Source organism: Pteronotus mesoamericanus, unplaced genomic scaffold, assembly GCF_021234165.1.
Source record: "Pteronotus mesoamericanus isolate MK-2021 breed Mesoamerican mustached bat unplaced genomic scaffold, CSHL_Meso_final contig_90, whole genome shotgun sequence".
NCBI classification, from domain to species: domain Eukaryota; kingdom Metazoa; phylum Chordata; class Mammalia; order Chiroptera; family Mormoopidae; genus Pteronotus; species Pteronotus mesoamericanus.
The window spans coordinates 3,776,379-3,920,557 of NW_026555277.1; the positions used below are offsets into that span (position 1 = coordinate 3,776,379).

General features: G+C 37.6%; 1 pseudogene; it reads left to right on the top strand.

Moving 5' to 3' along the window:
• The first annotated feature begins 9,848 nt into the window (after positions 1–9,848).
• On the top strand, positions 9,849–59,157 carry LOC129080583 (arginase-2, mitochondrial-like; annotated as a pseudogene).
• Positions 59,158–144,179: the final 85,022 nt, after the last annotated feature.

Consider the following 144,179-nt stretch of genomic DNA (forward strand, 5'->3'; position numbering starts at 1 on the left):
TGCAGGGAGCAAGACTCTTTCAAGGATAATTTGGTCACTCAATCTACTCTCCTGGGCCAATGGTCCCTGAGTTTCAGTTAACCTGAGAAACACTAGGTGGCCTTTAATAGGTTCAGAGATATTTCTCATGTACCGACCTCCCTGGAGCTATGCAAGAAGGCAGCGTAGCCATTACTATTCAAGGGACCTGTAGGTTTCCATCTTTGTTCTATGGCTGGGGTGGTCCTCCCCTGTCTAGTGCCCTCAAAGCACATCTCTCTGTGACGAGACTGGGGTAATAAGTGTGGGCCTTCAGAGCCATGCAGAGAAACCTGGGCATAAAAGCCTTATGTTCCGCTCTACAGTTCCCCTGGAGTACGAAAGCAGCACGTACTGGAATATGTTCTTGGGAATTACATAAAATGAAAATATATAGAAATTACCAAACACAAATTAATATTTCAATATATTGTCCCTACAAAACACAAATATTCACAATAACCACTGTGCTAAGCAGAGGTCCACATACTTTCTCAGTTCCTGGAATTCTTCAGTATTTTCCTCTTGTCACTTATTGGCCAGAACTAGTGCCTATTGTTTCCACTTTATGGTGAGGACTAAACATCTAAATAACTATTTATATTGTAAAACTTAGTAGCTCTTTGAAAAAATGATAGACATACACTGAGCAAAATCTTTTTATTTCATTACAAACTATCCAGGATTATTTTCTAAAAGGTCCTGTGCAAACATTGGGCGTCACACAATTTCTCAAAATGTAAAACCCCTGTGGGCACTGCCACCTTCTTTTTTGTCCCCTGACGGTGTTTGCCTGAGACTTGCCTTCAGTGAAAACCACTGTCAAAACCCAGCTCCACAAAGACATGGCACCATCAAAAGTAATGTGCTACAATATGATGGGGAAGCAATGTGGCCAAAAATGTGTTGTCTGTTTTCCCTTGAAAACTCAAAAAAAAATTTCTCCTATGAGTTTGTGACAGTTTCCAGGGGCAACTTGGTGTACAGTTTGGGGAACCAGGGTACTATCCCATTTCCAAGTGTTTTTTCATTTTTTTCATACAATAATTGTAGAAGGATACAGACTTTACTTACTTGGTTTTTAAAAATGAGGACACCAGATTTTTAGGTTTAGTTACTAGTTTAAAGTTTTGGCTAGAAGAGGGGAAAACAGGGATTTGAGACAAGGATCCTGAGTCCCTGTCGTAAACCTGTATTTTCCAATGAATAAATTAAGGGGAGAAAAAGTATTTATAGCTTACATCATTTTGTTAACTTCATTCCTTGATTTTACCCTCACATATAAACTATTCAATATACACTAACATTGTGCTTACTGCTGAGCTTGGGGAGGGAAACCCAGAGTGAGGCTGACCTCAAAAAGCTGAGCAGGCCACAAAGGAACAATAAAGTGAATAAAGGTGCTGTTGTTAGTGTAGGCAATTACCTAATTACTAATAAGAAAGAGGAGCAAAGGAAATTAGACAATGAGTTTCATAAACTGGGGAGCATGGCCTGTTTGCTTCGCCAGGGTGCTACAGCTAGACCTACTGCAGGGGGCCACAGCGTTGCTCCACCTCAGGGACTAATGCTCCTCCCTTCCACCCTTGGGTTCCAGACTGGTGGGCGTGAGGGAGCGGGGGAGGCAGGCGCATGAGCAATGAAAGTCAAAATGGCACAGGGGAGGTGCTTGACCATAGAGGCTTGTCAGTCTAACTGAGAAGTGGACCCCATCAAAAAGACCATGAAAGCTTGGGAAGTTCATTGATTTTTAAAAATACCTGGTCCATCCCAAACCCAAATAGGGGAACAAAGAAGCGTGCGCGCTCTCTCTCTTTTTCTCCCTCTGGCTCATGACCTGCACTCACCCCATGCACTCAAGCATGCTCTCTTCATCGTCATGTGGCCTTGGAAGCTGTGTGGATGATGGTCATGCAAAGTCAATACCCAGGCACCAGATAGGAGCCTGAATACCTCAGCACAACAATGGATTGCAGCTGGGAACACAAGCTAAACTAGCCGGATGCTAGACTGAACTGAGTTTTAATATGGCAGAAGATCCCTGGACATTTGCTCTATTTCTGGCTCTAATTTTCCGTGATGAGACAGAGGGAGTTGGGACATTGGAACTCAGGGGCAGCTCCTATATCCACCTGAATAAATCATCTTGCCACACCTCAATCTCCAATGTCCTTGGAATGGTCCTTGGAAAGCTTTCTTCACAATCCCATGGAAGAGCCTGATCTCTTGCAACAACACTGTCATGGAATTATGTTAGGGTACACAAGGGAGAAACATGACCATATGAGCAGAAAAACCTCACAGAGGATCTAAAGCCTGAGGGGAAGTTATGTACTAAAGAGCTTTCAAAGTACCATCATGCTGACCGTCCCTAAAATTCCATCTCCAGCAGAGGCAGTAGGGAACGCAAAGGAGCAAAACAGAGAGATCCTAGTCTGTCTGGGAAAGGAAAGCACAGAGAGTTAGGGAGGCAAGAAGAGTAGGATAGTACCTAGATATGAATGTGAGGAGGGAGGGAGGGGTCAGATTACCAGCATTTTCTGGGAATATACCCAGTAATTTAGTGTTTCCCAAAGACTGACATTTGATGCTGAAAATATGCCTCTTAATAAAGGGATCCTGTGATCCCCTCTTGAAATTTCAAAATGAAGTAAGCATTACAAAAGCTTTCAGGATGTCTGCTGATTAAAAGAACAAACCAACAAAAGAAGGCTTTTGGTTAATCCAGCATTTATTCACTTAGATATACTGCTCTCTAACGCCTGCTGCTGTAGGCAAAAAGGAACTTCCAATTCTTGCTTGCCTCTAGTGATAAACTTTCCTTAAACCATTTCCGATCAATCAAGTTTTCTTTAATAGACAATGCATCTATGCTGATTTTTCTCGTTAATTCAATTTGACCATTAGATTCCACATAGAAGTGAAGTCATATGATATGTGTCTTTCCCTGACTGGCTTATTTCACTTAGCATAATGTTCTCCAGGTCCATCGATACTCACAGATGGAGAGCAGGATGACAGCTAGTTGCGGGGAGGGGGAGCAGTTAGGGGGTGGAGAGATTAAGAAAAAAAGGAAGCAGGGATCAGGGACATGGACAACAGTGTGGTGATTGCCAAGGGGCACAGGTATAAGGGGACTAAAAGGTAATGGAAAACAAATACAATAAAGAGTTTTTAAAAAGACAATGCATGTACCTATGCTTCCTATTCCTCCTTTTTGGGAACCTGGGGAGAGATGTTGGGTAGCTATAAGGACTATATGTTTAATCAGGTGGCCCATGTCCTTGCCTTATAGACCAAGGATGCAAGTAGGTGCCAGAAACTTCCAGTGCAACAAGGAGTTTGCAGCCTGAGCAGCTTTGATTTAGTGTACTGAACAAAGGCCTGTGTGACTTCTGTTACATCTTCTGTTAAAGAAGCAGAGCCCTGTAGACTGGGCGGAACTTAAATAAATATGCATGCCAAAAATTGCCTTCAAGGGGAAAGCAAGGTTGTCTCTACTCAAGGGTAGAGTTGGCTCTGTTACAATTCAAACATACCATAAAAATGCTTAATGATACATTTTCATAAGCCTTGCCCATCAAAAGCCCCACGTGCCTGATCTTAAAATTGCAATGCTAATGGATCAGAGTTTGGAGAGAGATTTATTAGCAAATTAATGGGGGATATGTTCATCTACCAGCCATGGTTAAAATATATCGAGCATTTATAATGTGCCAAAACCTGTGTGGAATATATGTGCGTCTTCTGAAGTCTCAAACAGCTCTGAAGAGCTGCTGCTACAAGCTGTCCCAGTTTTGGAGACAAAGGACTTAACTGTAACGCATCACACCATTACGTGCATGGCGAGAGCAGGATGGAAATCCAGGTATAAATAAGCCTAGGTCCACGGTCCTACCCACTTATTTTTTAAACAAACATTTAACAAATAAATTATTTCTAAACAATTTGTGCTTTGATTTGTAACATGATACCAAAAGATTTTAATTTTTACACCCCCAAAAACTCACTTTGGAAGCTACGTTCCAAGCAGCCCGGATGCCTGCCCCGGCCGCCAGCCCAGGTGGAGAGGGGAGAGACAGACCAATCCTTCTCATATTGCTTTCTGACCACCTCTGGGCTCTACTCCAGCCAAAGTGGGTGTGGTGGGGAACTCCGCAGGCTTCGGACCCCGTCATCAGAGGTTTCAGACATCTGGCTTTACTGACACGTAAGTAACGGTGCATATGAGAGAGCTCTGACCTGCCCTGAGTGGGGAAGCGCAGTTAGCAAGCGGGTCTAAGCTGAATGTCTCTGCCGGTCAAATTCGTCTGATTAGGAGCACACCAACGTGTTTCAGACTAAAAAGGAAAAGAAATATTACCTTCAAATGGATCCTATAATTTTTAATGTGTTGGTTACCATTTTGGGGATAGCATTAGGAAATACAGTAAATTTTAAAATCACTTCTGACATTATTTGTGAATCAATACAATTCTAAAACTGTCACAAGCCATGGCAAAGATTTGCAATACTGACTTTTAAAATTTAACGGCAATAATTGAAGGCTTGGGTGGAAAGAAAGCGGCAACTGATTAGAAATGAGAGGTTTCAACAAAAACTCGTGATAACGTTACCTCAGGATAGACCATCATGCAGTCAGTGGCTGGAGCCCCGCCTCTGTTAATTGCATAATTCTTAAGTGTGTAAACTTCAAGAAAATTTGAATCATCTGCATTAAACAATATTATAGTGCTAAGAAAAAAATTAAGCTCCTTTGCTATGCTATTCATCAGCAGTTCTATAGTTAACCGCCTACCAGCATTTTCATCAGCTTTCTCCCTAGCACCCGCTGACAGTTCTGTTTCTGCTCAGATAAAACAACACTCCCGTGAACTTGTACTGTACAACAAACCAGCCCTCTTTCCCAAAGAGCTGAAAATAGAGAAGTACCAAACTACGAAGTAAACCAAGTCATAGTAAATTCTTCTAAGTATCAAGATGAAAGACATAAAAGCCAGTCGCAAATAAATATATTTGTATTTAATACCTAGATATGGGTTTCTTGATTCTCAGTGGTTTCCCTCATAGATTAGATGATTGTTTATCAATTATTTATTCTGCACACTTCTTTTGTGGTGGAGCCCTTCCCTCCATTAGTGACTTTGGGTTTGACTGGGCAACCTACTCTGAACTTTGGAGCGTGAAACCTTAAAGGTGCATGTGTGGTCTGGCTCACCTTTGTGCGCTCTTAGGATACATTTGAGAAAAGCATACTCAGGTAGTCACTGCTCCTTCTCACGTGAGGCAGAACCAATGCAGACAAGCCCGGCTGAAGCTGAACCTGTCCAGGTGACCCAGGTGACCCGCAGACCCATGGGTGAGAAAAATGGATGCATTTTGTTGCATTTGGGTGCGGTTTGTTAGACAGAGTCATTGTAGCTTAGCATGTCACCTCACTCCACCTCCACACATGTCTAATGACAATTCACGCTAGCCCCCTCTGACAAACTCTACAACTGAGTAGGTTTAAGGGTCAACTTAAGTTATTTTTCTTTGTCTCTAGCAAATACAAAATTGCCACTTCAGTGTTTCCTCTCTACTGGCAAAAATTTTCTCTTCCCATTCCTCTGGTCCAGCTTCTAATTTCGTGTAACTTGAAACAGGACCTTCACCCAGCAGGTTAAGAAAGGACCAGACCACCTGCTTGCATGGTTGTCTGCATCTCTGGGTGGACAGCGTTCCTATTTGAGTCCATAAAGCTACATTTTGCCTGTGTCCATTACCAGAGTGACGGCTCTGGTGTCTGATGTTGGACAGTCTAGTTACTCCTGTCTTGAGTGGCTCTCTCATGATCTCTGATATTTTTTATCTCTGTATGTTCACAGGCAAAATGGTCTTGGGTGTTCAAAGAGGCTTCTGCACAGCATTCTTAGGTGGCTGAGACGGGGGACGTCCACCCCTTTACCCTAAGTCTAGCTCACAGCCTCATCAGCCTCTTTGCAGAGATAACAAAACATAAAATACTCCCCAATAACATCTATGGTCCATCTCCAAGCCAGCGGGGAGCCTGAGAACACCTGCAGAAACTGGAGCGTGGTCTTTATCATCTCCTGCCTAAGCACACGGCTTGGTTGTCCTTCGCTCACTGCACAGCAGAGCCCTTTGGAGAGCCTCAACCTCAGCTCTGCCGAGTTCCCGGGTCTGCCGCAAGTTATGTGTTGCTCTTTGCCATTAAAGGCAGGACATTTATTTAAACAAGAAGGAATCCAACTGGGTTAATGAAGGAGAGAGTAATTTCCTCACTGAGGAGAACATAGGCAGGAAACTCTCAGATATCCCACACAGCGATGTTTTCACTGATATGTCCCCTAGAGAAAGGGACATAAAGGAAAGAATAAACAAATGGGACTTCATCAAAATAAGAAGCTTCTGCATGACTAAAGAAAACATCAGCAAAATGAAAGGGAACCAACTGTATGGGAAAATATATTTGTCAATGATATCTCAGACAAGGGTTTGATCTCCAAAATATATAAAGAACTCACACAACTCTACTCCAGGAAGATAAACAATCCAATTTAAAAATGGGAAAAGAACTTAAAAGGACACTTCTCCAAGGAGGACATACACAGGGCTCAGAGAGATATGAAAGGATGCTCATCAACACTAGCCATCAGAAAAATGCAAATTAAAACCACAGTGAGATACCACTTCACACAGGTCAGAATGGCCATCATAAACAAATCAACAAACAACAAGTTCTGGCAATGCTGTGGAGAAAAGGGAACCTAGTCCACTGTTGGTGGGATGCAGACTGGTGCAGCCACTGTGGAAAACAGTTTGAAATTTCCTCAAAAAGCTAAAAATGGAACTGCCTTTTGACCCAGTGATTCCACTGCTGGGATTATACCTTAAGAATCCCGAAACATCAATTTAAAAGAACCTATGTACCCCAATGTTCATAGCATCACAATTTACAATAGCCAAGTGCTGGAAGCAACCTAAGTGCCCATCAATAAATGAGTGGATCAAAAAACTATGGTACCTTTACACAATGGAATACTATGCAGCAGAAAGAAACAAAGAGCTCCTACCCTTCCCCACAGCATGGATGGAACTGGAACTGGAGAGCGTTATGCTAAGTGAAATAAGCCAGGGCGTGACAGACAAATACCATATGATCTCACCTATAAGTGGAACCTAATCAACAAAACAAACAAGCATGCGAAATATAACCAGGAACATTGAAAGAAAAAAGAAACCAACAGTAAGGAGAAGGAAGGAGGGAGGGGAAGAATGGGAAAAGAAGGGGAAGGGCCCAATCAAGGAACACATGTAAAGGACCCACGGACAAAGCCAAAGTGGGGAAGGATTGAGGGTGGGAGGTGGGGGTGGGTGGGGCAGGGAACAGTGGTCATGGAAACTGGAGACAAATGTATTTGAACAATTAAAAAAATTAAAAAGAAAAAAAATTTTTAAAAATCAAGTATTTGCAACTTGATGTGAATCTGGGAAGTCAGGTAAGAGACTCTAAATTTGGGGGTGCAGAAAAGAAGATTGGAAGTTACTCATTAGACAATAGAAAGTTTACATGTTTCAGCTGTTTTTTATATAAGTAGTTAAAAAAATCAAGGAAAGAAAATTAACGTATATCTTATTTCAAGTTATTGTCACCATGTTTCACGTACAAGTTACCAAGGTCAGTTTTCTTTTAGGTGAGTACATCAAAAGAATAAATTTGATTGACAGTTTGGATTTGAATGGTTGGATATTTATCTACAGAATGTTAAGTTTCATGAGAGCAGGTATTTCATTGTTTGGTTCACTGCAGAAAACTAAGGGATGTCAGTTGCTTTAAAAATAAACAAAAGTGTACGAGGGGGAGTGAATTGATACAAGCAAGCCTAAAGCTTTTTCTCCCTATTTACCTTTGACTTAGAAATAGCTGACAAATTTGGGATCAAATTAAAGAGTGTGACTTGGATGTTACTTTTATTTTCCCCATTTCAATTATTTAGCTAACCAAGCACAAGCTCTTCTCCTTCCTAAAGACATGTAAAATCATCACACAGGTTATGTCTGGCTCTTTGTTCTTCAAATCCCAACATTCTTTTCCATAAACATAGGTGTGAGCATCTTGAAAAATTAACGTGTTCATCATATTTAACAGTTTTTTATCTATTAAAAGGAAATAACCCATTATTTGTAATAAAATCTATAAGGTCATCTTTTTCTTAACCAAGGAAAAAACAAGAAGTATTTTGAACACTGTAGCTGGATTTTTATAACATGTTTCCCCAGGATAATAGTTTGATCTTGATTCCTAGCTACAATCCCCTGACTACCTGGGTAGCAATGTAATGTTTACACAGGAAGTTTACAAAGGAATTAGACTGTTTAAAGCTTTGGTTAGTTTCCTATGGAAAATGTAAGCTCAACTCCAAGGAAAAACAGTTTGAAAAGGCAACTTCATGGATATACACACCCACTATTGACTACAGACACTCTAGGAGGCAAACATCCATTTTAGCAACTAAATTGAAAACACAGGGTCTACTTTTGTACTCTTACAACATATTCATTTCCAACTCCACCCCTTCAGCTCAGAGGATCACAGGGACACCCTGGAGGAGAGAAAGAAATCAGCCCCCGTTACATTTCTTTCTTCATCCTTTTCTCCCATATTATCCTAAGATCAGATTTGAGAAGAGAAATGCTGAATTTCAGCCAGCAGTCAATGTCGTATGAATAGATAAGGACAAGAAAAGGTCTCCTTTCCACTCTTAGAGAAGAAGGCACATGGTTCTCACTCACACAGCACCCAGTGCCTTGGAGCAGGCACCCCGTGATACTGTGTTGTGTACTGGTATGGAATAGTAAAGATGACTTTGGTAACTAGCCTGGAACAGAAAATCTCAACCCAAGTCGGCTTAAGCAATACTGAGACTCAGATCTCTGGGAGCTCATTCTTGATGGATCTCTTCTGTTTCTGCACATCCTGTGAGCAGAGGCACTGCCTGTCCTCCTTCCAGTCTATCTTTTGAACCATGTTTATATGGTTAGTAGTTTTGGAAGACAGAGACATTGTGTCCCTTCAAAGTCAACAGCAGGGTTATTTATAATATAAATAGAATAAAAGTATAATAAAAAATAATGTCTCACCCTGACTGGTGTGACTCAGTGGGTTGGGAGTTGTCCCACAAACTTAGAGGTTGCTGGTTTGGTTCCGGTTCAGGGCGCATGCCTGAGCTGCAGGCCAGGTCCCTGGATGGGGGTAGGTGAGGGTCAGCCAATCAACATTTCTCTCATACATCAATGTTTCTCTCCCTCTTTTCCCTCTTTCTAAAAATAAACAAAGAAAATCTTTAAAAATAATAATGTCTCCTTTATGGGCAAAGAACAAGCATGCTTACTGCACATTATGACAATTCCTAAGCACAAGTTCCCTAAGTTCAGGGTTTCTCTCTTTCAGTACAACCTTCTGTGAGAGCAGGTATCGCCTGGCCCTCTTCACATCATCCTATGAGAATGCGGGGCCCAGGGAACCAGTGTACCTGCTGATACCCTGGCTGCCACTACTGCTTGTAGAAGTAACCCATCCTTGGTTACTCATTCTGGAGTTTCAGGCCTTCTATCAGCAGCCACCGCACTCTGTCAGGCTACCTTGCTGACTTGCAATAAAGGTACGTTTTCAGGTGCTTCACAGACCTTGACCATCTCATCCCAAGAAGCCTAGAGAGGCAGCAGACCCCCAGCATGCCTCCGGGATCCACTGCAGCTTCTCCGCGATTCTTTTTGTTCTGCTCACTCCTGTGCATTATTTAAATCTCAGGCGGGTAGTGGGATAGATGGCTGCAGACGTGCTGGTTTGCAAACAGGCCTTGGACATGGAAGACAAGGAGAGATCCACTGCAGAAGCAGGAGGACCCATCCGCGTTGGTAGGAGGCGGGCGGAATAGCCAAGAGAACTTACATACAAGGAGTATCTTGGGGGGGCCGCAAAATGAGATCGCTGCATCTGCCCTCCAGAATCTTCAAAGTTTATACAGGGGCCTTCACTGTGTTCATGTATTCAGTCCAGATGGTCTCCGTAATATCTCAAAGATCACGTCCAAAAATCTCAAAGATTTACTCTCTCAGAGATTATGTCCTTGAACACAGCTCTTAGAAGGGGCATGGTGGGCGAAACATACATCCCAAGGCCAGGGAAGGCGATGAGGAACCCCTCAGCTTGCAGGTCGGCCTCCAGCCATGGCCTCTAAGTGACCTTCTCCAACACTCCACCCCTTCTGAGTGGCTCTTACAGTCCTATATGCCCCTTTCTCTACCACGTGCCTTGAGCACTCCGCGAGGGGTTTCACCAGCTTGGAGGCAGCTCCTTAGGCAGCCCTGGAGGTCACAGGCTCGCTCCTATAAACCATGTCAACGGCAGGGAGGGAAAACGAAGGAATATGAACTGAGTTTGTCCAGAGAGGGCCTGGGCAGGAGTTTGGGAGTGGGGAAGACAGAGAATTTTTATGAGGAGCAACTGTATTTCATGTGGGTATTGAAAGTCATAGAGATGAAGATCATGGGTTTTTAAGATAGTTTACCGTGAATTAGGAATGAATCTCTCACCCTGGCCAATGTGGCTCTGTTGGTTAGGGCGAGGTCCTGTTAGGTAGCAGTCAGAAATGACTGGCCAGAGGGGAAATAACAGCAAGGCCCTTGTAATGTAACAAATGACAAAGAACTTAATACAGGAGGCTGGAAGCAAAAGAAAGACATATCTCACCAATTAACCCAGCAGTCCTGAGCTCTGCTTGATAAAACTGCCAGTGTCCTGGGCATTGCAAGCAAAGCAGCAAGAGGAGGGGCGAGGCTTTGAGCCTGAGCTCAGAAAAGGCGCTTCTGTAACAGTGTTACTCTCTGAGAGTCACAAGCAGGAATTACACAGCAGGAAGACATGTGCTGGGAAGGGGGGCCTCTGTAACAACGTCATGAACTAGGACAAAAAACCTTTACTGGGAAAGAAAGCCTTTTAGCTGCATATTGTTCCCAAGATTTAGAAGGGGGAGAAGGAGGGGACCTCTGGAAGCTAACTAAGGTATATAACCCCTGAACCCCAATAGTCGACGTACCTAAATTAGTTAAGTACCCACTTGTACCTTCGGCTCAAGTGTAGAGGACAAACTTACTAACAAACTCACTGACAACTTTATGGGCGCCTGCCTGCAGCTTTGTGCTTGTGTGTTTCACAGACAGCTATTCTTTCCGCTACATGTTTGTCTCTCACTTGAATACGCGTCTTGCAGGCTAGAAAAGAACTGAGGCAGGGAGGGAGCCTCTTGACTCGGATCTCTCTCCCCTCACCTGTAACAATCCCCTAGACCAACAAGTCGCAGGTTCAGTTCCCAGTAAGGACAAGTACCCAGGTTGCAAGTTTGATCCCTGTTGGGGCACATATGAGAAGGCAACCAACGGATGTCTCCCTCTGTCTCTCTCCGTTCATTGCTTCAATCTACAAGCAATGAAAAAATGTCCTCAGGTAAGGATAAAGAAAAAAAAAAGAATGAATCTCTCTCTCCCTCTCCTCACACTTAGTAGTGTTGAGACATTAAATACAAATTGTTGTGTTCAATTACTAGTATAGAGTTTTTTGAACTACTGTTTTCCATGCAGAGGTAGGGCTGTGTGGAATATTATGTGTGTGATGTTTAACTGATGCTTTGTTGAAATGGGAAAGTGGGTAAAAATAAATCTCCAGAAAATCACATAATTGTGAGTAATAAAATCCCTGGGATAATATGTTGTTTCCAAATGGGGCAAATGTGTAAGTGCTGAGCTAATTTTCCACAAAAACAAAATAGAGGGTGGGTGAGGGGTTAAGGGAAAAAAAGAGTTGAAAAGACCAGAAAACTGGGATTATTAGAAAGCATAGCTGGCCTACACATAGTTTCCCATCCTCCTTTCTATTAACAGGCCCAGGAACTTGCAAAAAGATTTTATCTTACTGTCTTGACTGTTGTCCCAGTTTCCCAAGGAAATTTGTCTCTGTAAGATTCCAGTAGAAATACTCAAGGGTGGATAATTTTACACATCCACTTGATTGGGCTGCCAGGTGCCCTGACATTTGGTCAAACATTACCCTGGGTGTGTCTCTGACAGCCGGGTTTTTTTTTCTTTCTTTTTTTAGATGAAATTAACATTTGAATCAATGGAATGAGTAAAGCAAGTTTCCCTCCCTAATGTGGGTGGGCCTCCTTCAATCAGTTGAAAAGAGGACTGAAACAAAAACACTCAACAATGCCTTCTGCCTACCCAGTTCAACTGAAATGAAGGTCTTTTCTAGGTTTCAGATGCTCCGCCCCCCGCCCCCCGTCCCCGCCCCTAAGCACTAAGCATCAGCTCTTGGGACTCCAGCCTCTGGCTCTCAGACTGGAATTCACACCATCAGCTCTCAGGCCCTTGGACTCCCACTGGAGTTGTGCACATCAGCTCTTTCTGATGCTCTAGTTTGCTGCCTGCAGACCTTGGGACTTCTCAGCCTCCATAATCCTGTGCGCCGATTCCTTACAATAAACCTGTGTGTGCGCGCGTGTGTGTTTGCACACACGTCCTAGTGGTTCTGTTTCTCTGGAGAATCCTGACTTGGTAACATCATAAAAGATAATGACATACAAAACCCATTTTTCTAAACCAGATAATAAGAATTAAGCAAATAATAAAGAGTCAGTTAGTTACATATCCTGTTCCTTCCTGGGATTTCAGTAATATTCCTGTTCCACTAAGAAGAAGGACAATGGCACTTGAACCCAAGGGCAGAAGTGTTCACGCCACAAATGAAGCCTGTCCTTTGAGTGTGAGAACATGGAGATGAGCTTCAAATTGGTCACAGAAAATAGAGTGCATAACAAAAGTTCCCTGCAAAGGTACTCTCTCTAAAAAACATGAAAACATATTCATTTTCTGCATTGCCCCTAATTACCCTAGTAACTTAAAGAAGTTAAAGACTGGTTACATAGAAGTAGAAAAAAGTGGATTGAAAATAAAGAGAAACAATATCTCTCCCAGTTGGGGGAGCATTGATTATAAGCAAATCTAGTCTTTCAAACATTAGCTGAAACAAGTACATCATTTCCTATTGCTTCATTGTAGGTTTTAACATCTATTTCAGTTTTAGGTGCAATATTACAAAGTTTAAGTATCCAGGCAACTCTTGTGGAATTAATACATTTTAGAATGCACAGTGTTTAAACATGAATTTTTCAGTATAAAATTACTTTGAAATGGCGCAAAACATAGGCTATATATTGAATCTACATATTGAAAAGACAAAGTATATATTTTCCATGAAATATATAAGGCTATAATAGTAATTCTATAAATAATAGTAACATTTGAAGAAAAAGGATAGTATCAAATTTCCCTTGGATTTGGGGCATTTAATATAAAGTGAAAATAGCATTCTTAGTGTAAATTTATTAAAAGCACTTCTTGTAAATCTCTGTGAGTTATAGCTGCATCCCAGTAAAAGTCACATAAATCTGATGTTGTTAAAAATATACTCAAATATTGACAATTTTAAAAAAGCTTTGTGAAAATAAATTAAAAATAATGAATGAAGAAATAAAGCAGATATGCAAAGAGTAGTGTGTGAGGAGAAATAAGTACTGGTTCTTTGCAAGGGAGGAGAGAACTAATAAATATACATAATGGAATTTTTTAAAAACATGGCAAGTCTAATAAATTTGCAAAGAAATATATATATGCAATATTTTTATAAAATAGGAGGAATTTTTTTAAGTCATCAGCATTTTTAAGTCAGCAAATAATAATTACCATTATATATAAAGTACACTAGTGTCGGGGAATTTTAAATTATAAAGTTGACATGTTATCAAGTGGTAAGAAAAACATGAAGAGATCTACAATCGCCAACTCAGTTTTTGTTGTTGTTACAGAGAATTGCTCTTGACTGAGAATCTGAGAGTAGATGTATTTACAGATAAAATTTCTTAAGCTCTTAATGAAAAATATAATTTCTATATTATATAGCCTCTATTAGAACACAATATAAAATTCAAAATGTCCCAAGTTCTACAACTATGATAACAGAGACCTAATAACTTCATAATGATACTATGAAAATGGCATTAGCGCACTCCTACCAATGCAATTAGGTGCCTAAATACTAAAGTGAATATATATAAATGAAATATATATATGAGAAAATTGCACTGGGTGGAGTTCAACAGACAAGGAAGACTTCATTCAAGTCTACTGTAGTAAGGGACAGAGATCAAATTCAACTCTATTGAAACAAAAAATGAGAGAGTTCTTAAGCACTGGGAGCTAGTGAAAAAAAGTGCTGGAGGACATCTGAGGCAGGGGCAGGGCATTGGCCGATGTGAAGGTCAATGTGGACACTGAAGGTTATCTGTGTTTGCTAATTAGTGCTTTCGAAAGTTAGGCTCCTGCTCTCCCACAGAGGAGACAGGGCACTATCATTCTTGACTGTAACATTTCTAAGAGATGGCTCCCAGATCCTGACTATGCCATCAGGTTATGCTCCCCATTTTATTAAGCTCAATGTTCAATTTCTTTTTGCTCCCCTTTCCCATCAATAATTAGCTAAATACTGATGGTGACAAAATCAAATATTTATAAAATGTTATAATGAAAGTTGAAGGAAATAAGACTGACATTGAATTTTCCCTTTGAGACCTGTATTCAGAAACCACTTTTTTATTTTTATTTTCTTGTCAAACATTTCCAGATAGAAGACAGAGTTTCAATCTAGTATTTTTGGGAGTGAATAGAAGACAAGGATAATTCTAAAGGTCATGAGGAAAGACAAAACCAGCAGTCTTAATTTGTCCTTGGAGAATCAACTCAACAATCTAAATTGGTTTCTTAGGAGACTGGTATCAAGTTGTTTAATAAGAAAGTCCATGTTTCCAGGAGTCTATTCTCTTCTCATCTAAAAATATCTTGGAATGTGATAGTCTTGAAACCCCTTTGAAACTTGGCTTTACTAAATGGCATCTCAAAATAAATATATTGCTTTATTATGGAAGATTTGGTTAGGCTTTTATTTCACACATTATTTTAGACAATGAATCCAGAAATTCAAAACATAAGCAAATAATTCAAAATTACCCTTGCAGAGCTAAAAATGGGTCGGTGCTTGTTGTGAAAAGAATATTGAACTGAAACACAATGAGCGATATTTCTGGACTTGTCACCAGTGTCTGTGGCAATTCATGTTGATTCATTAGGGCTCAGTGCTCTGATATGAAAATTGAAGCTGCTGAATGACATGTTTTTGAAATTCCTCTTCGAATTTAAGGAGAAGTCTGTAAAATTCTATGAATTAAATGGTCTTGATATTCTTGGGATATATGAATTTTGTGAACATCAAGGTCATATTTCAATTATCTTTTAGTAAGAAGACATATAATCAAACTGTTTGGTTCAACTTAAAATTCTTATTATAAAGCAATTTATTAGTGCAGCAATTATGAAAGCAAAACTTTGAATCCCAGGAAAATCAAACAGCATGTTTTCCTGAATTATTTTAGCCAACTCCCAATAACAAGAATGGCCATACATTCAAAAAAAGTGGCGCGCTTTAATTCATTGGTTGACAATGAAAGGCAGAATAAAAATCTACTAATACAGATTCTCTTATAAGGGCCTGTTCCTCAAGCTAGACCAATTTTAGTCCTTGATATTGTCTGGATAATAGGTTCAATGTCTTTCTCTCTGCCTCTGACTCTTTCTCACTCACATCTAATGAAGAAAAGTCTTTTTTTTTTTTTTAATCGTCTTAGCTCTGCCTAAACATTGATAAAATCTTTAATAAAATCTACTTGGACATTGGAGAAATGGTGATTCTGTCTTCCTAAAATATCTAAGGTCTAAAAATCTAGGATAAACGGTTACTGACAACTCACCAGACAAAATACCAGACAAAATAATGTCTGGAGAGCCTAAATGTAAAAACAAAAACAAAAACAAAACAATTATGGGTGTACGTATATTATTGTTGAATACTTGTAATACTGTTCTTAACACATTGCATAATATTGTTTGCACAATGGCATCTTCCTCTGGATTGTTAGCTCTGTTGGTGCCAGAAGCCTGTCTCTCTGTAAATCCCCAGGACTCTGGACTTGGTGGATGCTCTGTGAATGTCTGCACAATTAATGGTGAATGAATGAAGATGCAGGAATAGTTCCTTGATTTAAAGCATATTGATTTGGGTTTTGTGTTTGTTTCTTTTTATTTAAATAATTATTTTCAGCCCTGGCTGGTGTAGCTCAGCTGGTTGGGCATCGTCTGCAAGGTGGAAGGTTGGCAGTTCCACTCTGGTCAGGGCACATGCCTGGGTTGCAGGTTCAGTCCTCGGGACACTTGCGAGAGACAACTAATCGATGTTTCTCTGTCACATCTATGTTTCTCTCCCTCTCTTTCTCTTTCCCTTTCCCCCTTCTAAAATCACATTTTAAAAAATATTAAATAATTATCTTCACTTACGCTTTAGTTTTTGATAAGCCAGGTAATTATAATATCACAGGGTATTTTGATGATGAAATATTTGTGAAGTTATTTTATTACCTCAGAAGTATTTGTGAAGTATACAGATCAGGTAAAATATTACAATTACCATATGGCATAATATTTAAAGATTTAAAAATTGTTTCCATTACAGTGTTATTCAATATTATATTAGTTTCAAGTGTACAGCAGAGTGGTTAGACACCTACATTCCTTACAAAGGGATCCCCTGATAAATCTAGTACCCATCTGACACCATATTACAATATTATTGACTATGTCCTCCACGCTGAACTTTACATCCCCTGACTGTTTTGTAATTACCACATAGCATAATATTAAGAGTGAAAGAAGCCCTCAAACTCAGCCAGATAGATAATCTACTGGGTCCAGTGTCACCTGGAGTTTCTCTGAAACAGGCAAAATCTTTTAGTCTCCCTTAAAGACAAGACTAAAACATAAATATCCATGCGAGGACGACCAGAGCGACATGGATATGTACAAATTGTTAACATCAGATTCTTTCAGAGCTGGACAGCGGAAAGAATACGTGGAATAGGTCACGTAAGGGGCGTGAGACTCCTGTAAGGAGGGTTAGGAGTCAGGTGTCCCAAATGAGCCCTCACAAGGCCAGGCCTTGAATTTTCTGCTCAGTGGAGTTTTTAAGAGTACCTTTTTAATATTTAAATTTTTAACTAACATAATTTGCAAGATTTTCCTCACTCTAGACTAAAAATGACAGCTAACTTAGCAGAGAGACTATATTGTGGGGTTAAAAACTGGCTGGTTGCAGTCTTGACTCTAGGGTTTCATGGCTGAGGGCCCTGAACAAGTCATCACTCTGAACTTGAGCCATCCTTTGTAAAACCAGCACAGTATTACAGAGCATACGGTCATTATTTAGTGTTCTTTTTCTATCCACCATACCCACCTTCCTTGTGTAGAAGAATTACCTGAGCCTCATGGTTTTATTTTAAACCACCCACATGACAGTATGAATAAACACTAAGCACCGTGGAGGAAATAATGGAAACTCCTAACGTGCGGTGCGCACAGTGGGGTGCATTGCTTCAGAAGCACTCGCTGTTTAACACAGCTTCCTGTGGGATGTCAGCTTATACCACATTCACATGAAAGAACTTTTCCTTCTGCAGTATTTGGAAGGAAGTACCACAGGCACAGATAAGTTATTATCCTTATATTATGCAAACCCTCTTTTTGTTTAATAGAAAAACATTGCTTCCAAATCTCTACCCCACAGAAGGAGGTGTCTGTGTGTGAGTCTGTACAGAGATTCAAAGAATTAACGTGCTCAAGGGTATTGTTATAATGGTTGGCAAGGCATATAAAAAGGGAATTTGGTTTGATGCTATTGCAAAATCTCTTATTTTATTAATGAAGTGTTCACCTCTTTTAAATCTATACTGTATTACTTGTTAATAGTACTCCTGTAAATAACTATTATACATAAATCATCACACTGTTAGGAAGTAAAGGAGCAAACTTAATTTTTTTTAAAAAAAGGCATTTGAAAAGATTTTGGTAATATTAAAAGCATAAAGTACAGGGACTAAGTAGTCTCCTTAAGTAATTCGTCGTGGTATATGTGCATCTCTATTAGGCTAAATCGTCTGCATAATATGTTAGCTAGGCATATTATCAACTATCTTTGCATCAGAAATTGGGACAAATTGGAACTCACTCATCATTTACTAGCTATGCTATAAAGTCACAGCTATCTTAGCAGTACCCAGCATCTCATACCACTTCCCCATGAGCAAATGGGTTCTAATCACACTGGTTCTTTCTGTGTTTTGCACCACATTCTTCTCTTGGCCTTGTGTGATCCATCCATTTAGAATGCCCTGACCACACATCTTGAAGTGATGGTCTAACTTTACATATCACCTCTTCAGGGTGCCCATACTTTAGAGGCTTTCCTTTCATCCTGAAACTCTGTTTTATCCTGGCAATGCAAACTCATTGTCTCCCCAATGTCTGGAACAGTGCCTGGAACTTAGAAAATGACAGATGTTAAATGAATGAATGGTTAAATCATCTTAATTTAACCCCATGTTGTGGATGGATTCAAAACCAATACAAGACAAATGTGCTCACAACCAATACATGGTTGAGCAAAAGTAGGCTTACAGTCGTTCTCAGGGAAAACACTGCAATTGTAAATAAATCATTGTACAAGAAGAAACTGTGTTTTGTGTACTCACAGCTGTAAACCTACTTTTGCCCCATCTTGTATTTTAAAAGAGTTAGGAATTTTATGGTTTCCTCCTTAAAAATAAGACATACTCCTGGGAAAAAGGCAAGAAATAATGTGATCAAGTGGAGCGATCTCTCCTGCCCCGGGCGTGCCAGGGTGGGCTGGCCGTCACGGCTGCGGTGACAGCTCCCGGGCTGGGGGCCGGCTGGCAGGAAGCAAACCAGCGGGCGGGGCGGGAGGGTGCGTGTGGAAGGCATCGCGGGGAGGTTTTCTCAAGCGCTGCCTGCTGCCCCGCCACGTACAGGCAGTGGGAGTTTCATAATATTCCCTAACACAATTGGCAGCTCCGAGGAGCACCTGGAATCTCATTTCATTCTGCCTCAGAATCCAGCCTTGGCATCATCAATCAAGCTGCCCGCATGTTTTCGGGAAGTAAAAGAATTAAAAATTATGGAAATAGAAATACATCTTTCAGCTACTTAACAATTCTTGCATATTAAAAAAGGATATTATCATTCAGAGGTAGAGTAAGAGAGCGAGAGAATAAAACTGAACCATTTGGAGACTTGCTTACAGGGGCAACAAGGTTTTTTTCACCCTAGTATTCTACACATTCAGAAGAGGAACAAAAACATTCGATTTCACATATTCCTAAGTGTAAAATCTAATGATATATATAATATTTACTCACTAATTCTTTCAATATGTAGATCGAGTATTTAGCACAAACCAGCTCTGTTCTGCAGTGGTGGACCGAATGGCTAAGCCCTCTGCTTTTGTAGGAATTACATGCTACTGTAATCGGGAAAGGCAAAAATAAATGACAGACTTTGGTAAGTACTATGAAGAAAATAAGCACCAAGAAAAGCATAATAAAAATAATGAGAGAACGGTAGGGTGTTAGAACTTGTGAGATCAGGAACAATCAAAGCACAGAGAGTGCTTTCCTTGTGGAAATTACGCTAACTCCGCAGTGTCACGGAGAGAACTGTGCTCTTCTCTCCCCACCAGGCCGCGGCTGCTCCGCCTCCCCAAGGGCTGTGGGCGGAGCTTTCTGCAAGGCGCCGCCCTCTCTGCCTCGTTCGATCCCCATCTGTTCTCTCTGCTTTGATGACCCCACAGTCTATCGATCCTCTGCCGCTTCCTCTGGAGGAAGAATCCTGTTCTTCCCACTTTCCAATCTCAGGGTATGCTCTTGGCCGAGCTCGTGCCTCCTCCTCTCTGGCTTAGTTTGTTAATGGGCTGTTCCCTGGTGTCCCTCGGCTTGACCCAGACCCTGCGAGGCATGTCTCATAATGTCTTCACCCAGTGATGCCAGTCATACACGGGGGTGTGGGGGGGGGAGGGGGAGTATGTGTGTTAACTCAGGCGCATGTTCCTCATTACGTATTTTCCATGGGATGTTAGCATTCTCGGATAGTCCGAAGGCCTTAAATACCACGAGCTGACAGGGCGCTGTTCCTGCATAAGGAATAACCAGCACTGTTTCCCAACAAGGCCCAACGTGATATATCCTCATGTGTCAATACCTCTCAGACTCAGCATTGCTTTCAAATCCTTTGTCTTCTAGTCTGTGTGAAATAGATTGCCAGTTTAGTAATGTCCAGCAACCAGTTGGAAGAGTAAGGTTGAGCTGTAGTGATTAGGTTTTAGAAAAGATATCGCTATTACCTGAGTAGAGTTTTAGTAAACAGAACAAGTAAACTAGGCAAATGTGTAATTGCAATTAGTGGATATATTTAAACACAATCTTAGTAATTATCTGTTAAGAATAGAAGTCAATAGCTCTTCCAGGAACCTTGAACAAATTGAATAGTTCTTTAAGCTAAAAGTTTTCCCAGTCTGTAAACCAGGGTTAATTCCATTTCTCATTTACTGATCTCAGAAAATATGTCCTACTATATATTATGTAGTCTCACATCTGCCTGTAAAAATTTCTACATTAATAGAAAAAAATCATTACTTTGTTAATAATTAATAATGTCTTGGCATTTACATAGCACCTCTAAGAGTTAGAAATTGATACTCAATTTTAATCCGCACAGAAAAGCTGAGTTTTGGCTTAATTTCTCCCCACAAGTACACAGATATTAGTTTTCATGTTTCCAATATGAGGCTGTATTTGTTTTTCCTGGCCATATGTCTAACCTCTTTGGATTAGCTTTATGTTATCTTTTTACCCTCATTTGTGAACCCAAACCACCCAATGTAGAATCATTAACAAGTTTAATTAACATACTTCTTTCAGGCAATTCGTAATGATGTTAACCAAAAACCTTGTGCGTTACTCATGACACCAAACTCAGACCTCTCTTGGAAACAACTGGTGATACAAAAGAGCAGGTGCGGCTTTCTCTGCTACAAAAGGTACAACAGAGAATGTAACAAATTGGGGGAAAATGGGATACAACGTCTTTGCTCTTATATCCAAGTAATGACCAAGAAATTTAGTCAGAATATCAGAAGCAATAGGGTAGTTAAATACAATAATTTTGTTGGTTCATTTCCTGAGGTGACTATTAGGAATGTGATGCTGTATTAGTTGAGGAAAACTCTTGAGTCCCTCCCTTTTGGAATGACTAGATGGTATTAGAGTAACTATTATAATATCTAGCATGGGCTGAACAAATAATGGGCATTGTGCTTGGCACTGGAGTGCTTAAAAAGTATCTAAGACATGAATCCCAATTTTAGGAAGTTCACATTCTGTTGGAGACACAGAAGCATAATTAATTTTAAACCAAAATGAGAAGTGTAAAATGAGTCATGCAGCACAGAGAAGAGAATAAACTGGGTGACGTGGGAGAAACTCAAAGGAGTGACATTTTCTTTGAGTTGTTAAAAAAGAATTTGATCAATGGAGAATGGGAAGTTTGTCATGAGGACACATGCATGTGTGCCAAGGTAACTGAGAGAGAGAGAGAGAGAGACAGTTTATTGTGCTGGGCAATGACAAATAGGCTCGAGTGGTTGGAATAAAATAGGCTGGCGGTTGGGGCAGGTGGAAATGTGGAAGATAAAGCTTAAAAACAGAAGATCTTAAATGTCTTGTAAATGGTTTTACATTTACCCTGTAGGCTAGTGGGTAAAGTTGGAAGGAGCATAGAAATTTCAAGTTGGGAGTTAAAATGATTAATTTAGATCAATATTGATAATTGGAAACATCACTCTAGATCCAATATTTATGTCCTTCAAACCTTTCCAATAGAAGTTATTTCCTTAAGTTGTAATAGGTAGATATGCAAACAGAAATTCCACAAAATAGGGATGGATAGTGGAGTTTTGTTATTACTCTTTTGCTCTCTCCATGAGACAGAATTGATTGTCATTAAAATATAGTTCACTCTTCTTTAAAATAAGATCACATAAAATGTTTGGGTGAAAACAGCCTAAAATTCTCAGGATACTACAATTTTTTTTCTTATTTTCTAGTTATGTCATATTAATTAACAAGACTTTTTTAAGCCTTGCTGTTGAAACAGGTCAAATTATATATTTATATTTATCTAATATATTTACTCAATATTTGTAGTTATTTGAGAAACACCTAAGATTTGCTATTAAGAAATATTTCTAAATCACCTCAATACATGTCCCTGCCTTAAAAAATGTAATTAACATAACATTAGTGCTGATGACACATGATTTTGCAGTGAATTAGGGTTAAAATCTGAATAACAATTCTTTTTTTATGTCATCTGAATGCAAATGACATAAAAATAAAGTTATAAAATAGAAATTATAAATAACTATAAAATATTTTAAGTTAATATGTGTGAAAACCATATTTGGCTGCTTTACTGCTAAACAGAATGTCAAAAAGTTAGTTAGTAAGGCTTTAAACTAATAATGCTGAGCATGAAACCATCCATACAGTAAATTCAGAGGTGTGTTTGCTCAATGAATGAATGGAAAGTCAGTTAAACCACTTGGAATGCAAATTGATTAAATATATGACCATTATCCATTTTACTGGCAGCTGTTCACTATTCCCCTGAGGCTTGTAACCTGCTGTTGTCAATATTTATTGAGCATTCACAAAGATTTAGGCACTGAACACACCCATCTCATTACTGCCTCCTTGCCTTAAAGAGGTTACCTTCTGGTCGGACAACACCTTGCCTTTATATACCTTAAACATATCATAGCAAAATACAAGGGCAGTTCCACTTACATATTCATTCAACCCACATTCTTTGATGTTTTCTGTGTGCCCAGCACTATGCTAGATGCTTAAGATATGTATACAGACTTCTTGTGAAGATGGAAGCATAGCTAAACATGCCTCACCTCTCTGTACAACTACAGCAAAAATTACAACTAGACTACAAAAAAAAAAATCACCCAGAATTGACAGAAAATTGAGCTGTATGGAAGTCCGACAACCAAAGATTTAAGGAAGACACATTCATCAAGATGAGTAGGAAGAGCAGAGACACAGAGATGGGCTGAGAGGCACGGAGAGGCAGAGAGGTGGAGAGGCATGGAGATGCGGATCGGGCAGTTCCACATCCACATCCAGTGGATAAAAATTGGGAAGAATACTTCAGGAGCAAGGGATCCCAGCTCCAGAACAGACCACCCAGCCCAGAGTTGAGTGCCAGGAAGATAAGTCTCCATAAACCCTGGCTGTGAAAACCAGTGGGGGTTGGGGTGGCAAAACAAACTGCAGGATTTTCAAGGGACTCTTTCACAACCAGCTTAGGACTTACGCAGCCCATCCACTCTGGGATTCAGCATCAGAGCACAGCTGGAAGTGGACCAGTGGCCTAGGGGGAGAAATTGAAGTGGCTGTAACAGGGCGAGTGCTGGGAGACAGTACCCTCCCAGGCAAAACTGCAGAGGTCAGGCAGCAGCATTGTCCCCTCTTGGAGCTCTTCCCGGCACAGAGCCACAGAGCGGTGAAGCAGGTTGCCCTACCCTGACAATTACCTAAGGCGCCGCTCCATGCAGTTTACAGGTGCGCTTTTCTACAATAGCCCATGCTACTAAGGGAGTCAAAGCAGCTCTCCCTAATACACAGAAACAAACACAGGGAGGCTGCCAAAATGAGAAGACAAAGAAATATGGCCCAAATGAAAGGACACAACAAAACTCCAGAAAAAGAACTAAATGAAATGGAGATAAGCAACCTATCAGATGCAGAGTTCAAAACACTGGTTATCAGGATGCTCCAGGAACTCATTGGGTACTCCAACAGCGTAAAAAAGACCCAGGCAAAAATGAAGGTTGCATTAAGTGAAATAAAGAAAAATCTACAGAAAACCGACAGTAGAGGGGATGAAGCTGAGAATCAAATCAACAATTTGGAACATAAGGAAGAAAAAAGCATTCAATCAGAACAGTGGGAAGAATAAAGAATTCAAAAAATAAGGATTTTATAAGGACCCTCCGTCCTTATAAACTTATAAAAGGTTAAGAGGTATTTTTAAACATATATGTTAAGAGTTATCTTTAAACATACCAACATTTGAATCATAGGGGTGCCAGAAGGAGAAAAAGAAGAACAAGAAGTTGAAACCTCTTTAAAAAAATTCCCTAATTTGGTGAAGGAAATAGACATGTAAGTCCAGGAAGCACAGATAGTCCCAAACAAGATGGACCCCAAGGGGACCACACCAAGACACATCATAATTAAAATGCCAAAGGTTAAAGATCTTAAAAGCAGAAGGAGAAAAGCAGAGAGTCACCTAAAAAGAGTTCCTAAAAGACTGTCAGCTGATTCCTCAAAAGAAATTTTGCAGGCTAGACGGGACTGGCAAGAAGTATTCAAAGTGATGAAAAGCAAGGACCTACAACCTACATTACTCTATCCAGCAAAGATATCATTTAAAATGGAAAGACAGATAAAGGTGCTTCCCAGACAAGGTAAAACTAATGGAGCTCATCATCACCAAGCCATTATTATATGAAATGCTAAAGGGAATTACATAAGAAAAATATCAAAATGATGAACACTGAAAAGGCAATAAATTCACAGCTATCAATAATTGAATCTAAATTCACAAACTAAGCAAGCAAGCAGAACAGGAACATACTCATAGATATGGAGATCACGTGGCGGGTTATTAGTTGCGAGGGGGCAGGGGGAACATGGGGGAAAGGTGAAGGGATTAAGAAGCACAAATTATTAGGTACAAAATAGACAGGGGTACAATAAGAACAGTATAGGAAATGAAGTAGACAAATAACTTATATGCGTGACCCATAGACATGAGCTAAGGGGAGGATTGCTAGAGGGAATGGGGGCATTGGGTGGAAGGGCCAAAGGGGGAAATTGCAACAACTGTAATAGCATAATCATTAAAATATATTAAAAAAGAAATGTAGACAAAGAACAGATAAATAAGATATGCATATGTTCTCTACCTTCATGGAATATATAGTCTATCATATTCTATCAGCCAAGAGAGGCATTAACAGGTAATTACAAATGTCATAACTGTTGAGAAAATTAGAAAAATAAAAGTGTCATGAAATTCTGTAATTCAGGCGCTAGATTAATTTGGGAAGTAAAAATCTCATTACTTGTAGTTTATTTAGTTTTGCCCCAGTTACCTATTTGCTTTTATTTTTTAGTGTTGAGATTGGTGCACTTATTTGTTCCTTCCATCAAAGTTAATCAGTTTTACAGTCAAGTCTATCAGAGTGAAACTTCAAATGCTCATTCAAGTAATTTGGAAATATTCCATTTATGATAGGCTGTGGGATGGGACAGATTTAAGTAAGGAGTTTGTATGCTGCCACCCTCTAGAAATACTTTATAATTATGAATTATAAATTTCAAGCTTTAAAGTGCAGTAAAGATTACAGTAATGAGAGACAGGAGTCTAGTTCAAGAATATTAGAGCTGATAAAATTAAGAGTAAAATACATGAGAAATGAAAGGAGCATTGCAAAGTGACATCAGATTTTTAAGCAAACATTCTAAATTATTTTTTAAATTGGCATTGCTATTAACATAATCATAGAAATAATGGGTGATGTAGCATTTTAAATTAAACCTATAATCAAGAATTAATACAAAAGGCTTATTTCTAAAAGAAAGGAGCCAAAACATTGGAAATCTGAATGATTATCTTTTTATTATATTTTCCAGGTGTTAATCACATGAACTTTTCCACACCCAGATTTATATTCAGTATTTCAGCAATCAAACCAGTTTAGAAATGCAATGTATTTTGTTTCACTAGTTTTAAATAAATCTAAGGAAAAAAGTTCATGTGGCTCTTTTATCAGTCAGAATTTTGATCGCCATTACAATGCAGAGAGGCTGTGAATGAGAGATGAAGTGAATTTCCTGTCCAGGCAAAACAGTAATAAAAAAATGAAGGTGACGTGACTGCTTCTTATCTGCCACGTGTCATTGTTCATCTGCTTTATGTCATTGTCCAACCACATTACCAGTTCCAATTTTCCTTGTGTGTTTCTCAAACTTAATAATGGTTTAATTCTAGTTACCCAGAATAAGATGGAGAACCAAATGATTACACACTACAGAGGATATTTCATTTCCCAATGTTGGCCACAACAGTTTCATCTAAATGCCCCTCTTAATGATGACTAGGAGTCTAGTCCGGGATCCACACTAACGGATGGTAGTGTTTTCCAGTTCATTGTCACTTTCCATTGATTTAATCTGGTAGATAAAACATTTGACCAAAATGCAGTCGTGAGGAATATATAGTTTCCCTCTTTCTCATTACATGTAACTCTCTTCTTTCCCATTTGTATTGTGATCCATGATTAATTTATTGCAGCTGGAAGCTGACCTCAAAGAAAAAACTTCCTTTCCGCTATTCTTTGATCACTGTGGCAGCCACAGACTAAAACTCTGCAGATCTCAGTCTGGGCATCCAAGGATAGGCAGACTGTCAGTCAGGCGGTAACCTTGATTGAGCTCCATGCGTGTGCAGGGCGTGGCTTTGGTAGCTCTGGGATATCACAAAGGTACTGAAGTTTCTGCAGAAGCCCCAACCATCAAGGGCTCTTAGAGTAAAAGACAGTAATCAATTCCAGGATGAATCTATGACAATAAAAATAGGATCTATTCCTACTAAAAAGTTTTCAGTGAACTGGACTCTTCGACCTCTGAGCTTGCACTGAGACACGGATGGGATTGCCTATGACATAATTGTGATTCAGCTTCCCAGGTTCAGTCCTGCCCAAAGAAGACAAAATTCTAGGGAGAGAATACTGCAAACAAATCCTCTTCGAACAAAAAATATCACCATATACTCAAGAGAAATAGTATAGCCTTGGCTGCTGTGGCTCAGTGGATTGTGTGTCAGCCTGCAAACCAGAGAGTCACTGGTTCTATTCCCAGTCAGGGTACATGCACGGGTTGTGGGTCAGGTCCCCAGGAGGGGGCGCATGAGAGGCAACCACACACTGATGTTTCTCTCCCTCTCTTCTTCCCTCCCTTCCCTGATCTCAAAAAATAAATAAAACCTTTCCCCCAAAAGAAAGAAATAGTATAGTATTCTTTTGATACTGGCAACTACATTTCGGCTAACAATATTGTATACTCAAGACCTGTTTTGTCTTTTAGCAATTAATTCCATTGCATGGTTTGGACAGCTTTGTAGGAGAAACGTTTGTTGTTCGTATGTATGGCATTCCCACGTGGGAAGAGAAGGACATGGATTAGGAGGGATCAGGACTAAGAGCATGGGATTTCCTTCTGGAGTGATGGAAATGTTCTAAGATTGATTGTGGTGATACAACTCTGTACTATACTAAAAGCCATCAAATTATACCCTTTAAATGGATAAATTATATCTCAATAAAGCTGATTAAAAAATATTTTCTAACTGTATCCAAGGGCTTCTTGTCAAATAATAACTATGACCAGCATTCTAACTCCTTTCTTGATTGATTGTACTTGACTGTTTACAAGATTCAGTTACTTATTTCCCTTAGTCAACATATTGTAAATTGGCTTTAAAGCTGAGCTTTTAAGAGTCTGAGTTCTGAGTCTGATATTACCTAACACACGCTTTAATGCGACACAACCTTTTTAATTATCCAGCTGCATTCAATTAGCCAACATGCAGACAAAACATACAGTTGTTCCCATCATTGTCCCCTTGGAGGGGTTCCCCTTGCAATGCTTTCGCTCTAGTCTGTGCACGTGGGCTAGTGCGGTTTCTCTCTTTTCCCAAAACAGTTGTTAAATAGACCATACTGTTCCTCAAGCATTAGGTTTGGAGAGAGCCACTGAATTTTCAAAGAATTACTTTTCCACAGTTCCTTTTTCTTTTTAGTCCATTATAAGTACATAAAAGATGCTTTAAAATGGGTTATATTATTCCTAAGTCATAGAAAATGCATGCGTTTTATGATTTGCTTGCTTTCATCCTTTCCCAAATGGTGAAGAAAAATATTAGGTTGTCAAAGCAGCATATGTAAAACTAAAAGAAAGCAAAAACACACCAAAATAACCTCAAAATGTATAACAGTTCTAGAGAAGACAATGAGGGACTAGAGCAGGAAGTAATGCCGATACAAGATGCCAGGCACACGTGGCGGTTGGCTCTTGCAGCTGCAGGACCCAACTTCATGAAAGCTGAATCGCAGCCTCCATTTCCCCAGCCCAGCTTCCTGTCCCAGAGTTTCTTCTGCCATTGGTTTGGATCTAACGTAAACCCCCAGAGAGAAAAGAAAATAGGAAACTGGTTCTTTAAGTTCATTGTAAAGTTCCAGTTATTCCTAGCTTGAAAGAAATTCTGAAATGAAGGTCAACTTCCAGGCCAATTTGAGGCTCTACATTTAATCCAGGTTGTACTTAAAAGGGTTCAACAAAGAACACAAGGCCCTCCAAAGAGTACCGATGCAGGCCTTTGTGTTTGAAACTAGTGCCCGTGGGTCTTGGTAACCTAGTCGTTCATGCTTAGGACTAACCTTTGTCTGATATCAGCAGGGAATTTTTTAATTGAGGTATGGTTAACACATAACATAAGTTTCAAGTGTACAATGTGATTCGATATTTATATGTGTATATAGTAAAATGGTCACCATAATAAGTCTAAATAACATCTATCACCATACAGATATATTTTTTTCTTTTGATAAGAATGTTTAAGACCTACTTTCTTAACAACTTTCAAACATGCAATACAATATTGTTAACTATAGTTAGCAGGGACCAGTAAGAATTTTTAAAAATTTACTCATCATTTATGCCTAGCAATTGGTAATATATTGGTGCATCAATGGTAGCTACTGGAATCATCAAGTCTCTCATTTCTTTTCTAGTTCCTCTTTCTCCTCCACCCTCTAAACATGGGTATTCTTTAACACTTAGTAGCCTCTGCTAACTTCTGAATTTTCCTCATTGAGACAGATTCCTTCCTCATGGAATCACCTAACACAATTATGCATACCAAATCCTTATCTCCAATCCAGTCTTCTTACTCAAATGGCAGGATCAAAATGCCAGACGCTCCTTGGATTTCTTGAAAGTATCAAGTCTACAACTGAAGACTCCACACTTGCTCACCCTCCCAAAGACCCTCCCATCCTAACCACTCTGTTTGCCAGAGGCTGCGACAATTTTCTCAGCTTCCTGAGCTGTAAGTGCTGGGTGTCGTTTTGAGTCATCATTTCTCTTCATTTCATCCAGACACGAAGGCTTGTTGATTTTTAAAAAAATGGTTGCGTAGTCACAAAATTCTTCATATTTACATCGTCTCTTTCGAAGGATAACACCTTAGTAGACTTTCCCCTGGATTCCTGTATCAGCCTCCTGGCCGGCCCCCCCCTTTCCTTCCCAGTTTCAGGTAATCTCCCTTGTGCATGTTAGTCCTGGGTTCAAAAGCCTTGCTGTTGGCAATCATTCATCTTATCAAAACTTATGGGGGGGGTGGTCCTTTACAAAGCTCAATTTCTCCATATTAGTTCTCTGACTAATTAAAACTTTCCCAAACTCCCCTTTCTCAGAATTACAACAGAAACATAGTTTATATAATGTAAATTAACCATTAATTATGTAAAGCTTGGCTTTATGAATATTTCTTCCTGAGTGTCCGTTGAGGTTCTTGGGTGTCGGGATTAAGCCCTTTGTGGTTTAAAGAAAATTTTAATGGTGGTTTAAGGATGCCGATGCTGATTTTCACAAGCCACTCACAGGAATAGGGCACAGCTATGTTGGAACAGGAGATGATCCTCCTGGCAGGGAAGGAGAGTGGGCCAAGGCTGACTGGCTTGCAGGGGGTGGGAGGGGTTAGGGAAAAATGTCTCCCAAAGAGATGACAGGAGTTAAATCTGTGAAGATAAGAGATACTGCTAATGTGAGGTTGGGAGAAGCAGTGCAAGGCAGAAAAGGGGCTTCTAGGAAGTATGTTCTATCTAACGCAAAGGTCAAGGAAGTTCCTTCAGTCAATTTGGCAGCTTCTAGAAGCAGAATAAAGACTTGAGAAAAAGAAGTAGTAGTGATTTCATAGGGAAGCTGAAGATCCACAGCCTATCACTATGAGACTGGAGTTTGGGATTTGGGCTTAGTAGGCCAGGGAGGAGGAACAAGGGACAAGAAGTGGGGATTCATGGGAGGCTGTGGTGGCCTGGAGGAGAAACAAGGGTGTGACAGTTTGGTGAACTAAATCCTTCCTATTCAGACAACAGCCTTTATGGGAAAGCTGCTAAGAAGGTTGATTTTTTCTATATACAGGGTGAGGCAAAAGTGGGTTTACAGTTGTTTGAGTGGAAAATAATACGATAATTAAAAATAATAATGCAAAAATAAATTCTGTGTTCCATGTACTCATACCTATAAACCTTCTTTTGCTCACCCTGTATTCCTAGAGTCTTTCCTCCTCTTTCCTCTAGGGCAAGCATGAATTGAGAAATTCTGATTGTGGGGCTTAACCCACTGTCCCATGTGTTCCATGTTTTTCAATTAAGAAAGCTAACCTAAAATAAATTCATACAAGTCAGATATATGGTACCTATTTTCTTTCTTTTACTTCCTGGATCAGTACAGGGCAATACGGCGAATGTCCAATCTGAAGACTGTGTCTGTGGATCAAATCTGAATCAGACTGGGAGGGTAAGAGGAAGGGGAGACAGAGAGATAGCAGTTCATTTCACTTTGTACTAAATGAATTTCTTCAACATCAGCAATGAAAGCGGAACATACTGCCTAGGTAAAAAGAATCTGTAATCTGTTCAGAGCTAATTTTTCTGTCCTTGGCTAAAGATAGGATACAATGTCTCAAGTCAGTTTATTATTTCAAATCACAGAGGGCTGAAGATGCTACCATGACTTAAGTGGAGATGGTCTTTAATAGAAACCAGAGAACTGGACATATTTCCGAGATGAGTTTCCTATACCGATACCAAATCTGTCTGAAGTAGTTGAAGTGAACAAAATAATGGGAGAATGAAGTCTATGATATCGGAACACAGAGAGTAGCAGAGATGATAGATAAGGAAAGCTCCAAGAAGGATCCAGTTCCTTTGTCAGTTTTCTAATAGCTGGGACCTGAGGTTGGTTCACCATTAGATTCTCACTGCTTTGACGAGTGGCTGGCCAAACATGATTTTATAGGGCATTTTGGTTTCTTTCAAGTCATCAAGCTTTTTAAGACATTTACTAAGCAATTTAGTGTATAATTTTTCTATATTTTAATAATTTTTTTCCCTGTTCTTCTCACAGTGGTCTTGCCCATGTCTAAATTCTCAATATATATTTTCAGTGACTTTCATTTAGGGATCTTTCCAAAGTTTTTAACTTTGTTTTCATGAAACAATAATTCTTTTTTATCACACTTATTTATAAACACTTTGTATAACACCATGAAATGTGAAAATTGCTATAACAATAATACTTGGTACAAGAGGGTTGGTAAAAAACACAATTAACCCTTCATGTGTGAATGTTAAATGGAGAGAACTGTATGTGGGAAACAACATTCAAGGAGCAATTCATGTACCTTTATATTTTATAGGAAGTATGGTTAACATAGATGAACTAGGTGCATCAGTTAGGTGGCAAATAGTTGAAAAAACTACTTTATATCTGTTTTTAGCCATTTGTTTTATGTAAATAAAATTATCCGATATATATTTATAAGCAACTTGCTTTTCTCACTTAATGACAGAACTATTATTTTTCCAGAACAACAGCTTAAATCTAACTCATTCTTTTCAATCACTGAATGATATTTTATAAAGTGAATGTGTTAAAAATCCAATCAACCTTCCCTTATTGATAAACGTTCAGCTTATTTCCAGGTTTGGCCATTTCAAACACATATCTCTTTAATAGAGATCTTTATAAATACATTCTATAGGATAAATTCTTTGAAGTTTGTTTCTCTTGACCTTTAATTTCTACTTTTAATATCTTTGAGTTTCAAGTATATTTATGCAATGTTTTCAAACAAGGTCAGGGGCTCAAAATGGATCGTTGTAATTTATGTTTATGCCTGGCAAGCTTTTAACCAGTTTAAAAAATTCAACCAGTATGTGGAGAAACTGCTGATAATTTTGAATCCACTGGGGTTCAGAAAGTTATCATCCATATATTGGCTTGAATAGCTTTGTAAGTACATTTCCCTGGTCCCTGTACTTCTTAGATGAAGAGTACCATGTCTAGAACAGCTTGTATTTATTCCTGTGATTATTTTTTTACTGGAAAATTTGTCATGGAGTCCAAAAAAAGAACAAGTAAAACTTTGCTTTGAGAGAATAGGGGGAAATATGAAGCATTTAAACACATAAAATGTTAATATAAAATACTAAATGGTTTCAATTTCTTTCAAATCAGAGCAATGTTATCACATAAAATTTAGGTCTGTTTTTAGTTTCCCATCATAATGTGAATTATTTTGAGTTTTATAGTTATTATGGGCCTGTGGGCTATAACATACCAGCATGTAATGCATTTTCCTTAAATAGTGACCAGCATTTACAAGTTATTTTAGCAGATTTGGGGCTTATAAATATCCCTGGAAAGTATCAAGGCCACCACATCGCATGACTCTTTAACAACTCTAATCACATACCGCACCTTCTAAATCAGTCGCCATGTATGAATGTCTAACACCATCTGATTGTTGATTCTTCAAGATGCACTTCTATGTGCTTCAGCATGAAGGAGACCTGATTTATTAACATAATGGTTGTTCTCTTGATTATCAGTATCTAATGGTACAAGTTTTATAAGAATCAGAAATATGGGAGTTGGGCTTTGTTCTCATTTTTTTCTCTCTCATTTTTGACATCTTAATATATATAAGCCAGAGATGCTGATACAATGATGCTAAGTTATAAAAACATATTTTGCATTCTCCCATTTATTGTAGGAAGAAGTATTTCTTTCCTGTCTGATTCTCCCAAATTAGAGAAAGTCATATTTTTTAAGGAAATTGTAGAATTCTATTTAATGAAGTAAATCTCTACAGTAACCTTTCAGAAAAAGTATGAAAATTTAATATAGGTTAATAAAGGTTAATATAGCTCAATAATAGCGTTGCTTCCTGCTCTTACAAGCCTGTTTTAGGCGAGTACGATGATGAAGTCTGTCTTAAGATTTTCATTAATGCTTGGCAGACACAGTTAGTTACTTCGGGCTTATGTCAGTCATGTAGTTATATACACAAAAAGTGGCTGCATAGATAAAAAATAAGTAGGTATAGTTGATAGAGTGTCCTTGTCTGCTATATGATGCTAAAATCTTGACCATGAAAGTCAACATAAACTTTCAGCACCTCAATTCCTGGATTTTTGATGAAATTGTGTATTTCCATTTATCAAACTACTTGTTAAGAGAGACCAAGCTGTAATTTTGATGACTCAATATTTCCTGACTGTTGTCTTTACAATTTTTTTTCCACTCAGGATCTCTGCTAAAACCACTGCATGCCTAACCCTTGGTGGAGAGAGTAGAGAAGGCTGTTGTTTGTAGAAAGGGCCTCTCTGCATCTTCAAAGTCAGTGATGCACTAGTAGTGTTTACCAAACAGAGCTCATGAGTGTAGCCATTCTGATTTGTAGCCTTTTCTGTTTCCCGTGATGCAAATACTGCCAGTGGGGATGATTCCCAATGTGATGTCACTAAATGAAGATTTCGGAGGATGTGCTAACGACTGGCTCTCGTGAGACATTATAGGCTTCAACACACCAATTTCAAATGTTTTACCCTCTATCATCTTGTTATGTCTAACCAAGTGGAATTGAGTGAGGGATAGATGGTGGACCATAGAGGGTAAGGGAGGAGTTGTATTTATGACTCACAGCTGTAAGAGAAAGTGGCTAAAGAGAATCAGAAAAGAAGTTAAATTTCAGGTATGATTTCTATAAGACTGTTTTTCCGAGACGGAATCACTCTTTTTTTCCAGTATGTTTGAGAAAATACATTAATCTATTGTTCCTAGGTGGTCTAGGGCTAACTGGTGGAGCATGACTCATTGTAGGTACCCAAAGGTTTTCTCCTCGGGGAGGTTGGGAGGTTCATGACCAGCATTTGAAAGAAGTTACCATGGGCATATCAATGCCAGACATTTTGGATAAATCTGAAACTGTTCAGCATGATGGTGTTGTTCCCATATACCTGACACAAGATATTTATGTATCTTGTACTGATGTGTCTAAATGCTTATCCCACCCCTTCAGCTTCTGTGAGGCTTTGTAGGAACTCACTCAGCCATTTAGCACCTCACAGTTTACTTCTCAAGCAGGGATATTATTTTACTCTTTTTTTCAGATGATTATAACTGAGAAACGTGCGCAGTATGGATGCTTTGCATTGTGAGTGCACACCAGTACCACCCCAAACCATAAAATAACAGTTAGACAGAACTTTTTACACTCATCGAAATGTTCTACATCTGCACTGTCTGACCGAAAATTCAGTTTCTCAGTTGAACTAGCCAACTTTCCAACACTTAATTGTCACTTAAATAAATTACATTAAGCCTAAATTTAAATGGTCATAGTGGTTCCCACATCGGAAGTGCAGCTCCAGCAAAATTAATAGTTGGCCAACAATTCTGTGCCATATAGGAACAAACATGGCATTTTGTGGGGAGGAAAAAACTGTTCGTGAATTTTAAAAACTGTTTTTCACTATTAGTGGCAAAAATAGAAAGAAATTATATATACATGTGCTGTCACAAGAAGCTGATCTGTTCACAGTTTCAGGAGCCATCATCCATCCCATTTAAAACATGTTCAGTCCTACAACTCCCCTAATCCAAAATTTTCAATGACATTTTCATAGAAAATATTTTTAGGAAAGTCTATTCTAGAAACCTCAGTTAATGTTTAGGAAGAAAATATATTGAAGGGTCAAATGAAATTGTTTGAATCCACAAAGTGTGTATTAATAGCCTGTGTGATTTTATAGTGTTTATTAAAATTCAATATTTCAAAATGTTCACTGTACCTTTTAATGAGGGAAGCATATCTTTTTCAGCAGAGACTCTCACTGTTTTTCACAAGAATTTCAAATATAGATGAATCCTTAGCTAGAGGAAGAGAGAATAAATAGTAGAAACAAGTACAGTTAAGGCAATAAATCAATAAATATTTGAAAGAAATCTCACCTGTTCAAGATTTATTAAAATAACCAATGTAGCTACTTATTTTTTTATTATTAATTTAAAAATATATATTTCTGGCAACATAAACATGTAAAAAGTTACTTAATGTTTAGAAATGTACCTAAAAATCATCTTAAAAAGCTAGGTGAATATTTATTTGAGAACTAATATACAATAATATTCTAAAATTTAATTTCATTAAAAAAAGTCTGTAAACCTGTGTCAAAACAACTTCTCCAACTATTTCTTAAAATACTTTTGGAATTAACTTAATACAAAACAAAATAAATCAGCAACAAAAATATCTATAATTAAAATGAACAAGTTTATAGAAATATACATTTTTTATTATCTGATCTTCCATTATATAACATTGATCTTTTGGCAAAAATGTTTGAATTATCTAAATCATATACCCAGGAAATAATATGCATTTTGCTTACCTATGAGCTTTGAAAAAAGCCCTTCTAGTTCCTCCAATTAAAATGTCAAAGGCGTGCACAAAACAGTTTGGCTGGTACAGTCGGTGATAAGGAAACACAGGCTTAGTTTAATTCATTCTTCTAAAATGCCAACTGACAAGCTTATGTTGAATTCAGTCCAAGCTCAAAAGTATAATTGATGTCAGCCCAAATTCTCAGCCAAAGACAAACACTGAATCTGTTGCTCTTGGCTTTGTTTGGGTTTCAGGAGCAGGGCCCCTGCCATATGGTATCCTTGGGGCAGGGTTTTTGTTATGTATGGTAGGGTGTGTATGTATGTGTGCATGCTTTTTAATATTGCAAGCATCCTTCAGTTGCAAAGTAAACAAAGAAAAGGCAATCCACTCATTGCTTGAACCGCTATAGACCACCAGCTGCTGAGTACTATTGAAGTTACATAGAGCACTGGCAAATAGAAGTTCTTGTTCAAGGTAGTGTTTCACCAATGAATTCTTTATTTGCCCTTGACATCTTGTTTTCTTTTTACCAACAAATGGCTGTGCATTTATAATTAATGAATTAACACTATATCATTAATATAAAATTCAAGGTATTTTGCAGCAGACCAGTGAACTTCTTCCAAGTTTTCTACCCAAAGTGTTTATTTAATCATCATTGCCCACGATAGTAGAATACTCTTTATGTATATAAAAAATGCTTGGTTTCAAAATAACAAATCATTTGGACTGAATGATAAATGAATAGTTTGTAGAAGCTATTAAATAATTAAATATATATATATATATATCACAGCATGATCAATATATTTAGCATTACATTCAATAGATTTGAACAATTTTAGTACTTTTCCTTGTTTACATTACAACCCTAATTATTCAATCAAGTTATGATCCGGGACATATAAAGTTTAGGCATTGCGCAAGGCCTTATGGGGAAGACAGACATAAAACAAAGCAAAATCCCTACCCTCAAGAAACAAAGACCTTTCATGCCTAAGAGCAATACATATGAAACAACAATCTTATAAGCAGACCATAATCAGTAAATATACATGCTATAGGATTAAAACCCTGGGGATACAAATAAATCCCAGGAGGTTCCATAAAGAGGTGGGACTTAATGCAACTTTAAGGAATAAATAGATCTTACATAAAGGGACTTGGATATGGAATATTATTTCAGGTAAGAGTAATACCATGAAGAAAACATACATGTGAGAAAGAGCATGCTGGGTAATTATGGACACCAGCATGACTAGACAGGAGGAGAACAGGGAATAAAGTAGGGTAAACTGAACTATTTATCTACCGAATTGGCAGGATTTATTGGAAGCTGATTGCAAGGCATTTAGACTTGATGCAGCAGGAAAGTGTTTTCAGCAGGTTTGGGATTATAAATCAAAGGCCTGAAGGTGTCTGGGTGGACAAGGAAGGTAGGTTCTCTAGGAAAGCTCCATACTGGTCTGCTTTATATATGGGAAGAGTTTGTAAGATTTTGATGAATGGATTATATTTATTATTAAAGTTTTGAGAGACAACAGCAAACTTTTAATTCTTTAAAGCCATTATAGGATGAACTTAACTCCATGGGATGTCACTGTACTTTCTGTTGCTGAAAATGATAAAAGCCTCAACATGAACTAAAGAAGTAAAACAGCGAACTTACTCAGGCATGTGACTGAAATATTCTGGAGTTAAGTCTAGGTCAAGGGCTGGCTTGATGAGGTCACCAGAACTTGGTTCTCCCCATCACTTGGCTCTGTCTTCTGTTGTGTTGGCTTCATTCTCAGGTCCTATATTTTCAGCCCCTTTCAATTCCAGGATAACATTATCCCAAGTACACGTTACAAAGCAGAACAAAACTCTTTAGACAGGTCATGTTTAATCTCTGGTAATTATTTTAGTTAACTAACTTGGATCTGATATTCCTAAATCCACCCCTGAACCAATTATGAGAGATAGGGGTATATATATATGGTTCAAAATTAGGCCAGTTTCATGATCCCTTTCTGGAGTTCGGAATGAAGCTCTATCTAAAACGTACTACCAGATATTGGAAGCAGGTAGTTTCTACCAACTGTCGTTCCTACTTACACAGAGGGTATCAATACAAGGCTTCCAAAGAATATATAGACAAATGTCCACTATAGGATGACTGACCCACTGCAGTAAAGGCAAACTTCTATCATGGATGAGTGAATGATAAATATAGGACAGTCCTTAGTACACCTTAGCCATGTCTGGCTTTTTATTATCCTTAGGGCAGAAACGGTCTTTTGTAATGATTTAGGGATATAGGATATTTTAGGAAAAGCAGGAATCAATACAGAATTAGTCAATACCAGCACACCTTGCTTAATGAAATGTAGATTATAAAACCACATGTTTAAGACAAAGGAGGGACAAAATGTCATTTTAGAAAGCAAAGTAAAAGATAAGTAGGAGGATCTTAAAGGTTTGTTGTTGTTTTTTTTTTTAATTTGGCCTATTACTTAAAAAAAAAATTCACAAGAATAAGAATCATGTTTTCTTCAGGTGCAAATCAAGATGGCAGAGGAGTGAATGGAAGTCACACTGACCTCCTCCCAGGACCAATCTAGAATTACAACTAAAATGTGGAGAAATCACCTGGAACAAACGACTGAACAATAGCAAGAGAGGAGCCTTATAACCTCAGACAGACAGAAGAATCAGCTTTAGCACAACCTAACTGGTAAGGAGTGTGGTAGAGACTAGAGAAGGAAGCCAGGGCACCTACAGGCGGCAGCACCAGAAGGATATCGAAACAGCCAGCTGGATGCCACTGAGAAGAGCAGGGCCTAAACCATAAGCGTGGATCTCCAGCCTGCAGCACCAGAGCCCAAAAAGTACACAGATAACAACCAGCTGCGAAAAGCGGCAGGGTTGCTCTCTGCCAGCAATGGGCACCTGGAGATGCAAGAGCTTTTTAAAGGGCCAATGCATAAATGTTTATTTGCAACCACTTACCGTGGTCTCCAGCAAAGGCGGGGGCAGAGTGGGCTAGAGACGCCTGAGGAGAGACTGGGGAAAGAGGCTTTGAGAAGATAACTAAGAGAGTTATCCAGGATCCGAGTGCTGACTCATCCCCCATACGGCAGCAGCCATCCTGCTCAGACAGACCACTCCACTGAGTGGGAGCAGCAGGAGAGGATGAGATAGTCCCACCCCCGGGGAGGGACTCTGCCTTGGCCCAGTCGTGCTAAATGCTGACAGCTGAGTGCAGAGTGGCAGCCACAGATAGTAGATTCCTGGCTAAAGGGGACACAGAGTGGTCTAGAGGCACTTGAGGAGAGACTGGAGATGGAGGCTTTGGAGAGAGAACTGAGAGTAGCCAGCAGGATCTGGCTGCTGACTTCTCCCCCATATGGCAGCAGCAATCTAGCTCAGGCAGACCACTCCCCTGAGCAGCAGAAGCCTGAGAGGACGCAATAACCCTGCCCCCAGGAAGGAGTCTGCCCTGCCCTGAGCTGGCCTGCTGAGTGCAGAGTGACTATATTAACAGCTGAAGGAGACAGCCACAGACAGTAGATTCCTGGAAGTCTCAAACAGATTGCCTAAGGTCAGACAGAGTCAACTTCTGACATCATCAGAGGCAGTTCCAGAAAGAAAAAGAAAAAAAGCAGTCTCCTACCATAGAAGGTCACATCACAAAGTCAGGAAATCAAGACAGATCAATTTAAGAGACAGAAGCAAAAAAGAAGAATCGCACAAATAATGGGAAGACAAAGAAACACCCCCCAGTCGAAGGGAAAGGAGGAATCCCCAGAAAGAGAACTAAATGAAATAGAGGCAAGTAAACTATCATATATTAAGTTCAAAACAATGGTTCTAAGGAAGCTCAATGAGCTCAGTGAGCTCAGAGAGAATTACCCAAAACTACAGGGAAACTACGAGGAACTTACTACAAACTACATCAGCATGTAAAAGAACACAAAAACTATCAATAAGAGATAAGAGAACATGAAGAATACAATTTCTGAATTGAAGAACACAATAGAAGGAATCAAAAGCAAGCTAGATGAAGCTGAGGAATGAATCAGCCAGCTGGAGGATAAGGTAGAAAAAATCTCCCAGAAAGAGCAAAAAAATGAAAAAAGACTCAAAAAGAATGAAGAGACATTCAGGAAAATGCAGCACAACCTGAAACGTAATAATATCCGTATAATAGGGACACCAGAAGGAGAAGAAGAGGAAGGGATAGAGAACCTGTTTGAAAAAGTAATGATGGAAAACTTCCCTAATTTGAGGAGAGAAAAAGCCACACAAATCCAGGAAGCACATGGGGTCCCATTCAAGAAGAACCCAAAGAGGCCCACTCCAAGACACATCATCATTAAAATGGCAAATATCAAAGACAAAGAGAGAATCCTATAGGCAGCAAGGGAGAAAGAGGTAGTAAAATATAAGGGAGCCCCAGTATGGCGAGCAGCTCACTTCTCAACAGAAACACTACAAGCCAAAGAGAATGGCAAGAAATATTCTAAGGAATGAAGAACAAAGTCCTGCAGCCCAGACTGCTCTACCCAGCAAGGCTCTCAATTAAAATGGAAGGTGAAATAAGGAGTTTCCCAGACAAAAGAAGGCTAAAAGAATACACTTCCACCAAACCAGCATTGCAAGATGTGCTAAAGGGACTGCTTTATGAAGAAAAAGAGTTTATGAATACCCAGTTCCTTTTACAGTCACCAATACTTGATATTACTAATATTTTTAATACTTACTAATCTGTTTGTGACAATGAGGTGTTATTTGAATTATTTATTCTTTGTTGAAATCAAACCCACTTTTATATATTTCTTGCCTTCTATTATTTTTTTAAAAGCTTTAAATGACTTTTTGGTATTCTTTATCCATTTTTTGACTAAATGTTTGTAGAATTTTTTCCCTAAAAAAAAAGCTATTAATCTTTTTTAAAGTGCATTGCAAATACTTTCCTATTCTATTACCTGTCTTTTAACTTTTTTTGTATGTATATTACTGTATAGTCTTAAATGTTTAATATAGTCATATTGTCAATATTTTACTTATAGCTTCTTGGTTGGAGTATTTTACTTCAGGGTAAGAAAAACATTATTTTGCATTTTCTCCTAAAACTCCTTAGATTTTACATATTGATTTTTAACTCACCTGAATATTTTTTGTATAATGTGTGAAATAGGGCTCTGTATTTGTTTTATTTCACGAAATAGTGATCCATGCACCTTATTTGTTGAATAAACCTTATTTTCCCCATTGTTTAGAAATATCAATATAATCATATATTACGTTGTTAGATATATACTTTTGTTTCTAAAATGTTCATTTTATTTCATTGATCTACTTGATTATTTCTGTGCTAGTGTCATGTTGTTTTAATTGCTGAGATTTTATAATGGATTTAAATTTTTTAATATTTTATAATGGATTTTGACATTTAAAAAATAAACAAATAAAATCAATATATATTAAAAAAAGAAAGGAACTCCTACCTTTTGCAATAACGTGGATGGAACGGGAGAATATTATGCTAAGTGAAATAAGCCAGTCGGTGAAAAACAAATACCATATGATCTCACCTATAAGTGGAATCTATTCTACAAAATTAACGAACAAAATAAACCACAGGCATGGAAACATGGAGCAGACTGAAAGTGACCAGAGGGGATGGAGAAGGAGGACAATGGTGGAAAGAAGGAGAAGGAACTAGACAAAGAACATGTATGAATGACCCATGGACATGGACAACAGAGTGGGAATTGACTGTGGGAGCAGGGGTAGGGGTGGGTTGGGTGGAAGAGGGCAAAGGGGAGAAAATTGAGACAACTGTAATAGAATAAACATGATTTAAAAATAAAAATTAAAAAGAAAGAATCATGCTTTCTTCAGTTTTCATAGGACAGCCTACTATTACTGGATGAGATGATTTTATAGCCATAAAAAATTATAATGATAAAATATCTTTGCCAACGTCATGAAGAAGTTACAGTCTAGAGATTGCATAGGTTCTAGAAGCAGTTGTTTATAGTTAACTTTGAATTCTGTGTGAACTTTGAAGAGAATTTTCACTTCTCTAAGTCTCAACTGCCTTATGGCTACAGATAATAATAATTTTTACATTGTGAAGTGAGATGATCCAATGAAGCACAAAAACAATGTTTGGCATAAGTTAAAATGTCAATAAATATTATATATCTCCTCTTCTTCCTCCTCTCTTCTTTCTCATCAAGATTGTTAACATGGTACTTAAGGTTATTTAATCACTAAAATACTCTGATTTCTCCTTAAGTCTATTGATTTGATTCATATATTTTGATATTACATTTCTATTTTAGAAGTAATAACAGTTATTATGAGAACAAAAATCATAAAAAGAGTGAAAAATTGTCATCTATATTCTGTCATTCAAATTTAAGCTACTATTTCATATTTTGCTCTTTTCTTCTCTTTATTTTCTTCTGTTTAATTTTATGCACTTATTTTTGTTGGTTTTTTTAAAGAATAAAATATTATTTATTTGTTCAATTTGCCTCCACTTTTTTTTACATTTGTATATACAGAGGGTATAGTAGCTCTCATAATTTTCAAAAAGTTAGCCATATTTTTATATTTAGGTTAATTCTCCATTTAGTTCACTAACTGGGTAGTTAGACCTTTGTCAGAGTATCCTTTCTGATTTTTTATATTTGAGAATCAGGAAACATTTTTAAATTGCTGCAGACTAAAGTAGCATTGAATATCTCAGTCTAGGCAAAAAGTATCAGAAAACATTATAATCACATGCAGATTTCACTATATAAACCAACAAAAAAAGACTCTAAGAGGAGTAAATTATTTAGGTATTCTCAAAATGAAACATGTTTAAAGTGTATTTATAAGTTATCTTGAACTCTAAATTAACTTTAAGACCAGGCTAAGCTAACACATAAAATAAGCAACTGGTCCACTTATAAACCCATTGGAAATTACCTTTTTCTAAAATTTCAAGACAGAAATATTAAGTAAATGGAAAAATCATAGACACAGTTCTTCTTTTTGAAAGAACTAACTCTTCAAAATCTCTGACACATTCCAGAGACAATCAAAGAATTGTTTCCTCTCTGTTGCAAATAGATAACTACTACACCATCAGTAGTCGGTAGCCCCTGAAGACAGCATCCTTTCACTGTGGAAGCTCAGCCTCTCCCACACCTGACCTCAGGCAGCGGGGAAATCAGTAAGCAGGCAGGGCAGGGGCCAGAAAAAGGAAATGGAACATCCTTAGCCCCTTTCAGTCCTGAACTCTCTTTCCCCTCCCCCCAGTTCCATCCACAAGAGAACTGCAGGCCTAGGAAAAGGCCAACAAGAGCCCTGACTGTGCTTCTAAATGTCGTGAAAAATACTTCGGAATGAAACCTCAATTCAACAGAACTTTTGAAAACAACATATAAAAAGAAGGTTTTGGCTTTACCACCAACCCAACCCTTCACCATGACTACCAAGCACCCCCCTATCCCTATTGTCACCTGATCACAACCCTGTCAATTTACCCATCACACAAGGTTTCCACATCTCCTCTCATTTCTTCCCTTTTCCCCTGCTACTGCCTTGTTAACTGATTCCCATTTTCACTGTCCTAAATTTGTGCATAAGCCTTCAGTTTCTCTCCCTGGTTTCACCCTCCCGGGTTCTATTTATTCTCTACGCTGCTGTCAGGATGATTTTTCTAAGTTTTTAAATCGGACTATTTAGTTGTTCTGCTTTATAAAATAGACAAAAAGACAAGATCTCCATTGATCCCATGTACCATTGGGATAAATGCAAACTCCTTACTGTGGCATAGAAGCCTTTGTGTGACTTGTTTCTAGCCCACAGTAAAGATGCCGTCCCTGTCATCCTCACTCATTCCTCAGCACCTCCTACCACACCTACCTTGTCCACTAGTCCAGACCATCCCACCATATGCTGAACACGTTTCTTCTCTTGCCCACATAAGTTTGCATATGACATTTTTTTTATGCACAGGAGAAGATATCAAAGTTACCATTTATTGAGCCCACTTAATTTTCCAGCCATGTGATCTGCACAGAATTGCGAGGATTTAAGAAATTATTGCTTCTCTTTTGTAGGCAAAAAAATAAAAGACGGAAATTATCAAAGCTCATGATCACAGTTGATGATGTTGAGGCTTAAAGTCTTTGCCTAAAAATCTTCATGTGGCCTTCAAATCTCATTTTAAGTTTAACTCTTCCCCACAAAGAATGGACTAACCATCTATACCAAACCTACCAGGGTGATCCCAAAATTTCTGTATGGGAAGCTAGGGGAGCAACCCATCTGAAAGGAAAGGACAGTAGGCGCAGGCAAGATTTATCCTGAAGCATTGTGTGTATGAGTAGGCCACTCTATTAGATGTTTTATGCCAATGAAAGTGATGGGATGTTAATGTCCCCAGCCAACCCGTGTGTTGGCATTGCAGTATATACTCTCTTACGATACAAGCTGTATTCTAATTTTTCACTAGTATACTCACCTGCCAGACTAAAAAAGTGAGTTCCTGAGAGTTTTGCACACCTTATTCAACTTTCTATCTCATGTCCTTGTTAAGGACCCTGCTTCACATAGGTGCTCAGTAAATGTGGGGTGAATGGGAGTAGGACTGAATGAAACGGTGTTTTCCTGCCATAATAACAATTTAGGATATCTTCATTGAACTTCATCAGAAACTGGTTTGGAAGTTCGGTGTTTTCAATTATCAAGAACAAAGGCTCTAACTCTCTGCTAATGCCATACGTAGTTGTTTTAGTAATTAGGTTTTAATACATTTAAACAAATATGTCAATTTAATACCTAAAGTCAGTGATCTGTTCATCCAAATAAGTGCAATAATTTGCTTCTGAAAAGATAGCTTTGCAGTTATTTCACATCAACCACAGTGATGGCTATATTTCTATTATTCTCATTCAATAAATTAAGCAACTTTTAATAAATTTAAGCCTGGAACTTGGCTAGTTTGGAAGAAAAGAGCAATTGCAAATTATGAGAGCTCTAAGAAAACAGGTTTTTTATTTTTATCAACTCAAAGTGGGAACTCATCAAGGCCAGAGCTGTAAGTCTAAAGGGAAAACTAAGAGCCAACGGTCTGCTATAGTGTCAGATTTTGAGGGGGGAAGTTGACAAAGACCACATGCAGATCAATGCTTCTTCCCACACTCTGTGAAATAAAATAGGAGGCAGTCATAATATTTTAATCCTCTTGCTAATGTTATGATGATCACAGTGACTGTTATTTTAGTCTTGATCATGGAAACTACTAGAATCTTGGCATGAACTATCCCATCTAATTCTCACAGATGTACTCTAAGTTAGATAGTGCTCATGCTCTTCCCTTTCTACAGAAGATGCTGGGACTTAAAGAGGTTACATAATTGCCCAGAATAAGCAAAGGGATTGAGACTGAGACCATGGTTTGACATGCATTTTTCATAACTTATCTAATATCACCTTGCTCTTATAACTTATAAATTCTGTCTGGTTACTTCAGACATATGTAATTCTTTGTTAAGAGTATAATTCAGAATCATAGGCATTTATAGAGCTTGAATTAATCTTTCAAATGACTTCATATAATTATTTTGAGGATTAAGTGATAGAATCAAAGTAAAGCACTCAACCTGGTTCAAGGATTGTAACAAGCACTCAATAAACCTTGATGATGAAGATGATATGATGACAATAATGATTTATTTATTCTAACCTGCTCTTGTCAATGATCCCATAAGAAATTGGCTCAGAGAAATCAAATACTCAGGGCCCTCAGTGAAAAAGGTGGCAGAGCCTGATTCTCATTTCTCTATAGGACACTGCTTCCTTAGACATGCCTTGTTAATTTACTACAGAAATATCACTATGTGTATTCTGGCCTGAAGGTAAAAAACAGGCAAAGAGGAAAATCTCTTGGTTCAGGGTGATAATGCCTTGCTATTGAAGGTGTGCTTCACAAAACCGCAGCAGCAACATCAGCTGGAAGCTGGTTAGAAATGCAGACTCTCAGCCTCTTCCCCCAACTCACAGAATCAGAATCTGTATTTTCACAAGATCCCAAGTGATTCATAAACCCAGTAGAATTAGAGAAATGCTGCTATAACACAACTCAACATGGAAGGAAAATACAGGTTAGGAAAATGGCTTTTGTAGTGAGAGGGAACTGGGTTCCAGCCCAGTCTCTACCAATTGCTAGCGATGAGACCTGGGACAAGTTCTCAGAGGCTTAAATACTACAATGCATTTAAAGCACCTAGTGCAGTATGGTGATTCCAACTATTATAATAATTAAGACAAACCAAGCTAGACTCAGATAACAATATTTTTAAAATACTTTAAAAGGCAAACAATGAGAGTATGTGGGCATGGGTCCAAAATTTACATCTTCTTAATGAGTAAAACAAAATTACAGAAAGAAAATTTTAATGGTAATGATGAAACATCTAAGTTTAGTTACAAAGACTATATATGTTCCTATATGTGTGAGTGTGTGTGTATGTGTGTGTATATTTATAATTTCTCAATTGTATACAAAATATTTACTATCATTTCCAAACACAGTTTATAATGATACAGAATAAACGAACCTGATACAAGAATATATTTGAATTCTGTCTACTAGCTATGGCTAGGTTCTTATTTAACCATGATATTATAACACAAATACGATTGTGTGGAAATGAACTTTTTTATTTGTTAAATAGAGAATTAAGTTAGTGTTAATGCATATCTTATTTTATTAGTTTTCATTGTATTTTAAAACTAGAATATTGATGAGATGACCTCTTTCTTCGTGTTTTGAAACAGCCTGGCCAAGTAAAAATAAAGTGAGGTGGGAGGTATGGCCCATCCCACAGCAGAAGACCATGTTAACCAGAAAAGGTGATGCTGTGCTCATGAGCTTTAGGAGAGATTAATGTCTCTTAGGCTAAAAACTGAGGTTATTTTACTAACAGAACTTTGTAAATGCCCTAAGTTCCCAGAACTTCATAATTTTCTGTATTTGTAAAATAATGATATTATTATAGCCAGTCATACAATGGCATTTTAAAACAACTTTTTGTATTTTGGAACATATTCTGCCACTCCTACTGTCACATGATTAATCTACGTCCGGACCAAGTGTGAGCCCCTCTGTAGAGAACTGTGAAGTAGCTACTTTGTAAATGAAGATGGACACGTCTTCCTCGACCAGCAACGCCTGCTAATACTAGTAAATCCATTCTCTATCACAGCAAGAAAAGGGCTCTTTACATTTGTTTTGGTCAGTGTTATATATGAAACAGTGGTCCTAAACCCATGTGATCACCAAATGCCCTTGGCATAGACTGGGTAAGGAGATAATAATATTATAACTTTTCCATGGTACATTCTTTTCCTTAAATGGATAATTATATCTTCTTCACCTAATTGCTTTTCTGAGAATAATAAGCAAACTATAAGTTGGTAGCTGTCCTTGTCAGATTTCAGCCTATATTTTTCATGGCCTAATGTTGGTGTTCAAGTATTCCACATACGATGGGGCCACTAAGGTTAATTCCTAGTGTGGGACACCTAATCCTAGGTTCTATGATGAAGGAAAGCTAAAGCCAAATAAGACAGATTGATTTCGGTGGCTTAAAATTAATTTGACCTTTCTTAAGTTACGAAAAAGCTTGGGTTGTGACAAAGATCTACTGACCTATTTCTCAACAAATTGTTCATCAATAGAGCTTAGGACTTAATTTTTAGCCATTGCAGTAACCTCTTCTTCCATTTATTATCAGTTCACACTGCGGACCTCCAGGGAATTGCTTGTCAGCGCTGATTTTTTGTCACTGTAGAGATCCTTGAAATATTATTTTTGATAACCATCCTATGACCCGATTAAATTGCCTCAGATAAGAACCTTTTTTCTTGCAACTCAGCCAGATAGATAAGTCCACTATAGCAGTTGTGAGCAAGTCAGAATGACTTCCATCATCCTTCTATAATCAGGGACGGGATAAATCTCCCCTTCCTGAATCTTGAGGTTAATATGCATCTCGTTTCTCCCTCTCATAATGGTCATGTCACGTAGTTGTCTGGAAACAATTCTTTCACTCCTTTATAATATTATAGTCTCCTTTCTGTAGAGGCTTTTAATGTAAGCTATTCTTAAAAATATTTGAAAAGGTCACTGCTGTTTAAGTTGAGATCTACAGGATGACTAGCAGTTAAGTCCGCAAGGAGCAGGAGAGCCTCCCAGATGAAGGGTACAGACTTACACGGCTCCTGCAGAGGAGGCAGCAGGGAAGGAGCGTGTCCCGGTGCCAGAGCCTGAGGGGGCGGTGCCCTGGGGAGGCTGGAGGGGCTAGCAGAGAACTGTGTGTGCAGGACCTTATGACCCATAAGAGAGAAGAAGAGAACTTCTGTCTTCCACTCAAGAGCAGTGGGAACTCAAGTGGGGATGGGGGATGATTTTAAAACTTCCCTCTGGCTTCATGTGGATGGCAGGTGGAGGTTCGAGCATGTCCAGGTAAATAAGTGAGGAGACAAAGTAATAAGAGACATGTAATAGTTGCTGGGACTATGAGAGAGAGGTGGAGATGGAGAAAAGAATGAGTGGATTTGTGAGGTTTTTAAAAAAGATTAAATGGTGATTATCTTAAACATCACTGTCCTATTAGTCTTCCCCAATGTTTCTTTGAGCTCGTTTTCAGTTGTTCTGAGAATGAGCATCATTGCCACTGAAAACATGCATTTACTGAGCCCCAAACCTACTCAAACACCATGGTACTTGCCAGGAAATTTGGGGGCCAAAGTCAGACTCGGTAAACCAGTCTGCAAACCTCTCAGTATGACCCTCACCCTTTAGTCTCTTATTTTCTGTTCTTCTCAAGGAACTAAAATATGGAAAAACTATCTAAAACAGTGTCTGCCATAAATATGAGCTGAATGTCTCCCCTCTTTCTTCATCCACCCCTTTCAAGAAAGAAATTTCTGTTTTCCTTACAAAATAGTTTCAACTTTGACTGCTTTGTTGACATCAATCTTCTTCCCTCTGCCCTCCCCTCCACCCCAAGGAGAAAGGGTTTCTTTCTTTTTCTGATTTTTGTCTAAGTCTTGTACTTTCCTTAAGGCCCTCCCATAGTAAAAACCCCAGCTTCTTCGTCGTGCTCTCCATAGGACATTTAGCCTTCTTGCTTAGCATCCTTTGATTTCAAATTCCCCCATTTGTCAGTTACTTGATATGCACATCACAATATTTTCACTTATCTTTTTGTGTAAATAGATTACCTTTTAAAGTAAACTGTAAATCCCTGAGAAACAATATTCCTATCTTATAGCTTCTGTATTTCCAGAGAGTAGCGTGGGGCGAAGGAAGCCCCTGTCACATTGTCATACCTGTGACTAAAAGGCAGTTTCAGTCTCATTTAAACCACAAGCAAAGGGGTCTCCAAAGAAAAGAAACATTGCATTATTGAAAAATGAAGGAAAGACTCTGGCTGGTGTGGCTCAGCGGATTGAGCGCCGACCTGTGAACCAAAGGGTCACAGGTTCGATTTCCAGTCAGGGCACATGCCTGGTTGTGACCTTCTCAGGTCCCCAGCTGGGGGCATGGGAGAGGCAACCACACATTGAGATGTCCCTCTGTTTCTCCCTCCCTTTCCCTTGATCTAAAATAAATAAATAAAATCTTTAAAAAGAGAAATACAACTGATTTTTTTTTTAAATGAAAGAAAGTAAAAAGGATAGAATTGAGCAAAATAGGATAAGACAGATGGTCTCTATACCTAATAATTTACCTATTCATTAGAAATCCTTTGTGGCAGAGCTACCATATAATCCTGCTTATCATTCTAACAAATTAAATTGCTCTATTGTGTAAAAAGACAATTGAAAAATAAAACACGAAGAATGTGCTTCTGGCAAGTCATTAACAATTAAACTTAATCCTGAATTTGAATTTGAGAAATTAGGTTAATAAAAACAAGAATGCTTATTTGCCTGGTAAACATTTACTTTGGGTATTTACAAACCATTTAAAGGTAAATGGCAGAAAAATAAGGGCATAGAATTGACTCCCAACTAAAAGATCAGTTAAATGATGAAGGTGACTTCTAACCCCTTCCTCCTCAGACCAAAGTAAAGGGCTAGGCTATCATGTCTTTTCAAGACTTACCTTCTATCTTGTGTCTTCCCCAGGACTGGCTACAGGCTTCTCACATTTGTGGTTAGCCAGTCCTTTCATCTCCTTGTACCATGACCTTGAACCCCCATGTCCCCTCAGGAACTTTGCTCCCTCCACTGCCAAACTTCCAGGAAGCAGCACCTTCCATGATGAGTAAGACAACACTGAATAGACAATGGTGACCCAAAAAGGCAGCAGAATCCTTCGACTGTATCCCAACCTTCCTCTAAGTAAAAAAGACTGCGTGCACCTGGAGTACCTCCTACCAACCCTCCGGGCACCCCTGCCTGCCTTAGTCTCTCCCTGTTTCCCTCACAGGTCTTTCCAGGGGCTCCTCTTCCTTTCACCCCACCCAGCATTTACACTCATAACGGTATCCATTGTTACCCATTCGTATGCCTTACCACTCCATAACCAGCACGCATCTTCCTTGCTCTTTTTTTCTTAATTTTAATTATGCATCAAGTTCACTTTTTAATACACCCACAGCCTGTTTCCTTTTGCTATCTATTTATGTATTTTCAATTTTTATCTGATATGTGTTTCTTATTTCTAACTCCAAAGTCATACTGCATTTTAGTTATTTTCTTCATTCTTTTTGTTTTCCTCCTTTAATATTTCTTTTCACTTTGGTTTCTTTAGTGACATTTTAAGTTATGCAAGATAATAATGACATTAAGGGACAGAGATAAATAAAAGGTAGGTTACTCATGGCTCTTGTACAAAAGTGCTTATTTGAAACATTGTGAGACATTCTATATTTATTCTTCTCCTGAAACCTTCCTCTTTTTACCTCTCCATCTCCCAAGCCAAGGAGAAGCAGCTAGTAAGACTGAAATCCTGGAAGCCCCTGGCAGCTGTTCAAGTGGTCCCCATAACATGAAGATCTGGCAGGGCGGAGGAAAGGATGGAACAGGTAGGTCTCACTGCAGAGGAGGTTCCCGCCCCAGGAAGGAAACTGAGGTGGGACTCTGGGCAGGTCCATCAGCTGGACGCAACCCTGGTGAAAACCGTGTGGTGCTTGGGAGCCAAGGCTGCAAAGGTGTGCCATGGCAATGAGGCTGACTCGGCCCCTGCTCTCCTTTCCCCCATGGGGTGAGAAGCCCTTCCATGAGATCCCTCTTAAAGCCAAACTGCTATGGTCTAGGGGATAGGGTGAGACTGGAAAAATGCTTCCTAAACTTTTCTAGGCAGCTATTCTGGGGTTTTGAGCTCCCCAGAGTTTCTGCTACTTCTGTGCAGTCTAGAGCTTTTCCAGACATATTTTCATTGGTTTGTAGTTTTATTTTTTGTTTGTTTGTTTGTTTGTTTTCAGGGAGACAAACATTGGGAACTTTCTGCCTTCTTGCTGATGTCATCCTTCAAAACATTATACTTAATGGTATAATATATCACCATTTAATAACTAGCTGTTTAGACAAATGATAAATAAAATAAGAGTGGTAGAGAATGGCAGCTAAGACCCAGAACTCTGGAGTCAACCAGCCATGTTTAAGCGCCGCCTGTGTTGGTGATTAGCTGTGGAACCCCTGGGCGAGTTAACTTCAGCTTTCTCTTCCTCCACTTCCTCATCTGTAAGATGGGAATGAGGTAAGTGTTCATCTCTAGGCTTGCATCAATGACTATATTACATAATTAACATTGAATACCAAGCAAAGAGTAAGTAAATGCTAATGTTTAGCTATTGTTATTACAAGTAAACACTAATGTCAAATAACATATACTAAAATTATGTATTGTAAAGCTTAAATTGAAGTTTTGTCATTTCAAGTTAGACAGCATTTACACATTTTAATAACCTTATAACATCATCACTATGAGCATAACATTTTGATGTCCCTCTTCTCCTTCTTAGTTTGTCAGACATTTTCCAAATCCAATAGTTCTGCCTTTTATCTGGTTTGCTGTAATGAGTTCTCACAAAGTCCTTTGCCACGCTCCTCCCTTGGCAATCCATCAAATGATTTTGTTTGGACCTTCTTCACAAAGTCCTGTTTAACATCCTTGTTGCCTCGGTGTAAGGTTGTAACTCCTTAGTAAAGTCCCCGCTGTTTGGGCAAACACATCCTTTGAAGTTACTTTCCTCTGCTGCCCTTTCCACACTGTAGTTATTGTCCAGACTCTGCCCCTTATTTCTTTTTCTCTTATGGAAAATCCTTCCCCTCGTTTAGCATCTCAGGGAGGATGCTATCTTCTACCTGGGTACACACTACCTAGGTTTCTCTTCTATAGCATGCTCCCTTTGGGTTCTCGTCTTCTTCCTCTATGTGTATTGCAGTTCTATTTCTGCATAGCTGAGTTTTCATATCATTCATGGAGGGGTTGTAATATTCAGACACCACACATCATTGAGCACAAAAGTGTTAATGACAAACCAAATGAATATAGACCAGACTGGAAGTAAAGAAGGGTATGGGGTGGGCAGAAATAAAATGAATGGACCAGTAAGGTTCACAATCCAAATGAGAGTGACTAAGTACTACTTGATTGCATAAAAGAGCAAAGCAAATTTTCCATTATTTTTTTCCTCCCCCTAAGTGTGTTGGAATGACTTTTCGTAAGAAAATATGCTAAATGCTAGAAATCACGTGGAAAAAGTTTTATCTTTCTAAAATTGGAAGTCCTGGACCATTTGCCCTGCTTTTTAGATTCTGAGAGTATCTCCAACTCCAGTCTTGATGCACAAAATTAATCCTGACATGCTCTTTTAACATGGTTTTAACATTGTTTTTCAATCTTTCTGAATTGCTCTTTCAATATCAATATGCTCCTTCAATATTTGACATGGTTCAGGTAGTGTTTGGAATTTTCTTAAATCCATTCTATTATGGGGACATTACTTTATCTTTGAGTAGTCAGCAACAGTGATTGCTTACAAGTCCAACAAAACTGTGAACAGCTAAATGTTCATTAGATAAACTAACACAAAGTTATAAGGCAGGGATTATTTTTTAGAAAGTACATCCATATATTCTTAATGTCTGCCAAGATAAATTAGTGAGATAAAAGGTGCAAAAAAGAAAATACATAGCGTGATCTTTGTTGTTCTATATAAACATATTTGCAGACATGCATTTACATATGCATGATTTATAGCTAATTGTCTAACTTGACATAAAGCTTTATTAAGTGTTTCTTTTGACATAAAGGAATCATTTCTCTCTCTTCGGTCAAGAGAAGAAAGAAAAGGTGAGATGAGAGGATAACATTTCCAAGCAATGAAGGCAGGTGTTCTTAGAAACCTGAAACAAAATGGAGAAACCTGTATACGCTTTATTCTGCTCCAACGAAATTTCTTTACATGTGCACAGGTTTTGTTTTTCTCTGCTCTCGGAAGCTGCCACTGACTGGATTTGGAAAAGCCACCTAAGTTTCATATTTATAAACATCTTATTTAGCCAGCTGTGTTCGTTTCCTATTGCTGCTGTAACAACTTACTACACACCAGGGGGCTCAAAACAACGCAACTTTATTCTCTTCCAGTGCCAGAAGCCAGAGGTCAAAGATCGGTTTCATGGAGTTAAAGTCAATGTGTCAGCAGGGTTGATTCCTCCCAGAGGCTTCAGGAGGGAATCCTCATCTCTTTTAGCTGCCAGTGGCCGCCTGCATCCCTTCCTGGGATCATTACTCCAACCTCTTGTTTCCGTTGATACACCTCCCCCATCCAACCTCCTCCTCCGAAGTCAAATCTTCCCCTCCCTCTCTCTCATAAGAACACTTGTGATTATATTGAAGACCCACCAGGATAATCCAGAACAATTCCCCATCTCAAAAATCCGTAACTTTATCACATCTGCAAAGGCCATTTTCCATATTAATTAACCTTCACAGTTCCAGGGAATAGGGCATATATATCTTTTTGAAACATTATTCAGCCAGCCACTCTAGTTTTGTGTTATAAAGGGTAATTCTTATTATTTTATCGTATCCATTCATTTAAAAATTATTGAATACATATTATAAACCTATTTCAGGTAAAGTGCTCTATGGTGGAATGATAGCTTAGTAATGGTTGGTTGACAACCTCAGGGATTTCCCAGTGAACTTAGAAACCGGCCTGTGTACACAGAGGGCAAGAAGAAACCAGAGAAAAATGCAGACTGCCCCAGGTTGGTAGGCCACAGGTGTGATAAGCAAGAGAACTTAGGGGTGAGGTTGTCTTGCATAGCTGCAAGGCAAGCAGATCTCTATACCCACCCACCAGAATCTTAAGTTTATATGAAGGCTTTATCTGGGTTCCGAGCCATCCAGGTGATCTCAACAGCGCCTTCTTAATCAGGGTTCCATCCTTGAAACTGCTGCTAGTACAGCAGTCACATCCTCTTGCTGGCCTCCACGAACAATAATGAAATGAGCTTTTGGGGGACACAGGGGACAATAACACATGGGAATACTCTTTAGATTTCTTCAGATTTTTCTGAGTTTCTAATAAATGTTGCACGGTGCCAGATTCACGTGGTAGCTTTACCGGAATGTTGCCCACCTGCCTCACCTCTGAATCTTCCCTAAATGAACGGGCCCCTCCACACTATTTACCTACCTTTTATACTGCACACAGGTCTGGTTCTCTAGTGCCAGGCCCAGACTCCACCTTTACACGGTTTTCTGGCCCTTCTCCAATACCTTGTCTTACGCCCCTAGCCTAGCCCAGGCTAGTGTGCATGAATAAGGATCTTACTTTTAGCCATTTGTAAATGCAGCCTTTGAACAGCCCCACTGAGATCAATGGTTTACATCAAAATTGAGACAAAGATGATGACTTTGCTGGGTTGACCCCTGTCATTGTTATGCCTGAATTAAGTGTACTTCAGTATCACATCTTTTTTTATGTATTCATAGCATTTGGGCACTTATATCACTTATGATAAAAGATAAAAATTAAAATCCTAGCTGTTTATTATCCAAAGTCATCATTATTATTATTAACAACAACAAGGCAATTTAATATACGTGGTATAAAATATGGTTATTAATCTGCGATGCCAAATATAACTTTATGATGTTGAACCATTACCTCCTTGTCTCTACACACACAATTCTCTCACTCCTCATAAGCTCCCATGATGTTGACTAATTTCCCATGGGCACAATAACTAATCTTATAAAATGAAGAGCAGTAGTTGGAGGAAGAGGTAGAAAGGGAAGAGCTCTGGTTCTTGGTCCTAGACTGGTGAAGATAAAATTATTTTAGGGGTTTCTTTTAAGTAAGGTGGTCTGAAAATAATAATAAACAAGATAGTGGGACAAATAGAGAGTGCTAGGGAGGTAGAAAACTGTTATCTTATGTCCCAAATGCTTCCTTAAAATCTTTGAGCAAGACAATAAACATTAACTAGTTAATAGTTAAATAATTAAGTAACTTGTTTACTGTTGGGCAGAAAATTTGAGAAAAATCATGTTTGAATCTGTTGCATCTCTGTCATGTCTTATTATCAGTTCAGACATAAATATATCCTTTCAGCTTCCCTTTAATAACATTTCTTCTGGTGTTCTACTCATTGAACATTTCTTCTTGGTATTTTTTCCTTTGACGGTATTATTCATTGAACTTCGTTATTTTAAGTTAAATACAATGTTCCAGGTGTGGATAGACCAGAATCAAGCAGGTAAGCAAGGACAATTTAATCTTCACCATATGACACAATTTTCCCTATTATAATAGTTCAAAACAGTGTTTACAATTTTTCATACTTTATAAGCCTTAACTAGAAAGTGTTGGCATGTTTTGTCCTTCTATTATTCTATTACTCATAGGTATCTTACATCATTGGATCACATTTGATAACTTTTTTAGTTTTTCATGGAGGGATGTGCATTCAGTGTGAACAACTTGGAGGGCAGGGGACGCTGCTAGTGATGCAAAGGCCAGATGGGGAGAGCAGACTAGGTATCGGCCTGTGACATGCTTCACAGGGGGACACCAGGCCAACCCGGCTGGAAGCTTCACACTCAGTGATTCATTTCATATACTAAGTTCATTAATAAAAGATCGCTTCTTTATATTGAAAAGAAGGAAAAATGTAAATTTTATTTAGAAAGAATTGGAATGTAACATGATGTTCTTGTCAAAATAAAATAAATTTAATGAAAATAATAGCAAAACGGGAGAATCTGAGAAACTGACTCATCTCTATTGTTACCTGATCAGTTATAGAAAACCAACATGGATGCAACCCTGAAATGCATGATAATAGTAAGCTGAGGTCCCTCCCTATGGAGAAACAAAGAGCTGTGACATCTTGTACCAGGGGGTACAGCCCCTTTCTTTGGCTTGCTTGATTTTCCAGTGAGGTCCAGGCCTTATGTATGAATGGAGGATGTGCAAACAAAGAGACATGCCACACAGCATGCAGTGCAAGTGTAATCGCCCTTTACTGAATTTTACCAACGCTCTGTACAGTCTCTGACACATGCTGTCAGTCACTTTGATACCACATACATCCTATACAACACATAAGGTCTCAGCTGCAGTTGTCACCAGGATATTCAACCGTCTACTTCTCAGTCCCTGCAGAAACCTCGTTAGCACAAGTACCACGAGAGACCACCTCTCCTCCCACTCATACCCTGTCCCCCTTGTCTGTTGCTCTCAGTCTTTTTCAGATGACACATGAGATTTGTGGGACCAACCCAACTGTATTCTACATACTGTAGGGCGAACCACTGATCAGTGAGGTAAAGGAACCAGCAGATACATGTTCTTTCCCCTCCTTGAGATGCAGGTATTCCTGGGACTTCTCTATGATATCAAGTAATCGGCTGTGCTTGCTACCAAGCAGTGGCCAGAGGCCTAAAGCATTAACTATCCCGTATTTATTCTTCTACCTGTCTGGACTTACTTTCCTTGTCCCTCAGTCCTGACCCCCTGGGACTGTTCTAATCAATTAAGTATCATCACATAAGCCTTTGCCTCATGTTATGTCTTCTAGGGAAATAAAAATTGAGAAACTATAAAATATTTATGTGCTGATTCATTTAAAATAATAATAAACATTTTATGTTAAGGTAATATACTTATAGGAAAAAATACTTCCAAAACAAAAAATACTGTTTAACATTTGTTAAAATATATTTAATATTTTGCTTAGTAAAGACAGCTGGATTCTTAAAACTTTTCTCCATTAAATTTATTGTTTAAAAAAAGAGAAATATTGACTATTTATATTTGGTACTACACTCAAACTTGACAAGAGTGTTCCTTAAAGTTTTTGTTTTGTGATGGTGAATCTACAATCATATCAATGATTTATTTGTATTTTGCTATATTGAAATCCATTTGGTCTTTTTTGTAATTTGAATGGTCCTTTAGCAATAGATGATTTTGCAACAACATACATAGGTCAATCGGAAAATCTTGATTCACTGAGTAATGAAGATCTTCCAAATGTTGACATATTTTAAAATACAATATCAGAAATATCACAATTGTTAATATCATCACCAATCTGATTTCAAAAATTATTGAGAAATAGTCAAGTTCACAGTGGCAGAAACAAGTCTTCCAAAAATTCAAATTATTGCTAGAAAATTCATATTTTATCACTGACAAGAAATGTCATTTAGTTGCTGTGAATTGACAGGCTCAGTTCATTCATTTTTGAGAAAATCTCTGCCAAACACCCAAATATGATAACCACAGTTTGTCTGTCAGTTTTTTGAGTAAAATTGAAAAAAAAGAGGGAGGGGAGGCTAGTTCAGCTCCCAACTAATGCAATCACTAGTCTCTTTTCTTGAGACAGTACCAAACTTCATACGCAGCAAAAGTGCTTTATGTACTTGCCATTTCATCACATAAATAGAATATTAAAATAACACATATTAAAACAAGATAATAAAATTATAGAATCAATACCTTATATTGCTTTATCAAGAACATTCTTAAATGCCATTGGCTGCTTTCTTATTTTTCCTCACCAGAGTGTGATGATTAAGGAAATTCAAGTATTACTAGAGTTTGGTACCATTAACTTGATTCATACAAAGGTACTGGCAATTTTGCCCATCTGTACAAATATTAATGCAATGGAAAAGGCAAATAATATTTTATTGTTATAAAAATAGCTTTGATCTCTTGGAGCCTCCCAAAGTATCTTGTCATCTACCAGGAGTCCACAGACTGCACATTAAGAACTTCTGCCCTAGAGTATACGTGGATGGGAGAGGTTCCAGGAAAATGCTCCCAGGAGTCTGAGGTCCTGGGAAAGGAGAGAGGGAGTGCCTCAGTGCCAGCCTTGAAGGGCACTGGAATCAGACGTACGCAATAATCAAGGAATAACCCTGGGCAGATAACTCTGCTGGTTATAGCGTTGTTCAGATATGCCAAGGTTGTGGGTTCGATCCCAGCCAGGATACATACAAGAAGCAATCACTGAATTCATAAATAAGTGGATTAACAGATTAATGTCTCTCTTTCTCTCAAATCAATAAATAAAAATTTTAAAATACACTTATTTTAAAAAATCAAGGAACAAAGTGAGTCCTCCTCGTAAGGGTGCTTGAATGTGATATCAAATTGAAGATGGAGATTAAGAAATTGTAAACCGTAGTAGCAAGGTTAGATAAGAAGGAAAGTATTGGTTAAAATGTTGGTGAGAGAAAGGCCTAAGTGAATCTAGGAAAAAACAGTACCCTAAAGCTGTTTGTGCTGAGATCTCTGTAAAGAGCCAACATTTCTCCTCAGAGAACTACAGGACACGGTACCACAGGTCCCAGGATTTTCCTGGATCAAACGTTGTCTTTCTTCCTCAAGTATTATGTATATTGGTCTAAGAGAGGTGGATCTTCCTGAACATTTTATTTTAAAGAATTATGATATCCAGTATTTTTCCATGAGAGACATAGACAGACTTGGTATACAGAAGGTCATGGAACAGACATTTGATCTGTTGATTGGCAAAAGACAAAGGCCAATCCATCTGAGTTCTGATATTGATGCATTTGACCCTAGGCTGGCTCCAGCCACAGGAACCCCTGTTGTAGGGGGTCTGACTTATTGAGAAGGCATGTCTATTACTGAGGAAATACACAATACAGGGCTGCTGTCAGCCCTGGGTCTTGTTGAAGTCAGTCCTCGGTTGGCCACTTCAGAGGGAGAAGCCAAGGCGACAGTCGGCCTGGCAGTGGATGTGACTGCTTCAAGTTTTGGTCAGACAACGGAGGGAGGGCACAATGTCTATGACCAACTGCCTACCCCCAGCTTACCACATGAATCAGAAAATGAAGAATGTGTGAGAATTTAGAAAACACTGTATGCTGACACACGTTTGTCACAATGGCCATTCCAGAGTTGTTTGAGGGGACAGACACTTTGAGGTCATCTGGGTCAACACTGCCTTCATGAGAACATTTGCATATTCTCACAATTGTAAAGCTTCCTTCTCCATTTTGGTGACCAATAATTATACTGTAAATGTATTTGATTTTTTGTAGTTCACAGGGTATTAATATGTTGAAGTATTATGTAAATTTAAAGAAGTCATAAACAGCATTTATTACCTTGTTATATCACAAAAAAAAAGGCCAATGACCACGTGGTGTTATGGGGCCCTACAACTTGACTGCTGGATACATCGATGAATATCCAGGTATACCCTGCTTTAAGAAAATAATACTATGCAAAAATTCAAAATAGATAAGCCAAGGGACAATGCTGTACATCACAAAATTGATATCAACATTAAAAAAGATCCAATACAATGTTTCTTCGGCACTACGGTAAGTACTCCATCAATGCCTGTAAAACAGGAGGTGATTCACACAACATCAGCTTAGGGAGAAAATCACTTACGTGAGGAGGTTTCCTCTGGGAAAAGAGAGAAGTGAAAACATCTCTGATCAACACAGCTTCTTAAATGACATCCAGTGACATTAATTAGGCTTCCTAAAAGCAGAAAACCTTCAAGAAAACCAAACAATCGAATTCAATAGTTTAGCAATTGTGGAAAAATAGAAACCACGAACCCCAAGGGAAAAAGCTATAAATAATGCATCTTGAAAATCTCAACAGTAAATATATCTTGAACAAAAGGATAGTGTTACTCTTTCTTACTATACAGCACACGCTAAACCACCTTTATGCAATTTTTTAAACTCAAGTGTATTTATACTAAAATCTACATAGAATAAAATTTATCTTTTCTAGGGTGACATATACTTTGATAAATATATACAACCATGTAATCATCAGCACCACACCAAAACACAGAAAGCCTCCATTCTGTTCATGGATTTTCCCATGTCCCTTGGCTTTCAGTTCCTGCTTTTCCACTCCAGTGGAATCAGCCTGTTATTTTATTTCTGTCTTCATAGTTTTTATTTTTTAGAACTTCATATAAGTGGCATCTTATAGATGAGCCTTTATATAAGTGGCATCTTATAGTTTGAGCCTTTTGTGTCTGGCTTCTTTCACCTGTCATTATGCTATGGAGAATTATTCACATTGGTTCATATAGCAGCAGTTCCTTGCTTTCTATTAGTCTGTAGTACTCTGTTGCTTATTTATTCCACAGCTGATGGACATTCCATGGGCATCCACATGCAAAAAAAGTAAATCAGATAATTTAGTCACAGACCTTGCACCCCTCACCAAAATTAACTCAAAAAATTATGGGCCTAAATGTAAAAATGTAAACTATAAAACTCCTAGAAGGTAACAGAAGAAACTACAGATGACCTTGGTTTTAGTGATGCCCTTTTAGATAAAACACCCAAGGCATAATCCATGCAAGAAAGAATTGATAAACTGAGCTTCATTAGAATTAAAAACTTTTGTTCTGTGAAAGGTAATATAAAGAGAGAGAAGACGATCCACATACTGGGAGAAAATATTTGGCAAAGACACAGCTGATAAAATACTATTAATCAAAATATATTAAAAAACTCTTAACAGTAAATAATAAGGAAACAAAAAACCCAAATAAAAAATGGGTCAAAGACCTGAAAAAGACCCCACCAAAGAAGATATACATGAGGAATAAGCATATGAAAATATACTTCATGTCATAGCATATGTCATCAAGGAGGTATCTATTAAAACAATAGATACCACTATACAGCTATTAGAATGGCAAACATCCAAAATATTAACACCACCAAACGCTGGTGAGGATCTAGAGCAACAGGCACTCTCATTCATTGCTGGTGGGAACACAAAATGGTTCAGCAGCTTTAAAAGACAGTTTGGCAGTTTCTTACAAAATGAACATATTCTCATGATATGACTCAGCAACTGGTGTGCACCCGAAAACTTGAACGTAGATGTTAACAGCAGCTTTACTCAAAATTGCCAAAACTTGGAACCAACCAAGATGTTGTTCAGTAGGGGAATGGATACATAAATTGTGGTACAATCCAACAATGAACTATTATTCGACACTAAAGGATGAGCTATCACACCATGAAAAGACATAGAGGAATCTTAAATATATATCACTGAGTGAAAGAAGCTAATCTGATAAGGTTGCATGCTGTCTGATTCCAACTACATGACATTCTGGAAAAGACAAAACCACAAAGACACAGAAAGACTTACGGTCGACAGAGGCGGCCTGGGGCAGGAAAAAGATGAACGGGCAGAACGCAGAGGGATTTTAAGGCAGTGAAAATGCTGTGTGTGAGGTTATAATGGTGGAAATGAGGTCACTCTGTTTCTGTCCAAACCCACAGAATGGTCAACAGCAAGAGTGAACCCTAAGGTAAACTACAGACTTTGGAAGATTATGATATGTTAACATAGGCTCATCTTTGGTAAAAGTTGTACCATTCTGGTGAGTGATGCTGATCATGGGGGAGGCTTTGTCTGTGTAAGAAAAGGAGGTTTACGGGGAATCTCCACACCTGCCTCTCAATTTTGCTGTAAACCTAAAACCGATCTAAAACACTAAAATCTTCAAGAAACCAATAATCACATTAAATTTAAAAATATACATACCCCAAACTTCTCAAAACATGACAGCTTAAAATGACCACGTTATTCTGTTCGTGATTTTTATAGGTCATGCATCAGGGGTGCGTGTGGCTGCGCCTTCTTCGGGGGTCTCTCGCGAGGTTGCAGCTGGGCTTGGGCGGGCGCTTCATTCATTCAGACGCTCTCCGGGGCAGGTGCCAAGGCGTCCCCTTCTCGGGGCGGGCAGTTAGTATTGGCTATTGCTTGTGAGTTCAGCAGAAACTTTGATCGGAGCCACCCCCCTGTGGCAACTCCGGCAGGACAGTCTCATGAAATCCGAACTCTTCCGAGACTGCTGAAGAATCAGATGGAAGCCGTGTGGACAAGCCTGACCAAGCCTTGAATGTCGCACGGTGTCCTGGCTGTTGCATTCTTTGAGTTAAACGCTGAGGTCAGCCCCCAGTGAAGGTTCAGCACATAAACCTTGTTGCTCAATGGGAAGAATGTCAAGAATTTGTGTATGTTTTAAAATTGCCACCGCCAATGCGACGCTGCGTTCAGTGCCAGAGCCAGAATTAGAACATTGATCTCACTCCCAAACTAGTTTACTGTATACTATGCCCACCTCCTTCATGAATATTAATGTGTATATATTATTATGCCTTTTCAAATTCGAAGTTGGAAAGTTCGAAGGATTTTGAGAATGTTATTTCAACTCATTACCACCCCTTCCTAATTCCTTGATTTTGGCAACACTATGTCTACACGTGTTCAAAGGAAAACAATGCAACATCGACCAATATCATCGCAAGGAAAATACTGTAAAATCTTTACTTTTTATACTAATGTAATCTTGCAGAGATTACACAAAAATTTTCATAATTATTACCTGTAATGAGATGCCTATATTTTCTCTACCAGCTCTTGCATTAAAAGTTAAGGTTTCATTTAAAAGCTATTTGCATACTTTTTAGAGGTCTGATGTGCTTAGCCTGGTCACTAGCAAACACTTCTGATCAGTTTTAATAAAGGGGGCACGGGCCTACCCTAACATGAAGACTGTAAACATTCTCACCTGATAATTGCTGACTGAATTAAAAAATGAATGGTGAATGTTTGAACCTAAAAATAAACCTCTGCTTTCTTTGAGAAAGATAAATTCTGATGGGATGTTTTGTTGATCCTGACAAAAAGAAAAGAAAAAGAATCCTTGCAAAACACTGCTGTAAAAAGTTGAACAAAACAAAAGATAAAGTCACTTATGTGTCATTAAGAGGGATTATATGGTCTCTGTACAGCAAAGAAGTTGGACTCGACATAATTTGCTTTAGAAATCTAAGCGATTAAAATATCCATTACCTCTCAAATTACCAGTTACTTTTCCATCTAATGAACTTAGAGCTGCTCTTGTCTTCGTATCCAATGATCTGAAGAATAAAAAAATTTCATAGCTGAATGGGATATTGTGCAACTCATCCTACCTCTGCTAACCGATTAGACAAAGGAACATGGGGGACTATTTTTGGATCCCTAAGAATGATGAAAATACATCCATTGTCCGGAGTCGCTGCATTTCCCTGTCGCACCACACTGAGCCGCAGGCCTCTCCTGTTTTCTGTTCCAGAGCTGATACCATTTATAATGAAGTCAGAGCCATTTGAGATCAAGGAGGAAATATAGCAAAATACAAAACTGACCAAGAGGAAGTCTGGACTTGAAATCTAGATAAAAATTGTACCCCAAAAATATGTTTGGAATAAAAATACATTCATTTTCTTTTCTAATAGTAATTGTATGGCCACCTCTAAGAATAAGTTCAGTTTCCTTTTGACAGAAGGGTATTAATAAGTGGATCTTTCCATCTACAGGATAAAAAATGAAAACCTAGATAGGACATAAACATTGGCTGATTTATTAATGTTTCTTATGTCCGTATGGCTTTCATTCCATCTTAAATTCTTTTCAAAGTGATTGCATATACAATTTTACCAAAAAATGAAGAAAGGAAGGAATGAACAAAGGGCGGGAGGGAGGAAGGAAGGGGATTATGAATACATATTTTAGAAAATAATGTTGATTCATGAATATTTGTCATTGTTTATTTTTGCTTTATTTTTCCTGTTTTCTTTCATTTTGTTATATTTGTGGGTCTGTTTCCTGTGTTGTCTTTCCCTGTTTTGTGGTGGAATTCAGTAGGCAACTCTCTGATGTTAGTAAATCTTTTTCTTTAGTTATTTAAATCTCTGAGCAGTAGGTCAGTGTGAGCCAGAGAAGAAGCTGAGAGAAGAGGCAGCATGAGGATGTTAATTCACGTGTCCAAACATTTCCCAAGCCCAGTATGGTCAGCTTGCAAGTGTAAAGAAGTTTCTGTGTAAAAATCATTCATGCCTCAGAATTCAGAACAAATCCCCCAAATATGTAAACTCTAAACTCTAAACTTTATCAAGAGTAAAATCGTTTCCAACTGTCTTAAACAGAGGACTTAACCCTAGAAAACAAATATGAGATGGCAGACAAGAAAAATCTTCTTCACAACTGGATTACTCCAAGGATTAGAGAAACAACAGCAGCCCCATGGTTGAAGTTATTTTTAAATCATCTCTCTGCACCTAATGGAGTGGTTTAGGATGTCACGCTTCTAACTTGGCTTGGTTCTGTGAACATATGTGCAGGGTGAGCAACAGGGTGATAAGGAGCAACGTAGAGATTTTAATCTCTTTCAAGAGAAATAACAAACACACTTGTCTTTAAAATTCCTGACTCAGAGAGCTTCCATCTTTTTGCTCAACAAAATGAAATCATGTGGCTTTGTGAGACTGAGCCCTAAGCAATGTATAAATTGTTGCAGAATTCTAGTTTGCATAAAATAACACGTGGTTCTCTCTTCCTAAAACTCTGATAAACTCTGATTTATGCATAATAAGTCACCTCTTTTAATTGACGTTTAGTTTTACTCACTCAGCCAGCTTCTAAATTTTAACTCTCTAGGAGCAGCTTTCTGAGTTCCATCACACAGAGAGTTAAATTCTGTGTGTCAGGGTGGTGCCATAAATTGCATTTTTAACAGGTAATGTTGGATGCTGACTGAGGTCAAAGCCTCATGTCCAATGTGCTCTGAGGTTTTACATCATCCAAAGAAAACCTTCGGTTTTCAGTAAAGACAACTGAGTCATACTATATCCTGCGTATAATGTTAGTATAATAACAGGCAGTCATTACCCATTTCATTAAAAAAAATGCATGTATTCATTTTAATATGTTTTGCATAACAAATTAAAAAGAAAAAAACATGAATGAGACTCTTACTCATGCCTTACCTACTCAAATACAAATTTGCATAGAAACTTTCTGAACTACCAGCTTGATTTACATTTTGTCTGTAGATCGAGATAGAGGAACTCACACATAACCATGTAAATTAACTCTACCTTTAGGAAAACTGAATACACTTGCTCCACTGGCAATAGAATGTTAAAAAAATACCCAACAATTCTGGGTCTACATTGATGTTGACTAATAAAATACAGAAAACTAGCTGGATTCATAATTTTACAGCTCATGTCTTCAGATATTTGCTCTAGGCTTAACCATGTCTCACAGAAAATGTTGTGTTTCTTTGTCTTTTTTTTTTAATTTAAAAATCTTCATAAAGCTCTTACTACATGCTGGATACTCTGTAGGTTTTATGGAAACTACAAAACATGATAAATTCTGATAGGTGTCAGTCCACTCAGGACAATATAGCACCTTTATGCATAACTACATCACAAGGCAGAGAAAAGTGCAGAGTATGACATGGAATTTCAATAAGATGTGTTATTTCAATCGAGAAGAGTAAATTACCATGTTGGAGCTCTTGGAAGTTAACTTGGAATCCAGGAGATATTCATTAAGCCATCATTGAATAAAAATGTCATATGACTTGGGTTTTGGGGACAAATACAGAATGTGGACATGAAGAGCTAGAGAAGTTAACATTCCAGGAATAAGTACGAGAATGGTGGAAGAAGAGGAGTAATTCACAAAGTTACATGGCAGAGTTAAGTTAGTTTTATGGCAGTACCATACGCACGAACTAAAAACAAAGCTAAAAATTAGTTGTTATTAGATTGAGGGGGAATTTCCATTCCACGCTCAGAATATTGGTCTTTATTTGGTAGAAAATTGGGAACTCTTGGCTGTTATGAATGAGAGCAATATTCATAAAGATTAGTCTAGGAGCATGTATAGGATGCTTTAGCAGGGAGAAAGAATTGAATTTGTAAACCAATTAAGGGGTTGCGTTAACAGAGTTCATGATAGGGTAGTGGGTATAGAAAGGAAGAGATGATTTGAGAAACACAGTATGTGTGGCATGCATGATACACAAACTGATACTTATGTGTGACAAGAGAATAACCTAATAATAACTACCTGGCTTCATGCCCCTGTCACAAGAGTTTTGAGTCTGGTGTAATGATAATGAGTTAATTCGGGGACATAGATAATTTGAAAAACAGTTTAGTAGTCACGTTTCTTTTCAATTTTTCACATGATTGAGAAATTCTCCTATAATGTATTTTTCTATATCTGCCCCAAATCAGATTTCAAAAAAATTATATATTTATAACCCACAGCTTTCTTTGACTGAGACAGAATGAAAGCAGTTATGCTCATCACTGTTCAAATTTGCTGGCTATAAAAATTGCTAAAATAATTCTTTTGGCAAGCGAGGGCATTTTTAGGAATAAACAAGCGCACTGTTCTTGATCCTCACTGGGACACTGTGGTGAGCTTCAGTGACCTGCTAGTCGAATTGCAGCTCTGACAATCTGTTCATTTTGGTGCTCTCCAGAATCAGTGGAGTGGAATCATTCATATGGTGCTTGTCACTGAACATGAGAATGACAGAAGTCAGCACATTGGCAAAGCCATCATCCATTCATTTTCCTTCTAGAAAAGTACCCGATTTGGCTTCTGTACCCAGTTTTTTTCTGTTGATTTATTTTTTCTAGTTTATTATTCAAATCAAGGAAACAGTTCAAGTACATCTAAAAGCAATAAGCACATTTATTTGATCATTGTGTAATTTTTAACTTGGACAAGTGACATGACCCAGACTTTCTTAAGGATCCATAACTTGGTTGGTAGTAAAGTGTGGCATTTGTGTTTTCTGTGGCTCTAGCTAATTTAAGACAAATAATTTGTAGCTACTCAGAGGTACTCTTTAAGGCTTCAAAATTTCTATTGTGAAAGCCAGACAATAAATTTTTATTAAAATTTATGATTTCCATGCATGGGAGGAAAACCACTGTATGTAAGGATTATAAGCCAATTGAAGATTCCATTGTCTCCAGGGAAGGAGTCTCACACCTTCACCTCTAGCATGGCACAGACACCAAGAGAAGGAAGGGGACACAGTGAGTTTGAAAACACTGTCAATACCAGGAAGTTGTCACTGATTATACCTTTTGTCTGTTGATCATAAAGCACTGTACATAACTGTATTCTTTCTCAGTCCTCATGAGGTGGAAATGTATTACCTGTATTTTACAGTTGGATAAGCAGGAACTCAATCAAGTTTAAAATCACACGGTGGGAGAGCTGGGAAAAGAGCCCAGAAGATCAGATTCCCGGTTAGTGGCCAGAATCATTAGTGTTGCTCTAAATACACTCTTCTCCTTGGCATGTCACTCAACTGTGACCCTGGAAAATAGGGAGAGAAAAAAGAAAGGAAGGAATGAAGAGAAGAGAGGGGAAGGAGGGAAAGAGAGATACGAACTTGTTTTAGACCCACCTCATTTTTGTAAAAGTGCTCAGTGCGGAAACAATAGGCATGGACCTTTCAGGTAATGTCCAGAGACAACAAGAACCATCAGCATCACACGTGCATACATACACACATATATACAAAAACACGCATTCATGCATATGCACAAACAGACACGCACAAATAAAAAAGATGGCATAGTGGAGTCATGCCTTCTTTGTTGTCTTATTTTTACACCTCAGGTGGTGGGATCTTGGGACAAATTAGTTGAACTCTTTGGGCTTCAGTTCACTTATCTGTAAATACAAGGTGATAATTCCTATATCATATCACTGTTGTGCAGGTTAAATAGAATCATTCGCAGGTACAGGACGCGAGCTTTACCATGGTCCAGTCCTATCCCAGCATGCACGCCCGGGGTTTCCTGGCCCTGGCAGCAGTGTCTTTCCAGATTCCGGAGTCGCCAACTCTCCATTTCAGTACCGGAGATGAGATGTGTTTAAATGGGCACATCCTTGGGTGATATGCACACGACACAATATACAGATGATGTATTACAGAACCATTCACTTGAAACTGATATAATTTGATTAACCAATGCCACCCCAATACATTTAATAAACAAAGCAAAAATACAAATAATGGGCATGTCCTTCCTGAAAAGTTTAGATGAGAGCGTTGGAAAAGCCCAGGTCACAGCTCGGGATGACTTCCACGAAGGACCTATAGGAGATATGTATAAGGCTGCTGATGAGAGGTCTTCATCAGGATGCAAGAATAAAGCAAATATGGGCACAGGCACAGCGAAGAGCTCACCTGAGGCCTAAGGGGATGTTCCAGCCAGGGAGATGCAGTGCTGGGGCCCTGATGGGGAGGACTGGGGCTGGACAGGCTGCCGGTGTGACCGGAGCCTCCTTCTGTGGGTCCCCTCAGATTCCAGCTCATTGGCCTCCCCCAAGGTCATACCCCTTTTTGCCCTCCCCACCAGCTTCTGCCCCAGCCCAGTTAGTGCTCATCTTGTCTTTCTGACAGTGAACGAGACTGGGCTTTCTTATAGCCTCTTTCTGTTCCATTATGACATAAACTCAATGTCCTGCTTCCTTTGGGCTCTCTCAAAAGCTTTTTCTTCCCCTAAAAAAGTCATTTTCTTTCTAATGTAAGACTTTCAGGATGTCATTCCTGCTACGGCACCTGAGAGCCTATTTCGGATATTTTAACAACCAAATGTGGTTTCTTTCCTCATTTTTCTCTTTTGTAATGATTCTCGATCTCCTCAGGGAAAAATGGATACCACTGACCCAACTAAGGGGAGCATCGAGTATAAGAAATGCTGAAAAGAAAACTACAAAGATTAATATTTCAGAGCATTATTTTGCTTCATATGTGAAGCACCTAATGCAATGTCAGCCACATATTAAAAATTTAATAGACACTTGGCCCTATTTTTTTAGGTCTGTTACTGCCTGATGTGAGTCTCAATAAGCTTTTTGCACATTTTTATGGTTCCTTACACCATCTACAAACATTTGGATGGCCCTGTGTGCCAGATACTATGCTGGTTGCAAGGGAAATTTAAGATAAGTGTCGTGGCCCCATCTTTCAAGAAAGTCACAAGTTAATGTCAAAGGCAATCAGCTTGGCAGGTTGCTTAAAAGAACATAAGAAAGAGAAGTGATAAAAGTTTTTAGGGAGTCCAGGAAAGGAAGTGATGATGGATGGAAGATGTCAGATGTGTCACGGGAGGTGGTGCTTGAACGCGCTTCGGGGGAAATACATTTTTCAAGTGGAGACTGATAAGCAGATATCATCAGGCAAAGGGATCCACATGGGCAGAGTAGGGAGGTATTAAGGTCCTGAAACTATCAGAAAATTAGTGAGTCCATTAGGGATATAACAGAGTGAGAGGCAGAGTAGCAGGAGCCAAGAAGTTCAGAGAACTTAGGTCCAGGTCATGAAGGCCATGACATTAGGCAGAGGGTGGGTTACTTTTTCCCATGAGCAAATGGGAACCAATACAAATGATACTTTCACTCACCAATTGCTGCACTCAGCCCCCCTGGCTGGTATTTCACCAGAAGAAGGTCAATGTCAAACGCTGATAATTATTTCCCAGTGTTCCAAAGAATGTTAACACAGATCCCAAGAGTAATATAAAAAATAATTTTGTGTTAAATGTTAAAAAAAACTTTGCCAATAAAACTCAAACTTATATGTCATACATTTTATAAAGTTTTATTAGAGGAGAGTCCATCCCATGTGAACATAGGCATGTTACATCAACAGTTTTGACCTTCTTGTCAGTAGGAAAATGAATAACGAGCAGGGGTTTTCCCAGTGGTGAATCATAGTAACTACAAGTCAAACTTCATAACTTTCAATCCTAGGTTGGCCTCGGGCACGTCACTGTAGAGATTTTCAAGATCGTAGGAGGCTCTTTCTGTCTTCACATTTTTGTGATGCCTGACCCAGAAGCTCCATCCCTGTGGTCAGCATGATTAGCTTGGACCACAATTAATCTCAGCATTGATTCTGTTGGTTGCATGATACCTCTGCTTCCAAATAGCTGTCAGAAATAGGGTTCTTGGATTTTGAAAACACACACACACACACACACACACACAAAAAGGCAGAGTAAAGGTTAAATGATGTTGTCAGCTCTGGGATGATGAGTGAGGATGACACTTAGGCTCTGCCAGTTTGCCATGTCTTTTGTTGGAATAATTTTTTTAAAAAAACCCTATTCATGTGTGTGACTATACTAAGTCTTGACAACTGACAAAATTCCATTTGGCTAACCTACTTGGAATTATACACATTTTTCTTTTCTTATAATGGGTGTGAAAACATTACAAAAAGGATTCTGTATTAGCTATCAGTAGGTATAATGGTATTTTTTTTCCTTTTTCTCATTGTTGCCTCTGGCTATTTATGAGCTAACTAGATTAATTAGTATGTTCATGTAATGGAAAAAATCAACATAATCTGTTAGACTTTCATGCAAAGCTTTATCTCACTTGATCGCTGAGTATGGTCACTGTGGTGGAGGCTGCCCATGCGCTCTGAGACCCTCACTTTCATATCTGAAGACTACTTCCTTCAAATGCCTTGAAGAGACAAAGCAGGGCAACAGCTGGAAGCAGCATTGATTCTGCCTAAGGACATGTTTTTTTTTTGTTTTGTTTTGTTTTGTTTTGTTTTCAGATTCTCCAATAAGGACATGTTTTTTTGACCAAGGAAGTGCAACCATTTAGTATACAAGATGGTTTTCTACTACAAATTATAGATCCAGATTCAGATATGAGTGTGAGATAAAGAATAAGACAAATTCAGAGTTATAGATATAGATAAAGATACAGATATGGATTAGAGATGGCATAAGATACAATAGAATACAATATAAGACAGTATATATGAGATATAGAATATTAGAGATAAGATGATATTAGATATAAGATGATATTAAGTATACATATATAGGTTTATTGTTGTATTTTAACCAAAATATCTATGTGGTAGAGCAGGTGACGTTTAATGTACCAACTGAGTATGTCATATTATGAGAGATACCTGCCACTCCATCTTTATATTCCTCTTTATCCCTGATATAATAAGAGAACTTTATGTTATGCTTTTATTGTTCGTTTTGGAGCTATTGATTCATATTTTCCAACTAGGCAATAATTTCACAGAATTTAGCTTTTTATTGCTATCAGATCTCAAAATAGGATATTGACTTCTCCTATTTCTTCCTGAGAAAATTTAGAAATATACTCAGTAACTTCTAAATGGCATGGTATAAAATAAAGCTATCTGCTTCTTCGGGAGATACTAAAAAATGAATGAGTTGGCACATCGTACCTGGAGAGCTCAGGCCACGTCCAGCACATGGTGAGAACTAGGTGGGCGTGTGTGGTGGTGATATCCTGGGGGCTGTTACCAGAGGAATGGAAGGCAGGATAGAGGAAAAACTCCTGCAAGTCACAAATAATACACCTAATTACTGTAATTATTTTTCATCATTAATATTTGGCCTTGTAATGCTGCATGGAGTCCTGTGTTAAGACGAATCTCAGGATGCACTCAGCTCAGTGAAAAGAGCCCCACTCTTGGACTCCAAAACACAATGGGGAAAAAGAAGAAAAACATTACCTTCTGACACAATGACTCAGTCATATCAGGAATCTGAATCCAGTGCTGTCAGACTCCACAGCCCCAGAGTTTCATGGCTACATGGTTCCCCTTGATTTGCAAAGAGAAATAGGCCCTTTGATATCAGATCTCACTGTGATCAGTTTCAGTATTTCTCGGATCCCAAGCCAGCCTCTTTGGGTAACTGGCCACTGTAAAATCAGTACTTCACTCTGGAAGGAAACTGCAGCAACAGCTGTGTGACTGCTGCATCATTCAGATTTGTCTGAAATCTCTACCCTTCTGTCTTTTCCTTGCACGGTGTATAAAATTTAAATATGCTAAGTTAGCTAAGGCAAAGCAGAAGAATTGTTACCTGGATTTAAAGTTGGCTTGGTTGCTATCTTTCCCACTGTCTTTTTCTTCCAGTAACAAGCATAGAAGGAAATCCAGACTATATATCTCAAGGAGTGAGTTTAATTTACTTTACTAAAATATGCTATGGTAATGAATATTCCCTAATTGAAAGTAATTAAAATGGTAAACCTTAGTTTAAAAATTCCCAGAGACTCAATTGACTTTTGAAAAAGACACATTTACACTCAATTAAGAATTTCAACAATATGCACCTTATTTCTTTTTTATGTTAGATTTACAACTTGTGCTTACATGACCTCATTAATAGACATTCTAGTTTCTCAAAGCTGTAAATAAATACTGTAGCTTCAGGCAGTATACATTGAGGTAAATGTAAAGATGGTTAAGCACCAAATGGATGGACTTATGTATAGAAATAAAAATTAAAACTAAAATACCTTACAAATAGAAATAAGAGTAGGATTCAAAATTGTAAGTAAATACGCAAAGGGACAATCTCAGAAATGGTGTGAAATGCTGTTAGAGGATCCAAGAGCTACACATGAGTGCAAGAATCAAATTGTGTTAAAAATACAAGCATTTGAAACATTTGGGATTAACCAGATATCAAAAGAGGACATTCATAAGAATTTGAAGTGCAAGAAAGTCAACAACTATCTTATTTGAGGTCAAAAAAAATTCCCCTTAACGGAGATTGAAACAAAAATCCAACATCAATTTCCTAAAACAGTTTTGAAGTTTTCCTATTTGACTACACCTCAGTATCAGCCATTTTCCAGTTTGGAACTTAAGAGGGACTCATCTCTCCATCTTCTGCTCCTACCTCAAAACTGGGGTGGAAATTATATACTTGTGTCAGGAGATTAGAACCATACCTCCATTCCACCAGCACATAGTACTCATGTAAGCCCTACAAGCAAGACAGCCCGCATGCAATTTACACTCAGCTCTGTCCCAGCCCTGCTATCTCATCTACTGGGATCATTTTTCATTACCGGTGCATATCTGCATGGATGTTTTTTTCCACTAATTTGTCCTTTGAGAACAAGGAGGACCTCATTCATTCACCATGACATCTTCCACATTTCCTCTCAATACTATTGACTACCATGTACTGGATAACTACTATATGGTGTGTTGCCTCTTTGCATGTGTTATTTCAAGTGTGTGCATCTCTTCAAGTCTTTTATCGCCCTGTTTGTCAGTGACATTCAGTAAGCACTCTGATAATAAAACAGATACTCCTGATGACATATGACACATTTCCAAGAGGTCTCCCTTGGATTTCCAAGTGGTCTTTCTTGGTTCGAGGCCATTCTGTCCTCTAAAAGGACTGTTAGAAAGGTGTGCAGCTGATCCCTGTGATAACCGCAGCGTGCTCTTGGTATTTATTTAGTGGGTGGGGAAAGGAGATGCTAACTGCCCAGGAATACAAGACACAGCCTCTCTCAGCAAAGAATAGTCTTACCCAAGATGCCAGTGGCAATAGGCCTCATTGAAAAACACCTTTGTTCATTTCCCTTAAGTGACCCTCTCTCCTTTTCTGTGAGAAAGCACCTTAAAAGAATGGCATCCAACTTCATCTAGGCTGCACAGGAAAGCACCACCATCATCAAGCAAAACAAAACAAAAAAAAGCATTTAGGAGAATCTAAGGAAATCAGAAAGATTGCTTTCATCTTGATTTTTGTTTCTTGTCTTCTGCATCATATCTTCACAGTAAGACTATTTCCAATCATTTAATTCAAGTGACTTTCTCCACCACCAACCCTATTAGTTAACTGATAATGCAAAAGATGTTATATGTAATATGACTTCCCCTTGACACTTCTCACATACTGTGAGCAAATGAATTCTCTTTATACCATTGTTTACTGTGAGAATAATAAGCTTAGGAGCTCAAAATGCATTTTTGTATGCTTTATGGAATAAATTATTTGTAAGTGATAGTAAGCCCAGATCTGTCTCCTCTGACAACAGTTTTTTGCAGTGCTGCAGACTGGAAATGACAGTAAAAGCATGCGGCGATAGATACAAGGGCCGGCGTGACTCATGTACTAACAATGGCAGAATTGACAAGAGAGGATGGGAGAATAGATGAAAGAGACCTTGGAATATTTTCTTCTTCCTATTGTCCTATCAAGATCAGTCAGAAAAGGTTTTAAAACAAACTTGGTGCATCCACTCATCTTTGACTTTGTAATGAGCTTAATGCACAGTTAACTCATGGGTCTTTAGCCTTCTCATTGAAACCCTTTTTTTTTTTTTTTTTTTTTTTTTTTTGACAGCAGCAAAATTGCCTCAAACCGCAGTGGACACATGATGGTGAGATAGTAAACAATGGCAGTCCTTAACAGAAAAGCCTCTAGAGATACCTGGTTTGGAGAGGTGGTTGTGAAAGGAAACAACTGTTTTATTGTGAGTTGATGAAAAGCTACCAACAAAAGCCTGTGCTCTCTTCCTCCCTCTGCTGGCTGATGGGAGAAACAGCATGGGATCTTGGTCCATGCTTCATTGTGATCAGTAGCAAAGAGTCACTGGCAGGGGCGTCCAACCTGCAGCCCAGGATGGCTCTGAATACAGCCCAACACAAAATCGTAAATTTACTTAAAACCTTTTCTTTTTTCCTCATCAGTTTTCACTAGCGTTTGTGTATTTAATGTGTGGCCCAAGACAAACTTCTTCCAGCGTGGCCCAGAGACACCAAAAGGTTGCCCCCCGGGAGCATTCGGTACCCACAGGGAAGGTCTAAGAACAACCTTGAGGAAAACGGTGTCATTTAGTCATCAATGTCTTTCTCTCATCTTTTCAATTACTTTTACCCCTATTTTGACCCTCACACCACTAGAATTTCTAGCTTAAGGAGAAAATCAATTAGAAATCTCATTGCTGCTCCTTCCTGCCTTCTTTTATTTCTTTTTGATGTATTAGAAGCCTTGGGAATAATGATGGCACTCATCACACTTATTAACTGTGCAACAGTCATCAAGCATTCCAAGCTGGTGCTAGAGAGAGGGTTTAGTGATATGGGGCACATTTCAATAGCTTGTTGTGAGGTACAGTCAACATTTACTGAGTGCAAACCGTGCCAAAGTCTGTGTTAGACATGCTTCATTATTAGCATAGCACCTACCTGACTATGAAAGCCTTTCATTCTGTAAGTCAGATTGGCAAGTACGAGATTTCGGAACAGTGGAAGGAGTTGCGTGATAGCGACAGGCTCACAGTACAGAGGAAGCCCCGTGAGCCCGCTGGGAAAGGCTTTCTGGGTAAGCTTTCTGCTTGAATTTTGGCAAGAAGCAATTAACCAAATCCTTAAGAGATAAGAGACTCCAGGTAAAGGGGAAAGTTTGCACAAATGTAGAAATGGCATATCATGGGAATGGGGCCTTGCATAAAGTTCGAGTTTGCTAGCACACTCTCTTTGAAGGGGAGGTGTGGGCAGCGGAGAAGAAACAGACCAGGTCTGGGTGAGTCTTTGTGATCTGACCAAAGCTCATACTCCCTTTTGCAGGCCATGCAGAACCACAAAGGTTTAGGGCTTCGTGATGGATTGGGCAGGGGAATACTGAAGGGGAGAAGCTCAGAGGCAACGTCCAGGCCTCTTTTCTGAATGGACAGTGGCTCCACCAAGTGTAGCAGGTAATACTGGAAGGCAGATGGGTTTGGGGAGAGAGAAGATGGATTCAGTTTTGATCGCTTAGAGCGGTGATTTTCAACCAGAGTGCCAGTGTGCCAAAGAAACTTTTAAAACATGCAGTAACTGACTACTTAGTCAGGGGCACTGACCTCTTTTCCTTAGATTGTCAAAATAAAAAAAAAACAAAAAACGACAACAGCCAACACAACAATAGCTGTCTTGTGTGAATGCTCTGTCTTGAACCATAAGTGAATAGGTCATACAATAGAGTTGAATCTTCTTGGTCACATTACATAATAAGATTGTGTCTAATTGATTAATTCTTTGTACCAGAAATCCTTACATATAAGTATAGGCACCTGATTTTTTTTTAAAAACCACTTTAGGGCAGAAAGACTAGGTAATTATTATTTTTATATTGTCATAAATCAATCAAAATCATACCATTTTTTAAGATCAGCAAAAATATATATTTTTGGTATGCTACAGAATTTTAGTAATTTGTTTATGTGTGTCATGAGATGAAAAAAATTTTTTAATTGCTGCTATAAAAGTTCTGTAGTATTCACATAAAAAATGGAGTAGATGAGGTGGAGTTAGGTACTTGTGCATCAATTCTCATTAAAAAATGTATAAAGGACCCATGGACAAAGCCAAAGGGGGGTAGGACTGAGGATGGGAGGAGAGGGTGGGGGGGCAGGGGTAAGCAGTGGCGGGAAAACGGAGACAATTGTACTTGAACAATAATAATACAAAAGAGAAAAAAACTTGAAAAAAATAGTTAAAACCATATCAGTGGGTAATATTGCCCAGAACAGTAGTACGATGAAGATAGAGTTATTTGCTGATATACCAATCTTTAAAGAATGATAAATAGATAAAGGAAAAACCACAAGAGGAAAGAAAGGAAAATGACAAATACTTCATGGAAATCAAACAAATTGAACATTTTGAGGAGGAAGGAAGGAATGATTATATGAGGCAGATTACACGCGCACTGTAAATGTTGGATTTGATATACCATTGGTTGTTTGAGTGAGAACAATCAATATGAGTGTGTGAACGGTGAAGGGAGAGGTGAGTGGAAAATGATGAGAGGCAGAAAGCCAAATGAGCCAAAAGGGGAAAGGCTCTGCTGCATATAGATGACTCTCTCTAGAATCCTACATGAGCAAAACACATGCCAACAGCAAAAGAAGATACCAAATTAAAAGAGTTTGGGGTTTTTTGTTTTTCGGTTGTTTTTTTTTTTTTTTTTCCAGAACTGAAAGGGACCAGAAAACTTTAGCACTTAAAGAAGAGATTTAGTCTGGAAGGAGCAGTTACATCTGCAGAGAGAATTCTACTGATAAAAGAAGTTCCCCAAGAGACGGAAGTCCCATGGAGATGAGCAAAAGGGAAGAAGTTGGCTTCAAACAGGATGAAAAATACCCCCTGCATTTGGAGGTTAAGTATTCAAAGGAAGGTGAATGAAGAAGAAATTTGGGGAGTTCAGAATATAAGATTGATTTCCCCTAAGGTTTACTTGTCAACACCCAGTCAAGGTTTTCAGCACATGTGACGGTAGTGGCACAGGATAGCCGGCTTGAGGAGAACTCAAGTTTCCAGTGGCCATTAAATGAAGGGCCAAGAGACTGCAGCCAGAGGGTGGATCAGCAGCACTGAGGGCTCAACAGCAAGGAGAATCTATCCACTTCTACAGACCCCAATCCAGCCAGCTGAGTGCTACTCCACACAGGTCTCAGAAAGCCAGATTCGAGACCAAGGGTAGATAGAGGATTGTATTCGTTGGAGGTTTGCAGTATCTTTGGGTGGGAAGGAGAGTAAGGTTGGTGATAGAGTTTCTAAGAGAGTAAATATCTGTCATCATGCAGAAGATCTAGACAAGAAGATAGAAAAGAAAGGCCAGAAAGAGCCTTTTTCAGAGAGAGAAAGTGGAGAAATTAGCACAGGGGTGGGCTAGAACCCAGAAGACTAGCAAGAATGAATGGGGTCCCTCTCTCTTCAATGACCCCATGTTGGCAGCTTGAAAAAAGCTTCAGTGGCAGTAGTTATTGGCAGAAATTGGCAAGTATTACAAGTTGGGAGCCAGTTGGCCAGCACACACCTGGATGGAAGGTTAGCAATTTAGAAGGACTCAGAAGGACAGGGTCAGAGGGTAAATTACTGACAGTTAATATTTGTGATGCAGAAGGTAAGGAAAGTGCCAAGCTGTTTTTGTTTTGTTTTTTTGTTTATATTTTAAAAGCTGAAGAGAAGGCAAAGAAGGGAAAAAAAACCCAGAAACGGAGTTCAAGGCCATTGTAGTCGATGGTTCATGAGCATGATTGTTACTATTTCCCAGGTAGTAGACAGGAGATTATTCAGGCATCCAAGTCTACAATTAATTTCATGAGACAACCAGGAATTAGGTAAGTACCATCTATGAGAATAAAGGACAGAAAGTGACATTATGAACCACAGGAACTTGTTTTTATGTAAGATATTTTATTGCTGCTCTAGCAGATCACCACCAACTTAATGGCTTAAGACAACACAAATTTATTATCTTACAGTTCTAGTGGCCAGAAATCCAAAATAGATCTCATGGGGCTAAAACCAGGGCTGTGTTTCTCTCTGGAGGTTTTAGAGGACAATCTGTTGCCTTGTATTTTTTAGTTTCGGCAGACTGCCTGAATTCCTTGGCTCATGCGCCCCTTTCATGTCGAAAGCCAGCAATGTCTGGCTGAATCGTTCTCATGGTGCCAGCTCTCTACCCCTCCTGTTCCCCGCTTCAGGGCTCACCTGAATAATCCAGGGGACTCTCCCAATCTCAAGGTCTGCTGAGGAGCAACCTTCATCCTATCAGCAACCAGAATCCCCTCTTCCCTGGAAGATAATTTACCTCACAGGTCCCAGGGATTAGGACATGGATGTGTTTGGGCAGTGAGGTGGGGAGGAGAATTATTCTGCCTATCACACAAGAGAAAAAGAGCATTGTTTCTCCTAGATCTTCCCAGACTTATTATATTTAATGAGATTCAAGTCAACATATATTTACTTTCATATTATACTAGTTTACGATGGGAAGAAGTACTTGATAAGGAATAATTTAAACCTTTGTGGAAATATTAATTTATTTCTCTTAGGAAACATTTTAAATGAAAGGTTTTGTGACAAAAGGATGAAGCTTTTTCTTAAAATTCAGTTTTGTGGACTCTAATGGTGAAAGCTTGTTCATTTGAAGGTTGCTAGGGAGTTGCTAAGGGATACTGTATAGAGAAATTTAAGTTTTGCATTACCTGTAATGATCAATGATCAAAGGAAAAAGACATTTATTTATTCAAGCAGGGTTTAAAAAAAATCACAGATTATTTCCAGCTGAGTGCTTGGTACCTACAAGATATCTAATAACATTTGCTGAATTAATTTGAATGCCATTGATTTTCCTTCTCATTGGAAGATTTTTATTAATTAGCCTTTATTAATTTTTATTAATTAGATTGAATTTTTACTTTATTGTAATGCAGTTACCTTGGCTTTTAACATTCTCCTCTCATTTCTTTTCTGTTTGTAGACAGGCAAGACAACTCTGGAAAAGGAAGATGGAAAAAAAAATAGCTTCTCTTGGTCAGGCAGAAAATTTTAAATACCTCCTCAAATGCAGGCCATTGTCTTATTATATCTAGCCAGAGAGCTGCTCTGAGACCAGAGGTTCTTAATCTGTTTTGGAATGTGCATCTCTTTAGTTGTACAATGTTTGTTCAACTCCCAGCAGAAAGGAAGAAAGGAAGAAAGGAAGAAAGGAAGAAAGAAAGAAAGAAAGAAAGAAAGAAAGAAAGAAAGAAAGAAAGAAAGAAAGAAAGAAAGAAAGAAAGAGGAAGGAGGGGGGAGGGAGGAATTACCCAGGTTAAAGCATAGAAAACACTTCTTCCCTTGATCAGTTACCCTTACTGTCACTCACCCTGCCCTTGTCGATTTGGCACTTTGTTAACTCACACATGCAGGTCCATGCCATCCCACTCCTAAGCCACTGCTGCTGTCTTTGTTGTCTTCTGTGACACACGGGTCTCCACATCACAAATTCTGTCCCTCACAGCTGCAGGCCTTCTAGGCGCTAATTCACAGGAGTCCCCACTGCCAAGATGTCATCTGGGTATTGGACTTCAGAGACTCCTCTACCCTCGCTCAGTCACATGCCATCACTAAGAACCAAAGCATATCTGGCTGTGAGCCATTGTCTCACAGGGTTACCCCATGAAACAGTTCCTCAGTCTCTACCTTCACCGCTCCTCTGCAAAGCATCAACAACCAAACTCTAGGAGAAATGTTATTCTATCTTCCACCTCATCTTTTATCAAGGTGCATCCCAAGACACTTCTACATCTTATCTTTAGAGTCAAAAGATCCCATGTATTATGAAATTGAAGACAAAAATTTTATACAAAAATATGACATAAAAAGATCCAAAGATAACTCCATATACATTAGAAGAAAGTTGTACCTACATCTTACGAATGTTTCTGTGCAGATGAAAAGAATGAATACTGAAAAAAAAAATGGAGTCCCTCCTAAATTATCTTGAAATGCTAATATTACAGTGAACAATGCTAAGTGAAATGTCGATAATACTTTATATTTACAAAATCCTTATCAATGGCACCTAGAACTTTAGGTGCTAATAGAAAACAACAATTGGGGGAAAGAGTTATGATGAGAGAAGATATACTCTACTATATGTGTAAAATTATAAAATGTAAAAGCTAAAAATTATCTCAAAACTATGTGAAATTAATGTTATTATGAAATCGTTTAGCTAGGGTTGTCTAAGTATTTTGAAAATAAACAAGAGATGATCACACCTGCACCCAATGAATTCTAGATGAACCGCGGATGAGGAAAAAATTAAACCGTCATAATAGACCCTTTGGTGCCTTATACCATCCTCTCAACCAACCCAGTTTGAGTGAAATTTGAACAACTTCCAAATGCCAGCGCCTACATCAAGGGCTCTCTCTGCTCCACCTGGTGATGGATGAAAATTCCAGAGAATAACATTTACCTCCATCAGGAGCTCCCAGCCCAGGGGTAACAGGAGCATGGAATTTTCCTAGCTCTAATCCTGAGGTTGAGCTAACTCCCAGTTTCTCAGTTCCATAATGGGGCTGAGCTACACTTACCTGTGCTGATAACCCACTTGCAAATCCCCTCCTTGGAGGCTTTCTCCCCTCCCCAACTCGCTGCCACGTACTACTGCCCGTGTTTTCCAGGACCGCCAACAAAGTCACTTATTCTCATATTCTGTTGTCATTGCAACTTCTGAGGAACCCACATTAAGATACACATTCCCTCTCCCTGCAAGAGGGTATGAAGACACAAATCATAAAGGAAGAAAAGCTATCAGCTTGAAATTATTTGCCTCATAGTGATCAAAGATGTGAGCATTAGAGGAAGAACAATTTATCAGACTCTCCAAGATTAAACTAAAATAACCCTCAGTGTAATAAAAGCTACATTCAGGAATCTTTCTATACTCTGCTGTGAGAATACAAATTGATAAAACCATGTAAGAAAAAGATTTGGCAAAATATATAATTTTAAAAGATTCATGCCTTTTTGCTCACTGGGTGTCCTATCATCATTTCTCTATTCATTTATTCACCATATTCAATTAAGTTAATTAAAATGTAACTGATTTATAGCATACTTTACGTGACGTTAAAATCAAAGGGAAGAGGAACCCAAGCGCAGGTTCTCAGAGTTTGCTGTGTTACAGGAAGCTGCTAAAAGGGAAGATGGCGCGGTTAAGGAAGGAATATACCAAGGTCTGCTGCATTCGCTTGCTTTTCTCCTTTGTCCCCTTCTCTTGGCTCTGATGCTGCCCTGGCCTCCGGGCCCTGGTCACATGGTCGTCATTGCCTAAGGCTTGACAAAGCCTTCCCTTAGCCTATTTCTGGATCCTGACTCTTCCATATTGCGTTTCTGGCATTAACCTACCTATTTCTGGAATTAGCCTACTTACTCTTTCCCAGTTGGATCTCGCCCAATTTTCAATGACACTCTTCCCACTCTGTAACGGTAACACACTCTGTTTTGTGACTCACACTCACCCAGACTACAGCCCCATTTGCTAGGACACACTGTCAGGTACCAAGTCTAAAAACCAGGTGCCACTTGCACTAATTTACAATTTGCATCCTCCGTGGGGATTGAAGAAAAGTAAAACTAGAGGACTTGACACATATATGTTTCAGAATTAGCTTTTCTGAAATGCCAGGCATCAGTTTCATTTTTCTGCAAAAATTTATTCTAAACCATGAAAATCACCACTAAATAGTAACGACCCACAGCTTCTTTGTTTTCAATTGGAAACTTTTTATTTTCATAATGACACCTTTTCTGTTTGGGTTTTATACACACAAATGATATCAACAAATAAAAGTCAAATGCTTTTTGTCATCCTCAAGACATTAATTATGAAGATTTTCACAGATATTTCAAAATATTCCCAGGATGTTACATAGAAAAATGAAATTTTGCTGAGTCTCAGGTTCGGAAAGATGGGATCATGAATGGCAGCCACATACCCCAGAGATTCGCTAGTGCTTGATTGGCTGGCCACCTGCCAAGATGTTCTAGCATCTGCAGGGAGGTGCACAAGTGTCACTGAACCAAATTTACAGATGTCAGCCCAGGTGACAATCAGAGCTGCCACTGCAGCTCTGTGCAAGGAAATGCCAGGGAGTGAGGCCCTGAGCTTGAACTCTCGTCATCGTGAACAGAAATGTACACGTCAGCCTCAGAGGGTATCAATTTCAAGAAAGTAAAAGAGAACATACATCCCTTGTGAGAATAAACAGGTTTGGAAATTTATGACCAGCTAATTAAAAATTAAAGTTACTTTTCATTATATGTAAAAGAATCTGTCACATGTAATCCTACATAAACTTTGCAGTAATGTAAATTGATCTTCCTCATACACACATATTTAAGTGATGTCTTTGGATTAGTGACAAGTTTGTGGGACCAAACTTTAGGCAATTTCCATTCTACAAGTGTGTCACACTGACTTGAGCAAAGATCTCAATGTGTCTAAAGACTGTTTGACTTCTTGTTTCAATATATGATGCTCTATGCATGTACATTTAAATATTTTCCTTTATACCTATGATAGAAGTATATTATTTAAGTAGCTTGTACAGACTGACAATATTTTGAGAGGTATTTAATGTAATATGTAAAAAAAAGTGTTTTCTGACAACTAGAACTAATGACGAATGAGTGTCTTATATTCACATAGATTTTGTGCTTTCCAGGTATTTTCATCAAGCTATTTGTACTTTATGCCTGCAATATGCTTATAAAGCAACAGAAGTCAGAAAAATACAAAATTCCACTTTTCAAATGGGAAAGGGGAAAGTCAGGAATTGCTGAAGGCAAAAAACTTTGTGGTTTAACAGGAGCCTGAATAAGTGGACCCACACTGCTTCTCCTTTGTGCTTTTCAATACAGGTGACCTTGAAAGAGATAATCTTCCACTGACAGAATTTGGTGTTTAATATGAATAATGAATATTTATTGGTTTTCCACATAGTATTTTAGCAAATCAGCTCTGAGTGAGACAGTTATTTACTCTACAGTGCAGATAACCTCTGCGTGTGATTTATCATGCCTTATAATTACAGTCTGCACGTAATGTGTTCATTTCAGCCACGTGCCATGAGTTGTTTATTAGTAATAGTGTTCTAGCTCAGCAATTCAATTAACTATACATATCACTGGTGATTTCTAATGATCCCTCACTTTTAAAAATGAAAACAGTGGTTCTTTGTGCATTTTAATGTACCAGATGAAACAAAAAGCTTTACTAAATGATATTAATCGATTTTGTGCATGAGAACAAAAAGGGCACCAAAAGCATTTGTAATTAGCTGAATAAAAGTAAGTGAAGCTCTGTCCTATGTCCAGCGTTATGGGAAGTTGCACAACCTCTTTCTAGAGAATAGAATCACCACATTAGACTCTGTAATATATAAAATATAATGGTGAAACATACATTGATGTGCTGATCCATAATTTGCAGAACATTTTTGTGTGCCTAATGTCCCAAATCCTCACAGTAAAGACACAGTAACCAAAGAAGTCTGAGGAACCTTCTGCCCTGGTATAGGTGATAACGGCCCTTAACATTTATTGGTGATTGTCATGGTTTAGAATGAATAGCTGCAGAAACGTGAAGCCAATACTTCAGTGTTTAAAAATACCTTCTGACATTCTAGAAAATACATGCATAAAGTCTTTTTCACTTATACTCATCCACCTGCCTCCCACCCCAATATCAATTACAGCATTCATTGTAAACACTACAATTGTACCTGATGTTTAGACATGACAGTGCATTCTGACCAATGGAGTAAGAAGTCTGGGTGATAATGAGTCACAATATGGAATGTGTTACCATTGAATTGTAGGAGGAGTGACATTGAAAATAGCATGGAGTGAGGTCAGACCTTTGGGAAAGAGTAGGTAGGCCAATGCCAGAGATGCAAAATCATAGCTCAGGAAGAGTAAGGATCCAGAAACAGGCCTTCAGTAGAAGATGTCAGCCTTGAGCAATGGTGAGCATCACAGCCAGGACTGTGAGGCCAATGTGGCATCAGAGATGAGAGGAATAGATGCAAAAGAAACGTTAAGCAGATCTTAGAAACCTTGGCCTAACCTTCTGTCAAATCCACCTCCTTTGCCCTTACCAGCTTCCCATCACATAACTGACACTCCGAGAGCCTGTACTTCGGTTTTCCTCCTCTCACCTTATACAAAGTAACGGAAGCAATTTATCAAGAGATTGTCTAATTTACTAGATGCAATTTTTTAGTAAATCAATAAGAATAAATATAAGTGGATTTCTTGAATCAAACAGCATAAACATTTTTGAAAATTTATATGTATGCATATTTTGTCAAATCTCCTTTTTTGATGATTGTATTGAATTGTATTTCTTCCTTCTCCTCCTTTTATTTCTTCTTCTTCTTATGACCCAGGGCAAGGAAAAGCATAGCCAAGGAGGAGTCTCTGCCCAGAGCACAGCCAGCCTCCTAAGGCTTGAACCAGGGCAGTGACATGACCAGTATTTGCTATTTACATGCATCCCTGACAGCTGAGTAAGGGATGAACTTGAGACCAGTAGGAATACTGAGACCAGCTGCTAACATGTTAGAGACAACACTAACAAAGAATCAAGCCAGAGGGGCACTCAAAAAAATGTTATATCCTGCAAGAGCAAAACCAGGCTCTGGAGCACAGGAAGGGGAAGGTGGGGTTTGTGATTTGTTTACTCATTTTTTTAACTTATTAATGAGGTGTGTCTTTGGTTCTCATCAGATCTTCTCCTGAAAGTGGTATTTGAGTGGAGGCAGGGGGTTTGGTTGGTAATCTGGGGACCTGTGGTCTGGGAGAAGGAAAGTGAGACAGAGGAGTCAAGGGAGCTGATAAAGGGTCGGCTTTCCATTAGTTCCTTACTCTCGATTATCCCACCCACGGACTAGGAATTTAGGGTATTTCCCAACTACTCCTGCCATTCTGTGCGAGAGATGGAAGGAGAGTGAGGATGAACTCCTGGCATTTCTGACCTGTCCTGGGTGCAACTCCTGTGTAAGGAGAGGCAGGTATGGCTTCATTCCCATGGTATCAGACAAGTAGGCAGAGCGAGGCATCAACAGTGCATGCCGAAAAGTGATTTGTGGTTTTTAAGGTTGTATAAACATCTTTTAATTTTGAAGAATATTAACTCTTCATCATTTTTCCTGGCAACCATTTTTCCTAATTTATAAATACATATATAATTTTATGGATTTTTTCATGTGCAATTTAAAAATAATGTTATCCTTTTTCAATTTTGTCCATTGCTCATACTTAATTCTCATCTTATTGAGATCCAATAAATACTCACTAATATTTTAAGTTAGCTTTTAAAAATATATTTAGTATTAAAATACCATAAGACAACACAAAATAACTGGAATGTATAATATTGTAGCTATAAACATTAACATATTTAATTATATACTAATATGTTAAGCATTTACTAGTTGCATAATCTCTAAATACTGCTCCTCCTTTCCATTCCTAACAGCAATGAGAGATTTTATTTGGTTAGTTATTTTGGTAAAGCAATGCTGTCTCCACCAGGATAGGAATAGAAAATCATTAGCTATTTTATTTTATTTTGGGGAGATAAGGGAAGGGATGGAGACAGAGAGGGAGAGAAACATCAATGTGAGAGGAAAAACATCAATCCACTGCTTCCTGCATGTGTTCTGACCCTCGACCAAACCCACAACCCAGCCATGTGCCCTGACCACCAGGAATTGAACTGGTGACCTTGCACTTTGCCGACTGGTTAGAACGCCATTAACTAGTCTTACTGTTTGTACCCATCTTGCAGTTATGATGAAGCAGCAGGAAGACTGAGCCAACACAACAAAAAGGACCACACCAAGAGAACTGCAGGTGAACAGACCTGGAGTCTTAAATGGGATGCGACTGTAACATTTTTTTCAATGGCATCCAACAATTCCCCTTCTTTGTTTGGAGCCATTTGTAATTGTGATATAATTGACACATAACATTATTAGTTTCAGGTGTACAGCACAATGATTCTGTTTGGAGCACTCTTTATTTGGCTTTCTTTTACTTATAACACAGAGTCCTGATTAAAATGAACATACGTCCAGTGTGGTGACTACCAGGGGAAGGGGTGGGGAAAGCGGAGGAGGGTGTAGCAGGGATAAATGATGACGGAGAGAGACTTGACTTGGGATGGTGAACACACAATACAGTGTACTTAGACCTGTATAATTTTGTTAACCAGTGTCACCCCAATAAATTCAATGAACAGGAAAAAAAAACAAAAAAACCCTGAACATATGCACTTTTTGTTAAAATTATATTAGATCCATTTTTAGTTAGAAAGGAAAAATCCTAGCGCTAGTTCTTTTTCTTTGCATGCTAGCTGGCTTACAGATATTCCGCAGGAATTATGTAAAGGCAAGCTCGAAAAAGAGCAAATGTGGAAACACAGGGTTTGAAAAGCCTGTAACACGACACTTTGGTCTGGCAAAGAGTTTAACTTAATGTACCACTGCACAACCAAATATATTCCATATCACTCCATTTTTCAGTGGTCAGTTCCTGTGTTCACCTGAGGCTGAGTGCTCATCCGCAATCTATGGAGAGAAATGTGTGCCCCGGGCCATTCAAGCTGTTGGTGGAACCCATTCCTGCAGCTATGGACCCAAGTCTCCTGTGTTCTTGCCGGCTGCCCATGAGGGGTCTCTCTCAGGTGGAGACCACGCACCCTTCTTGCCAGCCCTCCTTCTTCAAGCCAGAAACAGTGCATCAAACCCTCTCGTGTTTTAAGCTCTGTGATGTTCTCTGTTTATAAGGGTTCTCACAGCTCTGTAAGGAATAAGCCCACCTACCCAGCATCCTTCATAAACCCACACGGATAATCTTCCAGCACCGCAGTCACAGGCTGCGGGGAGGCAAGCAGCATGCGGGTACTCCCAGTGGATACGCAGGAAGTGTTGGGCTCACCTGCACCCTTTTGGAGAGATCCTTTTCAATGTTTATTATCACCCGTGCACCCATAGCGAGTTCTGCTCTTGCCCCACGATCTCAGTGCTGCAGTGTCCTCCTCTTACTTTGCACTTGACCGCTGCTCAGAGCTCTTGGCCACAGTGTCCCCCGTGGCTGTCGCTCTGTCTCCCACCGCAACAAGGGAGAGTTGAGTGTGAGCAAAACCACACTTCTCTGGACCCCATGTTTCTTTATTCTTCCCAAACATCCCACAGGTTTCATGGGTATGCCAGACTTGACTGAAGGATGTGAGCACCTAAGAATGACAGCTAAGAAGGGAGCCCTCTCAGGTTAGGATTTTCAAATACAGGCCTGGACTTGGTGGAGACAAAGGAGGTACCGCAGGTGCAGACCTGAAGATTCTTACCCCTAGATCCATGTCAGCTCCGTAAGAGTGCTTTCCTAAACGTTCCGTCCTTTGGCGTCTCGCTCTCCAAGAAATGGGTTCTAGTTCATACAGGTGCGGGGCCCTAATCCCAGTGCTGGTCAAATCCATACACTGAGGAAAATGAATATATTGGAATATGGTTATTAACATAAAAATCGGCCACATTGTAATAATATATGTGTTTGAGTGCAGCAAATAAAAATATCTTCGAGAGAGTCCAATAATTATGAAATACTGATGAAATAAATGATATTTCAAAATATTTGAAAAACCTATAATCTGACAATATCTGTCATTTTTATTAGTGGCAAATGTTTAGGAATATCGCTAACTTTACTATACTTTTCAGGTGCTGCCTTTCTTCATAATAGACAAAATGCTAACTTATCATTAAAGATTAGTCATTAAAAAGATGTAATGTTTTCCACCTAGGTTCACAGATCCCTGGATTTCTAGCCATTGACCCCAGTTCAGAACCCCCGTTGCTTTTCTAATTCAATGTTTTTAATATTTAGAGGAGTAGAGAGGGATAAAAGAAGAAAAGGTCATTCTGCCTCTCCAGTAAAGAACAGATTTAAATTCAATTTGTAGATGGCTTCTGAGTACCTATTATGTGCAGGACATTTGTCAAGAAATGTGGTCAAAGAAAAGGAGACATTTTACCTAAGGAAATATTAAACCACAGAACACTTTTCTACCCAGTCTCATTGCTGGTTTTCCAACAGGATTTCAACTGCTCCCAGGGGAGCCCAGTTTCAATTATTTAGACTTATGTTTTATCTAATTTAACTAACCTACTTTCAGTGGACCTGGGGTTGGAAAGAAGCAAAAGATGCAAAGGATAAAATGATTCTATAGGGTGCTTCTGTGATAATTCAAAACACATAACTGATTTATCAAAGATTACCAAAATGCAAGATTCCTAAACAGCAGTAAATATTTAAAGCGCTGATGGAAACGAAATTAGAAGCAGGAATTAAGACCTCTAATCTTTTCACCTGCTCTGATGCAATAGGAAAGCTTAATGAGAGAAAGCCTTGGATATTTGCTGATGGTGCACTTGTGGGCTTCCCCTCCATTACTGAGCACATGGAAAGAGTAATTTTTCAAATTGACATTCACTTTTGAAAATGCTTTAATGTGTTAAAATAAATCCAACAAATGTAAAGAAGCCATTATTTAAAGGAGATGCACAGCAATAAGCTGATTCATGCCATGAAAATAATTTTATCTTAGCAAATGTCTTCCGCATATCATCTGCAAAGCTTTTGCTAAAAATAAGACCTGGAGGAACGAATCCAAACTGCTTTTCTAAACAGGTAGAAATTCTCAAAATACTAGAGTTAAAAAGGGAATTTGTCCAGAGTACTGGTCACTATGTTTTTCACAAGTTATCATTAATTTGACTTTTTTCCCCCAAAAACAAGTCATGTATTCATAGAAATAGGATGTGGGGTGGATGCGTTAATCCTAGCAATTCAGAATTAATAACTTACTAATGGGGCTCATCTTTGGTGTCTTCATCGCACAGAAGATGGTAAGATGCTGGCCCGTCAGCCCTAATTCGGACGCTGGCCGCCAGGATACATTTCAGCCATGGCACCAGGCAGTGGTGAGGGGCAGGATCTGAAGAACTGAATCCAACTCTTCCTTTTACCAGCTGGATGGCCTTGAGCAAGGGTCTCATCCTCATTAAGACTCAGTTTATGCATCTGTAAAGTGGTGCTTACTTCAAGACCTATCAATGAACATCAAATGAAATATGTTTGAAAGAGCTTATAAATTGTAAACTGTAAAATAAAGACACTCCTTGGTGTTTATCAAGTTATTTTAACTCTCATTTCATTTTCCTCCAACTTTTAAAATAGATGATTCATCAAAACCAAAATCTAGCAGCCTAAAAAGAACAGACATCGCTCAAGCATCATTTATCTTGCAGCAGAATCTGTAAAGCTCTATATGTGTGTTTCTGAGAACAAAAGAACTCATCTTTAAAGAATTGAGACAGTAAGCTAATGACAAGGGGTTTGTTCATCCTGGTAGGGGTCGTAAATTTCAGGAGTATGTAGAGTTATGGAATGAAGAAATGCCCATTAAAACAATCCAGCTACAAACACATGTGTCTGACAAAAGACTAGCATCTTGGATAAATAAAGAACTCCTAGAACTCAATAAGAAGACACACATCAAATTTTAAAAAGGACAAGAGGTTTGAACAGACTCATCACCAAAGAAGGTATACAACTAAAAATAAACAAGAAAGAGTATTCCATGTCATTAGTCATCATGGACATGAAAACAAAAATAAATACGTGAAATAACACTACACATTCATCTAAATGGCTAAAATGTAAGAATTACCTACAACACCAAACTGACAAGAATGTGAAGCAGCAACCACTGCTTTCAGACATTGCTGGCATGGACATGAAATTATAGGACCATTATGAAGCATTTCTAAAACTTGTAACAGCCCTGGAGTATCAATAGAAGACTGGGTAAAATTCAGGATAATCATGCAATAATAAAATGAAACCAACTACTGAGTATGCAATGAAAGAGATGAATCTCAAACACAACATGCTGAACAATAGAAGCCTCACCCTCCCCACAAAAAACAAACAAAAAACCCCATACATATCATATGACTCCATTTATATGATGACCAGAAACTAATCTAAAGTCTAAAGTAATCAGAACAGTAGTTTTGGGCAGGTGTCTGGTGGAGACTGAAGGAAGAAAGCAGGAGGGAACTTTCTGAGATGATGAAGGAGTATGAGCTATGCAGATGGAGAAATTTGTCAAAATGCAGCCAGTGTGCACTTAAGACCAGTGCATTTCATTATATCTACGTTTTACACCCTGATAGAACTCTAAACAAAAATTAAACTGATTAGCATCAGTACACTAAGATATTTGGCTAAAAGCATATTGATATCGGAAATTTATGAAATGCATAAAAAATAAGATGACGTTGATGGGTGGCTAGACGGATAGAGATGTGACAAGATAAGAGTGGTAAAATGCAGAATCTAGGAGTCGGGTATATCAAGGTCCACTGTAATTTTCTTTTCAGTTTCACTATCTATATATTAGAAAATTTTCACAGTAAAATTATGAACTAAAACATAAAACATACCCAGCTATACTTCCATGTGTGAATACTCATCTAAGACATCTGAGGTCCTGCCTTGCAGGACGTGATTTATCCTCTGCTTCTATAGCCTGAAACACAGCCAAACACAGAGACAGGAGGGGGACAGTGCCCCTGACACTTAATTATGACCCAATTCAATTTTTTAACGGCCCTCTAACTCTGAATGTTCTTGCTTAGAGAAGTTAGGCATCATGGGAGGGTGCTTCAGTAGGAGCTGTGATACCATTCCCGTTAAATTGAAAGCTGAGACTTCCACCAATAATTCCCGGGTCAAGTGGAGAAGTGGGGTGATGTTGATTGAGCAAGGTCAGTCCCTCCCACCCCTCACTGGGATATAGGTGCCATTGCAGAGTGGAGCCCTTGGGGACTCCACAGCACATTTTGTGTCCAGTGGTGAAAGATAACAAAAAACAACATTCCTAAATAGACAAGGCAGCCCATCAGTGAACAGACCCTCAGGAATAAAAGCGTAGGTGAATCCAGGGCTTAGAAGTTGGGCCAACACTGAAAGAATGGGGAATGGATAGCAGAGGAAGGCAATTGCAGACACCTTCTCTGGTCTTATAATCACTTGGAGAAATGATGTCATAAATTCCCCTGTATTTTCACTTTCTTTTCCTGATTTCCTCTAGACATTCGATATAGTGTTTCAGAATGAGAACCAGTGGGTTGAATCCAGCAAAAGATCATTACACAGTGTCTGGTCTGATTTAAAAAAATTTTTTTAAAGATTTTTATTTATTTATTTTTAGAGAGAGGAAAAGGGAAGGAGAGAGGGAGAGAAATATCAGTGTGTAGTTGCCTCTTGCAGCCCCCACTAGGGACCTGGCCTGCAACCCAGGCGTGTGCCCTGACTGGGAATCGAACCTGCAACCCCTTGGTTCTCAGGCCAGAACTCAATCCACTGAACCACACCAGCAAGGGCTGATTTTAAAATTTTAATTTCATTGTCTTTCACTAGGATACCCACTTTATTGTTCAGACAGGCTATTTTTCTCACATTTGCCTCACCCCTGTCCAGATTTCCACATTTATATTACCTCTGTAACCTCTGTACAAAATTGAATTCACTATTGCTTCTTTGAGAGATAATTCCTTGCATTTTAAAATTATTTTTTGTCCCCATTTTACAATATCAGTTGATCTAGTTACTGTCACCTGAAAATTACCTTTTGTTGTTGTTCCATCATTGGTAGGTGTAGACGTGTTGTTATTTCAAGCACTGGAGGACCCACGGATTGTGAGCACTGAGGTCAGTTTAGGGTCAGGCTGCCAGGCCTGCTCCAGCTGTAACACCTGCGCTGTTATATGGGTGATGCTCTGCCAAGGTGGAGCGAGCACGCTTGTGGTCAAACACATGCTTCTTGCAATATTCAGGTCAGGTATTTCTGGAGCTTGATAAACAGGGTGAACCCCTAAGAGGATGACACAAAGTTCCCAAGCCCCGAGGAGATTCCTTAGCCCCCAAATATGTTCAATACTTGTGCTCTGTCTTAGATGGTGATAAACCAACCCAATGAGAACTTCTCCCTTAGAAAATATGAATAAGTGACCCAAGAGAATGTGGCTCTTCAGAGCACTGATTTTATCCTTAAAACTGCTGGGCTTCATGTTTTCTAAAAGACTTATGACATATTTCAGTGTTAGAAAAATTGGGACCAAGAATGACTATTGAGTCATATATATCTTCTAGTTTCTTAATGTGTCCATGCACTAGAACACCATCAACAAAGATAATCTGCATGTGCCTCTTTTTTGACATTTGAACAATACACACACACACACACACACACACACACACACACACACACATGCACTAATTTAGTATTCTATTAAATGTGTGTCACTGTATAGTGGGAGCCAGCCAAGTGCCCAGCAAGTTGTAGGTGGCCTTGAACTCAGTAAATGTTTATGGGGGGAGAATCTGCTGTGGCATGACCCTGGCCTAGGTAATGAGGACACTGATGCCTCCAATGAATAGTAAATAAATGAATGAATTACTTCCCATCAGCACATCTTGGGCCCCCTGTAGATGTTACCCTGGACTTTAGATTTTACTTCGTAGAGAGCTCAAAAAGGCCAGGGGTAAATACTTAGAATTCAGAAACTGCCTACTTTTATGAGAGATGTAGCTGTACACATGGAGATCAGTCACCCCAAACTCCAGAATGTACAGATGGAATTAGTCCTTAAGGCAAAATATCCTGGAAAGAATATTTAATAACTTTACAAAGTTAAGTCACCAACTCTGGCAGACTAAAACCCCCTTTCAGGTGTAGAAAGTAATTCACGTTTCTTTCATTCAGACAGAAAAAGAAATCTGTTATAAAAGAAATATCTGTTTTCTCAAAATCAAATGTCACGTGGATGTTATGGGTGTTATGTTCCTTATTACCGAGCAGGAAAAGGTTGCTGTTTAACAATTTAGTTCAAAATAATTAGCCTCCGAGAGGCTGTGATTTACAAATGCCGCCCCTAACTCCCATTAAGTTTAATTGGATTTATAGAAGGGAGAGCATAGTCCTGTCTTTCAAAATTAAATTTAGGCTGAATTCAAGAATGAGAGCCTCTGGTTGACCTGGTCATTTTCCTTCTGAAATCATTCCCACAATTTGTTTATGACCCTTTCACATCATTAACTTTTATAATTTCACTTATTTATTTACCACAGCTTGCTTATCTTTTCAAGGCTCCTCATTTCTAGACTTTTGAAATTGTTTTTGAATGGCTAATTATTTCCCAGTCGCCCTATTCCTTCCTAAGCCAGGCTTTGTCGTTATCACCAAGTAGCTGTTTCTGCAGGTCCATTCTCCTTCTCCTAGAGCATCACTCTGGGGGGCCGTGCTTCCTGACTCTTTCTCGAGGGAGACACTTGCCAGTTATTAATATCTGAGTCTAATTATCTATTACCTCATCCTAGCTGTGCCAAAGAGAGACTTGCATTTTTTTCACATGAAATATATGTTGTATGAAGCACCATGGAAGAAATTCTAGATGGAAACCTGGCTCTTAGCTTGTGGTGATTAGCAAGTGAAACAATGCTGGGAAGAGAAGACACTAACATAAAATGGAGGCAGAATAGGCAAGGAGGGGAGGATCTATTGCCACTTGTCATAGCATATATCCTTTCTTTACCCAAAATCCTTTGGTCCTCTTGGGTTTCCTACAAATGTAATGAGTAGACGCATCTCCTCAATGTTATAATCTCCACTTTCTTAAAATCATTTTTTAAAATGTCCAGCACATAGAGAAGTCTAGGAAAAAAATTATTTCCATTTCCAAGATTATTAAATTTTAACTTTTTTTATTGATGCTTTTATTCATGCTTTTATTCATGTCCTACTGCCATGTAATAAATTACCACAAACTTAATGGCTTAAAACAAAAATGCATTATTTTATGATTTCTCTAGGTTAGAAGTTTGGTGCAGTGTGACTATGTTCTCTGCTGAGGGGTCCCAAGGCTGAAATCAAGGTGTGCACTGGACTGAGTCCTCATCTGGAGATTCTGGGAATATAATGATCTCTCTCCAAGTTCAATTTTCTTCTCAGCACTTCAGTTCTTTGTGGTAGTAGGACTGAGGTCCCCATTCCCTTGCTGGCTGTGAGCCAGGGGCTGTTCTCAGTGCCAAGGGCTTGTCTGCACATCCTGCTATGGAACCCCCTCTTCCTCAAGGCGCAATGACACAGAGCACCCTTCTTGTGCTTTCAACCTCTGGTTTCCTCCATCTCTGACCTCAGATTGAAAGGGCATGTGTGATTAGGTCAGCCAGCCCACCCAGATAATCTCCCTTCTTAAAAGTCAACCTGAGCCATTTAAATTATTCAAATCAGGGTCAGAAAAAACCATCATATCTATAGCCCTGGGATTATGCAGGACATGTACACGGGTCAGGGATCTTGGGGATCATGTTGTAATTCTTCTTACCACATACCTTCAGCAATGTCTTGGTGTAAAGCAACCTTGGGAGCTTCTGGAGTAAAATCTGATACTAGCCTCCATACATGGAGGGCAAGGAGAGACTGGAGAAAGACATAGAATACTCTAGATTGGTAGGAGACAGGTGTAATGATCTGTCATTACAAGGAAACATACACACAAAGCTTGTCTTGGACAGCGGCAAGAGCAGTGGATCTTCGCACCAGTGGCCAGAATCTTTAAAGTTCACACAGAAGTCTTACCTGGGTCCAGTCATGTATACCATCCAGATGGTCTCAACACCACCTCACTCTCTGAATGCTCTGTCCATGAAAATGGCTTCCACTGCGGGAACACTGGACAGAATACATATCCCAATGACAGGACAGGGAGGGTGGACTCTCTGATTCCTCAGTTCCAGCGTGCAGGTCAACCTGCAAGTCATCATAGGAGCTGTCTCATCCTCTTGATGACCTCCTCCAACATTTCTTAATACACTCTAAACATAGAACAGCATACTATATTGCAGTCAAAATAAAGAAAGAACTCCTATACAGATCAACATGGATAAATCATTAAAAAAAATTTAAGTGGAAAGACAAGTTGAAGAAGATATGGATACTACAACCATTCATGCAAATTTTGTAAATTAGTACATATATACGCGTTGAAAACATGCATGAGAGATAAATAGAGCAAGTTCAGGATATTGGAAAACTCTGGTAAGAGAGGCAGAGGAAGCAGGGGCTCAGTACACTTGGTATTTCATTGATGCTGAACACACAACTTCTCTATCACTGCACAGTGCCCAGAGCTCTCATTGGCTGCTGACAGCCTCAAGTGTAGTGCGTGGACGTTTGGAGAACAATGGTTGCATTAATGGAAGATCTGAGTTCCTCAGGCATTTTCCACCAGCCTCCTGTACTATCCCTTTTCCCTTGGCCATGAAAATGGCCTTAGTCCTTAGGTTCTGCCTTTTCTGTAACATACTCTGAGCAATCTGATGTCTGAGCTACATATGGTTTGAAATTTATTGAAATATTTGGTGTCCCTAAATGCTTATCACATATTAGAATTTCAATAAATTAGAGACTGGCATTGCCTACAGCTTCTTAAGACTTCAACTCCAGACTGATTTTACCCATATAACATTAGCTATACTGCCATTCATTTTTTCAGTTGAGTTAAAATAATAATAGTGTAACTAACACTTATGTGTCCTTTCAATGAAAACAAAAACAAAAAAACTTTGGCAATGATCTTTAGATGCTGTTGGTAATTGAAAAGCAGAATGATTCTGGAGACCAACCACTTAGGAAAACCTGAATTATTTTGTATTTCACTTACCTTGCTTAGATTGTTTATTAAAACATAAAATGCCACACACATTTTGAATCATCATTTTACATTTAAAATATTATAGTTGCACATTCATTTGTTAAATCCAAATTACTCACCACTGTTCCTGGCACCTAGGTAGGCTGCTGGCATAGTGCAGGCACTTAACAAATTGGTGGAATTAATTTATAAAGAGATAAAAATATCATTTTTCGGTGGTTTACTCGAATTTGCATTTTTGAAGGTAAGATAAGTATCATCAAATGTTCTTTCCATCAAACAAGTAATAAAAATCATTTTCTAACTATGAGATAAGGCATTATATGTGGATTCTATACATGAAATAACATAGATAAGTATGCAATAAAGTGCTTGACATTTAATATTAGTTCTCTCCTTTTTTCCTAATTGGAAATGTTTAATATCTCAAAAAGAATTTTTCTCACTTTACATTTTTCTTCATTTTTCTTTAATTAATTTCCTCTATGGGTTATAATTTGCCTATTTTCTATTCTTTTTGAATTCCTCTTATGCTTTCCAAAGCTAAGTCATCAAACTATAATAACACATTTGCAAAACTGGGTAATTAACTTGGTCCATGTTTTCAAAATGATTTCTGGTATTCAAGTCTATTTGCTTGCCTTATTTAAAGTGAATTGAACTTCCATTCACAAAGTATATAGAATATTAGATTAAAGCTTTCATTACTTAGTAATAGTAGATGTAGCCAAAACAGCTATGATTAAAGAACATAGTAAAATGAAAAATATTGAATACATAATTTTGTGATTGAAGAGTATTGTGCAGTTATTGGTGCCTTCCACTGACAATTGGGGAACAAATCATGTTCACATAACTCAGCAGGAATATCTGACCTAAAACTGAGGATTTCTATACTGTATAAAAATATGGTATTTATGCAAAATCTTGTTTTTCTGTGCACTTGTACAACTGATCAATCTAATAAGCATCAAATTAGAAGAATTTGTAATTTGTAACTATTAAATTAGAAGAATCTTGTAATTCTTGGTTACAACACGGTGCTGCAGTCACATTTATGTTGAGGCATCCTTATGATTCATGTTCCTTTTTCCTAGCATTCAGCATTTCCATTTTAAAATCAGGCACTAATACTCCATTACAAAGGATCCTATTGGTTAAAATTGGTATTTATGCAAGGAATATGCTTAGCAGCATATTTTCTAAGTGATGATCAAATTTAGTCTTTTGGAATAATACCCTTTGATGGCTCTGTTCTGCCTATTTTGCTATGAATTCTTTCTGTTAGGCATGATTACGTCAGCAAGCAAATGCAAACGCTACTTCATGTCTCTTAATAAATGCACTTATTAATGCAATTGCTGCAATGGTTCTGCTAGCAAACCTACGCCTTTCTTTCTCATGCACCTCAACTCACTGTCCTTTTGTCATCTCTCAGTATGACATTTCTTTTCTTATAAAGAAATCATCTGAAATATTAAGAAGCAGTTATCTGATATTAAAAATGACTCTCTCAAAATGTAAATTTTCAATAACACCAAATAGCTTAAAATAAACTTCTGCCTGTTACTAGAATGTGATTGAGGAGATGAAGATAAAATAGAAAAAAAGATAACAAAAGCACAGTAAGTCACCTTTATCAATTGTCTGTGGCTTAACTATACCTCTGTGTCAATCACAGTATGGGGTAAAAGGGATCCAGAAACACTGCCCTTGTTATTTTCTACAAGATTTGAGGTTAGTAAGGGAAATATGTAGGAAGGAAGGAAGGAAGGAAGGAAGGAAGGAAGGAAGGAAGGAAGGAAGGAAGGAAGGAAGGAAGGAAGGAAGGAAAAGAAAAAGAAAGAAAAGAAAGAAAGAGGGAGGGAAAAAGAAAAGAAGGAAGGCAGAAAAGGAAGGAAGGGAGGAAGGAAGGGAGGGAGGGAGGGAGGGAGGAAAGAAGAAAGCAAGAAAGAAATTTTATTTGAGAAAATAATTGAAGTGAAATTGACCTGTACTAACTTAGTAATCAGCTACTAAACTTCTGTTCATGTTTTTGGAGCTTGAAACTAAAGCATTGTAGGTGATTCATGGGACAGATATTTCCTAGCAACTACTATGTCTAGGAATTGTATGAAACACCAGAGATAAAATTATGAATGACCACCACTACCATAATAAAAATAAATTTATAATAACAATTTGATGTCATTTATTAGATGCTCCATAATTGTCAAGTACTTTGCCCCATCCTTCCAAAACCCTCAAACATCTAAGAAGGATGCGAGACCTAAGTGCATTTTGTCTAAGAGAGCACTGGGTTCTAGCTGTGTGATGCTATCAGTCACTCAATTTGCTCATCCATGAAATAAGAGCAATGATATTACCAAACTCATAAGGCTTTCATAGTGATTAAATAAACAAACAACTAAATAAGGAAAGTGTTGAGAACAGTGCCCAGAATGTAATAAGTCCTATGTGAGGGTTTAAGTTTTCCAATGACATTGTATATGCTGAATAAGTGATCAAACCATGACCAAAATGTGAACATAATTTATTTCACTTACATAAGCACTCAGAGCAAAAAGCTTATGCCCTAAAGTGTTAATAGTTTCCAGATGGGTAGGTGGGAATAGAGACAGTTAGAGCCAGTTTCTTCTTAATGTTTTCAGCATTTTCAAAATGTTATAAAATTACCATGAACCTTTCATTAATTAAAAGAGGAAAATTTCAACAAAATAAACTGGAATTAACAGTAGCTTGTGCTCTCTCTTGAATCTGGAAATAGTTACCTTAAAAGATTATTCTTAAACATAAGCAGTTTAATAACAAGTTTCTTCAAATCACCTGCTCCCTCATTTGCCTGAGTTTATTAGTCTAACATGATATGTGATATGACATTTTTCACATTATCAGGTACATTGTGCAATGAAATAACATACATTGCCAAAAATAAAAGTTTTTCTTTTAAAATTAATTTTGTAAATAAATATACACTATTTATTACAATTCATTTCCCCTCAGGTAATACAAAGATGAAGAACGTTCTATTATTTTCATGCCTGAAAGATTAATATCTCAGTAGCTACGGATATTCCAAGAATAACTGTAATAAACCAAAAATGAAAAAGTGGGGTCGATAGCATCTTTAGTTCATCTCTGAAGTATATGCCAAGCCAAGAAGAGTTCATATCCAAGGTATCTTCTCTACCAAATGCATTGAAGCACCCAAGAGAAAAAATGAATCTAAATTCAATAAATATGTAGTAACTGTTTTACCAAAGGAAGGGATTAATTTTCTCAATCCATACCACAATACAAGGCATTGTTTCAGACTCTGTGGGGCATTCAAAGAGGTAGACAACCCAGATTTCATTTCCATAAAACCTTCAATTGGTTTAGGAAATCTGGAGTAAAGTAGTTAATAACAGACTTAGCAATAAAAAGCAGTGACCCTTCTGTTCGTAGGCTGGGGCTCAGCCCACTGCTGAGACTTTATAATGGTTTTAAATTTTTTTTAAATATTTTATAATGAACTTTGACATTAAAAATAAAATCAATCTGCATTTAAGAAAAAAAGAAAGAGAGAGAGATGGAACTCCTCCCTTTTGCAACAACAACAATGAAGTGGAGAATATTAAGCTAAGTGAAATAAGCCAGTTGATGAAAGACAATTACCATATGATCTCACCTATAAGTAGACTTTATTCAACAAAATAAACTAATGAACAAAATAAACCACAGGCACGGAAACATGGAGCAGACTGAAAGTGACCAGAGGGGAGGGGGAGAGAGGACAGTGGTGGAAAGAAGGGGAAGGGACTAGAAAAAGAATATGTATGAATGACCCATGGACATGGACAACAGAGTGGGGATTGACTGTGGGAGTGGGGGGTGGGGGTGGGATGGGTGGAGGGGGGTAAAGGCGGAAAAACTGAGACAACTGTAATAGAATAAACATTATTTATAAATTAAAAAAATAAAAACACATATGCAAAAAAATAAAAAGCAGTGAGTACATGGCCCTTTTTCATGGAAAAAGTTTTTTTGAAAATCTATCCAATTCCATGACACCAGATGGAACTTCTTGTCGATACTTTATTCTTTCATATGTGTTGCATGTATATAGCTATTACATTGTTCCGCCTCCTTCTAGAATTGGGACACAATTTTTCTATAAAATATAGGATTTATGGCTAGAGTCATTGTGTGGAAAGCCAGTGGATGACAGCTTACTTGGACAATTTATCTTTTATGGCACTACTTTAGGAGATTAATTTTGGGTATGCAGGTTCAATTCTCTCAGCCCCAAAAGATGGGCAGGGTAAATTTTTTCACATAAAAGACTTTTATTGGAGCTGGCAGTACATAATGTGGGCAGACAGTTTAGAGCATTTTCATTTGGCAACACCCTCCGAATTTGTACTAATATAGCATGCTTTGTTTAGGAATTTAGGAAGCATGTGCTTCTCTCCACATGAACTCATCTGATACCCACACTAGCTGTAGGATGCATGCTGTCTTCTTACCCTCTCTATCTTCCCCACCCAGTTTACAGATGGAAGAAGTGGTTCTGGAAGGTCACCGGACTTGCTCTTGCTCACAGGCTGAGACACAATGCCAATCAATGCATTAGGAACCTTGCCATGATCACTAGGTTAGAATATAAAGGGTTACATTTATTGACATAATAACTTCACATTTTTAAATTAAAAAATACAAGTCACCGATTACGTTAAATATGTTTTAACGCACAGGTTGTAATTGCTCGGCTGTTAAATATTTTTACAACTTTCCAAGTTTTGTCCTCAAGTTAATTTTCCCCACTTTATTTTTTTAGTTAAAATTTTTTTCTTAATCCCTTTCACTTTTTTCACCCTCCCCATTTCCCATCTTCCACCTGGCAACCAAAAATTTGCTCACCGTACCTATGAATTTTTTCTGTTTTGTTTATTTTCTTTCCAGATTCCGTGTATAAGTGAAATCAAAGGGCATTTTTCTTTCTGTCTGACTTACTCCACTGAACATAATACCCTTCAGGTCAATTCATGTTATCACAAAGGACAAGATTTAATTCTTTTTTATGGCTGAGTAATATTCCATTGTATATACATACAACATCTTCTTTATCCATTCATCTGTTGGTGGAAATTTAAGTTACATTCATGTCTTGGCAATTATAAATAATGCTGCAATGAATATATAGGTGCATATACCATATTGAAATTCTTTAGATGACTATCTGGGTCATATGTTATTCTACAAAAATAATTATTCAAAAAGCACAGTAAAACTTCAGGAGTTAAAGAAATCCCTAACTCAAGATGTTTTTCTTGATATACTCCTTAATGTGAACAAACTGCAGGCAATACTGCTACAATGAGGTTCAGCGATTGATAATCTTTAGATGGCGCACATAGCAAAGATCCTGCCCTCCTTATAAATAGTAAGCATCTAAGTGTTGGCTGTGATTATGGCCAATACATGAATACCTAATGCACAGTGCTCTTGGGGTCTCTATGATGTCTTTAAATGTGCCCTTAGATGTTTCAGCATCAGCAGAATTGGAACTATCACCCTAGAGTCCGTTGAACAGGCCTTGCTATCTCTGTCCTTTGTTCAAGCTGCTTCATCTACCTGTATACGCACATCCCTATTGTGAACAATAAACTCTGCATCCATAAAACTTCAGTTCATATGTTATCTTCCTCACACCAAACACTCACTATTGTACCCAGGATTACTGCTGCCCTTGAATGTTCCTGCACAGCCCTCTATTTTTCTCTTCACTCATCATGACTTCATTCCTTTATTTGTTTATCTATTCAACATTTACCTAATGTCGAAGCCAGTCACTCTTCTATGAATACAGAAGATACAGCAGAAAACAAAACAGGGAGGGTTGTTGTCTTCATATAACATATAGTCTAGTGGAAAGAAACACTGAATATATGAGAAAAATAATTAATAAAATTATTAAAATTATAATAAAACATAAATAGAAGATGATGGGACTTGTGGTAGAATACAAGTAGATGAGAAATGATATGAATGATGTTATTAGAAAAGACTATTAGATAATAAATTGGAACAAAGAGATGTGAAGGATGGGATCTATCCAGGCATTTCAACTGTTGGGCAAAGATCAGTCCACACAGGGTCAGCAGGCACACAGGTTTTTGGGCAAGAGCGGGGCTGGAATGGCTGAGGACCCAGAAAGCACCTGGATGGCTAAAGCTTAGTGAGCAAGCGAGACATGGTACAAAATGGGTCTGGGGTGCAGGTGGTAGCTGGAATGCGCAAGACTTCTTGAAATTTTAATTTTATTCTAAAAAATAAGAGGATATTGAATAGCTTTCAAGAAGGAATGAAATCATCATGTATTTAAAAATATTATTTCAAGAGGCCTCAGTTCAATTTTCCACACAAACATGTCAGATTATCAATCAGTCCCTTTCCCTGAGAACCTCCTTCTCAGAGTACCTCACTTTCCAGCTCCACTCTCAGTTTGCTGCCCCTGATCTAATGTACAGCTCTCACCCTGGGAATATCTCCTCATTACTGGCTTGGCAATCTACTTGCCTCCCTCCTATACTACATATGGCTATCAAATTTTCATTTTCAGAGCCTGTTTCCTGGATCCCTTGGCTGCTGTCCTTGTAAAATGTATAATTAGTCTACAGCTACTTATTCCCTCCTCACCTTTGTTATACTTCACTTCATTTCACCTCACTCCACTGACTTTGGGATTATTTTGTCCAGTGAAATGTGAACAGGCATTATACCTGGTCCAAACAGAAATTTTAATGTACTTACATGATTTGGCTTACCTCAGTTCTAGAAATTTTTCTTGTATGATTCCTTTGCTAGTTTCCTCTCCTCCTTTTTTTATTCTTCTCTTCTGCAGCTCCTCTTGGAGGGATTATGGTTTTTTTGCATTGATTTTCTAGTTTTCTTAACTCTTTTATTTTTCAACCCATTGCCCCATTTTTTCTACCTATGAGAATTTACTTAGTTTTGTGTTGCTACTTTTTATTCACTTAAAATTTTCATGTGAACAACTGGGTAGAATTCAGCAGAGATTCCTAGGACTGGTAGAGGAACAGCATTGTAGGGGAGAGGGATAAGGATTCTATTCATGCCCTGACTGGTGTACCTCAGTGGATTGGTCATCATACAGCAAACCAAAAGGTCAGCAGTTCAATTCTGGGTCAGAGCACATGCCTGGGTTGCAGGCTGGGCCTCCAGTTGGGGGTGCATGAGAGGCAACTGATCAATGTTTCTCTTGTATATTGATGTTTTTCTCCCTCTCTTTCTCCCTTCTTCTCGCTCTAAAAAATTAAAAAAATGTTTTAAAACAAGAATTCTATTCAAATATTAAATTTGGCAACTCTCGGAGAGAGTGGTGGATACAAAAGTCTGGACTCAAATTCAAGGTCTTAGTGAAAAATATACAAAGTTGGCTATGAGCATATATGTTGTAGTTAAATCCAAGGGAATGTGTGAGATCACTGAAGCATAAAACATGACTGGAGAGAAATTCTACAGCCAAGTCACATGAGCTCCCACAATTAGAGTTTGGACAGAAGATTATGAGATAACAAGAAACTGTAGAGTTACAAGCGAGATTTGAGTGAGTGTTGCAGAAGCCAAGAGGTGTGCATATGAATAACAACAAATCAGACACTAGTCTACCACATTTGACTAATGGATGTCAGCGATGCCCTGGACAAGCAGTGACAGAGGAGTAGTGGATAAAAAAGTGAGATGTAATCAGGTTGAAGAGCAGAATACAACTCCGTAGGGACAGTTTTTTGAGTGAACAAAAAAGGTTGTGGCTCCCACAGACTTCAGTGCCAATGGAAATTCTTGGCCCTACCCTCAGTGACTAGTGTCTTTATAAGTAAAGGAGGTGACACAAGGAGACAGAGAGAAGGCCATACGAAGAGAGGCAATTAGAGTCACGCAGCCCAAGGCCAAGGAGTGTTGGGAGCCACTAGTGGCTGGAAGAGGCAAGCAAGGATTCTCCATTTGGACCTTCAAAGGGAGTGCGGCCCAGTGCACCTGAGTTGGATGTGTGGCCCCCAGTCTGCAAGAGGATGTATTTTTTTCTACTATTTTAAGGTACCCAGTTAATGGTATTGATTCTGGCATCTCCAGTAAAGTAATACTTTGACTTACACTAAATATGAAACTTTGGACAAAGTAGGAACTGCTGAGTTATGTTTAAAATTTGTTTTCCTGCAGCACTTCCTAAAATTACTCAAGCATAACTTTTAAATACATTTTAATATGATGTCTTCTGAATGTATACCTCCTACGTTGACTACGCCCTCATTTTGTTCTTGTTTTTTTTTTCCCATTTTGGGATTCATTTTTTTCTGGCTTGGTATTGCAGCACCTCTCCTGTCTTCAGCCTCTCCATGTATCCCCACTGCAAGCAGGGCTTTTTCGTTTTTGATTGCACATAATCATACTGCCCTTCCCTCAGTAGCTGAGAAGCGGAGCCTAGTGTATCTGAAGGCTAAGGTGGTAGAATAATGTGTTGTATTCTAGAATGCTAAATTATCATGACAGAATACAAAGGCTACCTATCAACCAGTTTCCCTAAATTTAGATTCTACAATATATAAAGGGGGATCCCCCCAAAATGGAATTAGGTTCTGAAGGGCAGGCCCTATGTAGGAAAGGCTTCCCCTGCTAAGTGGATGTTCTCGGGACCCATATGTATCAGTGCACCAGCTGGTGTTGCTGTGAGAGGCTGTATTTGGCTTCAGTGAGGCTTTTTGGAGACTCTTTCCAGTGTTTGCCCACTTCACGATGAGTGACTTATGAGCACCTTGCCCATACTGTGCTGAGTGTTGAGCTATTTTTGACCAAAAACAGCATGACTCCGGTGCCTCACCCTCCCTATTCACCCAGTCTCATCTTGAGCAACTTTTCTTCGGTTCCCCAGATGAGAAAAGCCTCAGAGGGGACCATTTTGCCCATATGGAAGAGATGAAACCAAAAAAATGGGAGAAGCACTAATAGGCATCAAAATCAATGAGTTCAAAAACCATTTTGAGCTCTGGGGAAAAGTCTCTATAGGTGCATTGCATCAAGTGGAGAGTGCTTTGAAGATGACTGAAGTTTAAACTTGTAGAATAAATACACAATGCTTTATAAGTAAATTCTGGCTGGTTGGTTGGTTTTGGTCCCCCCTCATACATAGCCTGTCCTCTTCTTTTGTCAGGACTTCCAAGTGGGAGGCTATATCTTGCATCAGGTACTTTAGGGATTTGCAGAGATTGAGTGTGAGGCACAAATACGCTTTGAGCTAAAAAACCAACAAACTAGACACCTAGGGAGGAAAAGGCAAGGATTTAGTGCCCCCAAAACATAGAAAACTGGATCCAAAGGAACATCAATAGTCTGAAAAGCTGCATGGTTACTTATGTGGATTGTATTTCATTTTCTCAAAAACATCTGATGATCTCTCTGCTCAAGAAAATTTTCTCTGAACTTATACACATGGAAGGACTTATTTTTATAAAAATCAATATAATGCATAGTGTGTCTTTCCATAAAACATTAACAAGAGAAGTTTTGGTGAATAGTAGTATTTTGATTATAGATTTAAAGGATTATTATTTATTTATCTACAAACTAAAAAAGATGGGAGACAAAAATAAATGTTCCTAATGTTAATAAATGCCAATCAAATCATATTTCTTAGTTATTAAGTGAAGGAATATAAGCTTATTATCTCATACATCAAAAATAAAAATTATATAAATCTCTCCTTGCTGCTTTCCTTAATCCTTATAATTTCATTTTGAATTATGTATTTAGAAGGGGACAATCAGCTTCTGTTTATTCATGAACTAGTATCTTCTTTCACCGAGTTTTAAACTTTTATCACCATAACACTTGGCAGGAAGGCCTGAGAATATTCCCTTTGTTAAGCCCCTACTTCTAAAGGCAAGACTAAGGTTCCCAATACTATTCGGCACCAGCTGAGTCACCTCCAAGTACCTTCAGGCAGTTGATTCCAGAGGCTTCTATTTATGAAAGCCTCTGAAGCCATCACCCAGCTGTATCCTGAGAGGTTGCCATAGCAACTCATGAGCGTGACCCCAGAGACACAGATGCAAGTTTGGTCACATCCGCACAGTCAACAGTAAGCACGCAGCACCCAGCTGCCAGGGTATAGAATCATTACCATGTGAGCCCACGAGGGACATCAAAGGTGAGCAATATATACACCTCACCAACTGTGGGTTCCAGTAGCCTAGGATTATCTTTAATCCTTTCTGTTCTCACCTCAATATCTAATTATCTCAATGTCCAAATGTTAGCAATTTTTGTATGTAATTGCATATCTTGTTATGTACTAATATATGTCCTCTTACCTCCGTCTCTCTAATCTCATGGCTTTGGACCAGGCCATTATGACCTTTAACCCAAGTGACTTGCAACAGTCTCTGGTGAACCACCTCCCATCCTGCAACATTCTACATTCCTCACATAGCTGCAAGGATGAGCTCCTTTACCTAGATGTTCATTTCAAAACACCACTTTCCGCTGAAAGCACCAGGTTCTGGATGAAAAAACAATAATGAACCTGGAATATGTGTATCAAAAAGGAAGGAGGGATTCAAAAACTCATGGGCACATGTTGAAAGGACAAATGTGCCAGTTTGAGTTTCAAAATGAATAACAGCATAGATCATGACCCACTGGCAAAAATCAGGCTCCATGAGTTCATTCTAAACATACATGAGTAAATACCTAAATATTTCAGCAGTAAAAAATACGTAATGGAGAATGACAACTAATATAAAAGGTATGAAGGAGTTATAAAAATCAACCATCATAATAATGATTTAAGTAAGTTATCATTAATGCTAAATACTATTGAGTAAAAGTTTAATAGAAAACAGGAGATTTATAGATTTATAAAGATACATTAGGAAAGAGAACAATAAAAACTTTCTGGTGGAGAAATCTAGAAAATATAAAATCTTAACCAAACAGTCAAAGATAGCATAACCAATTATCAAGAAAAAGTAAAATCATAGCTCTACAGATGTGTTGCAGTGAGAAGGTCGTAGTTTCTGTATCGGTCCTAAAAAAGGACATCATGTCCATGGTATTTGTGCCAACGTGCATTACCTCAATCTAACCATGATGAAATGCCAGGCAATCCCCAATTGAAGAGCTTTGTTTTCGCACCCCAACTAGTCTGCACTCTTCAAAACATTAATGCCATGAAGACAAAGGCTGAGAGACACATTCTTGAACAAAGAAAATGAAGGTTATGTGACACCTAAATTCAGGTCCTGGAATAGATCCTGAATCCAAAAATATGATTAATTTTTGTAAAGAGCATTAGAAAAACAGTTGGGGAGACTTAAATGCACTCTAAATATGAAATAATAGTAGCTTATCAATACAACATTGATCAAATTTTGTGAGTATATTGGGGTTATCTAAGAGAAAATGTTTTCTTCCCCTTTTTGGAGATACTTAGGGGTAAAGTATCATGCAGTTTATGACTAACATTCAGATAATTCAATACTACTACTAGTAGTAATAATAATAATTATATATATATAAAGAGAGAAGAAATATGATAAATCACAAATATAGGTCAAGTGTAAAGAAATTCATTCTTGCAAATCTTTTGTTTGACTTTCTTATCAGAATAAAATGTGAATAATTTAAAACCTAATTTTGTTAGACATAACTTTTTCTAGTTCTTTCTCTTAAAATCCTACAATACTTTCCATTTCCATTAGAATAAAAATTAATTTCTTAAAAGTTCCTGACTACCACCACAGACTCACCCAAAGCAAATCTTGTAATCATAGCAGTTTTCTTTCATTTTCAAGAAAACACCTCATAGATGCTCTTCTTTTCTCATTTGCCTAGCTGATTTCCTGTCTGTCCTTACATCATCTGTCTACCTATCTATCTATATGTCTATCTATCTATCATCTCTTGTCTTCTTTCCCTTTCTTTGTTTTCATCTTTTTTAGCAATCTCCCAAGTTAACGAATGGCAGCTCCTTAGAGAATTTTTCTCTATCAGAATCCTTAAGTATTTCCTTCATAGCATTTTCAAAAATGACAATTATTCATCATCTCTTTACTGGTTTGTCAATAATGTCCATCTGAATGCATCTTTATGCTTCAAAAGGTCAGGAACGATGACCAACTTGTTCTATTCTGTTTCCCACTTCAGTACTTTCAACAGAGTCAGACCACATAAAAGAGTAGGTGCATTTAGATATCTGCTTGCCAACCACTGGAGCAAGAATGGGCAAGGCAAATAAATGTGTGGTCGCCCACCTGTTCCTTTCTATTCCATCTCTTTAAGAGTCCAGTAGTTACAAGGGGGTTCCTGTCTCCCTACATTCCTCTTGGACTCATACTCTAATGGTCTCTACAAAGTCATTCAGAGAGTTTTTAGCTCTGCATGATAGGTTTGAGTTTGAAAAATATGGATCTAATGAGGTCTGCCTTTAATGCTTGCATTCTCTGTAACACAAAGGCATTTTACAGGCTCCACGATTTGAAATTAGCCCATCCTGCCATGGCCCATTCTGCCTTTGATTGGCTCTCAGGTTTAGCAAGATATTTTCTCCTGTTTCCCTCCCATTTGTTTTTGTACAACCCTAGTCCATGGTCCACTTCAAACAAATGGGTCTCTCTTCCATGTGACAATGTTTCTAATATTTTCAGGCAACTTTCCCATGTTTGTGAGGTTTTCTTTTCTCTGAGAGTTTCTCCTTTGGCCTTTCCTCCCTTACTCTAATAAAAAACATATCTCTTTCTTTTTAAGAAAATTAAATGCGGGTTTCTTCTATACTGGAATACTGTTTCAGATGTATAAATGGGGGCAAGAAACAACATTTTCTCTGTTGCCCTTCTCTAAATTAAAGCAAATATAAATAGAATATGATATCTAATCCTTTATTCCTAAATTCATCAATTATGTTTTCTCCAAAAGAGCTAAGACTGCTATTCCCTTTCTGAGTTTTTTTAATATTCTGTTCAACTAAATTCCCTCTCAAAGTTAAGTTTCATCTTACTGTAATTTAGTGTAGATAAAGTAAATAACAGGCCACATTTACAAATGGGGACAAAAAGATAAAAAAAAATATTGTGAATAAATTTGTTAGATGCTGGCACTAAAAAGTACAAAATAAGTTGCAAACCACTAAAAAAGATTACTAAGTGTAATATAGCAAGAAAGATCTGGAAGTTGTGTTTGATCACAGGGGAAATATTAGCACAAACTTTTTTAGCGGTTGGGGCGGGGTTGATGTTTATGGATAGGATAGGAGAAAAGAAGGTGGGATACTATTTCTAGTGGTAGCAAAACATTCAAATGAAAGACTTAGCAATTAATACTTTGGTCAAATCAGATTCGTATTATAATAGTGTGTCTATTATTGGTCATCAGCCTTTTAAAATTCTAGAACAACTGGAGAGTGTCCAAGAAATACAAACAGAAGTAATGAAATTGACAAAAATATCTGGTATAATGAGGCACTAAAATTACTTTGGAAATGAATACACAAATTAATGAATGAAATTGGCTCTTTATACTAGAACAAAAAATATTATAGGGTGACCTGATTACAATCTTTAGGGATCGAATGGAGTTGTTCTCTGTATCTGTGGGGATTTTAAGAGGTCCTAATAAAGGGATCTTGTCATTTGGTTTAGTTATATTTTTTAACCATCAAAATAACACACTAGTGAAATGTATGGTGCTAAAAGTGGTGGACATTTATGAACAATTAAAAAAAATTGAAAATTATTTGTAACAAATGATCTGGGCTTTATTGGAGTCAGAATGCATGGGAGAGACTACAACTCCCACTGTGACCCCATTCACCTTTACAGCTCTCTAATTCCTGGCAGAACAGCTAAACCTGACTTGTAATTGCAAGGCTGGAAAGAATGTTAAAAGAACATTTTCCCAGGGCATTTACAAGTCTTTCCATTTTGGTGATTCTCTGATTTGGGATTTTCTCTCTTCTCTTGTATTTCTTAAAAGAGATTAACATTTTGTTGCTTACTTACTAAAGATAAATAGGACTAAAATGAGAAGAAAGTAAGAAGCAGCAGAAAAATGTGGTGAAAAGGGTTCAAGCTTAGTCTAAAAGGGAAAAGGAATATAACCAAGAAGAAAGAAAGGAAGGCATACAATGAACAGAGCTCATATTCCTCTAACCACTTTTTGAGTCATGTCTACCTATTCTTAGGACCACCTTACTTAAGAATACTGTGGTTTAATACACTCAAATGTCTTTTTAAAAATTCCTCTATCACTAAAGATCTCTACAGAATTCACAAGCAATGTATTCCTAAATTCAACCGTTACTGCCAGTAGAAATAACATAGTAATAGCAATGATAGTACCAAGTAGCTTCTCTGTTAATGGAAGTTCACTGAAAAGCAGAGGTCAAGATTGAATTCCATGCGCAAGGAAAAACACCTGTGATGAAAATGGGGACAAAATTGGGAGACGTCAGAGGAGTGTCAGATCACAATGCACTTCTGATAACAGGTGAAGAAAAGAAGGAAGAAGGATAACTGGGTGGAAATTTCTCAGCAGTGCAGGTTTTTTTTCTTAATTTTTAAAATTATTTCAATTACAATTTACATGCAATATTAGTTTTTTACTGTTTTCAGGTGTATACCATAGTGGCAAGAAAATCACGTACTTTACAAAGTGTCCACCCCGACAGCTGCGATACCCACCTGGCAGTACACACAGCCATTACTACACCACGGACTGCATTTCTTATGCTGTGCTTGACATGCCCTCCCCATGACTAATCGGTGATACCAATCTGTACTTCTCAATCTCTTCACTTTTTTCACCCAGGACCGCAACCTCCCTCCCCTCTGGCAACCATCAGTCTGTTTTTGTGTCCATAAGTCTGCTTTTATTTTGTTTCTTTGTTTATATTGTTCTTTAGATTCCATGTGTAAGTGAAATCATACGGTATTTGTCTTTCTCTTGACTGACTTATTTCTCTTAGCATAATATCCTCTAGGTCCATCTATGTTGCCACAAATGGTAAGATTTCATTCCTTTTTATGGCTGAGTAATAGTCCCTTGTATATGCGTACCATAACTTTTTTTATCCACTTGCCTATTAATTGGCTCTTGGGTTGCTTCCATGGCTTAGCTCTTGTAAACAATACTGCAATACTAATTCAAAAGAATATATGTACCCCTATGTTCACTGCAATGCAGTTTGAAGGAAAATTCAGCAAGGCTGTTGACAAGTCCTTGAGCCAAAGTCACCTGTCAGAGGGAGTCACACTACACTCTTACCCATCTCTTGGGAATGGTCCCACCTAATTATATCCTTGCCATTTTCAGTCATTGACACAAACAGGGCAATAGGCTTCAGAGCCACCAGCCAAGGCCCTAAATCACTTTTATCCCTGCAGTCTACTACCTGAGAGGCACATCCCCACATCCACCAAGGCCACAATTTCTTGTGTCCTAACTCTTTGCCGTTCACTGTGCTAGATCTCATTGGCTCTGCAGACAGAATTTGTCCAGTGTCCATGGTGACTAAATGGCAAAGAATGATAGCGATCTACATCTGACTCATCTGCCCATGATTTTAATGCCCACTGTCTACCTCCCACCAGACTATTCTGCCTCTCTCCATGCCATTCCTCCCTGACTACACTTTTAAAATATCCAAAGTGATTAATCTAGGCTATAATTTAGAGCTATTTTTGCTTGATTTTTAATATGATGGAGAGGGAAAGAACTGTTCAGTCTAACCCTTCAAATGCTTAAAAAGTATGCTTGGCCATCTGTTCTCTTATGAACAGCACACATTCTCCTAAGAGGTTTGCACAGAATATGTGGTCCCATGTTTGCATCGTCATCATTAACCAGAAACTATGTATTCAAGAGCACCTCCCAGTCTCTAGTACACTCACAATGCTGACTCATTATTGTTTTAGATTAACCTTACTTTTTGAAGTCTTGACCACAACCGTCATCTGCTCCTATATACACTTTCCTACATTGTCCTAAGACTATTTGACTCTCGCATTTTTACAATATTATTTCAATTTCTTGTTTTATATTTTTAGCGCTTGCTGTTGCTTCCAACACTTGCACGTCATCTTGATTTCATTTGAAAGTTTATGAATATACATTGTGTTCATTTCCTCTGAGATTTTCAGATACAAACAGTAGATTCAAGCACAAAATTGGCCAACAAAATCTTTACCAATTATGTTCTTTTCTCAAACATTCCTCTGATTGTATTCTAAAGTGAGACTTCATCAACTGCCTAATAAACAGCAACTAGGTATTTTCCTTTGTTTATTTTTTAAAATGATTTTTCTTAAAAATAATTGATACACAATAAATCAATCTTTTTAAAGTACAACTCTGTGAGATTTGGTACACAAATAAAATCATATAAACACCATCACAATGGAAATGTGAAACAGTTGTATCATTCTGCAAAATTGTCCCTCTCCTACTGTCAGCTCCTGGTAAATATTTACCTATCTTTTTCTGTATAGCTTTGGCTTTTCCAGAATAGTACATAAATGGAATCATATCTAACTTTTGTGTCTGGATCCCTCCAATTAGTATCACAAGACTCATCTATGTGGACATCTAAGGATAGTTAAAGAAAAATTTAGATATATCACATAAAGATTAATTTTGGTAAATTTACTTCATTTACTATAGAATCCTTATGAGTTATTATAAGCTTGCTGTTTTCCATATATCTTCTCATTTCATCCATACTATAGTCCAACAATAACAATATTGTTATACCAATTTTACAGAAATAAGTGAGGTTAAGAAAATTTAAGCCATGTGTCTGGTATCACGGTTACTAAGTAAGTGATATACAGTTCAGATCCAGCAGTGCCTGAATTCACAGTCTATTCACTTTTATTACATTATTAGTTCAATCTCACTTCAGTTTAGAATGTGATCCAAAATAACTCAATATTGCTATTCAGGTTGACTCTCATGTTTAAAGCCAAACAGCATATATTCACTCTGTAATATACATATAAAAGCTGTTTTTCCACCATGGCAGTTACTGTAAAATCTGGCAGGTAATAAAATACTTTTACTATGTTCTATACCATTTTTTTCTCTACATTAAATCGCCTACATTTTTTATATTTCAGTCTAAACATATTCTTGTCATTATTAATAGATCTTCCACCTATTTACAATATAAATTAAAAATTGGCCAGAGTTTATTTATTTGCTTGGTCCCTATTTTAATGATATCTGCATGAGAATAACACACTAATATATTGCATGTATATATCAAAAGGGTCCAAGACCCACCATTTCAATAACACAATATTGTTTTGAATTGTGAAGTATCATTTTTGAATCACATAAAGAAAACTTGTAAGCACATAGCCAATCTAGAAGATTTTTTAATAAATGCTTTGCCTAAAGTAAATATTGATAATAAAATTCAACATGACTTTTGCATAATAAATACCCTTAAATTCAGTAAAATGAGAGCAAAAAAACCTTTGTAACTTTACAGCAAAACACCTTAGGAATTCTCACATATCCTTCTTTTTTTCCCTCTATCTCACCTCATAATCTCTTTTACAGAAAGAATTTTAAACAAACCACATCAGCAATCCTCACATACTATCCACTGGACTTTGAAGCTAGGCATCATGAGTTTAAATCCTAGTACTGCCTTTATTTTGTGTCTTTATTTTTTCATAACATACTCTACTTTTTTATATCCCATCCCTTGCCTCAACTTAATTTGCTTTCCTCATTTTTATTACTTAAAAAATAATAAACTCTCTCATTGGTAATTTTATAACCCACCATTTTACAACAACATAAAGAATAAAAATATACACATATAAATGCATATATGTAGCCTGGGTTTTCCTCTGCCTTGTAAGCTTCTGGGTATGTGATCTAAAATGAAGAGTTAAAAGCAAATTTCATCAATTCGTGGTCCATTGGTATCTCCTAGAACTCTGGTTCCCAGGACCTCATGCTTCATGGCCTTCTCCAACAGTTCTGTGAAGTCTCCAAGGCAGTCTTACCCAACACTCAAATAAATGTGGCCTGTGAAATCCCCAGACCCACTACATAACCCATATAGACTTTTCAGCTTTGTGTTCTTATGACTTTTCCTTTTTTTCTTTTTCTTTTCTTTTCTTTTCTTTGTTTTCTTTTCCTTTCCTTTCCTTTCCTTCCTTCCTTCCTTCCTTCCTTCCTTCCTTCCTTCCTTCCTTCCTTCCTTCCTTTCTTTCCTTCTTTCTTTCCTTCTTTCTTTCTTTCTTTCTTTCTTTCTTTCTTTCTTTCTTTCTTTCTTTCTTTCTTTCTTTCTTTCTTTCTGCTTTATAATGGTGCAAAACCTATAGTAGAAACTCGACTTCAAATTTTGATGTTTGATCATTTCTTGGGCTATACTCTGCAAGAAGCTGGGTAGTGACAGTGAGCAGCAGCTCCCAGTCAGATGCTCTATCACAATGGTCAAAAACTGACCCTTCACAGTGTATTCATGTGTTAGATGATTCTGCCCAACTATAGGCCAATGGAAGTGTTCTGAGCACGTGTATGGTAGGCTAGGCTAAGCTATGATGTTCAGTATGTTAGTTGTACAGTATTAAATGCATTTTCAGCTTAATGATATTTTCAACTTGCGATGGGTTTGTCAGGATTTAACCCATCATAAGTCAAGGAAAATTGATCATGTAGCTAAAATGCTGGTCATTATAGCTAAAATTTAGAGCATAGTCAATACGTCTGATTTTCTTTTCTTTGTTTCGAGAAAGCTGCTTCAAAACATAAGGCACCCTTTCTGATTTTGACAGTTCCTTTAGTGATGTTTATCACATTGCCATTCTCAAAGATAGCCAATGTCGAGTGAACAACAAAAGTGACTTCAGGAAGAAAAGTAAAATGTTTAAGAGAAGAATAAATAAAATCATATCTACCTGAAAATCTCATCATTTAACTCTTATGTGTCTCATTTCCTGAGATGTACAATAAAAACATCAAGGTAGGTGATATACTTCTTTTTTTAATTTAATCTGTGTTGTATTTTTTCCCATTACCATTTAGTCCCTTTCTATGCCCTTCCCCCTAGTAATCACCACATGGTTGTCCATGTCCATGAGGGATTGAGCAAAAAGGAAAAAGGACTCATGGACAAGATAAGTGATGTATTTCTAAGATTTTGTTTTTCTCTGATATATTTGGTCATAGATAAATATGGGGAAAGCCTCAAAGCTGTATCTTAAGCAATGACTTCCAAACCCCAGGCAAAACTTAGAAGAAAAGATTAAAAGTACATTTTGTAAACAATCACTGACTGTAATTAAAAAGGAAGAAAAATTGTCAATTATATTTAAAAAGTCTCTACACAATATAATAAGACTAAAAAACCTGTAAGTTCTATTTGACTTTTAAAAATGAATTGAATTTATCTCCCTCCACCAAATGAAACATTATATTTGCTTTGAAATAACATATTTTTTCATTTTAAATTATTCAGAAAAGCAAGATATCTCTTTGGCATATTTTCATTATGAGTCTAAATAACTTTATCTCATAAGAAATGCCATTTTCAAATTAACATTTATAAAAGATGAAGCATTTTAATAATTCCATCTCGAAACTGGTTTAAATATGCTGGTTTTTTATGAAGACTGATAATATTATATCAAGTTTCTTATGTCATCATGATCTCTTCATATAGGTTAATTACATTCCCACAATCACAGTAAATTTCATCAATCTTCTAGAGAAGGAAGAATTTAATAAATATATGACAGCAAGAAAATGTCAATATTCTTAGTTAGCAGACTCAGGCTGACATTGTGTTACTTTGGGTTTCAGGTCTTCTTTCTGGCCTATCGTAGCAAACGCAATTGATCTGACTCATTCTGTCATTAATGTTCAGATAAATCTATATAGTTTATCATCCAAATTGCATCATTAGGTTTGCTATTGTAAAGTAGAGTTATACAAAGAAACAAAATTATTGTGTTTAAAGAACATTTGTGTTTACTAACAACCGCTGGTGGTTTCAGATGTTCCACCTCAGCATATCTGTTATTCAAATGAAGTCAAATATTTCTTAAAACAAATTTCCTATTGATTTCTTCTGTAACGCTTCAGGAAACTCCAGTGTTATGAAAGTATTTTAGTCTTTTTAAGCTGTCTAAAAATTACACAATTAGTTATATTCAACATCAAATGCTATTAGTAATTGATGCAAGTTAGCATGATTTCTGGTGTCAGAATTACTAAAAGATAGCAGTGAGTTACTAATTAGTCCCTATTGAATAAGTAGTTCCTGGTGTGAGCCAAGAAACACAAACATTTTTTTACTAAAGATCGTGGATAACCTCTTTCTACAATCTTGTATCCTGGAATAAATAAAAAATTGGATGCCAAGATCCCTACTTAGATACTGGCCCTGGAATAATCTTAGTTACTTTTTAAAAAATATTTTTAAGACACTGAATAATGATAGTCTAGATTTTTCTTCTCCTTTTTCTTTTGTCTGATGGCCTCTTCTGCCAGGCGCCTTTTTCATAGAACAGAGCCCCTATTTCTAAGTGATTTATATACTTGCCCTGAAAAGAGACACTTAAACCTCACTGGTTTCTATATAGAAGGCAGAAGGGCTGTTTGTTTTCTTATTATCTACCTGGTGTTCAATATCCAATAACCATGAGAAGTAGATAAGCAAATGAGATTAAGTATTACACGTCACTAATTTTAAGCAGGGAACATGTTTTCAAATATGGAAAAAAAAGGGCAATAAAAGTCAATGAAGCAGTGTCATGATGTAAATTACATTACCAGAAATAATAAATTATTTTCAAATTTGAAAAAATGACTATTGTAAGCCTTAGAAATAAGTTTTATATACCTATAAAAGTATTTTCTTCAAAGTAGGAATTTCCATTTATTCTCCATAAAACTTGAGTTATTTTTAAAGAATACCTGACATAGGGCAGTTTAAAAAAATTCAATGTCTATACTAAAATTATTTTTGTAGAAAAATATCTAGAAAAAGATTATTTGCTATTAATTACTTTAAGCCTTTCAAAATTATACTTCATAAACAAGTGATATTTGTATGTAAGTAAATATTTGCAATATGCATTTACTTTTAAAATATTTGAAGACATTTTAAATATTATAACCCTTGACTAAGAAATAAATTTAGGAGCTAAGATGGCTCTGTCTTTTGAGCTATAAATTCCTCATGCTTTGCTGTCATACCTTATCCCTAATCCATTAGCAAAAAAGGAATAACCAAAAACAAGGAACTTCATTTGTGTGAGATTTATCCATGAGGCCCAGTACACAGGAGAACACAAGGGCAGGACAAGAAGACATTTTGCTTAGAATTTATTCCGCATTCATTCATTTATTCATTCATTCACTTTATATTGAAATGTCTACCACATCAGACAATATGCTAGATGCTGAAGATTTAAGGGTGAATAACAGGTTGAACTTTGAGGCACACAATTATGCTTTAAAAAATCAAAATATAACATGACTAATGATGTAAAGACTTATGCTTAAAATGATACAGAAACAGAGTGGATAAAGCCATACATACTTTTAAGGAAAGGCTTCACAGAAAAGGAAGACCTTCAGCTGACACTTTAAGGAAATTGTGAGGGTTTTCCAATTCCTTGAAATAATAAAAGGTCATTCCAAAATTGAAAAATCTATAAATGTACAAAGACATAAGAAAATAAAATCTTGGTTAACAGTTTAATGTATTTCATGCTATGTTTTCAATGCAAAAGGGCTTTATATTTTATATAGCAAAATTTATAATGACTACAGAATGTTTTAAAATAAATGAGGCCTTAATTTTTCATTTTATAATGTTTTATAAGCATTATATATTTTTAAAAACCTCTTTATCAAAGAACAATTCATATATTCCATGTAAAATACCAAAGAACATTCTGAAAAAAATAAATCATCCAGCATTAACATGATCTGGTTTTCCTTCTTTTTGTTTTCTACATATATTATGGCACGTTGTACCATAATTTATATAAAATCGCTCCATAATTTGTTGATTTCCCAATAGTTGGCTATTTTAAATAATTCAGAGGAGAGCATATGTGTTCGGAAATATTTTTCATATTTGGGATTATTTCCTGGGAATATATTCTAAAATATAGAATTACTGGGCCACAGGGAAACTGGGTGATGCAAAATAAACAGAATTTGAGTGGCACAAGGATGAGAAGGGAAATGTATGAATTCCAGGGAGAGAAAAGAACACAACCAGCTTACAATACATAGATATTGTTCTATGGCTTCCAAAGAAGCTTGGTTGAGCTGGTGCACAGCTCAATCTTTAAAAGAAGCTCTGCGAATGAGCTCCTCCAGCATCAAAAGTTGTTTCGTGTGGTACAAGTGTATTAAATCATATTGCAAGTGCTGAGAACTGCTGCATCTTGTAGAGACAATGGCACTGTGATTACTGATAGTAATGAGTAGCCCAAGCTACTGAAAATGACCTAGAAGACCAGCTGCAGTAATAGGGACACATTAAAGACTTGCACTGATTACAGAAAGCTTTTTCTCCACAGCCTGAAATAATGATGAATAGTTAAATTGCCTAGTTAAGGTCACATAAAATGATATCATCTCTAAGGTCTCACCAACTCTAAAATCCTGTGTGGTAATAACATCATCTAACTCTTCCCACCTATCACTATAATTTTACAGGACACCTGGACAGTATCCTCACCTCCACCTCAAATTCTGTCGTAAAATGAGGTTTTGGATAGATAGATAGGTAGGTAGATAGATAGACAATAGATTAGATAGATAGATACATACATACATAGATAAGCAAGACAATCAGAAAATACAGGTTTAAAAATACTCCTCATAAGATATATTTTTTCTAAAGAAAAGGGAAATTATTTGTTATAAAAACCAACCTAGAGAACCACTGTAAAAGTTCTGAAATCATGCTGTTTTATTTTTCTTTGACTTTTATGTGAGTTGGTATCTTCCAAGAAGCTTGAAGCTATTATATAAAACTTATTCAATTTTTTTTTTTTACGAAGTTCACACTTTATTTGCTAAATGGCAAACTGGGGAATAATGACTATATTGAAGCAAATAGAGCTTGTCCTGCCCTGTAGACCATTCTTTCAATTACCTTAGCACAGATTTGTATTAAGGAGTTTAATGAACAGAAGCTACTATATATAGCATGCTGTTGTCTCAAAGAACAGACTGCATATGGACGCTGAATTACCAGGCAGCTTTAATCCCTAAATGCCCTCAAAGGAACCCTGTTGTTTAAGTCTCTTCATTTCCAAGATTTTCTGCAATTCCAGTTGAATGGACCAATTAAGGCTTCCTCTGAAACATATTCTATTAGACTGTTCTGATAAATTCATTTCCATCGAAATGGGGTGACCATTTAACCTGGTCAACCCAGTTCTGTTGTCCCAGAATAACTACTAACAGTGCACAGGTTCACTAAAAATTTGGATGATAAATTATATGCTCACCCCACATAGAAATGATCCTCACAAATGGTAGACTGAGAAATGTGGAAGCCACTCCGTCCACTCCATACATGGCAAAATGCTTCATGAAACATAGTTGAAGAATTAAAATGCAGAGCTAAGTGAAATATCCAAAAGAGAAAAGAAAGCCCACAGCCTTAAAAGTGAGTGAGAATTCAAACCCCATGGCTGACCACCAAGGTCCTGGAGCCAGATGGAAACCTAAGACCTGGGGTTTGGGAACCTACAGTAGGATGGGATCCAAAAACTTCACAAGGAAAAATAACTGTTCTGGAACTCCAGTTGAGTGGGTCTGCATAGCCTGCCCAATTACCTTTATGACGGTGGCCTTCATGACAGTTTGTAGTTGACTGTTTCTAGCCAGTGGCGTGCTGGTGCTGAAAGGAGCAGCAGAGAAGCTGGCTGCTGAGACCAAGGTAGACGCTCATATCTACCCGCTGGCACCCTGTCCATTCTGCTGATCTGACTCTTCATGTGACACGAGGGTTTTCCAGAGCAACCTGGGACAGCTTTTCAACCTTGCCCCTGGTAGTCTATTTTAACCACAGGTGCCTGAACATGTTGAGTTTACATGGACACGTGCTGGACCTTTCTGAGTATACTAGCAAGTTCTCTGCCTGGGATCAGGATATCTCCATTATTAAAAAAATGGACTGACCTTCACTATCACTGAGGAGTTAAAAAAATCCCATAATGCAGTGGTGGAGATGGCTCCTTACATGTGTGCTCTAAGAACCTATGGCATAGTTCATTAGTTAGGATAGAAAAAAATTATTAATAATAGAATGCTGATGGCTTGGTTCAACTTACTACTCTCTGGCATCTTTCAGCCCAAGTTCTCTCCTTAAACAACTTTCTGCAATTTGACTTGGAATAGCTGACTATTTGAGGACTCTTTCAGATTGCTACGAATCCCTCTCCAATACATCTGTGTGCCAGGTAGTGACAAGTCATAGGGAAAAAATTAAATGATAAAGAGAGGAAAATATTTCTACCCAGGTGCTGTCCTCAGGCCAGCTCCTACCTGCTTGCGAGAACTGATTGTCAAATTTTCAAGACCTTTGCAAACCAGATGTTAAAACAACCATTATGGATAATGAAATCATATATTTAAAATCAAATAAGTTATACTAAAAGCAAAGGTAATAAATATTCCAAAACCATCCTTAACTAATTATTTTACTACATTTACTAATATTTATGTTCTATGTTACAACCACTGGTTCTCAAACTTTAATGTGCATTCAAAGTGCCTGAAGGGTTGTTTGTTTGTTTGTTTGTTTACACACAGACTTTTGGCATCACAAGAGTTTCTGAGAAAAATTGAGAATTTGCACTTTTAACAAGTTCCCAGTTGCTCCTAAGAGGACCTTTTGAAACTGCTAGTCTATTATTATGTCAATTTAAAGATGAGGAAGCATTTAGAGAATTCAGGCATCACATTCATTTCCACGTAATAAATATGTTTTTAATTATTATTACAGTTTCAGACACATATTTTCATACCACAGCTGATTGTTGATCACAATAATACTCTGACACAGAAAGCTGGAGTTAGAGTGTCTAGTGAATCACCCAGACCATAGTCAGTGTGACATTTTAATAACACAGGTAAACAATTTACTGCCTTATCCATAAATTAACTTCTTAGCTATTAATTTGTCCCATATTGTATAATCCCTCTATGCTTAATGTTTTACATTTATTGTAAGAGCACTGAAACTCTGCTATTTCTCTCCTTTACAAATGAGGAAATCAATGCTCATTGATATTCATGAGTGTCCATAGCATTAGTTACATGATTACTACCACAAGATTCGGAATTATTTTACATAGACCTGCCACAGAGTCTACTTTATTTTATCACAAAATACTTTAATTCCAAATATAAAATAATATGCATAATCAATAATTCAGAAGGTCTTCCATTTTCTTGTGCTACTGTTAGCCCTAAAGTGGATGTTACTGGCCTTGTTATCTTCTTCCGTAGAATCATGTTAATTTGTTATTTATCAGCTTTTTTCTAACTTGTCTATGCTGCTTTTCTTGCAATCATAGACTGACAGTGAATAATTTTATAGCAGAGCTCAACAATGAAGCCTCAGTACAATCAAGCATTATTTCAATTCCTGTGGAGGGTGGGGCGGGTGGCACAAAATTCAAGTTCTTCTTCACCACTCAGGCTAATAATATCTCAACCTTCAATCAGATCCAGACGTTAGAGACCAAAAGTACATGTGGGTGGTTTTATTTTTAAAGGAACAGGCTAAACAGACAAGCCACAGAGAGAAAAACAAGGATTAACACAGATGCTAAAATGCAGGTTGGCTGTCTCATATATTACTATTCAAATTGTTAGTGTAGGCAGCTAGTTAGTAGTTAATGAAAGGAAGGGAGCCAGCTTATCTGATTAAGCTGGATTAACTAGAAAGGGGCAGCTTGGCAGACTCTCCAGGGAATGGCATAATTACTGTGCCAAACAGATTGAAGTCCGAGTGGGCAGGAAGGCCCAGCAACAACTGGCCAGTTTCCTGAATTAATGGGGAAGAGAGAAACGGCTACAGCAGAAGTCTTTTACTAGGTGCTTCGGCAGGAGAAGCCAAAATGGCGACTATAACGGGGAGGAGGGAAACCTGGGTAAACCAGGAAAGGGATTGGTTAGGGGACGGCACCAGCATAGCTCCGGGAAGATGCAGGAAAGAGATTGGATAGTTTGAAAGAAAATCTCTTCTCTCCTAAGGCCAAGGAAATATAGGGAAGCTTAACAAAGGCCTCTCTCCCTTTCTTCAGCAGCCGCATGAGAAGCACAGCGTCAGTAGCAGCCCGGGAACCATTGTGCCTTGGTGGTGGGTGTGCAGAGAGGAAATGAACCGCGGGAGAGTTAAGTAACTCGCCCAAGGTCAGCTTCAGGTGCTGGGGTGATTCAGCTCCGAGTCCTGTTGACCTTCCTTGCCTGGTGAGCTCAAGTGCAAGCCTGCAGGCCTGGAAACCTGACTTCTTCCACAGCCAGACAGAGCTGAACCATGTGGTTGTGGGTGAGGCATGAAGTGGGCATGGTGTACCTGGGGTCATTGAACGCGAACTACCCACTGAGTGCCAAGGAATTGCCACATTGAGTGCGGGCAGGCTTTTTAAGGGCTCTCCAATAAATCTTGTCGCTATCACTTAAAATCCTTCCACGTGTGTGTCCCTGGCCTCTGAAATTCCATTCCCGTGACACAGTGGAAGAACCTATTTCCAGAGATGGGTCTTTCTCCAGTAACAAAATCAAGACAATATTAAATTGAGAGGCTGCCATGTATTCAGGGCCACTGCAGGCACCGAGCAGACAATGGTGAGCAAGTGCTAACACTGACCCATAAGAAGTCACAATCTCACAAGACTGGCAAAACAACTTTCTAACTGAATATCCCACAAATCAGACTCAGATAGGTGAAGGTGTACAAAAATTAGCATAGTTTTTCCAAGAGAGTAAGAATGGGTAAGGACTTGTACTTTTTAAATTCTTATTGTTCACTTTTCTTTCATTGAAAATAAGAAAGTTGTAATATTGTGATTTATGTAACAAATATTTATGTCTGGTCTTCCTCCTTCTTTCTAGCAGGGAGCTCCTGCTATAACCACTGTAAATCACTGAGTGTTGATTGAGAACACTAAGCCTGTCTTTTGCTCTGTTAGTAAGAAGACTTTTGAAAAGCACTTAAGTAACCAAAGGATTGGGGGAGGGATGTTTAATGGTGGCAAGAAGGGACCCAACCATATGATCGAATGGTTGGAACTTTCAGTCCCGCCCTCCCTGCTACCTTCGAAGAGAGGAGAGGGACCGGAAGTTAAGTAAATTGCTGATGTCAATGATTTAACCACTCATAACCCTATAATGAAGCCTCCTTAAAAAACAAAGGAACGGTGCTCAGAGAGCTTCTTGGGTCAATGAATACTTGGAGGTGGCGGGAGAGCCGTGAACTGGGAGATGGCGTGGGACCCTGCGCCTCTCCCCCGTCTTTGCCCTAACGCATGCTTCTAGCTGACTGTTCCTGAGTCACATTCTTTTATAATAAACCAGTAATCTAGTAGGTAAAACGTTGCTCTGAGTTATGTGAGCTGCTCTAGAAAAATTAATCAAAGCCAAGGAGTAGGTCATGAGAATGAATCAGAATTAGAAATCTCCGAAAATGAACCTGAAAATGACATAGGACCAAACTGCCCACAACCTTTGATTTCTTGTTAAAGAGAAAACTATCATGTGTTCCTTTATAATAGCCTCAATTAATATCCACTTTATATATAATATGTACTATACATTTTTACCATTGATTCTTTTACTCTTTCTCCTGGTTTGAAAATATAGAGGCATGAATATCGGGCATTTTTGAAAAACACTAATATATTTTTCATGTTTAATTTTTAAGAAAAATTCTTTTATTTGTTTGTTCCAAATTTAAATCTAAATTCATGTTAATGTACCTCATTGAATCCTTAGATATTCCCTAGTCTCAGCCTTTATTGTAACACAGACAAAAATAATAAGTACAGAGAATAAGCAAGTATCTATAAGCACCTATTGTATGAAAAGATATTTCAATGTTTTATCTTTTGATGTGAGCACTGAATTGTTATTCTGTAAATGATGGGACTGATCTGATCACCTTTTTTTACTAATCTTTGAGAAAAACTGCCATCTACCAAAAGAATATTTATAAACTGATGTGACCGATTAACGTTTGGCACATGAAAATATGCCCCCATTCTGTCCAAGAAAAGAACACCTCAGACTCCTTGCATCAATTTCCAAGAATTTCCCTTATCTCCACATCTAGCATTTATAAATGAGATACAAAAGTATGAAAGAAGTGGTAGATCTAAGTTTTCTTGTCATCAAGATTTGTTAGATTTTCTTTAACGTCAGCTATTAAATAATGCAGTAATAGCACAGTATAAGAAATTTCTTTTAAGAGGTATAATCAACTGTGTGTTTGCCCATGAACTTTAGAGTTGACTACCCTCTACAGTCCATACCATTTCAAATCTTCCATTTTATTCAAATTTCCTACAGAGTGTTTAAGTGATGGATGTGTCTGGGACATTTCGCCAATCTTCCAGGCCATCTGGAGTTTTACGTGCATAGAGAACTACTTGGTGAATGATTACAGACTATGACTTAAGGAAAAGAAAGAAAAAGAAAAAAGTGAATTGTAACATAAGCACAAGGGGAACTAAACTCATTTTTCTCTGGTCTTTTATAAAAGTAAAAAGTTGCCAAGAAGGGAAGAGAAATGCATTTTCACGTTTGTTATTTTTCCCCATCAGTCACATGTATTTTGATAAGTGCCTGACCTTTTTTCATAAGATGTTTAAATGGCAGCTGTTATGGCTACAGTATAGCATTTGATCCAAAGCTCTTGAGGACAATAGTTTGTTTTGCAAAGGTCATGTTCCTTATATGCCTATGAATGTGTTCAAAAGGCTTACCAACTAAATATACAAGACTTTCACTGAGAATAAATTATTTAACAACTTTAAAATTAAATGGAAGCCAAGAAATCTATAGAGACTACTTTAACAGAACTTTGAAAATTCATCTTATGGTTTGGAAAAAATATTCTTTTAAAACAAGTTAACGAGTTGATAGGAAATAAAGGGGATTGTATTAAATGACATTAAAATTACCTAGAAACAAGATACTGATTAAATCTTAAATCATACCTAACATAAAAAGTAGAAGTATTTGAATATAAAAATATCTACTTCTGGCAAAAAAAAAAATGGGGAGGAGAAAAGTTATATGTTCTCACCATGTTTTCAATAGCAGGGCCCTTTTAACTTATATTAACATGAAAACCCTAACACTTGAAGTTTTACCATTAGAATAATAAAGTCTAAAATAACTTGTAAAGCTAGGTAATTGGCCTTTCTAAAAACCAGTTTTGTTTTATTTTATCAGGTATATGGAGGTATAATTTTTATACAATAAAATCCTTCTGAAGTATATATACAATTTGGGAAGTTTTGATAAATACATAGTCATATAATAATCACAACAATCAACATACATCATTATCATCAATCTGTAAAGTCCCCTTCTGCCCTTTTGCAGTCAATTGTCTCCTACCATGCCAGTTATTTGACTTTATACTCATGTTTACCACAGTTTTTTCTTTCTAGAATGTCACATAAATGAAAATACGTGATATGTAACCCCTTGTGTCTAGCTTCTTTTAATTATCATAATGCTTTGAGGATTCATACATGCTGTTGTATGTAGTCGTAGTTTGTTCCTTGTTATTGCTGAGTACCATTCCCCAAATCAGATGCACCACAAATTGTGACCAGCTCACCACTTGATGGGCATTCAGATAGTTTCTAGTTTGGGGTAATTAATTGCCATAAATGTTGACATACAAGTCTTTGGTCATAATTACCAAGGAGGAAGATTGTGACATCATATGGTGAGCCTTTATTTAACATTATAGAAGACTGACAAATTCTTTCTGGATGTTGCTACACCATTTTGTATTTTCACCTGCAGATTATGAAGTTTTAGTCTCTCTCATACCCTCATCAGCACTTAGTAGTCTTACTATTTTTCAATTATAACCATTCTGCCAGATGTATAATTCTAATCAAGAGCCAGACTTTCTTTTTTTAGTTATTCACAAATTTGTTCTGAGTGTTATAGACATGTAAAACACTAGAACTGACAGAACAATTTTGGGGAAAAAAAGAACAAAGGTAGAGGAGTTACATTTCCTGATTTCAAGATTATAGAAATCACTATTTTAAGGGTTTGGCATAAGAACAACCATACAGATTGGTAGAACATAATAGGGAGTCAAGAAACAGACCTACAAATCTATGTCCAATTGTTTATTAACAAAAATTCCAGGAGAAGTCAATGGGTAAGGACAGATTTTTCATCATATGATCCTGAAGTAATTCTTCAAGAAACACACTCATTATCTCAAACCATATATTAATTAAGTTAATAGGGTCATAGATCTAAATGTAAGAACTAAAATTATAAGAACTTTTAAAAGAAAATATACTATAAAAACTTTGTGTCTTTGACTTAGGCAAAGGTTTCTTATATGTAACACAAAAAGTGTGAAACATACAATTAAAAAATGATAGCTTGAATTTTGTCAACAATTAAACTTTTCTGCCCTTTTAAATACACCATAAACAAAATGTGAACACAGGAACAAACCAGAAGGAAATGTTTCTAAAACACGTGTACGGTAAGATCTTGGGCAGAATTTAAAAAGAGCTCTTACAACTCAATAATAAGACAAATGAACTCATAAAATATTGGCAAAATATTTGCACAAACTCTTCAGCAAAGAAAATAAATGGATTTCAAATAAGTATAGGAAAAAATGTTCAACATCATAGTAATCAGAAAACTGCAGGTTGAAACCACAAAGAAGTACTATCAAAATATTTTTTTAGAGAATAAAGTAAAAGATTTGGGGAAGAATTTAGATCAGGATATGATTTTTAGTATGATATAAATAAAACAGTTTAGAAAACAATTTAGAAAGAAAAACAGATTTTTGTCCTTAATATGTGGCATAATTGACTGTAAACACAACTAAGACACTTCCAGAACAGTGTTAATATAGATTTTAAAGGACACCTTTAATAGTTCCTATTTCTTTTCTTTGATAGATTTTATTTATTTTTTATTTGATGGATTTTAAATTAGACTTAGTATCTGTACTTCAAAAATGATAAATTCTAGATTCAGTTTCAAATTTGGTGCTTAATTTTTATAGAAGAAAAGTATTGGTTATACTTATTTAAAATAAACAAAATTTATGTTGTAAAGAGTGTAAAAGAAATAAAGTGAAAATTATTCAACAATAAGTTAAATATCAACTAACAAAGGAAAAAATGTTGGATTTGCAGTTTTAGTTTGCATTTTTCAATAATGAAGTTACATTTTTTTCACAATGTATTTATTTGTATAACTTTTTCTACAAAGTGCCAGTCTTTCTTCTATTGTAATTTTAAAAATATTTTTACTGGCTTTCTCTTTGCTACAGTTTCCTTTGACAGATTATTCTAAAGCAAAGGCGTCCTTATGTTCACCATTATAGAACAATAAATCTTCATAATTTTAATCAGGCTGGAGCTTTGGCTGCATGATACCAAAACATCTGGCTGAGAAGCAAAAACTAAAACCAAGCTTAATGTATTGTTTCAAGCACATTTGAATACAGACAGTTGAATTAAAAATTTTCAATGTATTGTTTAAATTTGTTGAAGGTAAATCAATTTTATACTTTTCATTCAAGAATCTGGTTGCCAGATATATACAAAATTTATTGATATTGTTTATGTTATGTGTAAAGTTTTGTGTTCAAATTTATAGGAGGTTTTAATTTTCAAAGTTGTAATCATTGTACCAAAAACATAGTGCAGGTATATTATGTGTGATCAAATAGAGCATGACACAGATTTTATAAAGCTATAAGTTTCCTATTTTATTAATTATATTTAATCACAAATGTGACTTTTGCACTTTCACTCCTACTTAAAATGAAATAATAAGGACCATATTTCCCCTTCTGCTTTTGAAACAACTACATATTGTTTCATGATACTATGGGAAATATCTAGAATAGGCAAATCCATAGAGATAGACTGTGTATGAATTACTGCCAGGAGCTGGAGGGATGGGGGAATTAGGAGTGATGTCCATTGATACAGGTTTTCTTTAGGGGCTGATAAAAAACGTTTTAAAAATTAGATAGTGGTGATGGTCACCCATCTCTTTCAATAATTAAAAACTACTGGAATATCCATTTTAAAATTGAATTTTATGTATGTGAATAATATCTCAATAAAATGTTATAAAAGTACATGAAGAAACTAAGACATGCAGAGAGAAACACACATATCCAAAATTTTGCTCAGGGATTTCAAAACCCTTCTATCATTAAATAATAGAAAACTTAAAGGGAAAATAACAAGGATGTAGTAGAATTAAATAACACTATCAATAACTTGACCTAATTGACTTTGATGAAATACTCCTCATGTTGAAAAAGTACATTTTTTTTGAGACTACATCGTACATTTGCCAAAATAGGCCATATTCTGAGCAATAAAGTAAATCTTAAAAATTTTAATATGGTTCTAGTCATAAAAAGTATGTTGTATGACCACCAAAGTTCTAAAATACAAATCGTTTTCACAAAAATAGGTAGTAATCCCAGAATGTGTGCAGACTAAACCACGTATTTCTTATTATCTCAAGGGTCAAGATATCAAAATAGAAATTCTGTTGGTTAAATGAATTGAATTATTTTACATTGAAAATAAAAATACAAATACAATATATCAAAATGTACAGGATGCAACTACTGCAGTACTTAGCAGGAAGTTTATAGTTCCAAATGCATACATAAAAAAGAACAGTCTGAGCAATGAACTCAATTTCCACTTAAAAAAAGACAACTGGAATATGAAGAGCTAATTAGACTTAGAGTAAGTAGAATAACTAAAGTAATAAAAATTATTTAGTTTTATTATTTTAGTCAGAAAGAATAACAATAAAAACAGAATTGTCATGGAAACCAAAATTGTTCCATTGAGATCAATGGAACAGATATATTTCTTGCCTGATTGTATACGAAAAAAAGAAGTAACCCAATATTAACAATGAGAGATCATACCATTATAGCTCCTGTACACAGCACAAAAATAAAGGAATGTTACAGACAAATCTATGACACTAAATTCAACAACTTGAATGTAAATGGACAAATTACTTGAAAGACACAAGCTAGCAGATCTCACCTAAGCAGGATTAGATTACCTAAATAGCCCTATATCAACTAAAGAAATTGTTATTTTCATTAAAACCCTTTCCCCCTTTGGCCTACATACTTTTATTGAATTATACCAGACAATTTAAAAAGATAAATAATACCAACTCTACACATAATCTTTTTTTAATTTTATTTTAATTTATTTTTTCAAATACATTTGTCTCTGCCTCCCCCCCTCTACACATAATCTGATAGAAAATTAAGAAGGAAAAGTTTTCCATTGGTTTTCAATGAGGTCAGAATTATAATGATACCTAAACAAAACAAAACAAAACAAAAACAAAAACAATCAAGTAAAGAAATCCTTCAAGTACCCTAATGCAAAAAATTTTAACAAATGTTTAGAAAATTAAATCCAAAAAAATATTTTAAACAAATTATTAACTCTGACCTAGTGGGTTTTATTCCAGAAATGCAAGATTGGCTTAACTTTTAAAATATCAACCAATACAATTCGTTATAATAACAAAATAAAAGAGAAAAAAATGACTATTTCAAAATACATAGAAAAAACAATTTACAAATTTCAGCAAGTAAACATATAACTCAATTAAGTCTGGGATAATAAAAAACAGTTTTCCCCCTGGTTGAATATGAACAACAACAATGAATCAACAGGAATAAGAGCTCCTTTCTGGTCTTCAAATATCATCACATGAATGTGAAACTGGACTGCTTTTCTTGGAGAGATGAGGACTGCATCAGTATGTGAAGAATGGCAAATTAGAAACTGCAAAATAACTAGATTTCAGGAAAAACACTGAACTGCTATATTATCCAACCATCAAAGTTTCCTTCCTCCATAGACCTTAATATAAAAGGAAATAATTTTAATATCAATGAGTTGACTTGGGTTTTTAATTACACTAAATACAAATACCAAATGCCACGGTAAAAAAGTTAATATAATTTGAAAACTACTTTATCACTAATATTAGTGCACTATGCTTCACATTTTATTTGGCATCTTGGTAATACTTTCTTAAGTGTCTTCTTACAAGGAAGCAGCCATGCCTCAACCTTATGGATGAACAAAGTGTGATTATTAATACAAACCCAAGTGTGTATTCCTCACTGATTGGGCAAGAAAGAAGACATAGCATAACCAATTATGTGATGGCATGTTCCACGGCTCTCCAGGACTTTTTTCCTTCTCTTCTCCCATTGCTGCCTTCCCTCCTCACATACATGCAAAGAGATGCACAACTTCTTTTGTAGCCATGGTATTTTACTTCTGAAGGATACAAGTACGGGGGCTGGCATAAACATATAGTATCCCCAAAGAATTGGAATTCTTTTTTTCTTTTAATCTAAGCAAGCTCTTTTTGTCAAGACAGTGTTTAAGGTGGTTTACTTGTTTGCCCTGGCTTTGTCACTGGGATGATGGTGTCTATCCTTTAGCCATCTATCAGCCTCAACCAGCTTGTCTCTTGGCCCTAATACCGGTGTGTTGTGCATATGCTGATCTGGGGTTGGGACGCAAGAAAATGTTTTTCTATGTTCATTGTAAGAAAGGAGCATATGACTCAATCCAAATGCAAGATCTGTGGAATTATTTAATATTTACAAATAAGCAGATCATATCATGGAAAAGAAATTACAGAGTTCTGAACGAGTAGAAGCCAATGGTCTATTCAGTTTTGATGATTGGAGGTGAGTGGCAGAAGCTGGGTGGAATTTCATCATTGAAACTATTACAAATTCAATGTGTCAATTTTTAAACCTCACAGAAAATTAATGAAATTTTGTAAACATGACTGTTAGCTGTTTCTAATTTATTAAAAAGGAACAGGCAGGAGAAAATCATTTGGAAGTGAGTCTAATAATTGTCAGCAGGAACAATTAAAGTCCATTTGTGACATTACCATAATAACTAGCTCCATCATACTTCCTGATAGACTGGTTTGGGTTCAGCTATTAGATTAGCAATTTGGAAAAAATTCCCCTAAAGATACTATGAACTGTTGAGAGATAGCCCCAGGAACTGAGAAATATACGTAGAGATTAGTTTCCAGTAATGCCTGATCTCTGTTGTATTTTTACTGAAGCGGGATTACCCGAACAGCTCTTGAAACTACCCATGGCATTTGGAAAATGATTGTGTCTACATTGTGCACAAAGTAAGTCAATCAAATTGAGTGTTTTCCCCTATAATAATATCCAAAAATTTGAGATTAGACTTTGACATCAGCCTGGCTAGAGCATAATATTTAGCTGCACTCTCCTTTGGTGACTTCAACTAAAACAAATCTTAGACATACTGGAAGTTTATATTCCGTTTGCAGAGAACAACGCCAAAATGAAAGGTATGTAATAACATAAAAAAGTACTTAATAAAATAATTTAAATATCCTTAATGAAATGTAATTATTTATTATCTTCAACACCTTGAGTCATTTTATCTATTTTCTCTGTTGTTTTAAAAGGGATTATTAGCCATAATCCCTTTTAAAACAATACCAGTAAAATACAGAAACAGATTTAGTTACCAGTATGCAAGTGATTTTTATCCAGTGCATCTTCACTCATTGGGAGTAACTAAAAAAATGACTAAAGTGTAAACAGCAGATAAAGGGAAAAAACATGCTTTTGCAAGATGTCCAGGTGAATGGAAGACAAACTTGGTCTTCATTTGCCACCTTCAGAGAAGATAAAACACAGACCAGCTCTAGTTGGAATTTCCTCTGTGTAATTTTTCCAAGTTCATATATATCCTTTCCTATAGAATTCCTAAATTCCTAAGTTGAAATATAATTATCTTCTTGCCCCCCAACTCTGTGCAGATGCGACATAATTACATGAAATGAAAGCTACAGTAGACTGTTCCCAAATTCAGCAACATGGATTAACAATCGTACAACGTATGTGCATTATCACAAACTAAGCACTATGTTACAGCAGTAAACCGAAGTCTCAGCACAGTTGCTTAGCTCTTTCTAGCCTTTACAAGTCCCATATCCACAGGGAGGATCCAAAACCCATGCCCTACAAGGGATGTAGATGTGATTCTAATAAGGTGACTGGTCTGGGAAGCCTTACAAACATGCACCCAACATCTGCCTGAGAGACACTCACCAAGTTTCCCTGTCGAAAGATCAAACCTCTGTGTAGTTGACCCATTTTGTCTGCCTCTCTAGCGTCCATTTCTACTTCTTCCCAAAACTGCCTCCAGTTTCTAATTCTCTTTTCATGTGGTCTCTCTGGGGCTCCCTGAGCCCCAGGGCAGAATACAAGCATACTCAGAGGCAATCGGTGGTTTCTATCTCTATAACAGCTAGACACTCAATAGAGACAGATGGCACACTCCAATCAGGACAAATTGAGGAGGGCTCATTTACAAGCAGACTAGTTACAAAGGGTGAGTCGGGTATAGGGACCCATTAGGGATAATGTGGAAATCCAAGTTTATTGAAGCTGCTACCACCAATAGACTCAAAGTAGTCAATATTCGGAGAGGAAGGAACCTGAAAGCAAAGAGAATTATGTAGCACACAAAGAAGTCCAAAATGACCCCACAGAGGAAACAAAAAGGATAATTACCCTGACTCACTTTCCTCCATGCCTGTGAGTGCCTACTGGGACTCCCCGTTGGCTAAGCTCAAACTAAAATAGGAAGGATGGAGGCTTATTGATGTAATCCACAGAGATCGGCCCCACAGATCGGCATCCTGCAGCTGAGAAAGGAGATCTAAGGGAAACAAGAAGAGATCTAAGGAGAAAGAGCAATGCAATCTTCCTAATCACAGGGGCTGACAAGGAGAGCAGGAATCCATGGCTCTACTAGACACTGTGATGTAGTGAGCATGACGCTGTGGGCCCGCCATGTAGACTCAGAGAACAAAGCCAGCCCACAGGAGGCAGAGCCCATCCATTGATCCCAGTAAAATTATGAGAGTCCAGATCACATCACACCTGCGGACAGAAACTTTCTACTTAAAAGTTGCCCTTTTATTCCTTAAGCTGATGGGAATTTTATGTTGTTACTCTCAACTGAAAGAGCCCTAATGGATGCATTTTTGGACATCATTGAGAGCCAGACTTAAATGTGAGATCACTGTGAGGATTCAGACTTCTACAGGACCCGTCTTCATGCCAGTTACTTAACCCAGCCCTGCCCCAAGCCGAGCCATCTCCCTAGAAGCCCACTTTTCCAGGAGCTCACCTCCAAATCTGAGGCTCCTCTCAAAGTCAAACTTGTGCATGTTTTGACCAACGAAGCTATTTCAAAAATATTTTCACAAAGACTTTATAGGATACTTTTTCGTAATCCAGAATATTTGCTTTCAGTACTCCCTAAACCCTCAAAAAATGGCTGACCCACAACTGACAGCACTATTTAACACTTTTCCTCATAGTATGACAACATACCAACTTACCAGTTGTACGATGCTCCACAAGAAATGTGTTCTAATTAACAACAGTACCAAACATTTGTTAATTATTGTCTTTATTTCAAGGAGGAGCTTTAATATTAACCCTGTCGTAATGCTGCCTTCACTCCTTTGCACTCAGAGCTGACCCAAGGGAACCAGGGAAGGCAGGGCCATCAAAATGGGAAGCTCATATACCTGCTCCTTCTGGAAGTTTCTGAATGGCAATGTCAGCCTTCCAGTCCCAGATCTCTTAATTTTTCAAAACAAGTTAGAAATTTGAAATTCCTCAGTGAAGTGCTTAATTCTGAATGTTATTAACAAAGTCAGTTTAAAAAAAAAGCAATAGGCTCAATAAACATGTGAAAGGCCATGAGCAGACAGGGGACTACCATTTTGTAACACCTTACTCACAGCAAGGCAGAGTAAGGTACTAGAGAGTAAAACAGAAGAAATTCTTGTCATTTGGACACACAAGCTCACCTAAAGAATAACTGCAGCTAGACCCAATGTTATTTTTTTTCCTTTTAATATTATAGAACCATAGCCTGTAATCAATGTCTTCCTATATATGTTTGTATTTCTTTTTCCTTAAGAAATATTTGCAGGTTCAGAGCATAATTTAAAAAGAAACAAATCTAAAGTATATAGTTTTACTGATATTTTATTTTTTCTAAATTCTGATTTCTTAGATTTATTTAGTTTTAACTATTTTTTAAAGAGTCACTTTTTTAAGTCTTTTAAAAATTAGACAGAGGAAGATTTGGCTTTGGGTGGTAATCACACAATGCAATATACACATAATATATTATAGAATTGTACACTTGACACATAATTTTATCAACCAATATCATACCAATAAATTTAATAAAAAAGTAAATTGTTCTTTATTTAAAAAAATAGACTTATATTTCAAGTTGAAGTGGGAAATATAAACATTTTAATAAGTGGCCAATGAAAGTACTTAATTGCATGTATATTTATAAAATGTATTTATTGATTGGTGATTGATTTTCTGTGTTAAAGAAATAAACTGTGACTTTTTACATTATTTTATGAAGAAAAGAAACCAACAAGTCTCTCTTCTCCAAAATGTCACAGCTTTCCATAGCTTACTTTTAATAAACATAGTCAAATGCTGCCGTTCAAAGGAAGGACAAGGAGCCCACTGAGATTTACCACCATGTAGGGTTTTTTGAGCCCTAATTTACTTCCTTTGAAGTGGAACTTAATTCCATGCATATACCCAATTTGCATCTCTAACAGAAATATTAACTACATGTAGGATGAAGATGCTTCTCTTAATCATTCAAAACAGCTAAATGTTTCTTATAATTATTTGTAAGGGTACAATAAAATTACAATTTTCATATATTTGACTTCTAAATATTTTACATTGTTCTACATTATATTAGCTCATGAGATATACATAAGCTAATTAGATCTTCCAAATTTTAACAACTTTATTATACATTATTAATTTTAGTAGTATATTCCATAATATCATTATCAGACTCATCAAAAAATGTTCATGATACCAGTACAAGTTTTCAAAATTCTTACATAAAATCTGGAATTTTAACATTAGCACTGTGTGGTCAATTATTTTGGTTATAGGGAGAGCTGATATTGTTTACTTCTGAGAAAATATCTACCAAATATTTAAGTCTGAATATGCATAGTTTGTCTGCTAGTCATTGTTTTAAGTAAAAATGGTGTTCCATTAAAAAAGAAAAAGTCTAATAGGACTGACATAATCACACTTGTCTTTTCTTGATAAAAACATGATTTTGGTTTGCAGCAGAAGTACTTTATGTTTACTTCCTAGTTTGTCACACAGAACATTAAAAAAGTAAAATTAAGAATAGAGATTCTTTATATCATTTTTAATTGTTATAATATTACAGTTGACCCAGTTTTCCCCCTTTGATCTCTGCCCATCCCACCAAGAGTAGAGATTTAATAAAAATTATAATTTTATTGCTTCATTAAGGACATTGTTATTTTAAATTTTTATTTATTGATTTTAGAGAGAAAGGGGGAAAGAATTAGAGAGAGATTTGTTGCTCTATTTATTTATGCATTCATTGGTTTATTCTTGCATTCATTCATTGTTGAGTCTTATATGTGCCCTGACCAAGGAGTGAATCTGCAATCTTAGTGTATCAGGGTGATGCACTAACCAACTGTGCTACCCAGCCAGGACCCATTAGGGACATTTTTAAATGGAACATCTTTTTTCCCTACCATACAAGTACTACCTTGCTTTGTATAAGTTGCCAGAGATTTTTATACCATTGATTTTGTATCATCTAAAATGTCAGCACAGCGAAAAAAGCAAATAAAGTCTTAGTATTTGTATTAAAAAATAATATTTCCTGGATGGATCTCCTAAGTGAGTTTCAAAAGCCCCCAGAGCTTCATAGACCAGGTTTTGAGAATTATTAGTGTGTAGAATAATTTTATTTGATATTATTAATTTGATAAGAATGACCTGAGCATACTGAATTTATGCAAAGGTGGTGCATTATGTTATCTTAATTCTTGTTATTCCCCATTAAAAATATATCTAAGATTTGATTCATCATTCAATTCAAACTATAGAGCAGACTTTATTGTAGTCTACATTAGTTTTCACTATGTAGTTAACATTATGAGAAATCTACATTTATCCAAAAGATAGGTCCCATTCTACTGGGAAGTCAGTGATATAATTAAAATTAAACACACAGTTAACACAAAATCATACCTGCTCATTTAGGAGAAATGCTTGGAGCTGCCCAAGCAAGCATCATTCTAAAGCCAGCAGCAGGAATAGTGTGTAACTAAGATTATTGGCTTAAGAGTCCTATATATGTGATTTTCCACGGTAATATAGAAACTATTTCATTGTGTTGCAAATAAAAAAAGGATTTTCTTTAAAAATGTTTAGAATCAGTTACAATTAAATATGCCTGCCAAAATCGTCAAAGAAAACATCAGATGTAACATAAAGATCAAGGATGGAACAAAATGACCTGCAGTCAAATCCTACCACTTGCTATAATACTTATGAGAATTCTGGCATCTATGAAATGGGGAAAGCAATGATGTTTCTTAATGCTATCAGTAGTGACTATTGTAATTAATAATAGAAGAGTTCTTGAAAGACAAAATGAATAAATACATATAGAGTTCTCAGAACAGTGCCTGGAATAGTAAGTACAATTGAATCTTGAACAACACAGGGGTTAAGGATGCCGACCCCTGCACAGTCAAAAATTTGCATATAACTTTTTACTCTCCCCAAATACCCAAATCCACAGACGCTCAAGTTCCTTACATGAAATGGCATAGAACAATGCATACATTCAGCCCTCTGCATCTGCAGATTCCCAGCTGAGGATAAACAATATTGTTGACAATCCATCAATTGTTCAATCGGTGGATGAAAAACCTGAGGCTGTGGAGGTCCAACAATATATTTATTTTAAAAAGTTTCCATATAAGTATATTCATGCAGTTTAAATACATGTTGTTCAAGGGTCAGCTGTAACAAATATGTTTCATTTCATTTATCAGGAAAAATTGGGAAAGACTTTGAAATGGGACAAAAGAAAATTACTCTGTCTTATCCAGTCCACCACTTTGGATTATTCAAACTTTCATTGCCCTTGAGTTTTTTAAATAACTTTAGAATTGTAAAATACTAAGAGTAATGCGAAACATTTTTGTGAGGTGGCAAACAACTGGTTATTGCCCTCTGGATACTGACTGATGTTGAAGTTCTATATAAATTCATTTTAACATTTTTGACTGCATTCTTTGAAGCTTCCTATGAGCAGGTTGGAATGTCTTTCTGGTTCTCTCATTAATTAATGAATTATAAAATCTTTGATGAGTGTTCATTTTATATTTGTATGAGCGTCATGATTTTAGCATTTCAAAAATTATTTTAATGCATTATTATGGCAATGAAATCTGACATTAATTAAAGGGGAAAACACATTATGAGGAGATTTAATATAATTTTGGAATGTGGCAGGACCAGGTGGTACAGCTTATTGGAGACAGCTGGGGATCCTTAGAGAGCATCATGTTAACCACACTGAGCTGTTAACTCAAAGACAATCAGGTTAGACTTCTCACTATTGAAAAAATGTAGAAAAGTTGTAACAGGGAATGAATATATTAAACTTATATAAAGCTATCCATATTAATCTTAGTAAATATTAAGCCCAGCTTGTAAGTCTAACCTGATTTATCTCTCAGAGCTAGAGTTTACATGTTAAAAGTTTCTTTTCTAAGTATACTTTACTAGAGTTAATGGATTTGGTTCCTCTATAAACCTAAGGAACAGCCTGATCTCAGCTCAAGGACACAGACCAGGAAGATCTAAACCAGCAAGGACACTGCCTGCATGTCCACAGCCCCTCTCCCTGATCTCTTTGTTCTGCTTTCCTTCTCCTCCCTCCTTATAAAAACCTCTGCCTGCACTAAGATGTTAAATTGCAACCATAATTTAGTATCTCTCAGCTAGAATGTATTCTGTAAAAACTCAAAGCCTTTAACCCACCGTGTGCCTCCATTCTCATTAAAGTTGTGAAATATACTGGTGCTGGCCATAAACCACAGGTGTCCAGGGAAGGGGCCATGCTAATGTAAACAGAGAGAGAACACTGGAATGAAGGGAGGTAGCTTGGGAGGAAGCTTGGAAAGAAGCTGAGTGACTCTCCTTTCAGTTCTCCTTCCCCTTACTCCCAAAAGGAATAGCTCATCTGCACTCTCCCTAGGAATTTTCCTCCTCCCAGATTCCTACTAGCTCCCCATTAGGTCCAATAGGTTGACCAGAGATACTAAGATGGGTTTTCGAGGACAGGAATCCACCCATCTTTTCGAGACACGAGCCCTCGAATAAATCCCTTTCCTTCTCACCAACACCTGTCTCATGAGTTTGGTTTTTATTGCAACAGGAAGCCAAGCCAGGGTTCAGTTACAAAGTGAATACATTTTATTTTAGGCTTAGTTTTCTACAATATTTGCTTAGGTAGAATACCTCATTTCTTGATAAGACAAGTAATATAAAATGCAATCTACGGAACTCTAAAAGCTTTCCTGTCTCTTGCTCTGTCTGTATAATTGAAGTTCATTCCCTGGGCGTTCTGTCCAATGTTATAATTCTGAAAATGAAAGCAGCAATAGCTGCTGGTTTACATCCCACTCCTCCTCCACAGGTGCCCTGAAGACTCACTGAACTACCATAAAATGAACTTCTGATCCATTATATGATGACACCTCATTTTAGCATGCAAAAATGACATTTATTTATATACATATTATAACTAAATTTTTAAAACTGTTTAAGTATATCTTCTTTAAAGAGAGCTCAATATTTTTTTCTTTTCATGTGGCCCTATATATAAAAATACTAATATAATAAACCCAGAAAGTTAGGGCTCAGTAATTTGGACGGCTTAATAATTTAGGTAGGAAAGGACCTAATTGACATTTGCTTTAAGTATGTATTTATTTCAGGAAATGATTTATCATCAAATAATTCAAAATATCTATTGTATTTATTAAAGAGAGAAATATTTAAAGGGTTTTAAGCATCCATTCTCACCTAATCCTTGTGATAATAACAGTTAATTATTATCTACCAATGTAAGATATCTACATTTAAGATTAACATAGTCTGAGTTCCTGGTATACACAAAATGTAGGTCAGCTGCTTTTTGTAAAAATATCCTATAATTCAAAGTAATCTTCCTGATAAGCAAAAACCTTGGGTGTTTATTTGCATGTATAGAATATAAAAATATTTTTATCCTAAAATATCCAAATGCTACTTTATTTGTGCACATTTATTAAAGACATTGATTTTCTTTTCTTATAGCAAGGACTTAGTGACTGACTTTTTTCTGCCATTATTTTATCCCAAGAAGCAATTTAATAATGGCCTCCCAGCCACATGAAAAGTGAAACCTTATCCATCAACATGGCAGAAGCAGGCTGCACAGCAAGGTGAGAAGTTTTGCTGATACATTCCTCCAGCTACCACAGAACATGAAAGCTTTACTGCAGAATTGCACTCCCATGCCAAGTTTCTGATGTACAATTATGTAGGTAGAAGTAAAACTAAAACCTTCTGGAAAACTAATGTTTACCCATCATAAAATTCAGGATTTTCCAAATGACCGGTAATTGCTTGCAGTGCTTCCAAAAAGTAGATTAACTCCTTGCATTCTGGTGTGAGTGTTCTCAAATGATCCCAATTCTTAGGCTGCTTGGACTGGTCAGAGGACTCTATGGATCAATCACACTCAACCACTCCTACTTACTAACTGCCCATAAAACAGCGCAGAGAGTCATACAGAGAAGAACAGAAAGAAATTCCTGTTTCTGATGAGACACTAATGAGATAATGTGGACTTTTCATCGAATTATAAAACCATCCCCAAAACAAAGGCTTAGTTTATCGCCCTCTAATCATAAATTATCCAAGCTTGCTGCCAGTTAAGCATTCTTAACCACGTGGGGAACTCGAACAGGCAATAGTGATGTATTTGGAGAAATACTGTATGAGACAGGAGGGCTTCCCCAGGCAGCCCCGGACCCTGGAGGCCCTGAACCTGGGAGCTGGGAGTTAGAGAAAAGGAGAAAAGCCTGTGCAGCCTCCACAGCCCCTCTGTGGCTTTGGGCCACTGGCCTCACTTGGACATTTCTTCTTTCATGTCACCTTTTCTTTAACAATGTTTTAGGCACTGGATTTGTGGGGGTCTGTGTGTGTGTCTATAAGTAAGCCCAATAATGCTCGCTTCTTTTCAAAGTTATAGGAAAAGATGATAGCTTTTAACTGTACAAATAACATTTGGAACCATTACAGAAGATCAAGTATTTCAAAAGCTAAATGAAAGACCACTTAAGACTAGGGCAAAGATCATTTTAGGGGGTTCTGTGTACTTATTACTTTCAGAATAACCTTTCACTAATTTATGACTCAAACAAACCTCCTAAGCATAATGTTACTCAGTAAAATAATGTCTGCCCTGAATTCTCCTTGTGTTGTGATGAGAATAAAATAGATTTTGGTTAAATTTCATACATTTGTAGTTAAACTGTAACTTAGTTTTATAAATTCAAATAATAGCATTAATGATCGTACTTGGTTCTACATGAAATTTATATTTTAATATAAATATATGCTTTACGTTTTTGTTTAAACCACACAGGTATTCAGTGAGTGAAATAAGATATTTTAAGAAGTTTTGAGTTTTGATTATTCTAAACTATGAAGAACGTTTTCATTAATGCTGTGAGTTCTGTTTCACTTCCTTTCACCTCAATTGCTACAGCCATGATAATAGGAAATGCAAATAGTAGTAAGGAGATTTTAAAATGTGATGTTAATTCAGGTATGCTGTCTTCTGGCCTATCACAGGTCAAGTCTGGAAAGTATAAATCTCATTCTGCTCCAGCAAAATGCTTTATTCATGACTTTGAAAATGCCAAGATCAAAAGGGGTGGATTCAATTCCATTCAATTTGCTCAAGCAGACAGAAAAGATGCTTTTATTCAAATGACAAGGACATTTGATCCAGAAAAGCTGTACTACTTTCTTCTGGAATAAGGACACACACCTTGCTTTATGAATTCTGTTTTGAAATTACCATTGTTGAACAGCTTATTAATAGTCTGGTCCAAGTAACAGTCTAAAGATGAGGCAATTAGCAAGCCTTTTGTCCTAAAAGGAAAAAAAATGTGTTTCATTATAAACTGCCAAGGAGCACAAAGAACCACCTAAGGGATTCCATTCCCCCGAAAACCTGTAGCGTGGACTTGGGGGACTGCCACTTAGCTTTGTGAAGTGAGAGAAAAAGATCATTCATGTGGTGCCAATAAATCTACCTGGTTTGCTTATCAAAGGCCAGAGGACTATCTTCGTTAATATATTGGGGACCAAATAAAAGAGATTGTAATTTTTTCTATAAGAGGCTTTCTAAAATAGTTATTCACTTACTCTTCTGTTGGAGGTATAAATGTCAGTTTGATTTCACTCCATTTTTAACTGTAAGATGAATATTTATTATTTATTTATTTATTTATGCTTATTTAAACAAAAACAAATGCTCCAGGGACAGTGAACAATAACAAGACTTTATCTCAGTAGTAGGTATGTTTGGTAAAATAAAAATTAAAAGCATCAGACCTCAGATCATTGGAAAGGTCCTTAAGGATAATGGAAATTATGCAATGGCCTTACAAAGAAATGTGCTCCACAAGAATGATTTGAGAATAGTCTAAAAAGTCAAAACTAGCTAATCAGCTATTTTTCCCTAGGTAGTAGAAGTAATAATACAATTTCTTTCCTGTCATAGTATCAGGAGAATAGAATAAATGTGTTTCAAGCATCACCTGAAGGAGGAAATAAGAACAATTTTAAAACATTCTCATTAAGTTTAACATGATTTCATTGTCCTTCAGCAAAACACATTTCCTATTGGGGAACTCGATTTCACTATTCTCTTGAAAGTAACTTGGGGAGGGAGGCATGAACTGCTTGAATAATTTCCTGCCAGCTCTATGCTATTTTCTTACTATTGCTTTTCATGTTATTCCATAAAAGTTAGAGTTGGCTTTACCTAAAATGTAGAGTGCAGACATTATGTTTATAAATTAAACCACAATCACCAATGAACAGTTTTTAAAAGAACCCTGTTAAATTTTCTTATACAGAAAGATTCTTTTGTAATACAAATAAGCGGCACTTGATGTATGTACTTTGGACTTGGGGAAAGAGAGAGAGACTCATGCCATAGTGAGAACTGATTAAGAACTACAAAGAATGAGAATGACAACAAGGGAACGGGACTATGACCAAAGGAGCTACAGGAGCAGCGTTTGAAGTAGAGTTTGCTGTAAACTCCCAGTCCCCACCTCCCCAGCTTCCACTAAACCCTGGGACCTTGCATATTGGCTCTCACTCAAATCATGGCACGTGGAACCCAAACAAGTCATTTTCACCTGGATACTGGCGAGATGAGTCACAGACGGCATCTCGCCAGTATCCAGGGACAAACTTTCCTATCAGTTCCAAGGGAAAGAAGATAAAGAAGCTAAAGAAAGAAGTTCCATGGGAAGGAAGTTTTAAAATATTGGCATAAACAGTTATGTAATTTTGGCTTCATGAAATTTCATGTAACAAACTGCTTTTTGGCCACCCAATGGCCCCAGCACTCATTACCACCAGGGGCAATCAGGGGCCCTTCCCATCAAAAGGCAGCATTGTCCAGGATGGCAACGTGAGGTTGGCCACCTCGCAATAACGGAGCAGTGCCTTTGCCTAACCTCTGTGCCGCTGATGGGGGAAAAACAAAACGGTGCCTGGAAAAGCAGGCAAGATTTGATTGTCCGTCAGTATATGTTGACAGCACATATATTGATTAGAAACCAATGAATGGTTAAAAAGTAATCAAATGTATATCAGAGGGCAGTTGATGTAGATCTAGTCATCTAACATCCATTTTTTCAACTGACAGCAGCATGATTTGGGGGGGATTATACCCCCACATTGTGTGCTGTGTTGTTTATGTGGTAAATCACGGTGCCCCCCAACTATGAAAACCAAAAGGAAACCTAGGAACTTTGACAGGTCACACCTCTTTCTGCCCAGTGAAGACCACGAGCAAAAACATGACCAAAGTGACCAGGAACTGGCCCCTCTTCCCAGACACTTTGAAATGTGAGCATGAGTTAAGCTATGGTATCGGATAATTTCTATATGGAGATTCCTTAAATTTACTCTTACTCATTTCTATTACTTCCAAACAATATTCTGCTTTTTCTTCATTCTTGTGAGTTCTTCTATATCCACCAAAAAATTATGCTTGAGAGAGTTTATTCTGCTTCCAATAAAATATGCAAACGGCATATTTTAGAATTTCAAAGTAAAATAATGATTATAATTGTCATATCTTCAGAAAACCTTACATAGTGTATCCATTCAAGCAGCCACCTCTTTGGGCCTTATATTTTTCCCTGTATCATTTGAATAGCAATTCTGGCACTTCTTTCTCACTTAGCGGAAGCCTTGATTTTCTCCAAGTTTCCAAGTACCATTGTAAGAGCACATCTGCCTTATTTTCCAGGGTCCTTGCCAGGATGTGAAATTCTGTGTCAAAAAGAATGCTCCCATTTTAATAAACATTTTCTTGCCCAACTTTGTATTCAGTCTCTTACTGACCATGATGGTCCAGCCCCGTCAGGACCCAGACCGACACATATGTTCCTGGCTCCTGCAGTTACATTCTGAAG